The 141,849-nt window shown below is 40.5% G+C and overlaps 2 protein-coding genes across 2 annotated transcripts; both read left to right on the top strand.

Annotated features, from left to right (window-relative positions):
- The first annotated feature begins 51,871 nt into the window (after positions 1-51,871).
- cox10 (cytochrome c oxidase assembly factor heme A:farnesyltransferase COX10) lies at positions 51,872-87,606 on the top strand. Its single transcript, XM_085361555.1, has 7 exons — positions 51,872-51,961; positions 53,207-53,349; positions 53,535-53,931; positions 54,842-54,966; positions 80,012-80,082; positions 83,858-84,090; positions 86,569-87,606. The coding sequence occupies exons 1-7, from the start codon at positions 51,931-51,933 to the stop codon at positions 87,000-87,002; spliced, it is 1,434 nt and encodes a 477-aa protein (XP_085217681.1). The 5' UTR covers positions 51,872-51,930; the 3' UTR covers positions 87,003-87,606.
- A 3,594-nt stretch (positions 87,607-91,200) lies between these two features.
- Positions 91,201-111,300, top strand: hs3st3b1b (heparan sulfate (glucosamine) 3-O-sulfotransferase 3B1b). The gene is made up of 2 exons (XM_085361556.1): positions 91,201-92,059; positions 108,338-111,300. Exons 1-2 carry the CDS (start codon positions 91,479-91,481, stop codon positions 108,954-108,956), a joined length of 1,200 nt encoding a protein of 399 aa, XP_085217682.1. The 5' UTR covers positions 91,201-91,478; the 3' UTR covers positions 108,957-111,300.
- Positions 111,301-141,849: the final 30,549 nt, after the last annotated feature.

Genomic DNA, 141,849 nt, shown 5'->3' with positions numbered 1-141,849 from the left:
ACATTTCATAAGGCATATCATGTTTCATTAAACCAACTAAGCTAGGAATCACTAATTCAAAGTCGTTGATTATTCTGATACTGCTGTTGTCATCAGCAGCTCCTGAGCAAGAGCTCTTTCATGGGCGTATCCTGTGCCTACTTTGAGTCGGGACTAATGTTTGTGTGCCGACACATACTTCCATTAAAAAAAACAAAAAGCCAAAAAAAACCCCAAAAAACAGCATTTGGTGTGTAATTACACACCCAGACATTGGTGCTTTTAGAAAAATGTGCAAGCAGTCTGGAAGGCATGTAAAAACGTAATTCTGCTTTCATCTTCACCATTTATCCAAATTGCACCACTATGGTTGCACTGACGCAGCCTTTGTGGAATCTTGGATGTAGATTTTAGGGTTTCAAGTTTAAAAAGGGAGCACAAACACAAACTGTTTGTTATGCTTTGAATATATTCTTGCATTTTTACTTTGCATAATGGATAAACTCCCAAGAAATGCTGTGAGAAAGCTAGCATGCGCCAGGGGACAAACCAAATAAGGAATGGCGGGGCTATGTGTTTCTGATTGTTGTTTCATAGAAATGTATTAACCATACCGAGGCTAGTGCATTAGCTCTCTCAAATGCACCATCAACGGTGAGAATATACTCATGCAGGAACTGTTTCCATTGCTTAGCTGGCCAAGTAGTTAGACTGTGTGTCTCAACCATACACATAATCTCAAGACAGGTTTATGAATTGAGGTTTGGGGGCTGCCAGTTTAGAGGAGACATCTTTACTGCCAGTATTACAGCTTTACATTTTTTTGACCTGAAACCTGTGGTGATAAAATTCTTTTTTTTTTAATTAATTTTGAATTCACAGTGCAATATTTCTTTTTAGACTGGAATTAGAAGTCTTCTTTTAATGGATAAGAGAGTGAGATAGATATTGAAATATTGTCACAAAAGTATAATGTTTCACCAGGCAAACACGGCTACAAGCAGATGCAGTGAGTAAAAATGTTTTACAAGTGGAAATTGTATGGAGATAATTTATGACATGCTCCGTGCTTGAACTGCAACCGGTGTTAAAAAGTTTCCACACAAGCAAAGCGCCTTGGCACCAAATGTTTGTCCCCTAAAACCATCTCATTTTGAAAGAAACTGAAGTGGCATTACCCACTTAGGGGCTCAATTAGATAAATTAGTAGAAACATAAAACATACAGACTGTAAATATAATGACAACCTATTGTATATATTCAAATATAGCGACATTCACCAAGATAAGATAAGATAAGATAACCTTTATTAGTCCCACACGTGGGAAATTCTCATAAGCAACACATTTTTAATATTACATAATGCATGCAAATTTAAAATGCTGTCCTTGCACATATGTGTATGCTGTGTGAGCTCTGACTCAGTGTTTACCTGAAACAGGGTGTTTTATTTCCTCAGCGCGAGGGGAAATGTGCTCCCTCTATATACACAGCTGTTGGCCATTCATAGTGGTTGGGCTCTTCTGGTCTATTGGCAGGCCGTGAGCAGCGCAGGAAGGGTTTCTATTGAGCACGGAAACCCAAATAAATTGTGCTCTTAATCAGATTAATGCTCATCTGAAGTGGGTTATTTCTCTGAACAGACTCAAAATGTCAACATACATCCAATTTGAATAAAGCACACGAGTAATTACTCTCCACTCATCAAAGCATTATTGTCAGAGCTTTGTTTGATAATGTTTGGAGCAGCAGCAGCAGAAAAGGAGGACATCACACGTACAGTAAAAATGCATTTTGATTTATAGATGTTAGCATTATTTTAAAGGGAATATTGTAAAACTCAGGTTTTTAAATATCCTACAAAACTATCGTCATTTATATTTTAAAACAAAGCCAAACAAACATTTGGGCAATGGAAGGTGATAAATTCAAACTTAACGACGTGCACTCTAACTGAAATAACTCATCCTGGAGTTTGTGTATGGAGCGCTTCATTCTGTGTCACATTCCTTCCTCCAAGAGGCAGCAGGATGCAACTGATTATGAGAGAGGCAGGCAGGATGGGGAGGGGAGGGGAGGGGAGGGGACTGACAGGGTCAGACAGTTGCGTGGCTGCGTGTCCAGATCTCTTGACTTTCGGTAATCAGGCTGGTGTGGGTAAAACAAGGTTAATTGTCCAGAACAACTGTCCAGAATAATCTTTGCTCAGTTGGAAAATAAAATCATGGTCAAGGCATGTCAGTGCACTGAGTATGAAATATAACCTAGAAATGCTCCACATGGGAAATTTGTAGCAGGGATTAAACTCTCCACTGTTTCAACATGAGGTGTATTCTCAGTACTTAAAGCCCCTGAAGACTTGGTTTGTAATCTCCAGTATTTATCTATAACACTGAATACTGAGCAACAATCAAAAACTGAAGCATGCTGGGGTCAGATGAAGGTTCTGCAGATGTGGCAGTCGGCCTGCAACTAAGTAAATAACTCCAACAAATCACATCAAATTCAGTTTACTATACACAAAGAAGTATGCAGTCTTATAGTTTATTAACTGAGTAGATTTCACTTGAAACCAGCCAGACAAGCAAGAATCTAAACACAAATAAAGGAATTAACCTGGAATGACCAAAGCTGTTCTAAGTGACAGAGATGAGTGTATTTAGCATGATCTCGGATCGTATTTGCACATCACTTCATACATTTAGCTGCACTGGCTCTCCATTAACTTCAGAGTCTACTTAACTTAAGATTTTGGTTTTGACTTACAAGCACCAGCACATTCGGTGAACTTTTACATCCATACAACCCCAGCAGGTCCCTGAGGTCATGTGATCAGGGCCTGCTTGCTGTGCATCATGGAAGGCTGTGAACTAAAGAAGACAGAGCTTTTGCAACAATGGCCCCGAGACTCTAGAGCTCGCTCGCTATGAGCCCGAGATCTTTGGACTCTTTGATCTCCTTTAAAAAGCAGCTAAAATGACATCTTTTGAAACTTGCTTACTTTTTACTAACTCTTTCTTTTGTTTTTTGGAGTATTTCTGTTCTGAAGCACTTTGTGATATTTATTTCTTAAAGTGTTCCCTGACACTTTAGGTGTCTTTTATTCTTTTTCATTCCTCAGCATTACCATTTACAACCATTCTGGTGGACAACATCGATATAGAAAAGACTCACAAAGTCTTACTCTGTTGATGTCCTGACACTGCTTAGTTCCTGGGATGAGGCCAAAATGTGGAGATGGTGCTGGGTAATATGGGATTGATATTGGTGTCCAAATGACCAGCACTGATGATGCATCACATGAGCCCATTAGAGCATCATTGGACAACATGCTGTGTTCATTAAAAAGCAATATGTGAAAGTCTGATCTGCCATTTCCTGCAGATTAGTATCTGCTCATACATTCAAAGACGACAGCTAAGCTGTGGGTTGTTTTAGCCTCCACAGGGCAGTGTAATCACAAAGCATAGCTCTACCAACTGTGAGTACGAATTAACCATGTTGCTAACTGAGCTTGAAATTGTGTGGAATATGAGGTTAGGGCCTACAATCTGGCCAAAATATCTTCATGCTGTTTTCTGTCTTAACGCCATGATGGAACCCAAGCAAAATCAATTAAAGAAACCATTTGTTGAATCAGGTGTTTTTCTGCATGGGTGCAACAATGGTATGACTTTTCTATTTTTTTTTTTCGTGTCCCACCGAATATCTCTGACCTGATGTATTTGCAATATATGCAGAGCAGAATCTGTCTTTTTGTTGGCACTCAACCATGATTCATGTCAAGTAATTGACAAAATACAGTATCACGGAACATATGGAAATTATATTAGCACCAGGAGTGAATATGCAATGTTGTGGTTTTAAGGCATGTTGTGCAACCACAACTGGGACTTAATTCATGTTTTTGATGATGTCATAGCAATCACACCCATTTTAAGCAATTCTCAGAGTTGCACAGTAGATACAAATCACTAGCAATATCATCTTGTGCCTGTTCTTGTTCCCTCTCACCTGTTTTTCCTTGGAAGTGATATCAATCAGTCTTGACACTTCTGTTTATGAATCAGCTCGGTTTTGTGTGGTCCTCAACCCACATGATATGTGAGTGTAACCCAGCCTTTCCCCCAATGGACATCCGAGAGTCAGAACAACATCCAAAACAAACAAGACGTCAGGTTGTGTGATTATTGTGCATAGTTAAATTAATTCTTTGTGAAAGCAAAGCAGAGGGTGACAGGCTGCTGTCATGGCAGAAAACCTGAAGGTGTGCAGCTTGATGTATGGAAAAAGACTGGTTTGGAGATCGTAGCCCACCCGCCGTCCCATTAATGAGCACTCTAAAGAGTTTATGAATGGAGATGCATCAACAGACAAGCCTGCAGTACTGGATATGGTGGATATTGCCTTACCTCTAGAGAGAGCTCAGTTGCTAATGACAAATGGACGGCTGAAGTAACTGGAAAGATATTTATCTCTTAACATTTTACTCCACAAATATTCCATCTTTTCCTAAGCCATCTGTGAGATGTGCTCATATATTAAAGTAAACGTTTTAAAGCTGTTATATAGAAGACATTTTTTTTTCTTCATCTGAGCAGCAGCCCGGCTGGAAACCACACACTCTGAAAACACCTGAGTTTGGTACTCCTCGTCAGCGAGGTCATGAGAACTGGGATGACTGGCAGTGAGAGCGTGTCCGTGAGTATGTTTTGGGGTGACGTTTAAAGAGATCAGCTTACTTCTGATGTCGCCACCAGATGTCCTGGGTGGGCCTGTTGAAGACTTATACAGAACATCTTAAATTTATTAAAAAGTTTATTGGCAATGATTAAAACGGTATCTGCGAGGCAGCTATCAGATTATATGTCACATTAGATAAAGTCAAAGGAGGTAAGTATGACTAAATATTTCATATAACCACAAACTCCCATTTTAAATTAAATTACTTAGGAGGGTTGATGAGGAGGAAATCTGTTCCGAGGTGATTTTTCTTTGTCAGTTGAACAATAAACTTCCCACTGCTCATAGGGCTGTGCTTTTTTTTTTTTTTCATACTTCATGCGTAGGTGAAGAGGTAACCTCTAACCCAACACTGGCAATATATACATCAAAGAAGATCTTGGAATGAAATCTACTTTGTTAGTGTCAGTAGCTGGCCTGGTGGTGGCCCTAAGATGATCTCAGGCTTTCGCTATTAAATGACGTCTTTTTTTCCCCCAGGTACCTCAAAAGTCTAATTAAATTTCTGCCTTGAATGACTCGTTAATAAGAGTTGCAGCATGAAAAACACCCTGTTAGCTTTGTGCATAATCATTTTTTATTATCTATTTAGCGTCACCGCTTGAAAATGATACTTTTGGATTAAAAATTATTGCTTTTTTATTGAGTGTCACATCCTATTAGAGTTGCTGCGTACAATAGCCACTAAAATATCAGACCTCCAGTTATGTTGTATGTAAAAACTAAATAATTGATGACTAACCTAAAAACTGGTTTGAAATAAAGTCTTTGGTGAGTCTGTGTGATTTGTAGTCTCAGTTTCCGTTTCTTAACTGGCACGAGTGGGAGTCTGTGTGCTCTTCTGCTGCTTCTGTAGCCCCTCTGCTTTAAGGTATGATGTGTTCAAAGATGCTCTTCTGTATCTATGGTTATAACAAGTAGTTATTAGAGTTACTGTTGCCTTTCTATCAGCTCATAGCAGTCTGGTCATTCTCGTCTGACCTCTGTCATCAACAAGGCATTTCAGACAGGGAACTGTTTGCTGTTTTTTTTTTCATTTTTGGAACATTCACTGGAAACCTTGGACATGGTTGTGTGGGAAAATCCCAAAAGATCGGAAGTTTCAGAAATGCTCAAAAGTAGCCCAACTGGCGCCAACAACCGTGCCACATTCAAAATAATTTAAATCCCCTTTTCTTCCCCCCGACATAAACATACATATCACTTAAATCAGAGTGACATCACTTCAACAATGCTGTAAGTGGCAAAATTAATCACTCCACCACTGATCCCTCCAGCTTCCAAATATGGACCTTTTTGTGTTTTCAATGTGGAGCATAATTTTATATGGACATGAGTCAGTATATATGAGACAGATGGAAAATCTTATTTAAGGGGATGAAATTAATCTTGGGAAACACAGGGAAATCCATGTCAAGAAACACAAATTGATAGAGGTCATGATTATGTTACAAACTACTGTGTTGCTTAAATTCCGTCTCAAGTTTAAATCCCAGCATCCTCTCCTTTCCTATCACTTCATCTTGTTGTGAGTTATTTGTTACTGGGTTTAGTAGTTATATTTGGGGTTGTTTCCTGTTTTATTTTGAAAGTTAGCTGTTCTTTGTGAGCTGCTTTGAGTTTTACATGCCACTTCTGATTGTCTTGATTTTCTGCACCTGTGTGTCGTTCTTCCAGCTGTCCCCACATCCACAATCTGCCCCTTCTGTGTAAGTAGTCCTGTCTTCATGAGGTCATATGTTGTTCTCTTTATTGTGTCCCTGAGCAAGTTCCTGGGTTCTGTTAGTTTGTTTGCAGTCTTGTACTGCTGGATTGTTTCTCTTTGCTTTACTTTGAGTATTAAGTCTGCTTTTGGGTCCACATTTTTACATTTTGGGATGTTTTTAAGATAAGAGTTTATATTACAGCAGGTTTAGGGCTTGCAGGGCAGAGATACAAACAGTGAATCAACAAGAAAAGGGAAGAACTGCAGATTTGGCACATGGCGTAATGCACATCACAACCATTTGAAGCATTTTTACATTGTCTACATAGACTGAACTATTTTTCTTTTTGTGGGTTTTTTTGTTTGTTTGTTTTTTGTCTTTGGTACTCATGTGCAGCACCTTGCTAGTTATAAATGCAATGGGAAGAGAGTGGGGAGACGCAGTGCTTATGCTTCAGCATTTCATCCAGTGGTTCAGAAAGCGGAATAGCGTCTTTAAATGCCTACCTTTACAACAAAGTCAGTTAAAGTTAATCACTGCTGAGTAAGTAAATGCATTAAAGCATTAAATATTGCTCAGCCGAACTGTAATCACCCCTCTAAAGGCTAGACACTTAAAGTGGTGAAACTGCTAAGGCTATTAACAGATGAGTCCCTTTGCTGCTAAACATTAACTGAGATCCATCAGCAGCAATGAGACTGGGGACAAATAGTATACTCTCAGACAAACATATAGACAGCCACATATGTTGGGAAACTAACACAGAGACATATTTATACAAAGTTAGACACATTTAAACACCCACACATCAAGACAGATGTGATCACTCTGACAACTCGAGCACATCTGGGCTAAAAGTTAGGTATGTGGAGGTTTCCCAGTGGCATTCACCTCAACAACCCAAATGTCCACTCACACAGACTACAATGGTACAACAATGCGTTGTGTATATCTGTGCATTTGGGTACTGGGGGAATCTCAGTTTTCTTCCATTTCTCAATCTGGCAAAACTGTTACATTCCACACATACACAGTATCTTAGATCCATTCTAACCTTGATGAGTTGCCAAAGGGGTGAAATGAGAATAAAATATAGTCTTGTAACACAGCCTTTCCGATCATTATTACTGCTGGTAAGATGACAGGGAGAGATAAAATCAAAGTCTGGCCAAGGTTGTGTCAGCTACCCATCATTTGTAATGAGCATGGGGGAATCCAGATGGGTGAAAGGAATCAGTCGCATTGCTAATTAGTGGGATAATTCAGATGCTTGTGATGCCCAGGAAAGAATAAGCAAAACTGGATGTTTTAGTGTTTGAAATGTACCTTACCTATCTTTCCTATTAGCCTTAGCATATCAGCAAGCACTCAGAGGAAGCTAACAAGTACATGCTCTTTTTTTTTTTTTTTAATTGATACCCAAAAATTGTAAGGAGTGAAAGACTACTTTACATAGAGACGGGTAGGGCGGGGGGCTATCATTTAATGGGAAAGAAATCCAGGATAGCTGAATCTCCCGCTCCTGAACTGCATCGAACATCACCTCTGCCCCCCACCACAATGTCAGCACAACCTCATTTCGAAGTACAGATGGGAGAGATAGGGCCAACACCTCTGCCGCCACAATTTGACACAACTAATTTAAAGCTGGTCTTTTATGGAAGTCTGGAATACATTACCTTGCCAGAACATAATAATAATGGAGAAGCATCAATCAAACGGGCCCTGTGCATACATTGTGTAATAAAGCTTATCTCTGGTTGACACAGTCTGTCTGACTCAGCCTGCCCGCCAGAACGAAACTATATGTGAGCTCTGCCATCAGGCGCTGGTTAACACTGCATAAATTTGCAGTTTAAGAGTCAATGACATTTTAATAAGGTAAAGCTGACAGCTTATGGCTCGCACACAAACACCCGGTTGTTTCCAGAGACTCGGAATCAAAAAATAGACAAGGCCAGAAGTCCGTGTCTACACAGAGTCACGTTGTGAGAAAGAATGTTGTTTCTTTGAATATGTATACCCCCCTCAGCTGTCAGCACACACACACACACACACACACACACCTCTCCAAATTGTCAGACACTGGTGCCCCCTCCTCTCCCGTCAAATGTTTCTATAATTTTTTCCAGGCGTTAACTGGATTCAGCTGCTTGTGAACTGCTTTGGCTCTCATCTCCACTTTCCATACTATTTAGAAGGGACCTTTTTTTTTCTCCTTTCTTTATTTCTGATGTATGGTTCAGAGCTTGTTTTGCTGACGGTTCTCACCCACCGGCACCTCTGAAAGTCCTCATTGTGTTCAGGCAATGTGATGTCATTCTGCACAGGCACCTGGGACTTTATGTCAGTGTGTGTTTGGATGTGGCTTTTCATGGGTGTCTTACATGTCCAGTGCATTTAGGACAGCTTAGAGTTTGTTAGCTATGATTCATGAGGATGATGGGTGGCCATGTGGAATTTAAAGGGTAACAAGGCTGTCTGATTTGTCAGCTATGGTCATTAATAACAGCAAAGGTTGAACAAATATAATTTTGCATTTACATAAACTGAGCAAATTTGAGTATTTGTGCAAAACTAACATTAGTCTTAACATATACCAGAAGTATTTCATATCTGTCTGACCCTTGTGGAAAATTACTGGAATATTTGAGAATCTATTCCATAAACCCTGAGCAATCTCAAACCAAAATCTAACCGCTGTTATTCTATTCTACAGCTACCAGTCCCCCTTGTCAGTCAAACATCTGCTGTCTCCTGGCATTGCATCAATTTTGCAGGCAGTCACTTGCTTCACGACAGAGGTCACAGACAGGACTATGACGGCTCCACATGGGCTGGAAAAACATCAGCTTTACAAACACACACATGCATTTTTCCATTCTTCAAACAAAGCCTTTAGCTCTCTTCACTCTTTAGGGCCTTTTGCATCAACTGGGATCTCGCAGCAGTTGTCAGCATCCTTCTTTTAGTTGCTTATTCTTTGGAAAGAATGTCCTTCCACAGTAATCCACCAACTCCAGCATGCCTAGCTTTTATTCTTTACTTGGATCCCCCATTAAATCCTGCTGCAGTGAGCCCTAATAACATTTTGGAGAGCCTATGCTTACCTGCTGGCACCTAATACATCACATTTCGCATAGGCTTGACACCCAGCCTACAGAGGAATGGAGTATACAGGCAGAGTGAGGGTTAATGGGGATGAGCCTCTGAATGTGGACTGTCACCCGCTGTCACTGTGGCTTGGGCATTCTTTGCTATTAGAAAGATCATTGGACTACATGGCTTTCAATTTCATTGTACCTGTGACAATGACAATAAAGAATATTCATATTCATATTCATTCACTCATTGAACTACAACCATTTGTTGTCCTGCTTCTTCCCTTTGTAATGACAAAAGTCAGAGTGAGCTCAGAGGAACCTCAGCATGATGGATCTCAAATTCATCCTGCAAACAGTGAAAATAAAAACATGTCTTAAGCAAGTAAGGCAGAACAGAATAGAATAGCCCATCTGTTTTTTCCTTTACTCGGTACAGCTGCGAATCAGCAGCGGAACAATGTTAGACAGTCTCGACTAAAACATTGTTAACTGAGACACTTTGAACTTGTCTAAACACATCACTGGTTAGTCCACAGTCAGTTTGTGTATGCATGTATTTTCTGTCCTCCACATTTTAAATGCTGGGTTGCTGATATCTCATTAAGTGACAGCCAATCCGGTGATAAGCTGCAGTCAGACAGGATGAATCCCCGTCTCGTCTGCAGGTCTTAGACGCCACGCCAAGTTCAAACACACACAAGCAAATATGGACCTTTGAGCACATGTGTACAGTGCATAAATGTACACACATAAAGAGACGCACACAACATCCTCAGCTGTCACAGTCTTCACAGCTGATTTACCATCTTGCCTTTGAAAATGTGGACAGCCATATACTTACCGAGCAAGGCAAAGGAAGGATAAGACTTTTATTTTAGGATGGTCGTGTATCACCTCAGACAGTAAAAATAACTTTTAACAGTGCTGGTTGATTCACTCTAACATCTAATTACTTCATGATGTATTCACCTGGAAGTGTACAGTATCTGTCCTGTGCTGTTTACTACACTGTTGTTCAATACAGAGAAGCATATATTAATTTGAAATTCGATGCCAGACTTCTAGTCTGTGATGGCACCACTTTGGCGATGCTTTGATTATAACAAGCTGTGACAATATATTCACCGACACTATTGTGGGGTTGCAGGGCCTCATATTATTTTCTTGTCAGTCATTTGATTGGTGGTGTTTGTATGAATTCAAAACTACCATGAAATTTTTTGTTGATATCAATCGCACCCAAAGCATGAACCCTAATGACTTTGGTGTAAACAGTCACATATCCAGTGTAATATCTTAGCAACTGGCTTCCCGCTGCTGCATTTCAACATTCACTTCATGTACAGAAGTCTTGGGGCACACCTCACATATGTTCAGTTCCCTTGCCGTGCAATCTGCCTTTGCAAACATTTGTGAAGGTTTCTAAGAGCTCACTGAATTCGAGCATTTGTTCGGTAATTAGATGCCACCGCTACAATAAGTCACTTTGTTAAATTTCTTCCCGCCTAGCTATTCCATGAGCAACTGTAAGTCACATTATTGCAACATGGAAGCGTTTAGGAAACACTAAGTGGCAGACTATGTAAAGTTACAGACCAGGGATGCAGAGTGCCGAGGCACATGATGCATAAAAGTCTCCAACACTCAATAACTACAGAGTTCCAAACCACAACATCAGCAGAAGAACTGTGCACCGGGAGCTTCATGTGATGGGTTTCCATGGCTGATAATCTCTGGTATGCGTGATGTGTATGTGGCCCAGTATTTTTGTCCATATAGTGTGTTTTGTGATCTGATGTCCTTTCCTAAAAGCACCTAAACATTGTGAGATTTAATCAAGTTTGATATAAATAGAATCCAAGATCATGATTCAATCTTAACTGTATGCCCTAGTACATGGTTACAATTAACTGTTGTTTTGTTACATCTTGAGGAAAGCTGCCTCCAGGGAAGTCGTGATATCCAGTGTTGGTATTTAACATAACCATGAACGATATCATCATTAATTATGCATATAAGGATGTCATAAATTGTCCAGTATGAGTACTATTATGGCTTTCTAAGACTTTAGACTTTCAGCTACTATGTTGCAGTCTAAGCTTTTCTACACACTTCATGGCTAACGGGGCACACTTTCCTGCTGCTGTGGGAACAATACCAGGAGACTCTCACTTGCCAATTAGACTGAGTGACATACACAGGATCAGTTAAAGTGGTTTTCTCGTCCACAAGTGGAAGTGGAAACTATAAAACCCAACCATCTCTTGGGTTTACAGAGAATGGTCTGAAAATATCCAGTGTGCGGCAGTTTTCTGTACAAAAATGCCTTGTTGATGCCGGAGGTCAGAGGAGAATGCCCAGACTGCTTCAAGCTGATAGGAAGGCAACAGCAACAGGAAGCAGAGAACGGAAAACAGAGGCTACAATTTGCACGAACTAACAAAAATCGAACAATAGAAGACTGGAAAAACATTACCTGGTCCGAGTCTCATTTGCTGTTATGACAGTTGGATGGTAGGTTCAGAATTTGGTGTATAAAATGAAAAAAGCGTGGAGTCTTCCTGCCCTGTATCAACAGTTCCATCCCTTTATGACTGTGTACCCATCTTTCCACGTCTGTTCACAGATTAAGAATTAAGGCAGTTTTGAAGGCAAAAGGAAGTCCATCCCAGAACTAATAAAATGTAAGTGTCTGATGAGTGCACACTATATGCTTAGTCCAGAGTATGGTACATTTATGCAAGTAACTAAAAGTTACTAAATTTCTCTGGATTAGTTTTGTTGCAAATATGCAGACAAACATATGTGGAAGGACATAATGCAACACAAAAGTTCAAAAAGAATTTAGTAGGTACAAACCACTGCTGACCAAAGAACTCAAAGGCTCATGTTTGCCAAAAAAAGATCAACTAGACTTTTGGGGAAATAATGTGTGGACTAATGAAACAAAAGTAAACATTTTTGGAAGGTTTGCATCCTGTTATGTCTGTTGTGAAAGTAACAAAGCATTTCATAATAAGAACATCATAGCAACAGTGAAACACGGTGGTGGTAGTGTGATGATCTTGGGTTGTTTGCTGTTTCAATTCCATTGTATTGCATTGTAAGCAGGTAAAGACTGCATGTACTGAATTAATGAAGTTAATGTGAATGGATGGTTCTGACTGATAGTAATTATTTTTGAGGGTTTTTTTTAGGTTTCTAGTAAACATAACAATCCTATTATCATAAATGTTTTTGTAGTTTGTAATAGTTGTGCAGTAGAAATCTAATATAGTGACATCACTGCCACCACTGTTTAGCACTGAATAAAAGAAGCAATGTCTTCACCCTGTTCTGTGCCGTTGAGCCTTTATTTTCTCCTGAGATTTCATACCTTTTGGCATGCAGAACTCCATAGTGAATGCAGGGTTTATAGTCAGTCAATCTCACATGGTGTGATAATTCTATAACAAACACATTGACTTATTTTTAAGATGTGAAAGCTGATTGCACAAAGGAAAAGCATGCCTTTTTTTCTTTTTAGCGCTTACATATGATAAAAAGTGAGGCTCTTTTATGATGCGTCTTGCCTCTATTTTATTAAAAGCGTGTAGGGGGATCGACATCTGTGAAAGCCAAGGTTATGTTTTAGTGCACATTTGTGTGCTATTACGGATGTGCTATGTACACTGTGTATTAGCTCATGTTTACATTGTGCCCTCTCCTTATAACAGTCTTTATAGTAGGCTCAGATCCTTATTACTAAATGAGTGCGCTTTGGTGGAGGCAGATGGAACGTCTCCAACTGCTGCAAAATGGCAACTTCTAGAGATGTCAGTTCTCCCTAAACAAACCTGAAGGCTTTCGACTGGGGGCTGCCTTGGGTCATGCACAGCTCTAACTCATCAATGTCAAGCCAAAATGCCTCTCTGCTCCTCTTCTCTCCTATCAAGAACCTAATTACAAGTCACATATTAGGACATTACTTTGATCCAGACACTTTCCCTGACAAACCAGTGTATTGAGCTAGCTAATCCCCGACATGCTAAATGACTACCTGCTTTGCTAACCTTTGATCTGTTGAGGTTAGTACACGCACTGGTCCAATTACACTCAAGCTTTTATGAGAGGGCAACAACGTGCTCTTTCAAAACCAACAGGATTTAAGCCCTTTTATTACAATGTGAGGCTTGTTTCTCAGACAGCACCATAAAGTATTAAGGATTAGACTTTAAGGGGGAAAATTGAGTTGGCCACTTTTTTATTAATGTACAGCCACATTTTGGCTTGTTACATGCTTTAACCCCTGGCCCCAGTGGACCCTAAAAACCCACCACAGCCACTGGTAGGATTTCAGCCATGCTGTTTGAGGTTAATGATGTCTTGGCAAAAGAGAACAGCTCAGACTGTGAAATTAAGTTGTTAGATGCATCCTGCATAACGGAATTATGCTTTGTGTTGTACTATAACTGAGATTATACGTTGGTTAGCTCGAAAATCAGCTCGAGGTTTTGAGGTTTCAAATTTTTGGCGGCAAGGGCAGCTTAGCTTTTTAAAGTTAGCTTTTTAGCATATTAGTATATGCATAAAATATTAAACACTATATCTGCTACCTATATATATGATGCTTAAATTGTTTCAGCAGACCATGAGATCTGTGCCAAACACACCTTAATGTGTTTGTGTTTTTCTGCAGAAGCAAGCAGCAACAGTTTCAGACCTCTGGTTAGGAGCCCCATGGGAACACTGAGCTGTAATGGACAGAAAACTGATGAAACCGCCATTCCCTGACAGCCCAGTGTTTAGGCATTGTGTTGTGTAAAGGAGGGGGCGAGTGTGTGTGTGTGCCTGTAGCAAGTGTATGGATAACTGCTCACTAGGGTCTTATAGTCAGGCTGGGGAGGACCGATTCTAATAAGAAACCTCTCCATCTGCTCTGTTCACCATTTCAAGCTTCCCCTGCTTAACTGGTCACATTGGAAGAGATTAAAAAAAAGCCGGGAAGATCCAAAGGACCAATTTCATTTCAAAACTCAATCCGCCAGTGCACGGGATTTGCATAGCTAATTAGATGCTGTCTTACCCTTTTTTTTTCTCTCTCTCTCTCTCTCTTCCCCTCTTCTCCTCCTTCTCCTCCTCCTCCTCCACTGAGCCTGGCTTTGTACTGACAGCAAAGGGAGGCTGAGCCCCATGCAAAGACCTCTGAACTGAGCTTATCTGGCTAAATGAAACACGATGTTTCTAATGTAAACTATTTTGCAGCTCATCACCAAACCTCAGTGTCAGCTCAGGCTTCCTCTGGTGGGTTTTTTCCTTGTAACTGTGAGTTTGGAGAACTTACGCCTGGCCTACTTTTACAGTAAAGAGTCCCTTATAGGTTTATTTGGCTATGTTTGTGCTGAATTAAGTGGGGATTAGTAGTGTACAGTAGATTAGGCCATTTTACTCTCCATCTAGCTACAAAGGGTGATTACGAGCCCTCACAGACAGATTTCTGCAGCTTTATTCAGCCTTCAGAGAGAAACATTTGCTCTTTTTAAAACTTGCAGTGGCAATTTTTATTTCTCCCCCATTTCCTCCATGTCTTTTGTTTCAGCCCCTCATCCTGTTTCCTCCTCCTCGTCCTCACTCATATCTCAGAGCCCGCATATACTAGAGAGGGGTATTAAAACAAACTCCCCGGTGGTTGGTTAAATCAGCACACACGATGAAACACATTGTTGTTTCTCGATGACTGAGAAAGAAGAAGGGAAGTGCGAGACACGGCGGAGAGACAGACACAGAAAACGATGAGGACAGGCGGGGAGAAAACCGCACTAATATGCAACCACGTGTAATCCTGAGTCAAATGGGAATCACTCCATATATGGCATTAATTTCTGCAAAGCTTTACACCTAATCACCCCTAAGTGCTCTTTGGATCAGATGTGAGGCAAGGGTCTCGTAATCATAATGGGAATAATAACAGTCTGATGCTTATGTAAATGATCAAGGGAAGAACGATATTGTGGAGTGAGTGGAAATGGCTAATGAGGGTTCAGGAGTTCAGCGGGGGCATTAGAAAATAAAAATGTCTGTGTGCTTATACTGCAACTGCCATTCCACATGAACAATGTCTTCACTATTGATTTTCAATATTGTATTCTTGTCTAATGACATTTTAATGATTCCAGGATTGGATGAAGACAAATATTTTTCCTAATCTGTTTATCCCCATTAACAGAAATCAGACACAAATGTCAAAGATTTGCAGAGTGTCTGTCAGTGTCTCCATCACTCTAATGAATGTAAATAACAGCTGCGCTGAGGCGCTCCGGTCTTCTCGGTGCAGTTTTGCTGTCTCCATGTCTGCCCGAGTTCTCCTTCCCCCATTCATTTTCACTGTCAGCCTCTCCCACATATGGACTCCCCTCTGAATCTCTCGCATCGCTGAGAGACTTTACACTGTGTGTTTTCTTAATCATCTGCAAATTAGCCCCTTGTCGCCGATAAAATCCTCAAATCCCCTTGGCTTCGATTGCCCCGTCCAGCCTCGAACAAGGCTCGAGTGAGCGCTGCTGGAAAACTCTGCCTCACCGTCGTCATTTATTTTCACTGCGCTGGAGGAAAATATGCAGTGTTTGTGTTTGTGGATGTGTTAAAGGCCCACAACGTTTGGGTTGTAAACTCTCCTCTCTATGCTGTTAATTCCAAGTTCAACATCGGCTCTTGTAGCCGACTGTGTGTATGCTGTGCTACATGTGTGCACATCCTGCAGCAGGGTTTGGACCCTGGCTGCATGCTGCCTTGCTGGTTTCTACGCAGGCCTCACACATCAGAACTGCTGATTTTGTTCATGGTAAGGCGCATCAGATGAAATAAATCACAGTTGCTTTTAATCAGAGTGAAGCAGCACAGGGAAAGCCTATAAATGATGGGCAAAAGTTAGCTCCTTTTCCTCCCATCTGTCTCCATTTTTTTTGCTCTGCTCTCTTCTAACAAGCCCTTTATCTTCCCTGCTTTCCCACTATCGCTTTTCCTCCTCCTCCCTTAACTTTTCCTGTGCTCACTACTATCTCTCAGTGTCCTTGACTGCTGGGCTCCTCCTGTAAACAAACTGGGGAATCACATTTTGGCATTCCTGAAACAACTCTGGATTTGATTTTACAACCCAATTAAAGTTGAGCAATAAATCAACGGGACCAGGGAACTTTCTTTCTTCTTCTTTTTCTTTTTTCTGCCTCTCAGTGGGCACCTCTTACAAAATTTAGGACTCCCTTGAGCCACAAACCATTATGGGAACAGGTCCACTTTAGCAGAAATAAAGCAGAGAGCAAGGGACCTCTACAGAGTGTTTACTGAGCAGAGACGGCACTGTGGGTGTCCTATCTTTGTGTGGAATGCCAACACACATGCACGGACACCCACAGGCACACTCGCTCACCAAGTCGTGTAATCACTCATTCGCACTGTAGCTTCCATCTCTTCCTCTTTAAATATGTCGCTTTCTCACACACAAACACACACACATACACAAAGTGGCATACCTGACTAGATATATACTAAACCTGTCACTAAAATGGAGGGATTTGATTCATCAGAAAAAGAAAAAAAAATCAATAGTGGAATATTCTCCACTCTACTAGTGTCCCATTAATCTGCTGCTAGATTAAAATGTCACACAGAGTAGTGGATGTGAGCCGCCACAGAGCTGTTTTTCATGCAGCTCTGTGCCCCAGACAGTAATTGCACGTGCTAATCAATCAAAGGGATGTGCACAGTTGTCATTTTTCATTACAAAGACAACAAACCACAACAGCCTGTCAACTTTGTGAGAGAAATATGTGTTAATGACTTATCAATAACTGCCTGCAGCTGCGTTGATGCGTTGAGGCAACGGGATGGAAGATAAAAATGGAAGGTAGTGTGGGAAGAAAATGAACCTGTGAATTGCAATTGTAGACTTATTTACCTTTTACTGGAATGCAGAAGAAAAGAAGATAAAATGATATAGATAAGAGTCACACTCTCTGCTGATTAACTTATCGTTGGACTCGTGGTTAAACATCTGGCAAAACGAGACACTTGTTGAACAAATTTGTAAACTGTTTGTATCGACTGGAAAGCTCAGCAGAGAGGGAAAACATCAGGGGGATTCTCAGTGTGGTTTTAGATGAGCTGAATAAATGAATGTGATTCTACTCTCTTTACATCAGCTGGTCTGCCTCTGAAGAAGAAAACAGACTGTCATACCATGCAGCAACCTCTGGGAATGAAGAAGTACATCAGAGCCAGAGTCAAAAGCTGCAATTTCTCTGGTGGCCACTAGAGACTGGTTCAACCTTTTTTGCGCCACAGACCGGTTTATGTCCGACAATATTTTCACAAAATAAAATCAGTACCAGTATTAAAAAAAAGAAGATTTATTCATAACACATGGGAAAAAAAACACCCAGGGAAACTGAGTTAAAACCATTAAAAAAAAACAAAAAAATGTCACACCCGAGCCTCAACTCTCGCGGCCCGGTATCAAACAAATTGTCCGTGGCCCGGGGGTTAGGGACTGTTGGCTTAGAGTTTAAAAGATGACCTTAAGAGAGCTGTGCATAAACATACCGGCAAACCTTAACGACCTAAAGCTAAGCTGTAAATGAAGGGAGGCAATGATAAAGCCAAACAGAAAACAATTACTTTTTCCAGAGGACGGAATAAAGTGTAAAAATGTTTTTTCACCAAGCTGAAATTATAATAACAACCTATCCAAAATGTATTTGCTCCAGTTTTGGTGAATGAAATTCTCAAATTTTATTCATATGTTACCTTCAAAACACAAGATGGTGTAGGCATATAAAGATGAGGTTTCAAAAAGTGAGTCCCCAAACTAATGAATAAATATTGAATATTGTCACAAGGGTTATACTGTCTCTGAGTCATGCAAACAATAAAAATATCATTCCTGAAACACCAATATCCATCCAGCAATTCTGGCATACATACTTGATACTGCTAAGTGAAAAATGTTGTGAGCACCTTTCAAAGACTGGATGTCAGAGTTAATTTGGCCCCAGCAGACACGTCAGAACGATGAAGTTCCATATTACTGCCGCAGCCTCACAAAGGAACCATTATACTGCGGTGAGAGGTTGTTCATCCACAGAGCTGCTTTACATGAACGCTCCCAGCTCCTTTATTAACTCTGTGCAGCTCACGCTGTAAAGTTGGAGGCGTTACAGGGGGAAGGTATGAGACTAATCAGACTTCAGCTCAACTCCCAGTGCCAAACAACTGCCAAAACTCTTTAACAAAAAAGGACACAGCCTTGAAATGTCCACATGAGAAATTTTTGCTGTATCTCTGTGCAGGACAGCAGAAAGAAAAATTAGAAATGGTAGTTACTTATATATAACGGCCTGCCACGCATCATAGTTTTGTACTCCTGCTGAAAATGACCTCACATACTAAATGATGTGTCTTTCTAGTGCAGGTTTTGCGTGTTAAGAAAGGAATTCCCTGCTAAGGTCAGTTTTAAATGGTCATTATGTCATGCTTCTCAGTTAGCTACAGTGTTCACCAGATCAGCCTGACAGTTCTTCTAAGGCTACCCTTAGGATTAAACAAAGGAGCGGAGTTGATGATATAACCAGGGTCAAAAGGCATCAAAGACTCATGATTACACAGGTATCTCAACAATGTGCTACTTTGTCTCCAGTGAAGGAGACCGATATGGATACAGAGTGAAAATAAGGTCACTCTTTAGGTAAGAATTAAATGATGGATCTCTCTCAAAGAGAACTGATTCTCCAAGACTGTCAGGCACCGAATTCACACCATTGAATACGTATGATAAACCACCCTGAAGATATTTTGTATGCTTTGCAACTCCGGTGCTGTCTAACACCTGTAAGGCACTCAATTTATCAGACAGGATTTGTTTTTTCAACTGCCACTTTGGAATATTTTTCCACAAAGTAAACCCAGGAATCCTACCTTAGAGAGCGAGAGTGTGACCATTAACAATGAATGCTTGGCTTTTAAAAGGCAAATACTGTGTGAATAACTCCACTGCAGCTGTGCAGAGACGTGAGCATCAACAATGATCTTTATGGAGGAGCTGACTAAAATTTTTATATTTATGCTGAGCATTTCTAAAGCTTGCATCATTTTTGGGGATTCTGAAAACAAAGGTTTTTTTAATCAAAATATTTATATTTCATTCTACCTTTGATGAATAACTTACCACTGGAAGGCACTCGTCAGATTTGAGCTTTGTATCGCTAAAACTGGTTCAAATAAACACAAAGAACAGACGATTGAGGCCACATGAATACAGGAATGTGTAATCACAACCAAAGTATATTGAGGAAATTTATATTAAAATATAGCATAGACAGCATAGACATGCTTTACTGTGTCTATGTTGTCATAATATCTGATTTTGTCTTTCTAAATAAAAAAATGGTGTATTTTCAAGTAAAGACGCAACAGCACAAGTAGACAAAATAGAATTAATTTACTATATCACTCAGTGAGTGCACTGAACAAATGTTCATCTTCTTGCATACCAGCTTACTTAGATTGTTAATATACCACCTCAACCTTCTCAGCTTTTACACAAGGATTTTAAGGTGGATTTTGCACAATTCTCAGTATAATTAATGTTTTTTGGCCATATAGTATGTGTTGCTATGTATAATCTCAGGTAATGTTAATACAACCGCCACAGTGTTTTTCTGAAAAGATTTATTTATTTATTGTTTAGCACTTTAAAAGGAACAAGCTTCCAGGGGATGTAGTCCAGGCAAGTAAACGCAAGGCAGGACACTGAGGTCATTGAGGGATGGACATGGTCAGCAGCAATATTCGAGTAGGCTGTACCGTTGTAGGATCTAAAGAATGCACAAGAAGCACTAAGGGGAGCCCAGATTGTGCCAAGAAGATGTCCTCCACACCAGCGGTCCTCAACCTTTTTTTGCGCCACGGACAAAATAAATCAGTACCAATACCGAAAAAAGGAAGATTTATTCATTACACATGGAAAAAGACCCAGGGAAACAGAGTTAATGATAAAAATGATTAAAAAATAATGATAAAATCCCTGAAAACCATAAATTTCACACCCGAGCCTCAACTCTTACGGCCCGGCACAAAACTACTCACGGGCTGGTACCGGTCCATGGCCCGGGGGGTCTGCGCCACACCATTATATCAACAGCAGCCAGAAGCAAAGCAAAATGAATCTTTTCCCTCATGTTGTTTGCTTCAAATTCTGACCCCAGTGGAACACACTTACCTAATGATAATGCAACATAATTTATAGCAAGCTAGCTAGCTAGGTATCGCTACACAATTAGGAAATTTCAGTTCAAATAAATTTTTTCAATAATTTGGTTTAAAAACAAACACTTGTAAAATGAATCCAATTACTGCACAGATAGTAAATATTGTGTGTATACTTTCTCATTTAAATTCACAATGAAATGACATTGTCTAATCAGTTTGGTGTGATAGAACAGATCTTATTAAGTCTTCAGAAATAAAAATGAAACGGTGACTATGTCAAAGCATGGACAGGAAAGGTGGTTTGAATTTAAACCTTAGAAAATCCAATGCTATGTGAGAAAGAGAGAACAAACCGGCATAAATAACTCAAAGTACTCCATAACTGAATTCTAATGTAAGCATATGGTGACTCCATTCTCCTAACGCCCCATTGATGTCATGTCCAGCTGTACCTGCCCAGTGGTGGTGGAACCCTCCATGCTACAGTATATAATGCAGTGGAGGCTGTGACTCATCAGTGTGTGGCCCATCCCACTGCCATAATTATTACGAGTAGTAACCCACATGTTTGAGCCACTGGTGGCACTAAAATCTCATTGCAATGGCCGTGTGAAATGAAATCACCGGGAACAGCTGGGTTTAGCGGCACGGTCGGGGATCCACTTAGGCTGTAAAATAACAGGGAAAAAAAGAATTTGTGACTCTGTGAAGGGTTTGATGGTTGGATAGGAGGCGTAAAGGGGCTTCCTGAGGCTCATCACATGCAAACTGCTTTCACTAGAAGTTGTTTAAAACCCAGCCACACACACGCAGTTTCAACCATTATATATACTTTAATTTTAAACTTTTAATTTTCAAGAAGAGAGACCAGGAATTGCCTAAGTATAGGCCAAAAAAGGTATGTTTTAAGGAGATATTTAAAATCTAATACCAGTATAGCTAATCGGATATCCACTGGGCCAGATGGGTATGCTCAATCATCTTCTAGAAAGAGCATTTAGTGCTTGGTGTGTTTTGTGAAAGGAAATGAAAAGGACCCATGGGAGGCATTTCTTGGAGTGAGAAAAAGACAAACTGAAGCATTTACACTATCTAGACTGAAGGGCACTTCCGTAGAAGGATGTCAGTGACATCATTGCACACTTAGGCAGATATTGTACCTAAATGCAGTTTTTAAGGTTGAATACACAACTTAAAAAAATCTAAACCTACAAATCTAATCTACATTAACAGTGTTTAAATCCTTCTCATTCTCTGCTCTAATCCTTGCTTAGTTTGTGCTTTTGGAGCGTCAGGAGAACAAGTTCTTTGTTAGCATAACATGGGATTAAAGTGAGCGTGTAGCTGCTGAACCCACGGGATTACAAAGTTTACTTATGCTTTAAGTAATAATGATAAGCAATGCTGGACATTACTTTTTTTTTTCCTTTCCTTTTCTCACTCAGATCCGTTGTCTAAAATAAACAGCATACTTTTTCTATTTTTGTCCAGCTTTTTTCTTCTGAAAACGCTGACATGGCAGTGGCTTTGTTCTGAGGAAGAAGCTGTTTTTAATCTTCAGCAATTTATTCATTTCCTTTCTTTCTTTATTTATTGACTGTTACGGAAGACTGCAATGTCGATTGTTTTGAAAATACAGGGAATTAGAAAAATGCTCAGCTCAAACTCTTGCAAAATTACTTCCAAAACAACACTGAGAATGGAAGGAATGTGAAAGAACTGGCAAAAATATATATATGCAGTTTGGTGTAAAATGCCATCTTAAATTCTACTGTGTGTAGTGGATTATGGGAAACCACAGTTTAAATATTATGCTAAAGCAATTCTGCCTTGGCATTCAGTCAGAAATTCCAGCAAAATGGTGTTATCACAACGGAGTTCTCACGGGATTATGCCCACTCATTATTAATACCCCACAGACAGGCGGGACAGGGAAAACCGTTGAACATTATTAAGTCTTTAAACATGTCACTAGCATGTTTGCAAAATGCCTCAGTCAGTTGGTCCTAACAAGTGCCCTAAAGCCTGAAACTAGTGCATAAGTGCTGAAAACCTTTTTATTAATAGCTATCTCACCTGTATCTCAGTTTTACATGCCTGCTTAGAGTAACAGACTTGTGCTGACACAACCCCTGTCTGCTAGGCATCGCCTCAGCTAATTTGAGTCACTGAACTGACAAACAACATGGCTTGCTGTGTGGTTTATTATGCTAACAACACATCCAAGAAGTCTATGCTCCATTGTTGGGTAGTGTAATTCCAGGACTTCATTAGTATCTTATCAGCAGGTATTTGTGTCTGGGTGATGCACCCATAGTCTACGAATGCTGGTAAGCAAACTGGTAATCCTTAACTGATAGCTTAGCACTCCACTCTTGCATCCAGATATCTTCCAGCTCCAAAGAAATCAAAGATGGTGACAGCAAATAAGGCTGAACTTTAGGAGTTAACAAACCAGTGGGTGAAATCATGAAGGCAGTCATGTTGATGATCAGGTCATTAAAACATACATGAATCTTCTCTGTGGTACAACACAGATCAATTAAACTACAGCAGTGTCTTAAAGACACAAAGACCTGGTTGATCTCTAATTTCTTGCTTCTAAATTCAGATAAAACTAAAGTTATTGTACTCGGCCCTAAAAATCTTAAAAACATGCTGTCTAACCAGATGCTTACTCTGGATGGCATCATCTTGGCCTCCAGTTACACTGTGAGGAATCTTGGAGTCATTTTTGACCAGGATGTGTCCTTAAGGTGAGCATACTAAATCAAAATGTAGGTCTGCTTTTTTGCATGTGCACTAAATCTCTAAAATTAGAAACATCCTGTCTCAGAGTGATACTGAAAAACTAGCTCATGCATTCATTACTTCTAGGGTGGACTACTGTAATTCATTATTATCAGGATATCCTAAAAGCTCCCTGAAAATCCTTGTGTTGAACTAAAATGCTGCAATGAGGGATCCAGAAAGACCAGACTAGAAAGAGAGCGCATACTGGCTTCTCTTTATTGGCTCCCTGTTAAATTCAGAATCCAATGTAAAATCCTTCTCCTCACATACAAGGTCTTCAATAATCAGGTCCCATCTTATCTTTAATCATCAGAATCAGAATCAGAATCAGAATACTTTATTGATCCCTGGGGGAAATTATTTTTTGTTACAGTGCTCCATTTTAAACCAACATTAAGACAAGACAGACAATACATACATATATATACACATACATACATACATAAGTCACTTATAAATAAATAGTTGGAAAAGAAACATGTGTAGCTGTAGCAGCAAACAGTGTGTTAAGTGGATGCGTTGTACAGGGAGATGGCCACAGGCAGGAATGATTTCCTGTGTCGTTCAGTGGTGCTTTTCGGTAATCTCAGTCTCTCACTGAACGAGCTCCTGTGACTGACCAACATGTCATGGAGTGGGTGGGAGGTGTTATCCAACATTGTCTTTATCTTGGACAGCATCCGCCTCTCCGACACCACCTTGAGGGAGTCCAGCTCCATCCCCACAACATTGCTGGCCTTACGGATCAGTTTATTAAGTCTGTTGGCATCTGCGACCCTCAGCCTGCTCCCTCAGCATGCAACAGCATAGAGGATCGCACTGGCCACAACAGACTCATAGAAAATCCTCAGCATTTTCTGACAGATGTTGAAGGACCTCAGTCGCCTCAAAAAATAGAGACGACTCTGGCCCTTCCTGTAAAGTGCTGTGGTGTTTTTAGCCCAGTCCAGTTTATTGTCAATGTGTACTCCAAGGTATTTATAGTCCTCCACAATGTCAACACTGACCCCCTGGATTGAAACAGGGGTCAAGTGTTTCCTGGTCTTCCTGAAGTCCACGATCAGTTCCTTGGTCTTTGCCACGTTGAGCTGCAGATGATTCTGCTCACACCACGTGACAAAGGAGTCGACCACAGCCCGGTACTCTGTCTCATCATCCCATCCTCATAGTACCATATCACTCCAATAGAGCACTCTGAGACTACGGGCTAACTTGTGGTTCCTAGGATAACTAAAAGTACAACAGGAGGCAGAGCCTTCAGCTTTGAGGCGCCTCTTCTTTGGTACCTGTTCCCAGTTTGGATTCGGGAGAAAGACACTCTCTACTTTTAAGATTAGCTTTGAAACTTTCCGTATTGGGTTTTCCTTGTATTATTGTAGGGTCTTTACCATTGTTGTGATTTAGCACTATATAAACAAAACTGAATTTCATTTAATTAGTCTTCCTGTTTTCCTCCTGCCTGAAAGTTCCATATTCAACATCCTTTGTCCAGTATATCCCTACTCTGCACGTGTTCAAATCATCTCAGCCTTGCTTACCTTTGTCTCCAAAATGCTCAACCTTCTGTCATTTGTCTCTATCCCCTCCAAGCTACCTGCACTCTCTTCTTCATCTCTTTTGTGCACTGTTGGAGTTGGATGGTTGGTCCCATGCATTTCAACTCATCTACCATCACTACTTCTGCTTCTTGCACCTTCACTGTTACAGCAGTCTCCCCCTTATTCACACACGTATCACACACTTCTCTACCAGTTCCTTTCTCGGCACCCTATCATATACTGAACATGCTAAATCCACCTAGTGCAACTCCATCTGCCCTTGTCTGAAGTTATCCATCAACATTCTGTTGTGTTCTTTCACCTTTTCTTTGTTATAGTGCTTATCCCCAATTATCCCAATTATCTGAATATTAATACCTTTGTTATCAGTATGCTAACATGCTAATTTCACAACACCCAAACACACTGTTCGAACTTTCTTCTACTTGGCTGGGAGATGTAAAATATTAGCACACCTTCAGTTGTTTATGCCACACTGCACCTATAGGAGGGTCTAATTACATCCAGTTCCTCCTAAAACGCCTACAAATAGAAGAAACTGGCAACACGCCAACTCCCTTGGGTGTTTTGCGCCTTGACCACGAAACCCACAATTGACGCTTCACCCCTGCTAAGCACACCCACTACACAATCTCAACAAAGACAAAGAACAACTGATCTGCCCTTTCCCTGGCCACTGTGCTCATATCTGTTTATCGCCATGCTCTACCAGACCCTCCTTCTCCTGTCTGCTGTTGAAAAAGACCAAAATGATGATTAATGTCTTTACTCTAATTTATATACAGCTGCGGACTGAAAAGAACAGACTCATGCCTCCAAAGGGATTTGGAAGGTAGAACGTGTGCACATAAGTGTGTATTTGTGTGTCGAAGGGGGGATTTTGGTGTCGGTGTGTGAGGCAGACAGGTGGTGCTGATGGGCTACGTGATTCACTTTGCTCCTTATTTGCATACATATGACAACCATCTGTGCTAATAGGCCTCCGCGATGTCTCTATTAGGCTCGATGCCACGCTGTTTTGCCTGAGGACCGCGGCGTTGTACCAACATTGTGCTCATGTCCATTGGCTTTATGCAACTCACCAGCTGATGCCACCCAGTGAATGGAAATTGACAGAGATGCTCTGATTTGGTGGGACAAAAACATCAGCAAAACATATGGGCTCTAAACTCAAATCAAATTGCATTTTTAGACGTTGTTTACGACAACTTGTAATACCAGATAAATTGTGTTTTTCTTCATGGGAAAATACAGGCCACAAAAAGGTTAAAAAGTCAGGCATTTCTTACCTTAAAACTCATCTCAGCATAATAATAAAAAAAAATAATTCATGCAGAAATAATGAAACCATTCCCAGCATTTATAAAAATGTTTACTACAAAAAGCTGAGGGCCTTTTCAAATACTGTATATTATGGTGCACATGCAATGTCAGCTGTTACATTAAAACACACACACACACACACACACACACACACACACACACAATCGCCTTGCATTTACCAGTGGGGAAAAAAATCCATAGCGAAGGTAAAAATAAACTGAGGGCAATGGTGGCTGCCCCACACAAACCCGTGTAATAAAGCATTAGTCTGAGGAAAATGATGCGGAATTGTTCATGGCGGTGCTTTAGGAACTCCGGGGCGCTTAACTGTATTTCAGCTGAATGTGTCAGAATTATTTTGCTATTTCAAGGTTTTCCCATAAAGTCCTTTATTACACACTGTCTGTGAACATTATGGCACTGACTGGGGAATACACACATCAGCAGTGTGCCGGTGTTAGTTAGTTAACACTCAGAAGAATCGGCATCTGTTATCACTTGAGTTACAGGTAATTGACGATCATTCTAGTTTAGAAAGCTGATGATAATCGAAGACATCGTGCTGAGTTTTTAACCACTACTGGGGTCGTGAAGAATATATTTGGTTTTCCTGTACATTCAAGTGCATGATGCAAATTTGAGTTGTAAATTCGATTGCTTTTTTAGTACGACCTAATCTGGCTGAAAACATCTCATCAGTTACTAGACTCTTTTTATTAAAGGGGTTGTTACCAAAGACCATATTAAATATGGATATAGGCATGTGATATCACCCACTGAATTGGCTCTACATTTAAAAGACTGATGCAACTCACTAAAACTGATGCAGCTAGTCTCTATCACACTATAAGCTATTATATTCGTTAGATAGTAATTCCATTAAAACTGCTTCAGAAGGTTCCAACAGCACAAACACAGTGGATAAGTCACTTTTAATGATTTGAATAGTAGAGGTGAGGCCTAGCAGGCTAGCAGGCAGCTAGCTGCCTGTGTCAGGATCCCTGTCAATTAAAGCAGTCACACCCCTAACTCCAGTACCCAGATGGATGGGTTATATTTAAAAAAAAAACAAAAACAAAATTCCCTTCCTGAGAGTTTTTATTTAGGAGGCAGCAATCCATAAAGTCCAAAAAGGGTTCTTGGTCCCAGGCTACAAATATGTTTTTTTAATACTGTAAAGGCTAGGCCTGTACCACCTACAACAACTGAGGAAGTTCAGGGTCTCTCCAGTGATCCTCAGGACTTTCTATACAGGCACTGTGGAGAGCATCCTCACACAGAACATCACATCCTGGTATGGAAACAGCTGTGTCAAGGATACAAAAGGTCTTCAGAGAGTGATCCGTATGGCAGAATGCTGCTGCAGGACTGCTCTCACTTCCCTACAGGACATTTACATGAGGAGGTGCTGGACTAGAGCAACTCAGATTTTGAAGGACTCGTCACATCCCAGTAGCGAACTGTTCCAGCTTCTGAAATCAGGCAGAAGGTTCCGCACCATCTGAACAAAAACAGAGAGGCTCAAGAGGAGTTTTTATCCTCAGGCCATTCGTGTGTTGAATTAGCACCTGCTACCACAAGTTGTTGTAGATTTAGAATTTGTTTCTGAATCCATTACTTTTTAACAATTAAAATGACTTATTTTTTCCTTCTTTCTTGGTCTTCTAGGAAAATATCATATTCAAAAGTCAAAAATAAAGAAATAATGTTCTTGAGTGATGGACTGACACACACACACACACACACACACACACACACACACACACACACACAATCCGAGCTTCTGGATCTTGCCCGAGGACATTTTGCCAGGCAAACTGGAGGAGTCGGGATTAAACTGCCAATATTCTGATTAATGGGCTCACCCACTCTACCTCATGAGCCCCAGCAACCTCAGCTATCAAATGAAACAAGGACTGAGTGACGAACCTCAAAATGATGCTTGGTTAGCTGACAGTTATTGGTAGTAATGGGACAGGTGAAACTAGTTGTGTGTGTTCACAAAGTTAAACAATGCAAGTTCGGTTTTGTAACTGTAAAGAAATAGCAGGGATAGCTCAGTAGGTAAAGTGGTCGCCCCATGATCGGAAGGTCGGCGGTTCGAATCCACTTAACGGCTACCCTGAGGTACCCCTGAGCAAGGTACCGTCCCTACACACTGCTCCCTGGGCGCCTGCTTAGTGGGCTGCCCACTGCTTCACTGAGTGAATGGGTCAAATGCAGAGAAAAACAAGTAATTTCCCCATGGGGATCAATAAAGTATCCATTATTATTATTATTATTATTATTATTATTTGTCAGGCCTCCAGGACATAACAAGGTGTTTTATATATGAACACATTTTGTTAATAAGCAACACCACAAGGAAATGGTCCTTAAAGACGCCAGAAAGGTGAGGAAATAAATGTTGCTAGTCTGCTGTGGATGAGTAGTCAGACCAGTGAAACAACGGGCCAACTTATCGTCTTACAGTGAAACCTAATCTGGAAGATGGAGAACTTATTGCACACTGAACAAGATTAGTGGGGAAAGGGAAACGGCAGACAGAAAGGGAAAGAGAGAAAAAGAGAGACAAAGTACCACATAAGTGAACACTGCCAACATCAACACTCTATTTTATAGTAGAATCCAAGCTATTTTTCTTAGATTTTCCTCCAGCGTGTAGAGAGGAAACAACTCAGAAGTGTATGTCTTGGAAATACATGAAAGTTGCTGAACTTGTTGAGATGCTGTGGCGCCTGCAAGATTCCAGGCGCTGCACTTTGAACAACTGTCCTCAGCTTTTCCATAAATTTACCAATAGGAGCAGAGTAAAAAGAAGGGAATAATGAAATTGTGCCTGGTTTATTTTGGTTTTTGGGGTTTTTTTGCCACAATCTACTGTCCAAGCAGAGAGAATTAATACCAGCAGATTCATAAATCTGTGATATCAGCTGCTTCTGATAAACTGCATGGCGCTCTGTGAGAGTGCCATTCTTTGAGTGCTTAAAAAGGTCATGTTAATCACATAATTTCTCCCTTTTCTACTTCCTCTGCCTGCCTCCTTGTATAGTCCAACCCAACAACATTATGACATTCTGACATTTTCATTATGAAGACAAATGAGCGGGGCCGACTTTGACAGCCCTGTGCAGTTCGTGCGAGGCATTTGTGTCACGAATACTAGAAGATTTTCATCACAGTGTTTTGGTTTCATTTGCATTCGAGAGAGCATTTTGAAGCTCTTGGTTTTCTTTCATCTTGTAGTCATGCTGTCAACGGCAAGCTGGACAGTCACAAGGATCAAGTGACTATAAAAACAAGGACCACTGAGCTAAACACAACAGTACCACAGACAATTTGCCCTCCTCAGCCTTCTTTCTCCACCTTTAATTTGCTCTTCTCTCCCCCACTCTGCTCCAGCAGCTCTTCCTCTCGCTGATTACTAAAAGCTTGCGTAGGTGTGTTCAGTGCAAACACAATGGAGCCATCCCCTCATGTAATTTTCTTCCTCGCAGGTCCTCGTTCTCACTTTCCCTCTCGTAGTTTCTCTTTCCTCACTGCTAAGTTTTGACTCTTTAATTTTACCGCCCTCCTCCTTGTCCTCCCATTTATGTTAGCGCCGACAGCTTATGTAGGTGTGATTGGTTAACCCATTCTCTTTTACACTTTCCCCCTTCATTTCCTGGGATTTTTTTTCTTCTCCCCTTTGAAAATCCTCTTCTTCGTCTTGCCGTTGCGAAGTGACAGCTTGCAGAAGTGGGATGAGCTTTGTGTGCAGCTGCTCCACTGGCCCCCTCAATCAGCGGCGTGATCCAGACAGCAGACTCCCAAGGCGGTAATGACCACAGAAGAGATGATGATGGTAGTAGCGAGACTACAGACACCACATAGCTCATCCTCTTCTCAATTTCACATTCTTCTTTAAACACTTGACGTGTTTTGCGTGTCAGTAGGATGCACCAATTGCTCCGGAAGATTTGCCTCTTGTAAAAGCAGTGTAGTTGAATAAGCTTAGACGAGGAAGGGGAGTAAACCTGCAAAGACATAAACTCTTCTAACATCCTCCTGAGTGCACCAGTGACGCATATGAAAGGCAGAATATTATTAACACTGGCCGCCAAACTCCATTTTGCTGAGGAGAGATTTAATTGGAGGTCTCCCCACCTACAACCGCAAGTGCCCCCAGGCCTCTCGTTGGCCCTAATCCTGTTGCGTAATGTTTCCTTAACGTTGTGCCTGGCTGAAAATCAATTAGTAAGTGCTGCAATCGCACAGTGCAGGAAGACTCCTGAATGCCATCCAAGCCTCTTAATTTGTTTCTAAACAGACAAGAATTATACTCTGCTTGTACTTTTGGGCATTGTATGCTTTTCTGTGTTATGGTTCAAAATGTACCAAGATATTTTCACAGACCCTCCCACCCCAATCCGACAATCAGTGTTGATTTTCCCCATCCAGCCATTTTCACTTGACACGTTCAATCACTCAAATGCCTCATCTCCTCTGTCTTCTGTCACCTCTCCAATCCAATATGCACCGCTTTTTCCTTCGCCCAGGAGAACTGGTGCTGAACCGAGGGACTCAAAAAGAAGGTCGTGCGAGGAAAGAAGGGCTGCTTAAATCCTACCCTCAGTCCAATGGGTTGTTCACTTACTGTAGAGTGAAGGACGGACAGGAGATAAATCATATCACCCAACGGATTAATATGGGTCTCGATGAGAGCAACAGACAAGGACACGCACAATGCCTTAGGTTTACTCACTGATGTTCATCTGTTGGGAAAAAGCTTGTGCTGCTTTTTAATGGGTAAATGACAAATGAGAGTGTTGCGTGAAAATTAGCAATTAAATAAGCGAAGCAAAGTGTTGTGTAACACACCGTAATATATAACAGCTTAACATAACAGAGAGACAAACAGGCTAACGTAGCCACACGTTGTCGCTGATGAGCTGAATGACCTCGCTGACACCAGGGATGCTTATCTTGGAAGTGTCATTTTTATGAGAGAAGGGATGCTGCCATTAATAAAGGCAAGTGCCAGTGTCTCATTAGACTCAGAGTACCACTGCCAGCTCAGTTGGCAGCCTTGCAAAAGAACTAACAGGGTCATCAAACTGCAGGAGGACTCGGGCCTGACACGGCATGCTAACGGCCGTAATGACGTCTCCACTCAGGCAGAAGCCCAGCTGCCTCCTTGACTCAGTCTCTTCTGCGACAACATTTGTCTTTGATGACAGTCGGAAAGTAACCAAAACTGCACTACCCATAATGCAGCACTATCAAGTTTCAGTTTACAGACATTTCGCCCTCATAGATGTATGTTTTTTATTTTAACCCATAAACACGAGAGAAGAAAATTGTTGTTCTGACTGTATGTTAAAACTCATTCTCTGTGTCTTTGCTTGTTATAATAGTAAATCTATAGGTACGTGTACCAGTAAAGTTTTTCGTGGCTAATTGTATCCATAGCAAAATAGCGCTTAGCATTTGTTCAAGTCCTCTGTTGAGACTGAATATGAGTTGCTGATGAAGCCATAGCATTGTGTAAATGGTAAATGGCCTGCATTTGTATAGCGCTTTTCTAGTCCATAGGACCCCAAAGCGCTTTACACTACATTCAGTCATTCACCCATTCACACACACATTCACACACTGGCGATAGCAAGCTACATTGTAGCCACAGCTGCCCTGGGGCGCACTGACAGAGGCGAGGCTGCCGGACACTGGCGCCACCGGGCCCTCTGACCACCACCAGTAGGCAAACACGGAGTTAGTATCTTGCCCAAGGATATTTGGCATGCAGCCAGGAGGCAGCCTGGGATCGAACCACCGACCTTCTGATTAGTGGCTGACCTGGGGCCTGTTCTTCGTACGTCGCTTACTACATCCAAGATCAAATGACACATCCAAGACCAAACCATCGCGCTAACCGTGAGCTCGCTAATCCGGTTCCCCGAACACGCCTGCTGTTGACGATTAGTACAGCTGGACGCAGTAATGTGACATCACTGGGTGTCGTAAAAGGGGCTACGCATCGATAGTAGAAACATTGATCGGCAACCCGCTGATTGGTCGGCGAAAATGTCGAAGGGGCGTGCTCGGTATTTTCCGGCAGCAGAGCAAGAACTCATGAGTGAGGGATTTCAGGAGTTTCAGAGTTTAATTAAAACGCAAGAGAAAACTGCAAAGGCTGCAGAAGCAAGGAGAGAGGGCTGGCAGAAAGTTGCTGACAAATCAAACTCGTAGGTAATTTAATTATAATACTAATAATAATGGATTGGGTTCATATAGCACTTTCCAAGGCACCCAAAGCGCTTTACGATACCACTATTCATTCACTCCCACATTCACACACTGGTGGAGGCAGCTACGGTTATAGCCAGGCTGCCATATCGCGCCATCGGCCCCTCTGGCCAACACCAGTAGGCGGTAGGGTAGATCTATCATATGACACTATATTGTCCAATATCATATGGCATTATATTATATTATAATATGTTATATTATATCCCCTTTCACATTAGAGCCACAACAGGACCCACAAGAACATGGGAACAAGTAAAAGTGGAATACAGGAGTATTCTACAGAATGGTAATATTTATCTCTTAGATTGCTTTGCGTCTCTTGGCAAGGTAATACTGGCCTGTAATACTCTGTTAGTTTGTTCATAACAGCAACCAAGAAAAGGGCAGAGGAAAAAAAGACAGGTGGTGGTCCTGCACCCCCTCGTCAACAAGTTGGTTAAGTAAATAATACCCTCACGGGAATATCGATATCTCTCAATGAGCACACTGTCGCGCTGAGCTAAAGGATCCTGTCTATCCCGCAATATACGCTGAATTCTGAGGACTCTCCTTATCAATCTTGCACCTTCCGCAATGGGTTGCTCGCGTATACGGACAGGACATGGCTGCGACAGGCTTCCCAAATCCACCTTCGCTTTTATAGCCGTGGTCTCTCATCTTGATTACACGAAGTAATTTACAATTACTACTCTGAAATATGAATTACATCTGTAATAATCACATACATGTAATAGAATGTTAATAGTACATTTCCCTTTTTTAGGAAATGACCTGTATGTATCTGTGTGACATCAATAAAAGGATCAAGTGCTGCATTATCTTTAGTTACATTGATGTTATTTGTTTATGGTGAAACAGTGGTGGAATATCGCTGTTGCTTTCGTATAAATGAAGCGGACATACCTGCGTGGCCGCGATCTAATCCTGTTTACATAAAGTAAACCTGCTCCCGAGCAGGTTTACGCTTACGGCTCTGTTGCTATGACAGCAAGTCCCGGATGAGCTTCGGGGAACCGAACGATCCAGGATCACGCGAAATCGTCAACAATCTTATCCAGCTAACTTACTTAGCGAGGTACGAAGAACAGGCCCCAGCTCTGTAGCTTTGAGCAAGCTAGTAGAAGTATGACTAAGTATGCAAGGCACACTTATTTGCCTGGTTATTTTTTCTATAAATGTAATTTTTATGCCCCAGTCTGTTTAAGTTGAGGCTTCTTTCATTTTAATTTAGATACGGGCTTCAACATAACTGCCCAGAGGTTATTCAGGATGACAGCCGGATGGCGAGAAGCACGGCACAACTGCAACCCTAAAAATGCAGTCATTTATTTGACTCTCCATTGGTGAGATGAAAAATTTTAAAAAGGCCATTTAGTCTGGATCTACTGACGTCACAGTGAAAGAAAAACTTTACTATTAACTTTTCTATTTGTGTGCTTGGATTACAGACCAACCAAAATGCAGTGTGCCAGTTAGTCGTCATTAGAAAGCATTTTTGAGCTTTAGAGATGATGAAGCCCTGTTTACATGTGATTAGCATTACCAGGGGATGATGATATATTTTTGTTTCATGTTGTACAGTTACATGGGAGAAATAGAGTCTGTTATTAACTTGAAGTTATCCACATTATCCTCAGATGTGATGAAAAATATTGAGCGTGCAGTTGCTATCTATAAACCTAACCTGAGCCTACTATAAATACACAAATGATAAAAGACAGCAGAATGTTCCTTGATGCATGTTTCCATAAATATAATCCAGATGGTCATCTTCTGATATTCTGTTCTTTAGAGTTTATTTTTTCCATAAATATGTTTACATGCTACTTAGCAACCTGAATGTTCTGAATTATCAATGAGAGTGCTCTAAACTCTTAGGATAATTGCCACTGAGTTTGGTGAAACATGGTAGAAAATCTGCTTTACAAATGATAAATCAGATAAAGAATACAGATGAACTTTGCAATTTTTAGAAATTTCTAAGAGTTCCGAGCTAATACAAGTCCCATGTGACTTCAAACTGATTAATTAAGATCTGAGTTTTGAATCTTTGTTTGTGAACTGGATGATTTAGTTCAAAAGAATCTTTATTTAGCTGTTCTTTGACTGGACCTTGGTACAGTCCCTCAGTTCATCCACTGTATGTAACGAGGTATTTAGCACCATTCCTTTTAAGCAAAGCTTCTTTTTTTTTTCAAACTGGCTGTCTCTCCCAAAGAGAAGCATTGAGAAGTCAGTGTTTGGATCTGAATTATTTTCCCAGCATGACGTGTTAGAGATATCCCCTCTCTTTCATCATACAGAAAAAACTGAGAAAAAACTGTTGTCAACCAAGTGTTTAGAACAGTCTGAAACCTGAGCTTTCAGCTCATATATATTACCTGAACTTTGATTTGAAAACCTGTCGATACTGCATATACCCAGAGACCAATGGCCAGTTTAAATATTCCCTTTTTACAACAAAATCAGTAAAGTCAGAACTTGGTAGTTGGTGAACTTCTCTGGTGAACAGATAAGTGTTTCCAGAAGTGGGACTGGAAATGTTAAGGGGACTGCCAGACAGGAAAAGACAGGTTAATGACATGCAGGAAGAGTAGTCAGAATATTTTTCTTATGCAGATATTTTGAATTCCTACTTGTATTTCCTTTGCAGCTGGCACAGGTGGAATTTGACAGGCTGAGAGAATCCAACGAGCAAGAGGAGTGGAGAGTGAACAGGCAGGTGAGAAGCAGCAGAGTCGTGAATTTTTTCATTTAATTTGCAGGAGATGTGACCGACTTGAGAGCAAGAGGTGAGACCTTCGTCCACAGATGGAAGGATTTTCTTAGTCATGTCCCAAATGGGCAGTTTCACTCAGGAGACAAATGAGGGGAAAATGGAGTGAAGAGGAAAAGTGAAGGAGGCTGATTACCACCACTGGGGCAGCCATAACATATATTTAATGTAAGCCTTTAAAAAACCGTAGGTCAGCTCTGTCTTGGTACACTAATCACTTCAGCCTGATGCTGAGTAGAACGTTTAGATGTTAAGAAGAGAAATTAAACCACTTTATCAGTAAAATCAGAGTTTAAGTCACTTCTCATTTACTTAACATTGCTCTTTCTGCACTGAAGTCAAGTTAACTTTGAAAATATATCACAGTGTGCTGTATTCTGCTGATAAGTAGAGCAGTTCCATGCAATACTGAGAGTGTCTTGCATGTGGAAAGCCTCCGCTTACCTAATGTTTGGATTAATTAGGGAATCTCATCCCTTGGCGTCCTTTAGGAGGACACACTTTATCACTCCAGTCTGTGTCTGTTTACCAAAGGAGAATAAGCAATCCAAGCTGGAGGGGGGGAAAAAAGTCCTGTCCTTCCTTAGTTTTTCACCAGAGTAATTGAGCAATTAGCAGTGATTGATTGATTGGGGAGAGCGAGAAGAAGGAAAGCTGCCCGAGGACATTGAAGGAATCCATACAGTAGCTTTAAATTAGTGAGAGAAATAGCAGTAAGGGACTGAGGCTGTCACACATCTGACTGCAAGTGTGGCTGGGGAGGTGCAGTCCCTTCAGCTTAGAAGGCAGATAAGAAAAATAAGACTGTGTGTGTGTGTGTGTGTGTGTGTGTGTGTGTGTGTGTGTGTGTGTGTGTGTGTGTGTGTGTGGACTCATGCATTTAACCGCCCGTGGGAGAGATAGATGTGCGTTTAGAAAAAAGAAATCTGTGAGGAGGAGGAGAGGTGGAAGGGGAATCGACAGTGTAATTAGTCTCTGAGTGATAGCGAAGTAGCGTCCAACCCGGGAACACTGCAAGTCCAGCATGCATTTTGGGAAGATATTGCTGTTACATGCTGTTAAATTCATTCGTTATCTGGTCAAGAGACAACTGACACAAGGGGATCTCCTTTCTGCATAGTCGACCTGAGGCTTTAATCCCAACCTCCAGTGGACATTTTGAGGTCATTATTGATGAAAAGCTAAGAAATTCATACATTTGGTTTGTGGGCTGTTTTGTTTTTAATACCTGCCACTGAATCATGTCTAAATATGTCAGCCTTTTAAAAGAACTTCGTCTTGAATATAATCTTTGCAGAAGAATAATAAACAGTTACACTGACTTAATGTCTAAAGAATTACACCAGCGCCATGTGATACTGATTAATATTGGTTATTTTATTAGTTGCCCAAAGAGAATGAACTAAGAGATAGAAAAAGGACTTAAATGTGCAGACAATTATCTCTAGGGATCTGTCTGAGCCTGTTCTGCATGTATGACTCCTGCCTGTTCTTTTCCAGCCAAGTATTAATATATGGGCATATTAAATATGACACCTGTGCCAGAAACAAATCTCCCACACTGGGGTTCAACCATCGCTAGTTTATCTGCTGCTGGTGGCAGCTGCGTGACAGAGATTACCTTGCAGTCCTTGGCCCACCCAGGCAGAACAATATCTATACATTAGCTGGGTCTTCACGGCTGCAGCTTCACACATACATACACTCATGCAGTCAAATGTTAACAGTGTTAACACGGTAAACAGGAAAATGCCTGGATTTTACAAGGACTTGTGTCTGTAATTATGGAAAATGTGAAAACAGACCTGAAAGCTACTTTACATATGTTTAACATAACGTGATTCCAATCAGCAAGCAGGGGCAGAAATTACAGGCACTAATTCTCATTGCTGACAAAGCTCTTTGTTAATGGTCCCACTTTGAACATGCAGCGAAACTTGAAGCAAAAACAAAGTGTGTCTTAAATGGGTGATAAAGGGGTAATAAAAGTAACAGACAGTTGGCATAAAGTGTGGGTCAACAACTTTTCGGAGATTGAATTAAACATGAGAAGACTGGCTGAGTTATTCATGAACCAGGGGGGAACAACCAGAAGGCTGAAGACCCACCGTCATGAGGATGTGCTGAGCGTTTAGCATGCAAGTGCTGCTCTTAGAGCATAATCGATATCTGGCCCAGTGAGCACTAGTGCAGATGTGCAAATATTGAATACATAGAAGGAACTCTTGTGAAATTACAAATGTTGCTCTTATTTGTCTGTAAAAAAATTTATTTGAGTTTCTTACTATATATGTACATATATTTTTAAAAACTGGAACCCTTTCTAAACAGAGTGTAGCATCAAGTCAATTAAACGTCTAAGATATTGATCTGGTCAGTTAAACAGCAGAGGGGCTGTTGCAACTCAGTTTCAGCTGCTTTGGTGTTAAGGAAGGTAAACAGGTGCACCAATGAGACAGCCCCTAAAACAGGAAAGATTTAAAAGGTGGAGGCCACTAACGCTTTTTCCTTCTTTACTTTTTCTGACTGTTTGTTCACTAGTTTTGCATTTGGCTAGTGTTAGCGTCACTACTGGAATGGTGAGGCGATCCCTGGACCCTGCTGAGGTTGTACATGTAGCCCAACTCTTCCAGGATGGCACATCAATACATGCCACTGCCAGAAGGAATTGCTGTGTCTGCCAGCACAGTCTCAAGAGCATGGAGGAGATTCCAGGAGGCAGGCAGTTACTCTAATACAGTTGGACAGGGCTGTAGAAGGTCCTTAACCCATCACAAGGACCTGTATCTGTAACCTTGTGCAAAGAGGAACAGGGTGAGCACTGCCAGAGCTACAAAATGACCTCTAGCGGGCCACTACTGATGCTGATACTTTTTCACAGATGAGAGAGATGATTTAAGTTTTCGCTTAGTTTTGCCATTTACTGATTGACAATTGGTAGCACCATGTCCTGATCTTAGATACACACACAATATTTTGACATATGGACTTGGTCATGGCCTCTTGGAACCATGGTTTTTAAGCAAGCTATAAACTTTTTTCTGAACCCTACTTTTGGTGTCTAAACTTAATACTAACTGAAAAAAAAAGTGAAAAAGAAAAATTGTGCAAAACAAACAGCTCAAAAACGTAACATTAACTCTACTCTACTGTTAGACAGTCTTGTGATTTACTCTGACAGTAACAGTTGTATTTAATGCCCTGAGATGAGAAGAGTAATAATTTAGTAATTGTTGCTGTTTTGTCTTTTAATTTTGGAGGCAGCAAATCAAGCAACAAATACAATATTAAAATATGGATACAATAATGTAAAGATTTCATGACTTACTAGAAATAACACAGCCCATTTACCTATGTAGCTCACAGAAACATCAATGCTCACACACATTTCTGGCCACTGGATGAATTTAAGTCCAAAATTCTGTCCACTTGCAGCTCTGTTTGTTCTCCATCACCTCCTTATTTCTTTAAACTCCTGAGGAAAGTGTTCAACAGTTAATCTCTGACTTTATGTCTGTTGTTATGTAATAATACTTGTACAGCTGCTGTTATTGTGTATATAATATTTATATTTCTTCATACATTCTTATATATTTCTATACTGTGTATTGTGTATTTTGTTGTACAGTTATTTTATTTTCAACTTTAATTTATATATTTTATCTTATTCTTTCCCAGTTAAATTTACCCTTCAGTCTAATTTGCGTTGTACAGTTATTTCATTTTTAACTTTAATTTTTATATTTTATTTTATTCCTTCCTAGTTAAATTTACCCTTTTTAATTTTCATATTTATTTCCTATCTTATTCATAGCCTTTTCTTTTTTCTTTTTTTTTAGGTCACGAGCAGTTGTCTAAGCATTTCACTGCATATCGTACTGTGTACGTGACAAATAAAATTTCAATTTCAATTTGAATTTAAGCAGATAGCATACAGTGGATTTATCATTGGATTTTGGATAAAAAAAAAATGCCTCATGCACATTTGTGGTCAAAAATTTAAATTCGCAATTCTCAATTCTTACATCATGTCTGAGTTCTGGACTATCCCACTGATCTGAGTATTCATCAGTCCAGTGAGTGCTGTCAAACAAATCCTTTTCAGGCAAAGGGAATGAACAAGCTGTAGTCAATCATAATCACTAATGAAACGTTAATAGACCCAGGCTGTGTCAAGGTAAAAGTAAAAAAAAAACCTTCTGCACCAATTATTAAAAGATTTAAGTGAGTGTATGTACATATTTGAACCTGTGTGTATACTTTTGACCCTTTATGGATCGGAAAAAATCCAAAATAAATTCAAAGTTGTGCACCCAATTGTTGTTTTCTTAAGTAATTAAAGACGTATGCTGTACATTCATACCGCCATGGAACAATTGAAAGAAATCATTAAAAGCCCAAAATTACCGTGACAATTAAGAATTAAACAGAAATGTGGGGCAGAAAACCAACACAAGAACCTCAAAGAGGCTAAAATGCACCACAAACGTTTTCATGAAAGTATTTTTCATATCAAAAATTAAACGAATGTATATTTAGGGAATAAAAATTAATCAAAATTAAAGAATTCTGTTTGAAGACATACTGGAAATATTGGAGGTGGTGTAGTATGTTGCAATTATTATTATTATTATTAATAATGTTGCTTATCCGAAGGTACAACCGTAGCTCCCAAAAGCAGTTTTGGTGTTGCCAGTTTTAACCCCAACTTTCTAGCAAAACTTTACACAAGCCAGGTGTCAGCATGGGAGGAAGGTTATATAGCAGACAGCTCTTTACCACTCTGTTGTTTCTACTTTAAACATAACCATCAACTAAAATCTTCATTTCCTTGTCCAGACCTCTGTAGTCCTCCCTTTTGAAAGTGATACAAACCACTGGCAGAGATTCATCCAGCACCTAATGACGGGCGAGTCCATAACAAGCTGGAATTCCAGCTGCAGTATTGCCCAATTAAACAGGCTAAACTGATCCAGTAATACCCATTTACAAACAAGCTTGCCCTTGGTTGAACCTTGTCTTTTTCATTTCTCTCCATCCAAAAACCCTGTAGAAACTGTATGTATTTACTTATTTTCATTTTGCATCTGTGAAGATGCCGCATGTAATCACACCCTGCTTTGTTCTCCAGCCTGAGGTGTGACCTTGGGATGTTTTTTCTTTTCTTTTACACTTGAAATTCTTCCAATAAATAGTTTTGGTTATGGAAATACTCTTAGATGAGTGTAGCAATGAGAACCACTTAGTGAGTAAATGTTTATACAGTAAAACTGTTGAAAAATAAAGTATGGTTTTGGACTTCGATATGACTAGCTACAAATAGCACAAAAGTTTTTTATTAGGTATACAAATGTTCCAGAGATAATGCAAGATAATAAAAGCATCATCTTGTCTTTCCAATTTCAGAGAAAAACATGACCCATGGGAAAAGGAAATCAATGTGTTCCCATACATCTGTGGCTGAGAAACAGCGATGGTCTGCGTGTGATTAGCAACACTTGTCACCGAGGGAATGACTGACATTACTCTCGCTTAGCAGCAAGGTCAAAACAAATCTTAACAAAATATGAATGATTGTGGCTTGTGCGTCCCATCACTGATGACTTGTTTACAGGCCAGTAAAGGTCCCATAAGGGCATAATGTCCCGCATGGCCTGCAGTTGGAGGGAGAATAAATACACACGTTCTCTCATCTTAATATCTGGACATGGATAAATCTAATTTATCGTGTTAAATGGCCATGGTGGATTCAGGATTTTATCAGCAAATTTAATTTTGTGGAAGGTTTTAGATTAGAATTAAAATCAATAGGCAATATCAGGCATGAAGCAAGTTAGTTAGATTGGCTTATGTAAATGCTTCAGTGGATTCACATCATTTTGCAGTTATTTGGGAGGTTGTTGGGAGATTTAACAGTGCATGCAGTAGATTCATGTCTCCAGTTCCAGACAGTACAAGCGTGACATTGGGTTCGTCTTTGCATACTTATCAGCAGCTCATCATTCTTCTTGTTTTAAGGGGGAAGATTATGACAAATGTTTGAACGCTCGTCTTTTCTCAGATTTAAAGGATACAGACTGTAAAACAGCAACGTCACATGGAGAAGTATAAATCACAGCTCCATTTTTATTCATTAACATAGGAGCGGCATACCTGGATATGTGCGTGTATTCTGAACCGACTGGCAATTCTTTAAGTTTTTATAACCAGGAGAAAGCCGAGATTATCAAAAGTGTCTGTATTGTGCTAAAAATGTATGGAAATGAAGTGCCACTGGAGGCATTCGAATAAAAACACACACAAAAAGATTGCTTCTCAACCTGGCTACCACATCGAGCACACACATGGTTTTCATTGAGGGGTCAAAACATGTTTTCCATTTTAGTTTAAATCAAATTAGTCCGACAGTATTTATAGGCCCTTCAAAGTGTGCGTACACCTGAATCTGGATAACAGACATTTTTAACTGCGCACAGACATAAAATGGAGCATGCAATGACTTTCCTGGGCACATTTACATAAGAAAAATACAGCTTACATGTGTGCTGTCTACGTCACCTCTTGTGAGTTGTCGGGTTACAGAATTCTGGATAAAGCTGAAAACCATTTGGATTCACAGCCGTTCTTTTCTTTTCCTTACATAACTCACAACTCGTTTTCTGGGCATTGTTTTTTCAGGAATGCTGATGGTTTAACATTTATTTACAGCACAGCAGACCTATCGCAACAGCTCTCAAGTCCTATAAAGTTTCCTGGGATTCCTGAGTACGGAATGTCCATCTAATCCTCTTGTCTTCCTTCCGCCCAAGTAACTATATAATGACTATTCCACCTGGCACAAATGGTCTAAAAAGGAGCAGAATCAAGTTGGGAATGAAAAAATAAATCAGTGTGATTCGTTATGCCGATGCTGATACAGAATCTAAAGGTATTAAGCAATTTCATATGGATTTCTCTTAAATCTACATCTGCGACTGGTGACTGTCAGATGGGGGAGATTTAGGAAGGAAGGAGTAAAAACAAAACAGAGCGTCTAAAGTGTTTGACTGACACTGTGACACATACATGCACATCATTTTTTTCCGCCCATTTGTTTTCAAGTAGCAGAGCAAGCGTTTGGCATAAGGAAGCACTTGATTCAGGCAGGGTGATTCAAGTCAAGACACCGGATGGGAAGGGGACATAAAAGAGACCCTTCATGAATCCAACTGGCCCTCAGATCAAGTTTCAAACAACCATCCCCGTCTTTCTACACACTCAAACACACACACACACACCCTTGTGAATACACACATTTCCCTTTAAGATGCACAGTCAAACAGGCTCACACAAAATATACTCCACTGGACACCATGTGTAAAATGTCTTTAGGCTGGAGACATGTACCTCTTAATATCAGGCGATTGTAAACACTCTTTAAAAGTCTGTAAATTAGATGAACCCACTGAGCTTTCGAAAGAACAGGAAGTTAAGGAGATAGACGACTATAGTGTTAAAGCTTGACAGTATAAAAACATTAGCTGTTCTGGGAATGTGTTGTTTGCAAATCCAAAAACTGCATACTTATAGTCCAGGGACACTACTCAAGCTTGGTGCTCACTTACTTGAGTGGTCTATTGACAATGTGTCTGTTTTTGGTGGCTAGAACATTCCTCTCTCTCTCTCTCCGTATCGGCATCTGACACCACAGCAGTGGCTAATATCTCCAGTTTTCTTCCGATTGCACATTTACAGTAGAAAATTGATGCACAGACTAAATGAATCTCATGTCAAGACATACGAGTTCGAATCCTTTCTGTGATTGCTATTTTGAGGCTTCCATTTTGCTTTCATCTCCATCCAAACTGGTTTGGATTAAAAAACAAGCATTCAACTTACAGAATCTCCCTAAGGGTCAAGAACCAGACATGGTTGAGTGGAAGAAATGTCTGGCTAGGGTCTGTCAGTTCTGTGCAATTGTAAAATGGCTTTCTGTCTGCTATTGCACTCTGTTGTAAAGGTAGTCCACTGTAATCTGGGCTCTGGTGGGCAGGCTGTGGTGCTCCTCTGCCATTTATTTCAACAGCAGATGACAAATTAGGCCAAGTGGGGGAGAGAGGGCATAACACTGAAGCTGATTTCAGCCACCTGTATTCCAAAGTGCCGTGCAAGTTTTCCCCCAATGGTACACAGAGAACAGATAATTCCCTCTATGCAAATCTTTTTGGGTGAAAAGAAATTATTGATCATCGATCAGAGAAATGTGGCACCGTGTAGGAAATACAGAGGAGGGGCGAGGAGGCTAGGGCAGGTTGAAATGAGAAAGGCGAAATGAATTATGCAAGTCTCTCGCACATCCACCTTTTCCTCATTATGTGGCGCCATCTGAGTGGTAATTAAATTCATGCACTGATAGGATTCCCTCGTTTTCTGCCACCATGCTTTTCTTATGCACTTTGTCATTGTGGCACTTTCCGAAAAAGGGAGGGGGAGTCATGTTGGAGGGTATGTTAGTAATGAAAGCAGCTATGGAAAGAGAATCGCCCTTCTATTGTTGTTCAAATTACTTACAAATAATAGTAATAGAATATTGCAGTGGACCGTAATCCCGATTGGAATCTAATACAAGAGCTCTAACGCTATGTTTGCAGTGCAGGCAGATCACAAGACATCTTAACCGAGGCTTCAGTTCAACACATTAGAGAGTTATAATTAGGATTTAATTGGGTAATTTTAATAATATTGCATTTTATTACGATGACTGCAATTAAGAGTATAATCCAATCCAATCAAATGCTATATTCATGTAAGGATAATGTTAGGGGTTGGGTGAGTGACATTTAGACCACCACCAGAGTAGCTGAGAGGGAAAGTGTAATGTGTGAAACAACTTTGTCCCCACAAGATAAGAAAGGCATCCAGGGATGTTCAGTATTTCTCTGCCTTACAAAACCACTTAGACCACAGCTGCCAAGACTCTGTCATACACCCAGCCATGCACGCTGACCTGCAGAAAGGAAGGTCCTTCTTTGGCCTTGAGGCCATCACACAGTGTGTGTAAAACTAGCTCGTCTCCACTGAGAAAAGAACGTTTTCTCGGAGAATAAGAGTGGGTGATAGTCATTACAGAAAGTGTATGAAAAAGACAAACGAAAGGTTAAACACTGAAAGTTTAAGCCATTTTATGGCAGAGAGATTGTGATAAAGCCACTTTACATGATCTGAAAAGAGAGAGAGAGAGAAAATGAAGAGACGAGCATGACCGTTTTGAACAATTCAGAAGGAATATGCTGAATGATACAGTGGTGTGAAGAAGTATTTGTCCCCTTCTTACTTCTCGTGATTTTTGCATGTCACACTTTCATGTTTCAGATCATCAAATAAATGTTAATATTAGATAAATATAACCAAGTAAATACAAAATGCAATTTTCAAATAATGATTTCATTTATGAAGGGAAAAAATATCCAAACTTAGCTGCCCTAGGTGAAAAAGTAAATAGTTGTAATGTGATGGACTTTGGCTGCTTGATTGCTTAAGAACTTGGATGATTTGCCGCAAATGATGGTACAGCAAATGTCCGGCCATCAGTTTGTGCCCAGAAGCTAAAGTGCTTGTGGGTTATGCAGGAGGACAAAATACACCAACAAGTCCATCTTTCAATTGGCTCAATGTCCAGACTTAAATCAGATTGAGATGCTTTGAGATGACCTTAACCAGACGATTCATGCTTAAAAACCCTTTAATGAGGCTGAATTAATAATAATAATAATAATAATAATAATAATAATACATTTTATTTATAAAGCGCCTTTCAAGACACCCAAGGACACTTAACAATAGAACGAAACACATAATAGAACAATGACAAAATGAAGAACAATAAAACAAAAGCACAAGATAAAATTAACAAACAGTGGGTTCACAGTGAACATGCAGATTTGAACAGATAGATTTTGAGTTGAGATTTAAACTAGGGGAGAGAACCAATGTTTCTTATATCTGGGTGTAGAGAGTGAGCAGCTAAAAGCTCTGCTTCCCGTGGTGGTGAGGCGGAAAGAAGGCACAGCAAGCTGGATAGAAGAAGAGGATTGAAGTGAGCGGGCAGAAAAGATAGTGCTTAACAGGTCAGAAAGGTAAGGAGGTGCAAGCTTATGAATGGCCTTGAAGGTGAGCAGAAGAAGTCGGTATATTATCCGGAATTTCAATGGGAACCAGTGAAGTTCCTGAAGAACAGGGTTGATATGCTGGTAGGAGGGGATTCTGGTAGTTTTGAACCAGTTGAAGCTTATGGAGGGATTTTTGGGGGAGACAGTGCAAGACAGAATTACAATAGTCAAGGTGGGAGGTAACGAGACTGTGGACAAGAATGGATGTAGACTGGGCAGAAAGAGAAGGAGGTAATCTGTTAATGTTGCGTAAATGGAAATAGGCAGAACGGATGAGATTATTGATGTGAGATTTAAAGGATAGTGAACTGTCTAGGATGACACCAAGGCTCAAGGGAAAACTGTGGAGTTATCAATAGTGAGTGAGAAATGATTTGTCTTCATTAGGTTGGATTTACTGCCAATAAGGAGGATTTCAGTTTTATCCTCATTGAGCTTTGGAAAATTAGAGATGAACCAAGATTTTAATTCAGATAGGCATTCTGTAAGGGAAGAATGTGGGAGGGAGAATGACAACAATTTTGCACAAGAAAGCAGCCCAAAATTCCTCCACAGTGATTTGAAAGACCCATTGCAAACTATCACAAACACTTGATTCCAGTTCTTACTTGCAAGGCTCGCACAACCAGTTATTAGGTTTAGTTAACTTTTTCCACATAGAGCCAGATAGGTTTGGATAGCTTTGTTCCTTTAATAAATGAAATCATCTAAAAACTACATTTTGCATTGGCTTGGGTTATCATTGTTAAATGCTAAATTTAGTTTGATGAAACATTTAAGTGACAGATATGCAAAAAAATGAAAGGGAAAGAAGAGGGGAACAAATACTTTTTCACAGTCCTGAATATATAAAATATGCTTTAGGTATATTTTTATGGTATTCCTTGTTTTTAATAATTATACTTCAGAAATGGATTCAAGTCTAGGACTAAGATTCAAATCTTCATCTGATGTTAAAAAGTAGCATTTAAAACCCTGCATTATATCAGCAGGGAGGAAGAGACAGTCCATTTTGCAAATTGACTCCTTCAGGTGACGGTGGTCTTGAAATATCCTCGCTTCCCCCATATACTCCTCTGCTGGGAGATACACACAAAGCAGGAAACTGATCCCGCAAAGACGGGCATGGATTTATGATGCGAAGGCAAGTGCGACTGAACAAGGCCTATTCCCGTCTGGGCTGGGAGCCGCTACTGCCCGGAGATTTACGACAAGGATGACACGGCTGATTACTCTTGGTTACTGAAGAGAATTGGACATGGACCAGCTACAGGGGTGTTTAGTATGTTTGTGTTTTTGAAAGGGCAAGGGGAACCACAGATTTGTTTGCAGTCCTTATCGGACTTGATCTTCAGCAAATCACCATGACCTTCATCTGTTCCCAGGGACGAACATTAGGAAAGACAGCTTGTTGTGGTGAATGAATGAATGAAAAGTATTAGTGGGGGAAAAAGGAAAAGGGAAATGGAGGAATAAATAAATAACACACCAGGACTAATGGAAAAAACACACTGAGTGTTGCGCATGTTGTCTGTGGTTGTGAAGAAATGTGGAGGCTCTGCTGTGACCCCATAAACCGCATACACTGTAGGCCTTTTTTTCCCCTCTTGACAAATTTGTGGGCTCTGCATTACACTGTGGCCAAATCATGGACTTTGAGAGTTCAGCCAAACCAAATAACTGCTGCACATTGACTAGGGAGATGACCCATTTGACCCTGTCTGGAGTGTGCTTATGAACTGTGGTCCCAGACATGATGAACCGCTAAACTACCAAGCATCAAGTAGTTGGATGCTCCGTTACTGGGCTTTTAACTTTTCAAGCACTGCTATTCCTAAATAATTAGGTGAAAAAACAAAGTTCTTTGGTCAACACCTGGTTAACAATTCAGCCCAAGTTCAATAGAAGATAGCAAGGAAGAAAAAGTAAAGCCACAGACATCCCCATCTGTTTTGATTGAAATCAAATGTAAATATACAATAAGATTTAGTTTATTGTTGGGGAAGGAATGTGTGCATGTCAGGAAAGACAAAGGACAGACACATACATTGCTTGACATGAGCTTGGAAAAAGCGTGGTTTTCTCACAAACCACTTGCCCCTCCCTAAGCCTACTTTTAGGCCTTTGGGAGACATAGAGTCCATTCCATGGGTCTCATTCCTCTTAGCTGTTTGGATGAGATTTTGGGTGAACGGGGTTGCGCTGTGTGATTGATGAGCCATGGCCAATTAGAAGCTTAACTGTGGAGGCCCACAAAGACACCCGCGATTTCAAACGTAAACACTGGTGGCCATAGGGCTTGAGAATACCTGTTGTTGATGGAAAGAGGGCAGGCATCCGGGAGGCAGCTGAGGATGAATACCGGTTCATCTGAGGAGGTTTTGGATGCTTCACCAACTCAGACCGAGTCACCGTGTATTTTAAAATGGAACAAGTGTCTGTCCCAAAGGGAAATTCCATGGCTGATGTCAGTATTCCAGCATGGTGCCATCCCACTGGGGGTAGGGCAATGAATGGCTGGTACATCTTACACTGTGTGGTTGACGAGCAACTGGGCGCCAGCCAGGAGCTTGTTAGACCAACTATGACAACAAAATGTTGCCCTTGAAAATCAATTATAAACACAAAAGCGTCTCTGCATCTGTTTCTGCTTGGAGTTATGTAGCACTGTCTGCCTTTTTCATTTTTTTTAGAAGGTCTGACTCCACAGTCATTCAGATGGCTATTCCTGTGGGATTAGTGATGGCACTAAAACCTCTGGGACAGTGCTTATAAATCCAAGCAGATGAACTGAGCTGATGACAGGTCTGTGAGACCTCTGTTATTGGACTAGGCCATTTATTGAGGCTTGGGAGGAGAGTGTTTCATTATATGTGGTCAGTTCGTGCGCCAGTGTGAAACATGTAAAACCAGGGCCACTTTTTTTTTCCCAGCAGGCCTATTTGTAAGGAGCAACTGGCCCTTTGTTAGTAATGTCTATTAATTTTCTTTTTTCCAATTAATCTGTCAATTTTCATGTTTGTGAGTATTGAAAGCATATCCTGTGTTCTTTACCCTTACAGTAGTGCAACCACCATAGCATTTTTAATGTTTCTGGTTGCTGATGATCAGACACCAGCCAAACAAAGTTAATAGATGACTCCAAATTGTTTTCCTTCCATGTACCTGGAATTGTACTCTATCCCTGGCTTAAAAGGTCAGAGCCTAAAAGCTGTAATTGCAGCTGATTCAATCAGGAATTATAGTCTGCATAGCATTGCAGGACTAAACCCCGTTGCAGTGGGTGTAGTACTTTCTTTGAAGCCTAATGTTCTCTGGCTGACATCAGCCTGCTCTCTGACAAACTATGTCACTCTGACAATGCAAGCCTTGACTCCTTTTGTTTTCTTGTTTCTCCCTGGAGAAGATGTTTACAGCCACTTCATTCTTTTTTTTCAAAAAGCAGTGAAAGCATCATGACAAAAGCCCTCATACTGAGACCACCATCAGGGCTAGAATAACAGTAGAAAATCCTTTGAAAGTCCCCAGTAGGTTGAAAAAACCCTTAGAAACCTATTGTTTCAGAACTATTCTACTCCACTTTGCCCATCTGTTCTTAAGATCCTGTCTTTTGGTCTGCCTTATGGACAGAAGGAGTTAAAAGCATGATTAGCTTTGTCTTTACCCACTGGAGTGCACCGTGCAATTATCTAAACAAGTGAAGCTTCCTGCCTTTCTGCCTTTAAGAGAACAACATCCAAAGTTTTATAAAACCTTATCAGTCTTGTTTTTCAGTATCTTAACACAAAGCCTGTATTTACCTTTAAGAAATGCCAAATTTAGCTGCCAGACTAATGATTAGGCAGAAGGCTATGCGAGCTGGCTCCTTGGCAGTTACTCCCCTGTATCTGTGAGTTTGTACTCACTGATAGATCTTTAATATTCTCAGGTGCAATGAAAAATATTATTCAGTTCCAGTCCAGAAGAGCAGTTTGTCTTGCTTGCCTATTTGTTAATATTAGTCCCTTATATTCTATTAATAACGCTATTCACTGGTGGCATCTGTGACATTGCTGCTCCAAAGATTGAATTTGGATGCAGTGCCCTGCTTTGCCATAAACTCGGTAGCTCTATACCTAAAGCATCTGTGTTCTTATAAAGCGGGCATGGAAAACTAGAGTTGTATAACTGTACCTAGATGTAAATTATAGGCCATAATATCAAGCAATAACCTCGTCTTCACCCCTCACGACAAAACCAAATGTAAAGCTGTAGGATGGGTCATTGTGGAGGGAAATATTGAAGAACAGAACATAACGGTTATATCCTGTAATAAAGGTGCTCTCATGCTGGTACGTGAATGGCCTTGTGTATTATTGGCATTTATCAGCCATTGCATCTTGATGGTGCATGAAGATTACACTGTATAATCTTAGGAGGGAAAGCGGAGTTGGCCGTACAGTGAAATGATTGGGATGAATCAGGAGAATTGGATGCTTAGCTTGGATTGCAGTACGATTTCAGTCCTTCAACAATATAACAACTGCAAAGAATACTCGCATCAAGGCCATTCATAACAGAAAACATGCTTGTCAGATGAGTCGATGTACTCCAGATAATGACCTGGTCTTGTATAGTTCACAACTGCTTATAGTGCAAAACTGTTAAGCAACAATGAATGTTTTTTTCTTTACATTGAATATGAGCTCTACAATCCACTGACCAATCGGTGTCCTCCTCTGTGATTAAAACTGTTTTATTAAAAAGTATTGACTAAAGCCAATCTGAAAAATAAGGGCAGTGAAGAGTGCATCTGGCAATTTTTAAAGTTTTTTAAAGCTTTTTTGTTCAGTTTTCTGTCATGATGATTCCACTTAGATCTGGGTACTTGGGAGGCCTATCCATGAGTGATAGTATTCCCCAGTGTGTTTCCAGATATGGTTTTACTGCATTGGCAGTGAGTTTGGAATCAATATCATGCTGACAAAAAAGAAGTAATTGCCAGTCAGACACTTGCCACATGGTGTTGTTCATCGGGATTCAAAATCTGATGGTACCTCAAGTTTCAGATCTGGTTTCATTACTTTGTAAGACCTAGCATACCTCGGTCTATTCTTCCTATTTCAGTTTCCACAGCACATTATGCTAAGTTTTTGGATAACATGCCTTTCTCTTTGTCACTTTATGTAGGATTAGGCAATGTAACAACTACAAATCTATTATCCACTAGTGAAATTGGGGTACATGATGCTCTGTGCTGAGTCTGCATAATAAAAAGAGGGTGTGTATGAATGCAAAAACTTCAATATGAAAAAACTCTATTACTGGTTTGCTTTGTGTACAGATTTATGGAGTGGCAGGGTGATTTTCTAGCATCTGTAATGAATAAAGCTACTTTTTATGTGCTTGATGATTTGGTGGACTGCCTCTATGTGATTAAGAGACTGAAATAATGTGCATGTTTCTTATCTGATCTGTTTTTTCTAAATAGTTCTTTCTTTATACTTCTTTAATGACTGAGCCTTTGCAGGATTGATAACCAAAGGCTCCACCATAAAACATGGAGATTAGATTGAAACGTCTGATTATTCATTCTGAATTATTCTTAGACACTAAAAGAGGTCATCCAACTAATTAGGTTGCCTTAGTTGAGGGTAACATTGAAAAGAGTTGATAACATTTGCAAGCAGAATATTTTATTGATATTGATTACAAGGCACTGCATGCATGACATTATGTCTGGGAGCTGAGCCTGAGCCTGAAACCTTACTTGCTTAAGTAATGCAAGTGTCAGAGTGTCAGAATATCAATGGGATGTTTCGCTCTCTTTATTCATATATATATATATATATATATATATATATATATATATATATATATATATATATATATATATATATATATATATATATATATATATATATATATATATATATATATATATATATATGTATCGAATTTCCCAGAGGAACCCACCCGAGGGATTAATAAAGTTCTATCTTATATATATATATATATATATATATATATATATATATATTAGCCTGAGTTTAAAAATATGTTACAAGTAATATATGTTAAATATTATTTGTTATAATAACTGCACCAGTTTTAGGTGAGATTGTTGGTGTCTTAATACTAACCTCTTACGTGCCTGCGGTTCGTCCAATCTCACTTCCCTGTTTAACATCTCGTCCCCCGGAAGTACTTGTTTTTATCTAAGGAGGTCAAAATGGCGACTCGCTGCATGTGAAGGGGTCGTAACGGGAACCGGTTTTATGATTCGAGATCATGTATAAAACACCATGTAGCAGGCTGTCAGGTAACATGCAATAAAATTTGTATCTGGTTCAAAGGGACGTTATTTTCAGCGCAATTTTAATCTGCGGCGGCTTAAATCAGCTCTTGATGCTAAGGCATAAGCTAGCTCACTAGCTTAGCATTTAGCTAACTAGATGCAACTGAGCTGTAGGCAATAGGCTAGCATTGACCTTGTTTATAGAGGGTATGCGCCCCAAGCAGAAGTCGGTCGCATCTACAAAGGGGAAAAAAGGCTATATAGCGACTGTGGCTATTATTGCACCTGCGGTGTCAAAATACCGAACGTTTACCCTTAAGAAGAGTCAATATTGGACATAACTTCGATGCTTCGCCAGTCGGTCTAAGGACACTGTCAACAGCAATTTAGGATAACGTTTTATCCACAGTAGGATTTGCTGTGTTCGAGCTATCGTATTTAATGAAAATAACAGTGAAAGTGTTACCACTAATGTGAAAGTAAGTTTGGTGGGTCGGATTAAGTTTTAGGAAGGCTAGTAGCATAACGAAATATATATCTCTGAGTTGTGGCATTGCATCAGTGGTATGAAAACCACGTCAAAGGCTGCTGATTGTGTTTTATTTTATCTGTCTGTCCATCCATTCATTTTATTTGGTCATTTCCCCCCCCCCCCCCCCTGTCCATAGAGTAAATGTGCTTTTTCCTCATGGTTTCTAGTATTTCTCACAGTATTTGTGGCAGTAGGGTGTGAGCACAAAAAGATGAACACCCATGCTTTTTAAAACAAATAGTAAAAAAATAAGTAGCAATTAAGCAGTTTCCCTGCTAATCTCCAAATCCTTTTTGAACTGCATGTAGCAACAAGGTTGTTTTCTGCTCTGCAGCCTTGGTTAAACATATAAACCAAGTCTCCACCTGCTGCAAATGCAATTTAGTGGTCTTAGAGCTTGCAGCAAACCTTCTGATCTTTACAGCCACCAGACAAGCGAATATGACCACACGTAGCTGAATGACAAAGATCACCACCGCACTGAGCAGGTTACCTTGCCAGAGAAAGACACATGAGGTGGGATGAGCTAGCTGGTTAAATTTTCAAATAAGAGCAATGGGATTGTGCAGTAGTAAATTGACTGTGGTGTTCTCTTGGATGCTGAAATGAGCAGCAAAATGTATCTGGGCAACAAATGTAGGAAAAATTTTGATTAAAGCATGTTTTAGTTTTTAATGACCAAGAAAATCTAACCAAACTGTCACTTTTAATAATTTTATGTCTTGCGTTTCTTGTAGGTTTTGTTGGTGTAAGTGTGAAACAGAAACTAGCTCGAAATGTTCCTCGATGCAACCAGATTGCTCGCAGCCTTATTCAGTTGCACAGAAGAGATCCTTCAAACTGGCTGACGTATCAACATTTTAACTTCCTCAAACGTCAGGTATCATCTTGTCGTCTTCGAACGTATTGTATCTCGTAAAATCAGTTTATTAAACATTTTTGCTCATCGTTAATGCTGATTTATCCCAGTATTCTGAGGCTAGCAGAGTTTCTTCTTTTGCCTCTTTTTTGCCATTAGAAAATATTTACCCAATAAGTCTCCTTGCTTTTGTTTTTTCCCCCCAGTATGTTTCAAAGAACACGAGTGAGCTTCACCAGCGAGCCATCCCCAAACAAGCACCCGTCCTGACTATTGTGGATGAGAGAGATGACAGCGTTGAAAGACAAGTGGAGCGAGTACCAACCATCAATCCTGCAGCTACAGATGCTGGTCCACAGGCAGAGGATGCAACCCATAAGCCTCAAGATAAACTCTCCGTCTTGAAGCACACTGCAGAAAATGCAGCAGCGCAGAATGTTTCCGTTTCCCATATGACTGGAACTCCAGATGAGCCTCCACATGTCCAGGTTGAGACTGAAGAAGAAAAACAGGCACGTCTAGATAGACAGTGGAAGCAGCTGAAGGTTGATAGGGCTGACTTACCGGATATCTATGCAAGACTTTCAAAAATTAAACTAACAGGTAGAGTATTCAACACTTACTTATATAGTTTATTATTACAATATTAGTTGACTCAATATTCAGGCTGTTCTAAATACTTTAAAAAGCTTTTCCTACTGTTGGATTCATATTAGGGAGGAGGGATGTTTATGTTGTCATCTCAGGCACACAACTCTGGTTTTGAGCACAGCAAACTCACCTATCTGGTTTTGAGACCTTCTGTTTGATAGGGGCAGCCAATCGGGAGAAAGCTGAACTAAAATGGCTTGACTGGCTCCACCAAGGCCCAGTATAAGAAGATAAAGGGATTATTTACTGTGAATTGTGCAAAGCTAGAAGTGATGATGAACTAAAGGAAATAACATGCAAACACTTACCCGACATGCAAACAGAATCACTGACATTGTGTAAAAATTGAGTAAGTAGAGAACACCAGTCAAATAAATAGAAAAATGTACAAGATTACTGTGGATGGGTTAAATGTGCACATAGACATGACTATGTTGTTGTGCTTAGTAATATAATAAACAGGGATTCGTGCCAGTCATTCAGTGAGTGAGTCAGTGGGACTGATCGTCTTCATGAGATTCACTATAATTCATTTCCCTCTGTATCGGAATGGGTTATAACAAGAAATCCGTCACTTTACATATTTAAGTGGAGCTTTGGAGCAATTGGAATTCAGTAGTTTTAATACAAGAACTTAAAGTCATTCTATTAGTTTTTAGATAAAGTGCATGGAAAGGGGCCTAAGCTGAAATCTAATGTGTTGCAGTTTGTCTTGTCCTACTATGTGCTTTTCCTTTGTTTACACTGAATCAACCTTCTAGGGATGTTAAATGTTTTACATATTATTTTGGAGAGATAATACTCTGAGAAACTATAATGGATTATGTTGTTTCTTTTCTTTTTATCACCTTCGTTATTTCAGCTCTGGTGGTTACAACTGCAGCTGCCGGCTTTGCAATGGCTCCGGTGCCCTTTGATCCAGTCATGTTTTTCGTGTCATCTTTGGGAACAGGCCTTGCCTCTTGTGCTGCCAATTCAATTAACCAGGTTTGTTTTCTTCTTTCAAACATATATATATATATATATATATATACACACCTTTGTACATATTAGCATGTGGTTTTTACACAAACTAAGAAATTCTAGTCATCATATATGCATTAAAATCATTTGAGCTTAAACAAACATTGTATCAGCTTTCATAGTTTGGCAGTGAATTTTAACCAACAACTCGTCAATAAATTGTCATTGAGTATGCAGTTTAACAAGCAGCAGTTACTCCTGTGTTAATCTCAGCTAAATTTCCTGCAAATACAGAAGTCCCAGAAAGCAAGAAATATTAAACACATGGGCTGTTTTAACTGCTTCAAGAATCGCAGTAAACATTGCAGATGTTTGTGGTCTTGAATCACTTTGATTTTTAGTACCAATTTCCTTTTGGAACAAAAGTGACCCGTCACAGAACTGGCCTGATATTTGTTGGCCTTGAAGTTGTGTTATATAGTTTTTTTGTAGACATATTATGACAACATGAACGTGCCTGTTGACCGAGACCCACATCCACAGTTTTCTTTTTAAGTTGTTTTAAGAGATGTTCCAAAAAACGCTAAACGGACCAGCACATCCCCTTATTTACCCAGCCTACATTCCTCTTTAGCTACGCATCTCAAAAATGCATTGAGCTAACTGTAATGCTATTATTAGTTCCACGCTGAAAGCTTTTTTGAAGGTTTAAACAAAGGGGAGCTAGTGTACTTAGACACTTAGAATGCCTAAAGTAGGGCCTTCTCTTGCTCTCTAATGTTGATGTTGTACATCGGAATTCTCTCTGACTTAATAATATTCACATAATGGGTGACCTCTTCTTCAGCCCTGGATTGAACTGTGGTTAGTGGTGTTCTTGGCCTATAATTTGACAAAGACCTTGATTACCCTGCAGGTTCATGGCCTTGAAACAGACTCCCCTACCCCCACCCTGGCTTCCTAGCAGTGTGATTCAGTCATGTGTTCACTGTTTTGCAACAGTGAAATGCCAGGAAGTCAATGAGTTTGTAATAACACTGATCATCTTGAACGTAAACTTGCATTGTGCCATTTAGGTGCAGATGTCTATGAATATGAATGTGCACATGTTTACACGGTTTTGTTGCTGGGACTAGGGCCTGAATAGAGTCAATCAGTCCATTGCTAGGGTTAAAATCATATTGTCTGTGAAACAGAACTGACTCCTCGGTACACCTCACACTAAGCAGGTGTGTAAATATCCTTGAGGTATTTGAAAAATGTCTCCCTCTTTCCACGCCAAATAGTTGAGCCCAGGCCTGCACTCCTAGACATTCATAGCGTTGAGTGATGCAAGAGGCGGCAGCCACTGTTCGTGCCACGCGAGTCCCTGTATTTGTTTGCCCTCCTTGACATCCGTCCTGTCAATCTTCATTTATTCCACTAACTCGGCCTGAGGTTAGGCTACAACTTGGCTTCATATTTCACTGAAACTGCGGTATTTCCCTTTAGTGCCTCGATCTACTTGCAAATTGAGTAAATGTGTGTTAAGACCTGAAAATACATAGAATTAAGGTTTCTATTGTAAAAAAAAAAAAAAAAAAATGGAAAAGCAAAGAATAAAAATCACAATTTTGAGGAGCAGCCTAGTATTGTCATTTTTGAACCCTAGACCTGAGAAAATGCAGTTGGATCCACATCACGCCCCCAAAATCAGTCATTTACTTTTAATGAATGAGTCACTTTTTTCTCATTCTACGTTGACACCACAGGTGTATCTCTGGTTGGCTTAATGTTCAGGTAGGACCTCAAGGCACTTAGTCTTTTGCATTCAGAACTCCCTGAATTCTTTGTGGCACAGAATCAACAAGGTGCTGGAAACCTTTCCCAGAGATTTGGACGCCTGTTGACATGATAGCATCACACAGCTGCTGCAGATTTGTCAGCTGGGATGATTTGAGCTTTGTGACATGACATATCATACTGCTGGAAACTGCCATCAGAAGATAAAGGGAAGGACATGGTCACCAGCAATAGTCTGGCAGGCGATGGCATTTACACAATCCTCATTTGTGTGCCAAGAAAATATAAATATGCACTATACACTGCCAGTATGAACCACTGAATATTGTAGCAGAAAGGCTCATCAGATCAGGTGAAGTTTTTCCTTACTTCTGCTGAGCTTGTGGCAATTGTAGCTTCAGTTTTTATTTTCTTATTGACTTACTGATTATTGACGTAGCACCCTTTGCGATATTCTCCTCCTGTAGCCTCTCCTCTTCTCCTTGCTGCTCTTATGCATATATTGCTTGTGACAGGGGTTATTTGAGTTACTGTTACTGTATCTGTGCACCAACAACTATACCACTTTCAAAGTCCCTCATCTCCTTCGTTCTGATGCTTAGCTTGAACTAAAGGCATTGGGTTGCTACCGTGGAATTGGCTGATTACATATTCACGTTAACAAGCAGATGAACAGGCCACTAATGAAGCTACCAGTTAGCGTACATTAAACATTCAGGCCTATTCGTTATTCACACCATGAAAATGCTTTTCAAGTTCAGAGTTCATTCTGTTTTCAATCTCCTTTTGAGCTCCTTTGACTTTAAAGAACCTCTGACTTACTATTCATGTATATTCAAAGGTGGCTCAGGGACTTTGTCTGGTTAACTTCACACAAGAACCTGATGATCAAAAACAGTGGCATCACTGTAGTTGATCCCTCTGTCTTTGTGTGCCACTGCTTGAGTGAGATCGTTGATTTCCCTGCATAATGTTACAGTCCTTACTCCCATTACTACAGGTTTGCAGAGATGTAGAGGGTGTAGAGATGCATTCAAGGATGACAGGGAAAATTGTCAAGCACTATGTTCAGTGAGTGGAGCAAGAATACCCCTTGTAAGCTTGATGGCTGCACAGGTTCAGGTGGCTGCAGTCTTTTCTTCCTAGGATTCCCTACTGAGTGGCTTCTGACTGATAGATGAGAGGTATGTGGGGTGTATATCTCTGCATGGAAGGATAAAACGGTCTCAGAAGTGTCATGCATTCCAGGTAATTGCTTTTATTGTGGCTTTCAGCTGTTTCAGCATGACCTTGAATGTGCATTCCTTGTATTTACTTCCGCAACACATAGCAGGCAATCCCTTGTTGTCCTTTATTTTGAATGGAAAACACTGCTTCTGACTGCCTTATGATAAACTGATCTCCCAATAGAAAGCTGAATTCCTACCCATCAATCTAATTGGCCAGATAGTCAATTTCTATTAGTCTATTTTTCCTGCAGCATACCCTTACAAAAACACAAACTAATTGTTGATTTAAAATGATAACTCCTTAATTGTGAATTTGAAAGAGGCTGATATAAATGTCGTAACACATCTCCCAGTTCATTTTGCCTTATTAATGTGGGAAAAAGTGTCACATGGAAGAACGTATAGTATTTTAGGAATGCTTCACATGGTTTTTGAAGATAAATACACAATGTCGTGTAAGGAGATCCCGGTGGCAATATTACTCCTCTCTGTTTTCACAAATGGCCTTGAGTATTTAAGCCTGAAATCCATCAGTGTTTACTTTGAGCCCAAGACATCCCTTTTTGTGGCTAGATGCTGGGTATTAGGGCTGGGCGATATGACCCAAAATTCATATCTCGATATTTTTTAGCTGGATGGCGATATAAGATATATATCTCGATATATCTTTTTTTAAAGCCATAAAGTAAGAACAAAAAGAGAGTTCTTAGTCAAAGCTGTGTCCCAGATGTCACACAGGCACTTTTATTAACATAGAGCAGATGTACATAAAATTTACTCAAAAATAAATTATGAGCATTTATTAAATAATAATGCTCCATAAATAAAAGAAAACAATGTTGTTTTTGTGCATAACAAAAAGCTCACAATTGTGCAGTCAAAATGTAAAGTAAAAGACGAGCACTATAACAAAGACAGATTTCACAGCTGCTCTGTTCCCAACTTGTACTGCGTGACTGACAGCCTGGAGTTTGTAATCCGCTTCGCAACCACGTCTCTTAACAGGTGCCATTTATGGTCCTTATCAGTGTTGGTCAAGTTACTTGAAAAAAGTAATCAGTAACTAATTACTGATTACTTCCCCAAAAAAGTAATCCCGTTACTTTACTGATTACTTATTTTCAAAAGTAATTAATTACTTAGTTACTTAGTTACTTAGTTACTTTTTAAAAACACGATTTACAACCTGAAGAGGTGATAAAGCGATAGATCTTTCAGCCCAATTCTACTTTTTCTACATAATCCATCATACAAAATGTAATCAAATGGAAAAGTCTCTTTTTTAACTTGTTTTATCAGTTTTAATCTTTTAACTTTATGCATCAAGCAAAAATTTAATTATATGCAACATTCTCTGACTTGAATAAATGAGTTTAACATTTAAACCTATTTTCTGCACATTCCAGCACATAAAATAAAATAATTTTTTGTGTTTACACTCACTCTTTCAAATAGATGCAAGTAAAACACAGCAGAACATAAATAAAGTCAAAGACTCAGCGGTCCTGTTGCTCTATTTTCACCTGTAAAGCAGGACTGCAGTAGGCGGAGGTTTACCCTGGTGCAGGTGTGCAGCGGTCAGTGGAAGGATACGGCAGTGTCTCTGTGAGTTTCCCATTACGTCGTTGCGCTCTTGGTGCTTCCTTGGAAGTTTAGGGGTTTTTTTCGCTGTAAAAAGAAGTTTTCTTCCCACGCACGATGGACGCTAATGTTTTTGTCACTTTTTATGGAATCAAACTCAAAGTAAGGTCAGTACTTCCACGCTTTAAACGCTGCATGCTCATACTCTCTCCCGCACTCGATATGTGATCCATTGTTGATCTGCACACAGCTGTTGTCACTAACGGCGCACTCGCTTACGTCACTGTCGTGAGACATTCTCGCAAAAAATCACGGTTTTAGTAACGCAGTAACGCAGCGTTCCTACGGGAAAGTAACGGTAATCTAATTACCGATTTTGCAATAGTAATCCCTTACTTTACTCGTTACTCGAAAAAAGTAATCAGATTACAGTAACGCGTTACAAGTAACGCGTTACTGCCCATCTCTGGTCCTTATACACAGTAAGGTAATATTACGTTGAAGCACAGTACGTATCACTCCGCGAGGCTCAGCCGTAATGCTCCGACAATCCATCAAGCGGTGCAGCTCCGTAGCTTACCAAAGTCGTACTAAAACATTTTTTGACAGATTGCTGAGCGCCGTGTTCCACATAAAATCGGTTCGCGGCCATCAAGCACAACCAGAATTCATACATAAGGCGCGCTGTCAACTTTTGAGAAAATGAAAGGATTTTAGTCCGTGCAGCACCTCTGGGCTGCATGGCGTTAGCGTGGTTAGCTCGTTAGCGTGGTTAGCTAGCTAACACATTGACGCCGTCCAGCCCCACGCACGGGGCGATGCGCAGTAACTCGTTAACGGAGATTTGCCGTGTCCGTCTTGTCGCTTCCTGCAGGTGAAGCGATGGGGGAGGAGGGGGAGTTGTGTTCAGTGAAGGAGAGGCGAGGCCGAGTAACGTTGCGTAAAGACGAAAGTGGACGAAAGAAAGGCAAACTTGCGGCTCCGCAAGTATAATTATAACGTAACATAGACTATATCGATATAAAGGATATGGTCACATCTTATATCTCGTATAAAAATATATCGATATTTTTTAAAAACTCGATATATCGCCCAGCTGTATGTGAGCCGGATCCCCCACACAAGTTGGATTCATTCTCCTTCTTTATCCCTTGTTCTCTGTGGGCACATTTTGCATGTCATCATAGTCTTAACTGGAAGGAGTTTGCGATGAGCTTATTTTTTCAGACAAATTAACCACCTGTCTTTAAGGGAAGTTGACTTTGAAGTAGGTTGAAAGTCATGCAAGCGGAAACCTTAAAAGGTGATTTAAAAGAAGAAACACTGTCAGAAAAGCAAACCTGTTTAGTGTGGTTTGTGTTCGTTTTCCTCGGCTCGGCTGGTATAAAAAGTATGTGGCCTTCTACAGACAATCCAACAGTTGTTGTTTGTTTTGCTTTGTTTGGAGGAGAATGTAATTATATGCACAGAAGCAGCTGGGATGTTGTTTGTTATATAATTGCCAGCTGCACTGTCACTGCCGTCATACTTTACACCTCTTTCTAAGATGTAACCTCACCTGGCTGCAGTTGAGCTCAACACCTTGGTTATGCATTTGTTATTGATAATCCAGAAAATCAAGGAATGGAGAAGACAAACATCCCATCTTCTGATCTCCTGACTTTAAAAAAATTCTTTTCATCTTAAAAATACTGGGACTTCACTAATAGTGTGGTTAGCTGTGATCAAAGAACTTTTTTAATATACAAAAAGTAAATCAAACAAAAGCTTGACAGACAAATCAAAGCAGATAGAAACTCTTGTGAAGATCACTTCCGATGGATTCTGCCGCTCCGCCCTAATCCCTTAATGTTCAGCATCTGAAGAGGCACAGCAGTATGACCACAGAGTTGTTGAACCACCTTGAGGGAAGGAGGAAAGTGCCCCGAGGGAGAAAGAAATGCTTTGGCAGAGAGAGCTTGAGTTGAGCTATCAAAAGCAAGGCTGGGTTTTGTCCCACTTGGAAGTGCCCGTAGGGCAAACTGCAATGTTGTGGTTTCTTTTTAAGATGTTACTCTATTTAGGAAACTGACGGAAGGGTGTAAGCGCTGGAAGTCACGTAACAATGGCGTTTTGTCGTCTAGAGTTTCCTGCCACAGTCAAAAGGCTTAATGCTGTCATGTCTGTCATACAGTGTGGTCCGAGAGCAAAGGGATGTAATTATATGACCTTCCAGTTAAAGTAGCTTAGATTTCCAATGAAGTCTGAAAATGAGGAATGCTTCACACAGACTATACTCTGTAAGGAATGACTACCTCAGAGGTTTGCAGCTTCCTCTTGAGCAGAGTGTCTGTGGTGTTTACACTGTAGCTCAGATTAGTTAAAATATGCTTATTGCCGGGGTCACGTAACTCCTGGACCCCACACCGAGAGCAGCAACTGCAGGTGTTCCAGCTGTCATCGGCTTCTAGTCTGGCCACTACTTCAGCTAATTGGATAATTGGGTCAGATGAGAGTTTGAGGCTAGAGCCTAAAATACCGAGGGGTGGTCTGAAGTCCCCGGCAGTGTAAATAATATAACCCGATATGGCCTTTTACTGTCAAATAATTACTGCTCAGCTATTTTGGCAGCATCATCACTTTGTGTGTTTGTTTTGATGAAAATTCAAGCTGGCTTTCTCTGCGGCTGACTGGTGTCATTTCTGTCTTTGTTAAGAAGGCACAGAGTTTTCGTTTCTGCGCGTCTGCTCTGTGGTGAGCTGTCTGAGGCTGGCACGCACAAGCGAGCCCCCACAAGCCCCCTGCCCATGCACTCCACACACTTGAAGCTACATCCTTCTCTCATGTCCTGTGTAGGCATGCATTATTTACCCTCGCAGCATGCTTCCTTCTCGATGCATCTTGGCCAGCCCTTTTAGAGTAGATTGGTGCATGACTGAACACACGCACAGGCTGTGCAGAGAATCATGTGTTACCAGTGTATATAATACAGCTGTGTATGAATATGTGGTTAAATACGGTCTAAATCACTTTGAGTTGGTCAGAAAGGCTAAAAGAAAACTATATAAATTCCAGTCTATTTCCATTTCCGTGTAGCGGTGTGTTTGGTTTGCTTTTTCCTAAAAATTTTAAAATACAATACTGGTTAAAGGTTTTGAGCCACTTGAGTCATTTCTTTATATTTTCATTCCAAGGAGCCAGACTTTCTTGGCATTTGTCGTTGTTGTCTTTCTGAAGTTCTTCCAGAAATTTTCTTTGCTGCTCATTTTAGTCCATCCTTGTACCTGACCAATTTTAGAGGATAACACAGTCTGACCAGCATAAAATAGTATTTTTTTGCACAAACAAGGTGATTCCCAGGGCACTAGATGAACTGCCTTTGAAAGAAGAAATCCTGACAGGGGACCTGAGAGATGAATCTGTCCCGTCAGTTTGATCCGTTACACCAGAACTGGCTTGAAAATCAGTGGCAACTGATGAAACTTATGAAGTGATTATTCCAAATTTGAGATTTTTGTTTCAAATTGTCATCTACATCTACAAAAGAGGTCTGTAGAGGCACAGTAGCCATCTGTAACACATAGTAGAGGCTCTGTCATGGTTTGCAGCTTCAATGCAGTGGTGTTGGAAATTTTGTCAAAATTGATGGAATTCTGAGTGCAGAAAAGTACAATCATTTTGATCCGCTGTGCAGTACCATCTGGAAAGTGTCTGCCTGACAACAGCTTCAGCATGGCAGTCTCACTGCCAGTGCAGTAAAAATTGAACCGGATATAAAAACACCATCAGTCGTGGATTGGCCTCCACCTATGCCAGACCTCTCATTATGGAATTAAAGGCAGCCATCATCCAAAGAAGAGCTTTGAATGTCCTTCAAGAAGTCTAAAGAACTGTTCCTGAAGGCTGCTTAAAGAAATTATGAGAGTTTAAACTGTTATATGTATTTCCACGCAAGTTTTCAGACGTTTTAAGAAATGGCTGCACCTATTTCCTGTTTTACTATCAAAATATAAAGAAATGGGTAATATGACAGTGGTGAGAGCTTATTCTGATCCTTTTCACGTTTCTAAATGTACCTTTTAATAACAGGAATTGATTCTAAATGATCTGTTTACACAATGAAGCGTCGTCATTTTAACCCTCCGTAACAAGCAGAAGCACATGCTTTTAACAATGAAAGAACTCCAACGCAGCCCTCTATTTCAAACGCGTTCTTACATGCAGTCTTATTCTGTAGCTAGCATCTGTGTTTTGTTTGAAGTGGCAGTCATCTTTTTAATCATGTTTATCAAAAGCTTTGGATGTCAGATTGGTATGCTGTCACCTGTAATGTGATCTGAATCAAACCACGAATTTCCCTTGCTTTATACATATTAGGTCTTGCTTTGTGGTATATCTAATGTAATCCATAATGTAATCTGAGTTTTTGAACTACTCTGATTTAATATTTTCAAGCTGGTCCTGGTTAAAGTCCTGAAATTGCACTTAGTTAAATTCAGATAACCTCAGCATAAAAAAATGCATTTATTACAGTGTATTCACTCAGTGGGTAAGTTTAAAATGCTGGCTCCTAATCTATAATTACATCCATCTTGGAAGTATTTTGCAGAGCATGTAGCTCTTTTCTGTGCATAGTCCAGCTATTGTAGTGTTCAGAAAGCAGTCAGACAAATTACTGTAGTTATGTAAAATCAGTAGATTTGAGTCCCTAAATAAAAACTATCGGGCAGTTCTAAACTTTAGAACAAACTAAAGTTGTCCTCTTGTCCTTTATGTCCCAGTACATTCTTGCATTTTCTTTGAAAGGATCGCTGTAGCCAACATAACTGAATGCTAAGTCTGTGTGTCAGAAGGGTTGTAATACCAGGATTTCAGCTGATACATTGTCCAACTGCCTGCTGGGTATAATGATTGGGGAATTTTTTTTAAATGTAATTTTAAGATATTTGCTAGACATGTTATCAGACTACTCTTGTCATGGGCTATACTTAAATATATAAAAATATCTCAAAATCACACAGTGAGCATTGCTCAAGCAAAGCATATAGTCTGCAGGTGGTCTTTTATTTTGAAAGTTGACCAGATTCTTTTTTTTTTGTTTTATTGTGCTTCTGTGTCTGACTTCCTGTCTTCCTAATTTGCCCTGTGCAGCAAGATGTGACACGTATTTAAAAGAAGAAAAGAAAGGCAAAAGTCTCCTATTTTTAAGAAGACAGAATGTGTAGCTGCAAGTGGAATACTCCTAAAACACAGTGTAGCACGTCGGGTGAAATTGCAAGGATTGTTGTTCCATCCCTCCAGTTTCGAGGATTGGAAATAGAAAGCAGCCGAACCTGTTTTTTCCCAGGGTTACCCTCGGTTGTTAAACTGATTTCTGTCCATTTATTTTTGTTAATTACAAGAGGCCTAAACATTTATCCATATATGTAAACATGCAACTGTGGTTCAGTGGACTCCACTTGGTATAACCTTTATTAGTTTTGCTGTGTCGACACAGAAAAAGCATTGCTCTCCTGTCTGTGCCATGTAGCAGGTTTTATGATGGGTGGATAGACCAAAGGATCTTTCCTCTGTTGACAGTATGACTGAAACAGTGACACACTCAGCTGACGGTCATTAGATCTGCTTGATAGCTTTGGCAATACAGGTGAAGAGGAGCCTTAATCTCTCTCATCCTGTGATGAGTTGTCATCCTTTTCTGCATCAGTTCAGAATTGTGACTCTGTGTTTATATCGTCATCTGCTAAAAACAACAACGATAATAGTTATACAATAGTTACTGCAGTTGTAGCTTCATTGTATTTATTGTATGGGCTGAATGTTCATTTATTGTCTGTCAAATGATTTAGTTTGTAACATTTTGTTGACTGCTTTTACTAAGGTAGAGGTCAAATGCATTGAGGCTTTTGCTAAGTGTGCATTTTAACAAGAGTGGAAAGACACCCCCCGCAGATAAACCACAGCTGCCATTCGTAAGATCTTGTTTTCCACCAGTGCATTTAAGACAAAAGAGAAAGCTGATCTTTGACATACATACTTTTTGGCTTTTCCTTTCGACGGTCCCCTCCAAGCTGTTAATTCAGCCCGAGAGAAAGAATGAAAATTCCTTTTTAATTGCCTAGCAAGATGGGACCAAAAGGACTAGATGGGTATCTCTCTGTTAGCGCTGGATTAAAATGAATATTTAACTAGACAGCCCTGTTTAATAGTTAATTTCTTTAAAGCCTTTTGTCTTTGTCAACTGTGGGGTGCCAGTCCATTTCAAACTGTACAAATGGATCTCTTGTAGCCTCAGATGGGAAACAGATGCTATCCTCTGATAAAGTCACGAAGGCTAAATCCATCTATTATATGCCCCAGAGATAATGAACGAGATCAGGCACCAGCATATACTGCTGCCAGGCTAAGTATTTGTTAAGCTTAGATACAAGGATTGATAAAATTCTAGTGTCTAATGTCCACGGTTTGTTTGTGAGTTTGTTCCTTTCTTTTAGAAGAATTTGCCAGCGTTGCAGATCCAACAGTACCTTTATTCAAAAGCTTAACTTGACTGCGTTGTGTGCGTGTGGCCAAGAAGTTGTCTGTGTTATTACAAAAGCCTAATATACTCCGTGTTTCTCATTTTAAAGTTACATTTAGCCTGAAGCTTTAAAAATGTAAGTTATTTATGATGTGGCTGTTACATTTTCTGTTCTTCTTGTGTATCTTTCATCTGCTGTAGAGAGAATTAATTGGTAAGTAGGCAAACCAAACTTAATGAAGTAAATGAACTGTAGGAAAGGTTCATTTATAAGGGCTTTGGCAGGCAACAGCCTTACTCTAATGAAGCACTTGTGGGGTGTTAATCTTAGGTGCTTTTCTATTGATGTGAATCCCTAAAAAACTACATTTTTGAGTCAGTTGAAAGCTGCCTCATTAAAGGAGATCAGTGCAAGAGTGAATTTAAAGAAGTACTGAAGGCAGCTAAAGAAATCTCTTTGTTGGTATCAGGTTTCTTCAAGTTGTCTGTTTTGTTTTGTTTTCATGCTTGAATCAAATACGACTTAATTCAGTATTAAAAACCAAAACTTTACATTTATCTGGTTGACAGACCGGTGAGTTTACACATTGGTCAGGCATTTTTCATCCATCCTTAAACAATTCACAAGTCAATAGTTAATTTTATGTCATTTTATGGGCACTTTTCCATTTTCACAAGAATTTCTCTGCCCAGAGTATTGATCAAATTTTAGTTAAATGACTTCATAGTGGGTTTAATTCTCATGAGTTTCTACATCACAGTTAAACTTCAGAGTAAAACTTACAAACATACACTGATATATAATGTATTTCACTTCTTCACTTCTTCTTGTGAACAACCTATGAAAGAAAAAGATTCTTAGCAGACGCGACAACAAGTGTGATCTGGACAAAAGGCCAGATCACACTTGGGTGATGCACAAACACTCACGTCTGAAGAGCTTTCAGTGCCACAGCCTGTTAGTTTAAACACACGTCTCCACAATAGTTGACTTCACTCCACGGGATAACTGATGGGCAGGTGGAGCACCTCCTCTCCACCTTCCTGATTATCCTTTAGTTTTGAACAAAACACTGTGATTATGGGCTTCAATGACCAACATGGCAAGATGCCGACACAGACAGACCCACACGCAAACACACACCTCAACACCGTCTGGCACCAATGAGCCTTTTTCCACTCCTCACGCACACACACATACATTGGATTCATTTAGCAGTGACAGACCTAACATGAGAGTAAATATTTTTAACACCAACTGTAACACTCCATCTGTTGTGTTTAATTTCTCAGTTGCTATTAATGCTTGCAGTTGAGAGAGGGTTTTTTTTTTTTGCAGATCGTAGTATCTGTGGTATCTGAAAAGAAGAAACTAAAAGAAGCCCTTGAGATCTGTTTATTGTGTCGGTGCTACTACAGATAGTGTCATGTGCATTCATAAAAATCAAAAACCACACCTGATTTGTAGAGGTCTCATATGTCTGCTATACGAGACCATTCCTCTGTTTCACCACACTGAAATAGATTGAAGACAGTCCTGGCGGGCTCCTCATTTTTAGAAATGACCCTTTCTGCATTGCTGAACATTTGCAAGTTGGAGGCCAGAGAGTTGCATGCCTATTTATTGAATGTAATGTCACTCGGAGACAACTATCCCCAGCCCAAGTGTTTTTTGTTAAGCTGAGCTCAAAATTACCCATTCTGGCATGAACCAAGTGAAAGTATCATGACAGAAAAAGCAATGGCTTTGCAATGATGTGGAACGTCTTTTGTGAGGCTAATGTTAGTCAGATGAGAACATACTGTGTGGTGATATGTACTGCAGCACTTTCAAAACTGTGACAGAGAAGTGAATAATAAATTTGATGGAATGACCTGCTGTTTTCAGTTGGGTTTTTGTTCTTCTTTCTTTTCCTTACTGTGTTTAGTTGCTGGAGGGATAATTGAACATGTGGATATAAAGACAACTCCAAAGCTCACTGATATTTATGCTCTTTATATTAATATGTTACAGGCTTTTGGTCTTATTTAGACATAAGGCAGAGAAATAATTCTTTAAAAAACTGCTTTGTGCATGATTGTTTCTGGTTTTACAGCTAAGAAAAAAAGAATTGTTGTTTTGGAAGGCTAATTAAAGTAAGGAGTCTGGGAAATGCATATTTAGAGTATCTGTTTTCTTAATACATCACATTTATGTATTTGTGTGTTCTATTTTTTCACCTTTAAATGCAAGTTTTCCCTCTCTATTTGAACGTAACTTAGCCAAAGGCAAGTAGGAACACTCTTTGTAATGCTGAGATCCATGGATAATTAACAAAAGCAGCCCTGTTTATGGCGTGCCCGTGAGCCAACACTGCATGCTAATTTGATTCAAACCGAGAAGCTTTTGGGGCAAGGGCATCGTTGCTGGAAAACAAAATGGTTCCCAACATGCACCAAGATTTTCCCCTATGCTTATGGTGTTGTCTTACATTCTCCAGCTTTTTTGCATTTTTCTCTAAATGCGATGAAGAGTGCAATTTTTTTCCTTTTTAAATGCCACACGGAGGGTTCAATTTCCAGCCATTTTCACAAAGAGACATTTATTATATTTAATCTTAAGATAAACGAAGCTGTGCCATGCAGATTGACACCGAAAGATAGCCAAGTCATCTCAGACAGGGTCTACAAAACCCTGAGTTGAGCCACGTTGGACCGTTTCCTATACAGCTGTTGCTCTGCTTCTCACTGTCGGCAAAGAAACTATTGCATCTATTGGAGAAAAGTCCTCAGAGATCGTTTTGCTTTGCTGTTGCATAGTGCACTCTGTCTGCTAAGCATTATGAAGACGTCGCATTATTATCAGGAACCCCAGATATAGACTAGCTGTCTTTTATTACTATTCTGTAGTTTGAATAATTGTTTTGTGTGCTTTCAGCTCCTGCACATATTTGAAATTTAAAAAGGTCTCATGCCCGGTCTACAATGACTGTTATTCTGGCCATATTCACCCAAAGTCTTCAGTACTTCATTATGTAATCACAAAGGATAAACTGAACAGCTGAAAAATGCCACAGCTGATATTTTGCATATAAAAAGGTTGTTTTATGTGATCGTGGTTGCCCTTTTAGTTTTGCTCATAATGGTCTCATTTAAAAGCAGAAATATCCTCCAGGTCTACTTTGTCATTACAGTTATTACCATGCTAAAACTTAACAAAATATGGGGCAAGAAACAAAAGAGAAAAAGATCTGATAATTAGGAAAGCCTTTGAGTACATAAACTTCATTAGCGCTTGTGTATACTTTTAAATCCATGGATATTGACAATGTTATACAATCACTTACCACTTCTTGCTTACTTACTGCTGGGATGGAGCTACTTTTGCCTTGAAACTGTCTTAATTTTAGCACAGACCCAACAAGGTGCAGCAAACTTTCTCCAGAGAATTGTGTTCCTATTGATATGATGGCATCCCGCAGTTGCTACAGATGTTTTGGATGCACAGATCTCCTGTTCCACTGCATCCCAAAGTTCGATTGAGATCTGGTGGCTCTGGGGGTCATTTGAGTACAGTGAACTCGTCATGTTCAAGAAACCAGTTTGACATGATTTGAGCTTGGTGCATTATCCTGCTGGAGACTGTTATTCCAGTACGTATGCTGTGATCGTAAAGGGATGGACGCGATCAGTAACAATACTATGGTGTTTAAATGCTACTCAGCTGGTACTAAGGAGCTTAAAGCGTTTAAGGAAAATATCCCACATGCCATTAAACCTCCAACACCAGCCTGAACCATTGATAAAAGCTAGATGGGTCCATGCTTTCATGTTGTTTACATCAAATTCTCACCCTGACGTCTGAATGTCACCGCAGAAGTCATCAGACCAGGCAGTGCTTTCCTATTTTTCAGTTCTGGTAAGCCGTGCAAATCGTGGCCTCAATTTCCTGTTCTTCGCTGGCAGGGGTGGTGCCTGCTGTGGTCTTCTGCTGCTGTAGCCGATCTGCTCCAAGGAAACAAGTGGTTGTTTGAGTGTCTGTTGCCTTCCTATCAGCTTGAAACAGTTTGGCCAATCTCCTCTGAGCTCTGGCATCCACAATGCATTTTCACGTTTTTACTGACAATGGTCTGCACACCTTGAGCGTGTTTGCGAGGGACAAAATGCTCCGTTTGACCTTCATACGGTTGTCTAAACTATGTCTACATGACTAAATACATTAAGTTGGTTAGATGTTTGCATTAACAAGCAGTTGAAGTGGCTTTTTTTGGGCATGTATCTAGTGCCACGCAGCAAATGCTACGATTTATGTGGGTGGTAGCACTGCAAGGGCAGACACAAGACTTAGTAAGTCTGTCATGCTTGTGCTCGGATATGACATTTTAGAGACGCGTCAGTTCACCTCTTTATCCTCCACCCGTCATTCCTCTCACCCGAGGAAGCTATTATTCTGTGTTGGGTGTGTGATAGTTAAAAGGATCTTTGGGCATTTGATGACACGGCAGCCTAGCAGACTCTGTCATGTAGTAACTGCTGATTACTGCTTACAATACAGTTCAAAGTGTGCGTCCCTGGGTGTATACGTACATATTTGCTCAGGCTTTGACGTCTCCATTCATTTCTTTCAACACCTTATATGAGGTAACACTTTTTGTTTTCCCCTCACCTGGGAATCACAAAGGGATGGTGAAATCAAACTTGCTTTTTTATCATCTCTACACTATAATATCACTTGATTGCGTGTTGCTGTACATCGCAATAACCATTTTCTCTCTTTCTAGTCTCGCCCGTAAGCATCACTTTTTCATCCCACAAACAAAACTGGTGTAATCGCTCAATGTAGCCCCCATAACATAACTCTGCTTTGAAGGGGCTTCTGTAATTAAGGCTTTGTTGTCATAGACGTTCCCCTAAATTAATGCTCATGGCGGTTTGTGTTATAAGAGAGCTCACTTGATTGTTCAGATTTAATTCAGCAAAGAGTCTATCTGTGTCTGATTATGCGTGCCTACATGCTTCCAAAGCAAAAGATGTGAATGCATAAAAAAGGGCTTTTAACTGTAAAGGCTGCACCATTAATATAACCTTGTAGCGACTCATTCAAGCAGAAGGACGTAGCAGCTGCTGTGTTCCCATTCATTTTACACCCACTCAACTGTAATGAGTTTCAGAATGATAGACATCTAAAAAAGTACCCTTAGGTGGTTATACCCTATATGTGTGTGTGCATTACATGCAAAATGTATCAGATCCAGTGAATTAAACATTTAACATCTATAGGCTGGAATTGGTACTAATGATACCCGGTAATCGGGGTAATAATTGCTTACCATGAGACAGGGTGAGTAGGGGAAATATGGGTCTGATTTTCACCAGCATACAATCATAATGGCACTTTTTTAAATGTGTCATTGGGATTTTATTAATACTATTATTCAACATTATGGTTTTAATGATAGGTATTGACTTACAGTTTTTAACTTAACCATTGGTTTAGTGGCCCAGGGCTAGTAAAAAAGGAATACTTGGCAAATTGATTGGCCATCTGCTGGCCCTCAGATAGTGATGGAGTTTCCATTTATCAGTTCACCTTTGAAGTAAGTTAACCTTGAATAGCAAGTAATTTTGAGAGACAGTGTTTTTACATTAAAGTATCACTAAAATACTTCAATATACCACCCATGGTTTAAATGAGAAGATTAGCAAGTGTTTTAGCTGATCCCATTCATGCCTCAGTTGTTTCACACAATGATCGCAGAACTAATTTAACAAGTAGCTTAACTAAGTTAGTCTGTAGATGAACTATATGGTCATTGAGATAGCTTGGAGCAGAGTTGGAAAAAAAGGTGTTTATGTTGAACACAGCTTCATTTATTATCCATACTCTGTGCTCTTTAATGCTATTGTGTTTTTTTTTTTTCAAATTCAAATCAATTGTTGAGTCAGGCACAGTAGTTTCATATCTGGCCTTTTACTGTATGACACCTAATTAGTGACTGGTTGTCTCACGTGGACATACTGACAGATTTTTTGGGAAAAAAACAGCATTTAAATTAGTTTAAAAGACTAAAATTGAATGCTGATGAGCAGATATACTGTCTGTTTGGTTAACCAGCTTTGTAGTTGTTGCAGCCAAGTGTTTATGCAGCATTCATTCTAGGGTTTCTTTATATTGTGTACCAGTTGACATGTTAAACCCCCTTTCCTAGTAAAAATTAAAGCCTGTAAATTGACATTTGCTGATAATTCGATGACAGTTAGACAATTAGACACATTTTTGCAGTCATGATTTTAACTTCTCCTTGAGAACCTGTGCTAGGGCTCATAGACTCTACAAGTTGTGTTGTGCCACATCCTGACAGGAAGAATATTTGTTGCTTTCACAGGACAGATAGTTGACAGCTCACTTCTAACCCATCAAGATGCTAACTGGTTGCTTTTCCACTTGAGAGGATAGTGAGGGAGATGAGGAGGCACAGATAGAGAGACACAGTGAGAAGGGATGGGTCTCGGGGGTAAAGCTCTGGCAGTGGAGGAGGACAGACTCTGACAGGAACTTTGTTACCCTGTTTACACGCTCTCCTCCTATTTGCTCCAGCAAACAAGATTGTCACTCACGGATAAATAATTTAGTCCCGCTGCTTCTTGCCACTGTTTACTGTCAGATCCCTTGCATTGCGTGTATCTGCATATGTTCTGCCTCCAAATACACATAGTTCAGCTTTTTCCTATTGTGTTTCCTGTCGCTTTAGAAATGTCAAACTGAAAAGGGGGGGCTGCCAGATGTTATCTAAGACTGACAACCACAACTTTTTGTGGTTTATAAGCACGTATGTAGCAGTTGAGTTATGCTAAACATATTGACGCTGGTATGGCTAACTAGGTATAGCTGTCAACCTATACGCTGTAAGGTGAATGTAGAGGCCTGGGTTCCAGCCCGGCCCTGTCTTTCCCCTGCTCTTCCTCTCACCTTTCTTGTCCTCTTTCCAAAGTTCTATTCCAACAAAGATAAAAAGAAATGTATAAAAGACTAAAAATATATATATACATCCTGCCTTTTCTTCACAAATGTGACCAGTTTTAAGTTTTTCTTTAAAACCCTTATCATCTTCCACCCACAGTGCTATGGGTAAATAGGGAAGTACGGCTGTAAATAAAGGTCTATACCCAGCCTTGTCTTCTTCTCGTCCTCATTTTGATTTGAAAGGCTTGTTGAATGAGCCTGTCTAGAGATGAAGAATGGATTTTACCACAGGTCACTGCCACAAATACAAATCTATCAGAGGCGGTGATGGCTTCTGTCATGTTTTAGAGAAGAGCGAGGGCTTTCATATGTGTCCGTTCCCTATTCTATTTTCCTAGCATGTATTTCTTCCAGATCGAGCCGTATCTGAGCCATATTGAAGCAGGCACGCACACACACACACACGAACACCCATTCACACTCATTCCAGTCTTCCTGTGGTCAGACACAGCTGCGGACGAAAAATCTAAACACTCACATTCTCTCAAACATACACATGGTCATGCACATGTCTCTTTTTCAACTGCACCCGAACTGTTGAGAGGCTTTCAAACTGCATGTCATGTCAGTCACACCCTCACAGTTACTTCCAAATGCACACTAATGGCGGAAAGGACTGTTTATTTCTTTTTAAACAAGACGACCCCCCCCCCCCCCCCCCCCCCCCCCCACACACACACACACACACACACACACACACACACACACACACAGCCCAGTTCTATGAATTCAGCTTTCACTATTTTATTTTCCCACACTTTGTGAGACTGAATAGAAAGCAGTCAAGTGTGCCCAAAGTTAATGGTAATCAGAAACTGGACTGAAATACCCTCATTAGTAAGAATGTTAACTTATCAAGCTGAGACTAGCGATATGGCTGGCCAGCTTTCCAAAGGCATTCCCCTTGTTTGCATAGGTGTGTGTACTGTAGAGTGAAAGTAAGGATCTCACCCAGCGTGGTCAATATCTAGTTCTGTGAGAAATTATACCGACCCCTTCCTACTTTTCTACTTGGAAAACTACTGGGAAATTCATCAAAGGATAGAGCCGCAAGTCCAAGTTTAAGGATTTTACATTGTATAATATTTTAATGATCTGAACGTATCACTAAAATCGCAAGTTTACTGATCTTGGGTGCTATGCACTCTTTCTGAAATCTGTTTGTGAGAGTGGATGCTTTAATCCCAAAGGTTTTCTCCTCTTCAACGTCTCCCCGCAAGAGTCAGTCTTGTAATCTGAGCCCTCCTTCACACTAGGAGGCACTGTGGCCTAGTCATAATACAGTGTAAAAGATGAAAATATTGATAGTTTATGACACGCAGGGAAAGTAAGATGAACTATGGCATCACTTCTAAACCCATATTCCCACAATGCTGGGTCCTAGCAGCTTAAACCGGTCTCCTGCGCACAACAGAAATGGATAACTCATTCATCTTTAGTTGTGCAGCAAAAACTTTCCTTCTGGAGGCAAAGCAGCAGCTGTCAAACCCTCCTTTGATCAAATGAATTAGAAGAAAAACATGTATGAAAAATCCCCTGCATTTCCTTTCTTTCTTTCTTTTTGTTAAAGTTGCAGCACTCCATCCTTCTTCATGCTCCAGGCACTGAGTACAGCATGCCTCTGCCCTGCAGTAAGATTTCCCAGATCCTGCCCATATCTTCACAGGCAACGGGACTGATTATCGGCAGGGCAGAGGTAATGCAGCTCTGCCCGGCATTAATTGGCTGATTAACATGGGGACAGTTTAGCGCTTCACTGTCCCACACTCGGCCCATTAATCAAGAGGGATGCTGTGCCAGCTGAACCGCTGCCAACAGCTCCACACAGACCACTATAAAGAGAGCTGGAAGAGGTGTGGGTTCAGCACACAGCTGAAAGGGAGACGTGATCCACGCTTTGGCCAGACAGAGTACTGCAGTCTTTAAAGTGGTGCGTGGGAAGAGACTACGCTATACAGCAGCACTGAGTGCGGCTGGATTTCAGAAAGCTAAGAATTATGGGATGTTTCATTTCAGGTAGTTGCATGCTGTTAGAAGGCTAAAGCTAATAGTCTAATTCTGAACACATACGTGTAACGAGGGAAAGCAATCAGAGCTTTTTGTTTTTAATCAGACAAGCTCGTCTAGCGCCATTGATCACATGAAGAGCCTCAGACACATCTGCCAGCTGTTCATATGCAGCATTCCAGACTCCGGAAGACATTTTTATCTTTCCCTTTCACTGCAGATAGTGTGATCTAAATACTGCTATATGCAGAAATGGAGTAAGGGAGATGCCCTAAGGTGACGCAAATATTAAAAGTGCTGCGCTTCTCAAGCAGTTACATTTACATTTTCTGGACACAAATCTTTTCTCTAGCTGAACATGTGTAGCTGAATTCATATTAGGACAGTTGTCTCTTGTGGTGTGTCTCCTTTGCCACCTCGGGCTGTGGCTCAGGAAGTAGAGCAGGTTATCTACTAATCGGAAGGTTGGTGGTTTGATCTTTGGCTGATGCAGTCTGCATGCATAAAGTATCCTTGGGCAAGACACTGAACTCCAAGTATGAATGTGTGTGAATGTTGGAAAGAAAGCGCTTAGATAGAAGTGCTTGTGTGAATGGTGAATGGCATGTTGTATAAAGCACTTGGAGTGCTCAAGTAGAGTAGAAAAGTGCTATATAGAGGAATCATTTCATTTACCTTTTTTTTCCAACCACTTATAAACCACCAACAACCCATCTGTATCGAGGCTTTGCTGTCCTCACAGACATTCACAAAAGGCTCATCTTTGCAGTACTAATAAGTACTTTGGCAGTGTATAACAGGTTTTTCAGGGAAGCAGTGTAAAATTAGAGCATTACTCAAATAGTTCCAAGCCACTTTATTTGCCTCTCAGTTGCATTTTTTGTGACAGCACAGCTCATTCGCTAGAAGTGGAAACCCCTTGAAATAACCTTGATCTTCCATACCATTGTTTAGTGTTGTGACTAGTCAGGTCGCATGCCCTGTCTGTTTTTTTCTTTTCTTTCATTTGACTTCCAAACATCACGAACGTCTGCCAGAAACATTGAATTGACTTCTGAGGAAAGCTTAATCTATGTAAATCTTTGGCTGCTTGTTTGTCAAGTGGCTGATCAGAGACAGTTCACAGTTGGTGCTGAAAGGGCTTTTAAAAGCTCTGATGCTTTTCTCTCTTTTTTTTTTAAAGTAGACTTGGCTCGCATGCAGCGGAGCACCACCCACCCCTGTGGATGTTTGACTCTGCTATTCAACTGCAGTGCGCAAACAGGTGACAGTCTTGACAAGTGATGACTTGCGATTGTTGGGCTTACCCGTGCACCTGGGTTTTTTTCGCCAGAACAAGAGAGGGAGACGCTGTTGATGGCCAGCTGATGTTTCTGTGAGCCAAAGCCATACAGCTGCTTAGTTGTGTCTTTTCGCCCTGTGTCTGTGTTTAGGCACACTTTTGCCTCCTGAGTAAACAGAGTGTACTTACTGTAGCACTCCTCTCTTAACCATCGCTGCACTTCCTATTGTTGTTTTTGCTTTCAGATCAGAGATGTGTAAGCGGTCAGTTAACATCTAAATTTGTCCTCTGTTGTTCATTCTTCTTAATTGTTTTACAGGCCAACTTCATGAAAGGATTTTTTTTTGCACATTTTGTTAAAATATGGCCTTAAATTATGCTGCCTGAGTGTTTAAATTACAGTCATCAAACAGATACACTTCTGCACAAGAATAGGAAATGCCTCCCCCAAGCCTGTTATCAATTGAGCCCTGGTGGTTGGCGGTGGATCACGTTCTGTCTTTGATAGCTCAAAGGATCTGGCAGCTGAACACCCCCTCTCCTTTGCCTTTTTTCTCTTTGGTCTCTCCTGCTCTCCATCCTCATCGTCTGGCAGATAATTGTCCCTACAGTTAGGGGTTTTGTGTGTGCGCGTGTGCGTTCATAATTGAAAGCAGCACTCATGTCCATAGCTTCCGGTCCTACACCAGTCTTTTATTGTATATCCCTAAGCTGATCCATAGGGTTGGAAATGTTGTCAGTTTAGTCATTTCTTTAGCTGGAGCTAAAGATGCAGTTTGTTTGTTGCAGCTACGCAGATTATTATAAATGGCCTATTTTCCTACACTGTTCAGCATTGTCAGGAAATGAATGATGAGTGAACAGTGGCGCTCTTAAAATAAACAGAAACCATCCGTTTCAATTAGACGTCATAGTGTATCAGTGAGTGATGTGAGCAGAGCTGCATGAGGTTAAAAACAACAAAAAAATCCCCCAAAAACTCAAAGATCTGTTTATATCTTCTTCTGAGGCTTTGTCCACATGCATCACAGCTCAAAATGTACTTTATGCATTAGCATATTGCTCATACCAAAAATAAAAAGAGGCTATCAAAGTCCTTTCCAAACCTTGTCACAACAATCAACACTCTTCTTTTCACTTTTTTTTTTTTTTTTTAATCTGGGGGGCATACATTTTTATTCAAAGCAGGGTATTTTTATATATCTCGCCACTAAACACATTTTTATTTTTAAATATAAACCCTACTCTGGTCTTAAAGTGGAGTTTGAAACTGTTTCTAAATGCTATAACCGTCATCCACAGTCAGTTAATTACACAATCAAGGTCTCGGTGTAATTGAAGACCTGTCAACAATTACAAATCATTACAAACTCGGGACCTACCTGTAGCAGCACACGCGCACACACACAAAACACAACTGGCCCAGTTATTTTAATGCCACCACTGTAACACATGGCGATGTTGGGCGGAAATAATGACATGGGTTGTGAAGGCCGCTAATGCGAACCAGATGAGGCAATTCGACTTAAAAGGCAGAGAGGGAGGAACACGAGCAGGACTGGACAAACTGTGAAATGACAACACGGCTCACGGAACAGGATCGGCCGCGTGACATTTACGTATCAGTCTCTGCAAATGCGCACGACAGCATGATCCAAGCAACGGGAGAGAGATAATTTACTTCACTTCATATGTACAGTACAGGTGTGTTGTTACGCCTGTGGCTGAACAAAAGACAGTCCTGTTGTGCACAGAATTTGTGCTTTTTTTTTCTTTTTTTTAAACCAAGTGGGATGATGTTATTGGAAACTAAGTGGGTCCTTTTTATGTGAGCAGTGTTGCAGTGAGCTTGGCCCTGGGCCTGCCTGAGGCCAGCTTCAGTCCTGTTATGTTCTAGCCTGGCCGCAAAGTGCATTTCTCTCTCATGCGGCCCCTGACCTGACGCATTTCCTGACCCAGGAAATAGAATTAACACCTTGGCCTGGGCCTTCGGGTCCTACAGCAGCATACGCAGCTGTGCCATAGCCTAGTACAGTCCAAAACCAAGCAGACCAGTAAAGCTGAAACAAAGATGGAAAACAGAAGACAGAAGTTTTCTTTTGAGTGCATGAAGATGGATTATTATTAATTATAGGCTCAGTTTCCCAGACATGGATTAAGCATAGTCCAAGTCCCTTTTTTTGAGTTTCAGACTAGGCCTAATCCAAGTGTAAGAAACTTGTTCTTGACTGTTAAACGTTTTTATTGGACAGTTTTATTGCATTGCAATTTTAGCAGTAACTGCATCCAAATAAGGAGCTAAACTTTACCCTCAGTTCCAGTTTTGTTCTTTTATCTTGAGATGGGATGTAAAATTGTGACTAAAGAATAGCTGTATCATGTGCAAACAGGCGAAATTAAGTACTTGTATTATATTGTACTATTTGACATGTGTGTAGCATTTCGCAGCCCTCATCTGAATGGCTTAGTGTGCCTCCCAACACCAAACATAGTGCAAACTGATGTAAGGGGACCACAAAGATGTTTGATCTTTCCATCAGTGTTTTTTACTCCAAATTACAGTCGTCTATTATGAGAGATCTTCTGTATCAGAGATTGATGGTGTGGCCCACTCCCTAATGATATTAGAAAAGAAAATCTATATGATACCAAGGGTGGCACATTCCTCCAATGTTTTTTATGATATGATTTTAATGACTGCAGTAAATTTGGTAACTGGGGTTTAAGATGAGAAAAGTGGATTATCTGTTTATTAGATATTTTATGTGAAACATATATCAGGAGAGATGGACGTCGATATTCCATAGTTCACATGCTTTATCTGCTTTTTTCGTTAGTCAGATGCTTTATCAGACAAGAAACACACACGTATGTTCATTTTCTCACTTGCACACAGATACGCACACACACAGATTAGCCAGTTCCTGCATTTAAGCACCCCATATGTTTGCGTTTTAGTCACACATTGCCAATCTCATGGGAGCACTTTGAAGCTTACTCCTCCAGAGCAGATCATAAAACGGGAGTATAAGTAGTTTTTCACATAGTTGTATCCCAGAACACTCCCACCACTACCACCTCCCACCCAACAGCTAGCTCACTGCCTCCACCTTCCACCTCCAGTCCATTTACTCTTAAAATGCAGTGTGAGCTTTCGATTCAGAGAGTTGCTATGACCGTACATAAAGCGGGTCCCATCATATCGGTTCTGTTCCTATGCTGCAGTAGAAAGGCTGACATTGGCAGTAACAGTGAAAGTCTCCCATGTTTGCTCTATGAGGCACACTATATTATGTACATTTCTGTGAAAGCTTAACCAGTATGGGGTTTAGGCTTTTTTTTTTCTCCTTTTTGCATCTGCATAATGTTTGAATTAAAAAACAAATAAAAACATGTTTGTCTGGGTCTCAGCCCAACCTTTGCATCTCAACAATATATTGAAAACTCATTTTAATTTGACAAACTGCATCTTTTGAATTGCAGTGTAGAAAGTGTGCAAGAATTTACCTTAAACATTTTGCAAAAGTTCTCATTTCATAGACTGATAAATATTCTCCGCTGCATGCCGTACAGAAGATAATGTCTCACAGGACAGCTCCTCCTTGTTTCTTCTTGTCTGGTGTCTTGTATCTGGAACTTGACTGTCACTTTCCTGCACTAACCCACTTGTTCTTCTGTCTCCACAGTACTTCGAGGTGCCCTTTGACTCCAACATGAACAGAACAAAGAACCGTCCGCTCGTCAGAGGACAGATCAGGTAATATTTTCCTTCCTGCATATTAAACACTGTATGATTGATTTGGTATAGAACTACCATCGGTACGTTTTATCCTTTTAGAAAGACTGTAAAACAAATTGCCAGAGAATGCACATGAGGAGTGAAGTGCACCAGCTTCACCACGAGTTTGGGTTGAGTTTAGTGCAGCGACACTGTGTGACAGCTGCTCAGCCACCCTGACTAACTCTTGTACATCTCACTGGGTGAAAGACAAAGTGTGTTACTGTTTTCTTGCTCACTGACCTGATCCTTACCTTGTGCCTTAGCTGGATACTTTTCCTGGGGTGAAACGTGATCTAGCAGCTTGTGATGTCAGAGCCTCTGCGCACTTGCAGGCGATATGATGATTACTGCTTAAATAAAACAGTAGCACATATTAATTTACACCTTTCAGTTCCAGCTTTCCTTTTTGAGTTATTGTGGTGTTGAACCAGAGCAATAGCTGTTATGTAGAGAGACCTTAGCTGCCAGGAAGAGAAATGCATGCCAGCACTGATGAGCCTCTGCTCTCCACCTGTCAGGTGTAATTTGAACTTGTCAGCAGGTTGGAAAGGAGGGTGATGAGGTTGAGATGAGGTGTAGGTTACCTAACCACCCTCACTGTGCTACCTCTGCTCTTTAGATATCAGATAACCTCTGTTTTGGTGCTCAGTGAACTATGTGGATTGCCACGCTCCTACAAATCTTACTCAGTGACTGGATATGCTGGTCTCTGCTTGCCCCTTTTGAAAGACTAGCACCTTTAAGCAGCAGGCAAACACATGGATTTTCACTGATGCATAAACCCAAACAGACTACAGGTCTTCTTCAACCATTATCATTGCCAGGAAATTGCCTCATTTGCCGTTCATTCTTACAGGATGAACAGCTCCCCAAGAAATAAAGCAACCTGTTGATGTGCAGCTCTCTAAATATAGACTGAATGTCCACACGATCTTTTTTTTTTTTGTTTAACTAAAGATTCTGTTAGTACCATGACTGGTTCTTCACCCACACCACAGCTATCTCATCCCAGTTTAAGGAATTCTCCATTGACATGCTGTTTAAAAGTGTACTGGTGCTGCTGAGGTGGTTATTGGAAGTGCTCTCCCTCTGTCTAAACACAGCCTCTCTTCTCTGGCTTTTAGCCTTCGTTTGACAAGAGGAGGTGTACGTCTGTCTCTGAGATTCACAAAATAGCTGCATCTCTTGCTCATTGTTTCTAGCACGTCTCCCTTCTCCTCATTCACACATACAATCTCGTGTGGAGACAGAGAGCAGATTGCAGGCCGGACTGTCCTGTCAAACAAGCCATCAGGAAGCCACATTTTACACATCTCTGTGTTGCCTTTAGGAAAGCGCTTTGTATGAGTTAAATTGTGTTACCCAGCTTTGTTTGTCCTTACTGCAAAACCTGCTCCGCCTAGTGTGATGTCAGTGTTGGATGTAGTTTGTTGTGTTACATCAGGACAATACTAGTATATCATCTTTCCCACCTTTTTTTTTTCTTTTTGGAAATGTGAATGACAGTCACCCTCTCTTAGTTGTGGTCTTGTCAAATTTGAGGCTTCCAGATGTGGTGAGGCAGTAGATCATTTTGAGTATCTCTAAGGAGAGCAATTCAGATTGCAACTGTTACAACCAGAGTTGGTTACAGTGTGGAAATCAGCACATACTTAAGTCAGAGTGGGATTTCAGAGTTTCAAAGTTTTAATGGATCTGAGACTACTTATTTATTTATTTATTTATTTAGGACAGTGCATGTTAATGAACATAAATGTAAAAAAAAATTACATGAATGCAAAGATACCAGATTATAGCCAAGGGCTAATTTCCATCTGTTGTCCTTAAGCATAAAAAATAGACATAATAATTCATAAAAATTCATCATTCATTCATAATAAAAACTCCATCACCAAACTCACACATACACACCATTCTGTTCCCAAATAAAACATTAAAACTATACAACTCATACATGATCACACACTTGATTTGTCCATAACCAGTTTTTAACCTTTGCCTTAAACAAATTGAGTGTAGAGCATTCTCTAATGGGTTGAGGAAGACTGTTCCACAGATGGCCTCCCTTAACAGAGAGGACGTTCTGCCCAAATGCTGTCCGTCTGTGGGGTATAAACAAGTCTCCTCGGATTGAAGCTCGAGTGGTCCTGTCTGAGCTTTCTTTATGCCTAATGAACTGCTTTAGTGGTGGTGGAGCAAGGGAGTGTAAGACTTTATATATTAAACACACTCTTTTAAGTTTCACTAAGTTATTGAAGTTCAGTAATTTATGTTTTTTTAACACATGACAGTGGTGGTGGGAAGTCTGTTTTTTGTCAAGTATTTTTAAACTTCTTTTATAAATGTTTTCAATAGTTTTAAGTGTTGTTGGACAAGCAAGTGACCAGGACGTCAAACAATACTTACTAGCTTTTATAAAGCCATCAATGCATCTCAGTTTTACCAACAGATTTTATCAAACAACTATTTCAGTAACGTGAACTAAACTTTGAGTAATTTAATCATATTTACAGAACAGTATACAGTATTACATTTATTTAAATGCTAGTAAAATGCAAGGTAACTGAAGCGTAGTCACCCTCAGTGCTTTTTCAACTAAATATTCAGTTTTTGTGTGTAAATTTCAACAAAACGAGTAAGAAAAACAGGTTTTGAATGTTTTCTTGAGATTTTTGTGGCAGATTTCATGTCAGTGGATCAGTAGGCTGTTTTTAGTAATATGTGAGTGGTGTTGAGTCTTAGAAGGTTCCATAAATCTGTATTCAGTTTCCAGTTTTACACCAGTCCCTCAAGCCGCTTTATTTCTGGTCAGGCTTGAATAGAGAAGGTTTGCTTTCCACAGTTTACTTTGCGCTCTCTGACCGTTTGAGTGCTTCACAGATTACAGGGCTTTAAGTAGATTCATCTTGTTTCTTCAACCTTATGGGTGTTTTACATTTGGATCCATGACCTTGATTGTGGTCTAACCAAAAGGAAACCTGTTGGGCTTTCTGTATTGACATTAAGAGCCTGACGTTATGACTGCGGCTGTGTCGAGCTGTAAGCAAAGGACACTAAACCCACCTCAGGCCATGTGACGCACTCCCTTCCCTGACCCCCACTGAGCCAGCCCAGAGCCAGGCTGTCAGCTGCCCAAAGCCAGCCTGCACGGCCCCATCTCAGCCCACATAAAAAAGACATAACACCACTAATCACATTAATGCTCCAATCCCCCTGTATGGCCACACCACCAAAATAAAAGCCCCGTTTGCTTTCTGAAGAAAAAGGCCTGCGTTTGGTCAAGATTTTAATCTCCTCCCTCTTTAATTTATGAAGCATTTACTGGTGAATTTGAACCAGACGTTGCCATCGCTGCTTTCAGTTAAAGATGAGGGGTGAAGGGAGAGGAGGAGGAAGCCTTCATCCAGCTAAAAGCCTGAGCCACAGTGGTTTCCTTCAGCTAGTTTTGATCTCTGGTGCGTGCACATGCTCTTCATCTTGCGGCGCTACTTTTATCCCTGACAAACTCTTATCAGATGAGTGTCCTCCATGCCTCCCGTTTTGAGACTCAGCCATGCTCGGCTGCTGACTGCTGGCCCCCACGGGTCTGCGTGTGTCTGTACTGAACATTTGAAGCTATTATTGTCTTATCTGGTGTCTGTTAGAAAGACTTAGGAAACATTATCAGCACACTGTTCCCATGCTTTCACCTGAGCTTTGTATAGTCGATATAGCTGACTCCCTCTCTGTTTGTCTCCCTTCCTTATATCAGCCCCCTCCACGCAGTGTCCTTTGCTCTGGCCTGTGGAGTGCCAGGAGTCGCTCTGCTCACGCTGGCAGTAAACCCCTTGACAGGCTTCCTGGGCGCCCTCAACATCTTTCTCTACACCTGTTGCTACACACCGCTCAAGAGACTCAGCATCACCAACACGTGGGTGGGTGCCGTTGTGGGGGCGATACCTCCTGTGATGGGCTGGACTGCGGCCACAGGTTGTCTGGAGCCAGGTATGAATGTAGCATTGTACTGTTCTGAGCTTCTTACATATTTACCCTTCTTAAATAACACCCATATTATCATTTTTAAGGTGCTGTTATTACAACCTTTCCCATAGGTGTTCAGTTGGGGTGAAATCTGGAGACTCCAGAAGAAGCCCAGAAAATATGATTCACATAGTTGTAATATTCAAAATTACACTGTTATGTCCCCGAATGAAGGGACGCGTTGCAAGCCTGGTAGAGACCACTCCTCTCTGCAGATATTTCATCACGTATTGATTTGTCGTCCGACATGCTCTAACAGCATAAGCGAGTCTTCTGATCCCGTCACTTAGTCGAGGTCAAAGGTCGCATCTGTATTTTTGATACTAGTGTAGACATTTTAAAGTTAGTTGTAGGAAAACCTGCAGCTTGAATAGATTTATCAAACACAGATGCCAAATATCTGCTGCACACACAGCTCTTCAAATGTGATTTCGATTTACTGCAGATCTCTGCTCTATATCATTGTAAATCAAATATGTTCTGGTTTTAGACAGCTGAACAGGATGGAACAAGTCATTTGAAAACATCTCAAGTATAATGCCGCCGGGACATTTGATATAACTAAATAATTAATCGAGGAATTATTAAAAGATTAATTGCAGGCTTACTGCACAATGAAACCCATACTGCGCCTCAGTATTACTGTCATAACGTCACTGTTCACTTTTCACTCGTGCCAAACTGTGATGCGATACAAACCCAGCATGTTATTCCAAACTAAAGGCGCGTGCTGTTTCGTGTCTTCAGCCAGTCTGTAGGAAAAAAGGCTGCATATACAGTACACAGACATGGCTTCCCGGACTGCCGTCTTCTAAGTTTTTTAGTCGTGACAAAATTATAGCTTCACTTACATCCATTTAAACCAGAATGCCCCAAAACAACAGATTTGGGCTTCTGAAATATAGCTTTTTGCTAGTTTTCCTTCATAATACTAATAACATTACATGAACTACATAAATCTTGATGAAAATAATTATTTGTTGCAGTAGGTAATTTGATCATGTGGCTGTGCTCTTGTGCTAACTTATTTTAGTGTGAGACCGGGCCTGATTTTAAAGCACATAAAGCTCGATTTACATAATGCCCAGGGCCCCTGTAGCATTATTAGTGCTTTTGTTCGTGTGGAGTTTAAATGCAAAGTGTCAAATGAATTCGGTATTAAATGAAGATGTTGGAAAGATGGAACCCGAGCAGGTTATTCAGCATGTTTGGTGACACATCAAGTGTTCGGTTATGACATCTTTGTGAGATGTGGTGTTATGTTGCTGCTCTGTTGTCTTAGAAATGTTCGTCTTCACATTTGTTCTACTTATTGGGGTTTTTTCTGTCTTTTTACTTTTAGTTTGAAGTAATTCATCATGAAGTAATAAATAGGCCAGAGTTATTGAAGGGGTTACGTGACCTCTCAAAGTAAAGTGCACTCATTTCCGTTCATAGTCATACCAAAGGTGTGTTGCTCTCTTTTATCACGGGACTTAACCTCATAGAGAGAATTTGTATTGTACTGTGTTTTGTGCTGAGAAAGCACAAAGACCCACAGGTCTGTTTTTTTATGTTTTTATTTTTATTTTTTTAAACACTTGTGCAGGATGTAAAATACAAGCCACTGCCGCTAAAACAAAGTCTTGTGGCGAGGGAATTAGATCAAGTATTTTCCCTTCCTGTCAGTTTGTGCACTTCTTCTTCTGGTTTGACTCACTAATTATGACGAAATGGAATAATACTTATGAGAAAAGCTGCCTCTAAGCAGAAAAAGAAACCACTTTTGTTCTCTTTTATTAACCGTTAGCTTCGTTTCTGTTTTAGACGTAGGCCTGAATGTTTGTTTTCTTGTAAATGAGAATTGTATTTATTTATTTATTTATATATTTTAAGCAAAAGCCATTAAAAAATAATACAGTACTGGTTTGGACCCATTTTTGCTTTTAGGCCTTTAGACATGCTCAGCAATAATACTAAGGTAGGCCATAGCATTTAAACTATTCTCACTTAGTAGTAAAGGGGTTCAAAGTGTGCCAAGCAAATATCCCCACACCATGACACCACCACCACCACCAGTCTAGCTGAAATAAGGGCGGATTTATGCTTTCATTCCAAATTGTGACCCAATCATCTAAATGTCACAACAGTAATTGGGACTCATCAGACCAGGCAACATTTTCCGGTCTTCTGATGTCCAGTTTTGATGAGCCCGTTTGAACTGTAGTCTCAGTTTCCGGTTCTTAGCTGACAGGAGTAGCACCCGGTGTTTTGGAAGTACATTTAGGTGTACCTAATAAAGTGCATGGAAGTACTGTCTCTTATTGCTTTTTTAAGATTAAAAATAGGTGGTTTTATTTTACACCTTGACCACAATTGAGTAATCTGAGTGTGAATTAAATAAGCACCGCATCAGTTAAACATTCATGTCTCTCTCACCCCCCCCCCAATCACTCCGTCTAGGTGCTTTGTTGCTGGGTGGTTTCCTGTACAGCTGGCAGTTTCCCCACTTCAACGCCCTCAGCTGGAACTTGAGGGAAGACTACTCCCGTGGTGGCTATCGAATGATGTCCGTCACCCACCCTGCCATGTGCAAGCGGGTGGCCCTACGGCACAGCCTCGGTCTGATCGGTCTGTCAACTTTAGCGCCCGTGCTGGATGTCACCACCTGGACCTTCCCCGTCATCTCCTTACCCATCAACCTGTACATCAGCTACCTGGCCTTCCGGTTCTACCACAAGGGAGACCGCAGCAGCGCCCGAAAGCTGTTCTTTTGCAGCCTCTGGCACCTGCCCATGCTGCTGCTGCTGGCACTCACTTGTAAAAAGTATAGCAGTAATCAGGAGGGCGCCGCTCTACCTCGGGCCTTTTTACCCCTCACATTTCCAGCCAGCTAATTTCATAGATAACCCATGACATCAAAGACAGCTGTGGGACCCTCATTTTAACCACAATACTCCTTTAGTGTCTTACTTCAGTTGGATGGGAATGTGATCGGTGCTGACTTCATATCAGGACATGAGCTGGAAGCGGTAGCTGAATTACAGAAAACACACTGAATTATTACATCAGGTTGTAATCATTTGAATGTGTGTGTACTTTATATATATATTCTGTATTTATTTATAACGGGGCCCACTAGTTGATCTCTCTTTTACATGACTGATGTTGACATACTGTAGAGTATAAATTGTACAAATGCAAAAATCAAATCATCAAACGAAATGTTTTATTTTCAGTCAGTGTGTATAAAAACAGGACGAATCAAAGTTTATCCGGCAGCTGCAGCATAGCAGTTATGTCGATTTTTGCTCGACTTTCACTTGATCCCTGATACTTGACGGTTAATAGGCCTTGTTGCGTTTTGCTTTTACACTGATGGGTCTCGATTCGTTAACACGATGCTTTAATTCCACATGGTTTGCCTGCACCAAAACAAAGGGAAGGCTTTCACCCCTGTAAGGAACAAGGGCAAATGCTCTCTGACAATAAATACGCCATGATCGTGATTCTGTCTTTTGTGTCATCATTTACTGTGTGTTAATAACTGTGCATGCAGTTGGTTTCTCTATACATATTTAAAGAACACACACGAACTGCTAGCACACCTCGTTAGGTGTTGCTGCCTGCATGATGTATGGATTTAGGTTTCAATTAAAGCCTTAGTGGGTATGCTCACTTTCAGAACAAATCGCCATCCCTCCAATGAGCTCCATTTAGCAGACCACCTCTGCACCTGTCAGTCAGCATGTGCTCCCCTTCCGCCTTTTACCCCTAGTTTTGGTATTTGGTTACATTTCCATCACCGCAGTCGGTGAAACAAGTGCCCCCTTCCTCTCGCTGCCATCCTCCTGCCATAAAAGGGGGCTGTAGGATTTAGCCGTGGCCGAGAGACCTGAAACGGCTCGACATCCTCGTAAAGCGCCTGACCGGATACAGAGTTTCATATCAGAGGGCTGAAGGAGAGCGATTGAGCCAGCTGCTACAGTTGGGGTGGGGTGAGGGGGCACACAACCTGTGTGGAGATTGAATGTCTTTACCAAACCTCACGGCTCAAAGTGATGGCCTGTTGTGGTTTACACGTGTTCATATAGAGATCGAGTGGTGAACCTCGCCTTGTACCATCAGGCAAGATAGTTGAAGTCTTATTGCTTTTTGTGTTATTATGTCCAGCCGTTGCTCCGAGTATAGAACAGTTTTTGAGTTTCTCTTCAGATTTAAGGTAAAAGGAAAAGAAAAATGTTTTGTTTAAATCATAGTAATTACCACTGAAAATCTAGGGAAAGTTCATTCTCAGGAGGAAATGTATAGAAGCTATTTAAAATTGCAGAAAATTAAAATAAACCTACTAGCTAGATTTTAAAAGAACTTTATTGGTTTCTCAGCAAAATTATATATGTGCCCGACTCTTTTTTTTTCTTCATTCCTGTGTGTCACCTTAAATATAATTTCAAATATTTGATTGTATCCAATAATGTAAGTTCTGTAGGGTTTAATTGCTGTAGCTTTAATGGAGGGTGGTTTTAAGGAGACTTTATTGTGGTAAAACTTACAGTAGACATAAAAAAAGAAAAGACTGTTCAAAGCAGGAGAATTAAGATGTCTAAAGCGAAGCTAGAGCAGCTCTTTAAGTATTTGATTTCCAAGGACACCACAAGCTTCTGTTAGTAATAATACTTTACATAAAAGCTGACTCCTATATTACATAATAGAGTACATAAAAGCTGACTCCTATGTTACGGGGCATTTTAAACTTTAGATTTATCACATTTACTCAAATGTAGAATGAAGAAAAACTTCAAAAAGGCTGTGTCTATTATTATTTTATAAGTCAACAATATTTTATGAGTACTCTTCTCCCTTATTTCACTCCTCTCCATGCATAAAAACATGGAGGTCTCTCTTCTTCCCCATTGCTGATATCAGCCATTAAATCATTCATGTGATTTGCCAGTTCAGCGCGAGTGGGAGCTTTCATGCCAGAGTCAACAAAGTGAAGAGCGAAATATGCATCTGTAAACAGGGGAGACTCCCTGAGCAGCAATCTGCAGTCCAGCCCGGTGCAGAAAGCTTTCATATCCAGACTGAGACTCGGATCAGAGGAGGAGGGAAACGCTGTGCAACAGCTCGGATTCCAGGACTCTTCATACTCTTCAAGCGCAGAAATCTCAGGATGAAGGATGACCTCTGGCCTCTTTTCAAAGGTTGGTTGTTACAAAACAGAATCCAAATAGCTGCATTAATCCTAAAGAAATATTTAGAGTGAAACTATACATCCAGCGCAGTAAAACTACATCCAAAAAGTCCCCGCAGGAATATGCTATTAGAGTAAAAAGTGACTCTGATGCCATGGGGAGAAAATATTCAGTAGGCTACGATAAACTCGCCGTGGAGCATCAACACAAGCAACAGGTCCTTTTACTGCAATGCCATATTTTTTTCCACCAGGAAAATTACTCATATTTATATATTTAAAAAAATAGATCTGCTCTTAGAAATGCTCTGTTTGTGCGTCACGTTGCGGGCTCGGGATGATTATATTATCTTCAGTTCTTATTACAATTCAGGCCGTTGTTGCGACGTGGCTTTGACTCTTGCAGTCAAAACTTTAGGGGGGAAATGAATCGTGCTTGTTCGTGTGTAATAACACGCATGAAAAAGAAGGCTGCACAAATCATTAAAAAAAAACCCACAATAGTTTATCAGTGGGTTGGCTGTTTCATAAAAGGGGCTAAAATACCGCGAGGTTTAAATCATCGATCTGTTTTGAGTCATCTCCAATCGAAAAGCACTCGGTGTCCCTGTTCTCCTCTCTTTTTCTCTAAAATGAAAATTTAATGCATGTTTCCGATACTCGATGCGTTTTATTTTCTGAGTTTGCTGAGCTTTGGAAGTTCTCAGATAAAAAAACAAAATCATAATAAAAAATAAATAAATAAAATAAAAAGCATGCCTTGGTTTGGAAGATGGCTGAACTATGACCAAAAAACCTCTCCAAACAAACTATATTTTAAAAGTTTGCCTACATTAATGCGAGGGATACTTTTTTTCAAGAATAAATTAATAAAGACACCTTCATGGCATACTTTCTTTAAAAGTAAAATAAATAAATAAACACACGAAAAAAAGATTAATAAATGCAGATTAAAATCGTGATTTTCTGCTTCTCAAGCTTTTGTCAGAAGCAGGATATTAGAATAACAAAGCCCGGGAGAGCACTCATGTTGGATTATCGAAGTATTGTTTCCTGCTTTGCATCGTTAATTAACGTGCTGAGTACTGAAAAAACTGCAAAACTAAGTTGGAGAACTAAGCAAAGTTATTGTAATGCGCGAAAAAAAATCCAATTAAGACACACGTTTAATACAAAGGAAATATACCTGGGAGTTATAGGCTAACTATTATTATTATTATTATTATTATTATTATTATTATTATTATTATTATTGTTGTTGTTGTTGTTGTTGTTGTTGTTTAGTATGTCATTGTTAATAGGTTCTATTGCTCTTTATGGGGGGGGGGAGGATTGAAATTTTTGATAATATGTACAAAATATCAACTAAATAATGAAGTAACGCTTCCTGTTTCCAGTTCTAACCGCCAGCACTGTGCCCTCCTCATTTCTTCGCATTCACTCACAGTCTGTGTCATTTAAATTATGTGGTTTGTGAACTGAGATTATTTTTGCACTGTTTATGTAGCCTATAGACATTTTTTCACCACCATTTTTTCATATTTCTGACAACATTAGCTTTGGAATTCGTAGTTGAAAAAAAACCATTTTGAAAATAGATGGGGGAAAAAACTGTGTGAACGATGAGTGAAACATTTAAAACTTCAGCTAATTGAACTCTTTGCCCGGTGTGAAAGTTTTCCAAACTCTCAGCAGAGTCCCGCACACACGCCTCATTTCCATACCCAGGATCCCACGGCCGGACTCGCCCATGCTCCCACCTGATTGGCCCGCTTGTATCAACATAAGCCTTGCATATTTATCTCCCTCGCGGCTATTGGCCGTTGCCGCCGTCATTCTCGCGCGCGTCTCTGTATAAGGTCTCGCGCTCACCCAGGAGCTCGTGCAAACCTGAGATGAGGCTCACGCGGGGCTGTGCTGGGCCTGTCGCAACTCAACACTTTCCCCAAATTTAAGCACCCTTGTGATTATCGTTTCCTCCATGCCTTCTCATTCCTGGATGCACCGATCCATCCGCTTTTATTTAGGCTAGTTTATTTGTTTGTTTTATTTGTAGGGTTTATTTATTTTTAGTTTTTTTCATGAGCATGTGCTTAATTTTGCAAGGATTGCAAAGGTGCCACCGGGAGTGAGTTAGGCAATATGCGCCGCTGGGATATGGTTTTCAACCGAAAGGCTTATGGAATATAGCCTGATTTTCCACAACCTGTATGCCTTCTGGTCCAGCCCCGTGAAGAAGAAACTAATACTGCTCAGCATCATGTTTTTAATCTGGGTATACATGCTGTACTCATGCGTGGGCTACTGTTCCACCATGCCAAGTTTGGTCGTGGAGAGTTACCGGGGCAAGGAGACTGGTTCTGCGGTGGGCAAGAGGACAGAGAGCAGCAGGACGGACCTGGTGTCCAGACTGCTGGCCAAACCGCAGCCCTGGGAGGATATAGAGAGTGACTATGAGGAGCCGTCCATCAGGACCGCTGCGTCCAGAGACCTGCTCAATAACGAGCTGGACTCTGACAGAGCCGAAGACTGGGACGAGATGCACGGGGAGCACCAAAGAGCCCCGGAGCCCAGCGCCATGTCCAGCTTCTCCAACGGCTCCGGGAGCAAGAAGCTGCCGCAGGCGATCATCATCGGTGTGAAGAAAGGAGGGACCCGGGCTCTGCTGGAGTTTCTCCGGGTCCATCCTGACATCAGAGCCGTGGGAGCGGAGCCTCACTTCTTCGACCGCAACTATGACAACGGGCTGGAGTGGTACAGGTAAAACTAATCACCGGGCGTTTGTTTATCTGGATGCAGGGCGAATACACTTTTCCGGGGGAAGAAACTGTACGAAAGAATTTGCAATGCAGTGCAGAACAGCGATGCTGAATTTATTTAGTAAGCCAGACAAACAAGGGTCGGAAAGGCTGTAGATTTTCTTTAAAGTGCGTCAGATTTAGAGGTTGCACACAATTTTTTGTAAGCTTGTTCATTTTTCAATCCAACAACATTTAAGTCATTTTTCTTTTTTAAACACAGCTTAATCTATTTACTCATAAATTGATTTATATGTCACTCATTTGGAGCCCACCAAAGCACACCAAATTCTAACAATTATCCAGCAGGTTTTGAGTTTATTTCACAACTTAAACCTTTAAATAAACACACGGGTTGTTACCTCCGCTTTGTTCTGTATGTTTACGTCCTTTTGGATGTCGGCAGCACAGATTAGGCATTTTTAATTAACTGTTAATTTTGACGATTAATGGCTTGCTTTTTTCCCCTTCCATCGCGTGCGTAATTTTGTTTTGAAAGAATCGAAGAATTGAAAGCGCATTATGTAGCCTGATAGAGATTACGGTGAGATTGGCGTGTTTCTGCGATGTGCAGTGATCTCTGTTGGACACAGTGCAATATTGCACCTCCACGGGGATGCGTACTCAGGCTTGTATGTCAGATTCAAACCTACTTTTTCAGTTTCTTTGATTGAGTCGTGTTATTTTACGACCAAGGAGAGGTTTTAATTAAATTATTTCTCATTTATTACGTTTGTACGGGCTACAGTCAGGTCCTGACCGACCTTTCTCCTTCGCTTATAGTGAGCAAATACGGACAAATTTCAGACTACTCAGCTACAACGCCTTATGAAAAGAGTCTTGAAGCGCAATTCAAGAAAATCTGACCAACCTCACTGTGTTAAGACCCAGTTAAGAAAAAGGTAAAAAATCAGTTGATTTGTTAGATCAGGTTTGGAAAATTAAAAAATCTCAATATTATTACATGTTTGTCCCGTGGAATATTTTACCTAATAGTGTTTGTTGCTCTGAAAGGGGTTCAGCTATTGTTATGTCAATGGGCTTAATGCAAGTAAATGGCATGTAAAAGACAATGAAAGGATTCTTTATAGAACAAAAGCCATTTACCATCTTCAGAGGTCCAGTCTGAGATTATCCTGGTCACTTAAGTGTTAATATAAGGAGCTGAGGGACTATTGAGCTTAATGACCATACTTGGCAGGTCACAGCACAGACAGACTTAAAAATATATTCTAATACTAGTTTTACACATATTTTGTTTCGTTTTAGTTATATTTTACTTATCTTATTTTTATCAGTGCTCAGGTATTTTTTTAAGCTATTTTTAAAATGCAGGTAAAGTTCCAGCTGTTCATTTACCAATGGTCAACTGATTTTATTGATTTATTATCATTTACTAATTGATAAAATGACACCTACAGATACAATGTTATTGTTTACGTTATAATCACGCTTTCAAAAACATTTACCCAATGTGGTTAATTACCATCTTTATTTATTTATTTTTTGTATTTAAGTTTTGTATGAATATAAAAAAAGCAAAGTTCATCAAAAGATTTTACACTTTAAATTGTGATCACGTCTTTGTGATTTGTTTTTCATGTGCTCGCTTTGATAGAATCATTGATTTATTGCAGCCAGATTAACTGGTTGGAAGGCGGTTATTTAACTGACTTCCAGCGACTGCATGCCCAACTTTTCTTGTATGGGGAAATGTGAAAAAGTACAGTCAGCTTTTAGACTATGAAATTCAATACTTTTTCAAAACCATGTAAAGAAATCAGGACTCAAGGTTTTGTGATAGAATTTTATTATTTGTTGATTATTTTGCATTGGAAACACAAGCTATTCGACAGCACTGGAGCAGTGTACACTCCACATTATTTTTATGTGTTTTATTTTTTGTGATAAAGGCGTTTTATGCTTTGGAGGCACATCTAAACAGCGCTTATGTTAAACAAAAATCCATGAACTTTTTGTTCAAGTTCATTCAGATTGGTAACAGCAAAACCTGTTATGAAATACTTCTGTTAAAGAACTGCAGTGAGGAGTGAACATTACAGTGAAACAGCTGGTGTAAGCAGTCCCTGTAGTGAAAAAAAGGGTTTCTTTTTCGAGGGTGAGGATGGACAGAGAAGGGAAATTATACTTAATTCATTGCTGATCCCCCTCACTGTCCCATTAGAATAAAATACTGGAGACGATTTGGCAATTTGGGAGGGGAATACTGACATTTTCCAGACAGAAGCAAAATTGTGTGGCATTGAAATATTTTCTGTGGGAATGTGATCAGAGATCATGGTCATTTATGGAGACAGTTATGTGTGTGTGTTTGTGTCTGAGTTGTGTAACGTACCTCTCATTGTTTGTTGATTTGCACAATCTCCCTGTCATGCACCATTGTAACTAGCTTGCACCATCCTCGCCTCCCCCAATGGGCACGCATTTAGCGTTGGAATTCCACCAAGTAAATGCAGCCGCAGAGAGAGATAGAGAGAGCAGAAAAGACTCGGGCAGGCAGCGGGAAGAGAAGTTTCAAAATGAAAGGAGGTGGAGATAACAAGTCCTTTTGTGGATTTCTGATGTTCTTTGACAGTTTTTAGTTGTGCCAAAGACAAACACATGATTCATGCTTTTGACCGAGGGGTCCTTGTATCAGGAGGTACACATTTTCGCAGTGAGGTCATGCATGAACTAGCCCCGACGAACACACACGCACACACACACAGAAAGAGTGACTCAGAATTAAGCAGGCCACTGTGACTGAATGTGAAGAGGAACATTGGTTCTTTATTTTCTATTTGCACCTGTTCCCTGGAGTAGTGTAAGCGAAACCGGTGTTATCTGATAATAATTTTAAAAACATGTATGCTTCTCTATAGCACACACATTAATGGCATAATTGCAGTAAGGTCATTCATAAAATAAAAAACTAATAGCTCCCAAAGAATAAGCACAGGGAAAACAGTGCAAGTGCTTTTTTTAAATTAACCACTTTCATTTTTGTGTGATTTTTCACAGACTGGTGTAGAACAAAGATAATTAGCAAGCAAACGTTTGTAACTGTGTTTCACTTGATGGAATAAAACAATCAGAGAGAAGTGACAGGAACGCTCATAAAAAGTTGGAGTGGTTTGGCTTTTTTGAGAGTTTATAGAAGTTTGTATTGAAGTTTTTAAGAAACTGCGAATAGCTTAAATCAGTTTTTTCCCTCAGTTTGTATGATCTTGTATGTCACCTTGAAACATGCTTTAACTCATGCACATTAGCTGAAGGCCTCTCTCCTTCCACACCGACTTTGTTTTCTTCAACTTGCAGTATTTTATTTATTCCTAACGCTTGTTGACTACAGTCCTCATCCCGCCCTGTCAGTCTGTGGTGCATATTGCTCTCTTCATATCCCATTTAGCCGTATTTGCTATGAAGGGGCTTTGATATGTAATTACTGTGCTGTGGTTTTGCTGTCGTGTCGCGGGCTCTGGTCTTAGCTCACTGTCAGGCCCAGGCACTGTTGACGCTGTCGCTCCTCCCTCGGAGTGGCTTTAGCATTAAACGAGAAGCTGTACACATGTCGGGCAGGGTGCAGTAACATAGTTTACGGCCATATAGTGGTATGTGTCATAGGTTTTCATATTGTGGTGTTAACTTGTGCTATTACTAAGCTCGTTTTAATTAGAACCTATCAGAGGCTGTCAGCTGTTTGTTCTCCGCATGAGAATTTTTAAAAAGGTTTGCTTCTGGTTGTGAGTTTAAAGAAGTGGTGTGTCGAAGTAAAGTAATATAACAGTTGGATCGCACACTTCATGTGATTTGCAATCAAAGGTGATTCCAGTTCTGTAGAGATTGTTCTGTCTGAATGGGTGCCTTCCCTGAGCAGGATGTCTCGCTGGTCAACCTTTGTATCGAGTCTGTGATAAAACACCGTGGAGGTAAACGGACTTAAAAAGCAGTGTCAGTAAAAGCTACTTACAGCACCACAAAAGGACAAGTGGAGCATTGTTGAAAGGGGAACTTCCTTTAAAAAAAATGAAAAGAAACCAAGTTCCTCTATCAGACTTAGGATGCTTGCGGAAGTCTGCACTGTTTGAAAGCCGTTATTTATCTCTACCCCCACTGCTAGTTCTTGAGGTGGAGTCAGACTGCATCTCTTGACCATGTCAGAGACGGTTCTGGATGGGTGCACGTCCTTTATCTGCTCGCCACAGGGGAGCTCCTATTTCCATGTAGGTGACCCATCCACTTTCTGTTGCCACTGACCTCACCCTCCTTTCTTCCTCTGAATGGCCAAAAGGGCCACCTGGTTCTATAGAGCATCATTTGACCAACAAAACATCGAGTGCTAATGTTTGCATACACGGGATGTTTTAAGGAAAGTCAGTGGGTACGTGGAAGTGTTGTTCATTCAATACATACAGCGTTATTGTAATAGGCTCAGCTGTGAAACCACAAATAATCTTCAGTTGATGTCACAGAAGACTGAAACTGTCAGACATCATACACAAATGTCTCCATGGCCTGACCCCTCTGGGATAGCCAGTATTGATTGGTCAGGCTTGATTGGAGGTAATGTGTAGAGGTGGGTTAAGAGCCTTTGACTGAGGTCAGACCCACGTCTGCTTGCTGACAGGGTCTGTGTGTTGACCATCTGCAGAGCTACAGAAAGCTGCTGGAAGCTACAAGCCCCACAGGGGATCTTACAACGCTTCATAAACAATCGCACGACAGCAGAAAACCTACTGAGTTATGTACAGGAAGACTTAAAAAAAACATTATTTTTAAACTGTGTTTGATAAAAATCAAGTACTGAAAGTTTAAGTGGCTCTCATTCAGATGGAGCTGCAGTAAAGACAATGCCAGATTCATGATTAGATACTTTGGCCCTCTGATTGTTTCCTGATTCCTGGAACTCCACAGTTCCTCTGGGAATGAGCGCCCGGCCAGCCAACCGTACAGCTGACAGCAGGTTCACATCCTCTGCTCAAATCCTCAATAGCAGTGGCCAACGTGAAAACAAGCAGTTTGAAACTGTGCCTCCGTGTAGGGCTGAACGATTATGGAAAATAATCTAATTGCGATTTTTTGCCCCAATATTGCGATTGCGATGCGATATGCGATTATTTTTTAAGGTCTTTGTCTTCTGTATTATTAAACAAAGACAAGCAATACATCATATAGTATGGCCAATACTATATTACATTAATTTTAAACTGTTCTTTCCTGGAAGACAGACCTCTGTTATGATGACATGAGGTGATGCATGAATTGATGACTGACATTTTTATTTAACTTCTTCAATCACAACAGTATATTTGAACATACACAATAGTTTATTTTTAGCTTACAAACATCTGAGCATAAAGTGCTGACAAGGAACCCTGGTGTAAACATTAAAATGAAAGTCAGTACAATGTGCAGATTGCAGAAATATACATAAAAAAAATCAGTGGCTTTACCACACTCAGTTTTTCGACATCTGTGAACTACTAGACAGTCATTCAATTAAAAAATAATATTAAATAAATAAAACTAATAAATAAAAAATACACACATCTTACTGATCTCTGCAGTCAGTAACATTACACATAAAGTGCAAACATAATAGCAATTGTATAAACACACACACAAACACGCCCTTAAAATTTAAAGGCGTGAAATTGGACGGTCTAGTTCTGATTAGCGTCACCGCTGTCTCGGTGGAGTTTAATAAACTCGGCCGTCTGCTTCTTGCTATCTAAAATATAACCAGACACTGGTGTAAATTCTCGACTGTCTCATACTTCTGTTTAATAAGTTTTCTGTTTGACGTTTAGTCAGCTGTGTGAAAACCAAGGAGGAACCCACCCGGGGGATTAATAAAGTTTTATTTTATCTAATCTAATAACTTTAATCTCAGCCAAACCGATTTACTCACGAACAAACAAAACACTGAAAAAAGCCCAACAATAACATTTTTAGGTTGTCTAAGTGACTTATATATTACGTTTAACGCGAGCAGCGAAACTCCGCGGTGATCTGAAAATGATGTGCCGGGAGTTGTGCCGTTCTCGGCCGCATCAGTAACCCTCGAGCTCCCGGCTAGCTGTCGAGCTGGTGGGTAGCAGACGCCTCTGAAAACGTCGAAGCACTTTTGCAAATATGGGATATCTTGATAAACCGAGCAGATATTTGATGTTTACACAACTACTTTCTCGCCTGAAAATATGTTAAACATTTATTTTGTGACCCAGAAAGATTAGTATGAGTAATTTTAAAACTTAGTAGCGGCCGCCATTGCTGGAAACTGGAGTTTGGCTGGGCCGCGCTATGAATTCTGGGATATGGTAGTAATTTGGACAGCCTTCGGCACGTCGCTGTGACGTAATCGGTCTACAAATGCGGCCTCAGGAGGATGCAGCCCATGAATTTGGACATGTCCAGAGTATAATCGCAGCCTTTGCGGTTAGAAAATTGCACTTGATCATGTCGCGATATTATCGCAAATGCGATATATCGTTCAGCCCTACCTCCGTGTTGACTAAACTTCCACCTTCAGTTCCCATATGGGTGGATTATTCGTCAGTGGCACCCTGTTTCTCATCGGTGCCTCCCAGTTCTTCCCCCAAACATCATCCTCAAATCTCTTCCTTCTTTTCCAGTTTTCCAGCTGCGCACTTGTGTTGCTGATGTGCAAGAATGGTGTCACATGTCATACTTGGTTTTTACATTTCTGGGTGGGGCTCACTGCAGGCCTCGATGACCAGCTGTGACCCACTACCAGAGAAGGCTTTGGTCAGTGTAGAGGGGCGAGGGAAGCCCTCTCCTCTTTGCCTAAGCTGGCGTAGCCCGGTCAAGAATACAGAGTGACCTTGGGGGAGGTGGAGAAGCAGGGAAAAAAGGCAGCTTTTATCCCCAAATTACAACCGGTTAATAGTGAAAGGGGAGACCTGTGGAGAAGGGAGTGGCAGCGCTGTGCCGTGGTGGTTTGCATCCCCCATCCTTCTCCTGTTGGTGTGCAGAGAACACTAGCCACACCAGTGAAGACAATATAGCTGCAACAGACAGCAACCTCCTGCTGAATCAGAGGATAAAAGAGGAGGCTGACAGGAAGTTGCTGTCAACATTTGACTCAAATGGATGATGCAAAGAATAAGAAGACAAAGTCATTCAAACAAACACAAATAAACCCACACAAACACATTTTTAAAAGACACATTTTGTGGCATTGTTTTTTTTTTTGCAGTTCTGTATAAAAGGAAGGTTGGATTGGGGGCTATGTTGGAGTGACTTAGGGATTGCAGTGCATGTAGTAACATCTGTGTAAGTCAGGACTGGCGCTGCTTTGTTAGATGTCAAACTCCTCTGGTTACACAATGCCAGCGTGCTATGCAAAATCACACACCGGGGCGGCATTACACTGGCTTGTGTCAGTGTAAATAAACAATGGCATCATAAAAAGAGGCTTGAATGGCATTGATGTAAAATCTCTCTGTTTATAATGCCAAAGTAATTCAAGCCCACCAACAATAAAATGCAAAGAATTCAAATGAAGTGGTCTTGGAGCAAGGAGAAAGGAAGCTTAGGATGGAGAAAGCGGTATACAAACCCTCCCTCTGTGTTACGTGTGAATTAGACCCTTTTTAACGAGGTGATAATTTGGATGTTGTTTTACATGTCAGAACAGAACCAGACATCCTCCCTCCAGAGTTAATGGTCAGTCATTGCTGCTAAATAAACACTTTCTGGCACATTAAAAAGGTTCCCCTGGAGGCTGCTGGAGACAGACACCCGTATACCATTTTGTTAATTATTTACTGTTACTCTTCTAAAGGTAGGTTAATCAGGTGAGTCTTATGTCCTTTCCAAAGGAAAGGAAAAGTAATTTAGGAGTGGGAGGAACGGAAAAAAACTGATGACGGTAGACCTTTACAGCTTCACTTGTCCCAGGTATTAAGTCCCAGAGGTAGCCATTAGGGTGTTGGAGAGCGAGCCTGCCTGTGGGAGAAAGGAGGACACGCTTTCTCTCTTACACTCACTCACACACACACACACACACACACACACACACACACACACACACACACACACACACACACACACACACACACACACACACACATACATATAACACACACAGAAAGAGAATGCAAGGAAGGTCTCTCGAGGTTTCCATTAGCCTGGCAGTAAAAGAGCAGAGCTCATTAGAAACCTCGAGCTGTCTCCCTCCACCTTGGCTGCTCGACACTAGTCACTCTCTCCATTTAGATGTACTCCCAGTGCTGTTGGGCTCTCGTAAGAGCTGTAAGAACACTTCAGCTCACCTCTAAGACAACCTGGCCAAACTCTACTCAATGCCAATTATTTTTCCACCACGTGCAGTTTTTCTCTTCCTTGTTTAACTGATCTAAAGCTGAAAACTGCACTCAGTTACTTTAGAAGCAAAAACTACTCCTCCATTATCTGTAAGTTATATTAATATTACTGTAGCGGTTATGTGCTAATTTAACACCAAAACACCCCAACAGGAAGTCAGATATTAAGATCTTAGTGAAGTTTATTTATGAAAGGTGGACTAAATTTTATTTGCTGAAAAAAAGATGAAAAGCCTGATGATTTCTATCTTTGTGTGAAGAGTGCCATCGAAATAAGACTAAAGATAGTTTCCAAATCGGAAAATTTAGAGCATTCTGTGTTTTGGCATGTCTGTTAAATTATGGATGTGCGCTGGCATTTGGAAGCCAGAAATACATCAAAGTGAGCTTATCACGAATGTGTTTAATCGCAACATTCTTTTTTTTCCTCCTAAATACTGCAAAATTATTAATTGCGTTGCTATTTTTAGACCCTGGCAGCACTGGAAGCACTTGCAGAATTCAGGAAGGTGACTTGACATGTAACATGTTTATTTACTAAAACCACGGTATTTCTCTAACCCTAGCAAAGCATAACACATAACCACCAGTTGGAATCTGGATGGAAACCCTGCTCTTCTGTGTACTGAGAGCTCTGTTTGCCCACCTCCTTAGCGAAAAATGCCTCTGAATGGAATTTATAGCAAACAATGCAGCAAAACATAACTTAGTTCTATAAAGCTGAAGACAGAGTTATTGCTTGGAGATGTTATTGTATATTTATATAAAAAAATCTATCCTTTCAGACCAAGGAAAAGAGAGAGATTAAAGGATAAAAACTGCTTCTGCCACTGTTTCCATCTCGGAAAGGAGTAGGTTAATTGTCATGCTATCCCTACTCAGTATAGCTAATTATATGTTTGCTTGGGAGGCAGGCTGTCTTTAGGAATTTGTAAACCATTAACCTGCAGCAACAGCTGCAGTGTGAGTAATAGAAGCAAAATGATAGAGCCCAAACACACGCAGAGATGGTTTTGGGCTTGGTGAGTGACATACAGTAGAGAGGAAATCCCCTCTTTCTTGCACACACACTTTGTAGTTCACCTGTCTTCAAAAAGGTGTGCAGGCAGTTACGGATGACAGCCAATTCAAACAGGATGCAAAGTAGCTTGCTCGCTCCCTCTGTCTCTCTGTGTGTGACTGAGTGTGCGCCTAGGGAGTGGGGGTGGTGGCATGTAAGTTCTTCTTGAGTCTGTTTAATCTTTTATTCATCTCTGCTGTAGCTAGATCAAGGAGTCATGTGCCTCTTGGTGCATGTCAAGCGTCAGGAAAGCAGTCAGAATGGCTGATTCTGACTGCACACCCACACATCAACACCCAGATATGCTTAGACACACACAGAGTAGGCAAACACTTGCTCCTATACACAAACCGAGTCTTCACCTGCAGCTCCCCGTTGTTGTTTGCCCCGTTGTTTTTTCTTTTACGGTTCACTGGTTTATTTCATCCCAGCTGTCATCCAGTCGCACCCTGATACTGATGGAGTGGTGGAATGCGTGGCTAGCTCCGGGGTAACACCTTCAGCAAACACCCCAAGCAAACACATTAATTAAAGAGGATTACTAGTGCTAAACAAATTTTGGCTAGTATCACAAAGTGGAGGCTTTCACAGCGTGTCCGTCTGATGGCTGACGCACACGCAGCGAGTAGCTTGATCGCTGTGGTGGTGTCAGGTGAATCATCTTGTATCACATGTCAAACAAAGTGATGAGATGTAGTCTTAAGTGATGCTTAGATGATGGGATCTTTCACTTCTTTAAGGTTGGCCAATTAAAGCTTTTTACTTTTTTTCTTCTTGGCCGATGCTTTTAAAAGCCCGAAGGAGGAAAAATAGGACAGCACTTGCGAAGAGTTGCACATTCAAAACGGGAGGAGTTACTGCTACTTTCTTCTCCCCGCCATGCCTTTCACCAACTCCTCTGTTTTATTTATGCCACATGGTGGGCTCCCTCGCTTCGCTGCAGGGTTATTAACACTCAGTAATTCTAGGCAGCCGCCTATGGCCACAGGCCGGTGTGGTTCCAGGCCTGAATAATCTCTGCGGCTCCACACATTCCAGTGTTGTTTTCCGAAGGTGCCAGATAGCAACAAATGCACTTGAAAACAGATTTTCCGAATAGGAAAACTTATAGTTAGTTTTAAAATTGAATAATTTGTGCTTGTCACGCCTCTGCAGCGCTACCCATCATAAGGTAACCACGACAGCATCAGAGAAGAATGTCTCAACCTCACTTAAGTATTTTCAGGACATTACAGAGGGGGGTAAACATGAAGCCCATGGCATTATATGTGGTGGTTTGTTCTCTATTTATTTATTCTGCTTTACTTGTGTCTGATGTTGCCTCCAAAACCAGGCTGGGTATGAGCCCAAACGAGTGTGCATGGTCTGCAAACCGCAAGGCCTGACTCCCCTTCTTTCCCACTTTCTGTCTTTCCCTCTCTTGTCGATTCACATTGTCTCTGTCATTCACACTCCCACTCCTACACACTGTTTTACACACACATTCCTTCTGTAAGAGGCGCTAAAATGAAGAGGAAAAAAAAAAGCTCCACATCAGTGAAGTGCAACTCCCTGACTTCAGCTTAAAATGATGGATGGACGGGTTGTGACGGTTGGGTTAACTGTTTTGTTTACTTGGAGGGTCAGGATATTCCCAGGCTGCTTTGACATAGCGCAATGTCTTGATGGAGTTCAGGGCCTAGGAGTTACATTTATCAACCAAATCAGGACTTCAAGCCCAGAATTTCTGTGTCAAAGTGTCACAGAGCTCTGACCAGTTTGTCTTCTGCAATCTGTGCTGCTCTGAGAAAGATTAAAATGCTAGCGAATAATTACACCCTGACCTTTTAGACCCGGCTGTGGAACCTTTGGCTATTTCCTTTTTGTCCTTCCTTCCGTTCTTGATAAGACCTTGTTAGCAGAAATGCTGTGATAAATGTTCTAGGTATGACCTTGAGTCAAGACCATGGGTACTATTGTTGGTGAGACGGTGGGACTTTCTAAACAGAATCGCTTTTTAGTAGAGGAACAGAGATAGGGGTGGGAAGTGGTCTGCAGTAACTCCATTAATACTGACAGGCACTCTTGACAACAGCATTCCCAGCAATTCGGAGGAGGAATTTTGCTTTCAAGCAGCACTCCTCCTTTTAGCTGCAAGATATGCCCCATCCCATGCAGGGTCCTGCTCTCAAGGTCTGAGTGTGTGATACTCGGCTAGCCTGCATTATTAATCCCTTTAGCAGACAGAAGATTTGGAGGGGCTTCCACTCAGCCACCTTCTCTTTACAGTGAAACCATTATGCACTGAAGCCAGGCTGTTAATTTGAGGCTGTAGCATGACTTTGGTGTGTGTGAAATGTACATGCACATATGGAGACTTACTCAATAGTATGGCCAAAGGAATGTATAGTTTTTGGGGTTCCCAAAGATATATCACCATCAAACTGTAAGATAAAGATGCACACAGACACCTTTCAGCCTATACTCCTGCAAGATCTCATCTTTAAGCAGGGGTGTCTGGCTCTTCTCAGCCAGGAAATGAGCTGTCAAAAAGCTCTAAGTGACCACATACTAACACCTGGACTCCTCTTCGAGTGCTTGAAAGAGAGACCAGATGAAGCTTCTGCGACTCCATTCAGAGCACTCCTCCCTCTCTGCATTGGAGTGGCCATAAACCATCTTCTTTATTCTTTTAATTTACAGCCAAAGCCATGCTCTGTGGTAAATATAATGTCAGACTCCAGGCACTGTGGAGCGTATTTCAAAATGTCTGGCTTCTATATGTACTTAAATGCTACTTTGAAAATATTCCGTGAACCAGCAGAGCCGTGCATGCTTGCCTCCCTCAGTAGCATCTGTAGTGCGCATGTCGTGTAAACATGTTGCTTACTGCTGTTTCATAGCATGCAGGCTACTATGAACAAAACCCTCATCCATGAATTCTTTCATATGCGTTCGTGATGCACATGAAATGTCCTGCATTTCCAAATCAGGCTCAAATGCTTGTTGTCTCCTGGGTTGAAAAGATGGAAATAGGAACACTTTGGACTGTGAATGAACAAATGGCTTTCGAGATCCTTATCATCAAGTAAGGAATAAAGATGTGTCTTTGTATTTCCTGAAAATGCTTGTACGTTCAGCGCATTGGTTCATGAGAGGGTCTCGGAAGGAGGCCCTTGGAAAAGAAAGGGAGCCTTTCAGTACCTCTTCCCTCATTTCCTCCCTCTCCTGCTTTATACTCGTGAAGTGTCACTTTGCTATCGGACTTCAAGGCCTGATTGCCAAGGGTCGAGTGAACCTTCTTAGATCACTGGAAAAGAGACCGGAGTGAATGTAAAGAAAACTCAGCACAAAGTTAAGTGCTTGATTCCTCTGAAGTGCCCGATTTGTTTGATTTTCTTACACTAGTGTATGCTGACAGGTTAATTGAGCCTGTACATAAACATGCTTAGAGCACTGTACAGTGTATACTGTTGTATACTGTTGTTGTGGGTGTTGTTACCTCCCATGGGACGGTAATACTCACTCCAGGGTATTCAAGCCATAGAAATCAGAGTGCATTAGCTTTAAATGCCCACGCGAGTAAAGCCACACCCTCCCTTTTTATGGTCGATACAGAATGCCCTCCGATTTGTCTGTATTCAAATAAACAAACCCTAATTTGAGATTCAAATGCTTTCAACATCCAGACATGTGAGATAATTGAAAACCTTTTGTATCAAATATAAAATCGACAGACGCACGCCAAATAGCTTTTTTCCTTTTGTCTTTGAGCAAACCAGTCATTTTGTCAGGGATGCTGTGAAACAGACAGCTCAGTGGCAGCCCGTTATCATTGAATCAAATGTGACAGGAGGGAGGCAGAAACATCAGATCGAAATAACCCTCATTCTGAGCTCTGATGGGATGAGGGCTCTTTAAAGCGCAGGCCAAAGGGCCGCTCCGCTGGCCCTTCTTTGATGCTGTCATGTGACAGCGGCTTCTGCTTTCTGTCTTATCACTGTTTTTAGCTTACCTGTCAACTTGGAATTATTCTTAATGGAAAACGATGTCCACACACACACACACACACACATAAGTATATATATGTATATAACAATTTCAAAAGTGCCACCAAGCAAAGAATTCTTTGTGATATACTATATGAGGTCCAATAAGTTATTTGGAGTGTTATTGTTTCCTATAAAAGACAAGAGTTGCTTTTATCTAAAGGGGACAGGGTGATGTTTGCAGGGCAATTTTGGCACACGTTTCACTTAAGAGCTCTCCAAACAGCTTCTCTTGAGGTTGAGAAGGATGGCGAAGTGCTCCACTCAGGCCCCAGTAAGCACCCACCCTCCACTTTCTGCCCCCTCTCTACCCTGCCCCCATCCCCGCCCCTGTGCCCTGACCACTGCCCTGCTCACCCCTCCGCTCAGGGACAAAGGCTCACTTTCAAAGAAAAGGAGGAAAAAAGAGGAGCCCGGTGTCACAGAATTGCCTGTTTGCTGACGGAATCTTTAAAAGCAGCACCTCATAAATCAAAAGAGAGCATAATAGGCATTGTTTTTCCAAGAGCTACTTGTCCCACTTAAATTCCCCTCCTTTTCTCTCTTTTCTCCTTTCCTGCCTTTTCCCCTCCGGCTTCTTTGGCAGAGAGAGTGGGCAAAGTCTGAGGTGGAGATTTTTTATTAGGGGGGCCCTCTTCTTGTGGATTTGGCGCCTTTTAGGGGTTTCCTCGCCACTTTCTGACCATCCCCTAGTTTTATGCTCCTTCAACCCCCAACACTTGATTTTTTTTTAGGATTCCCTGAGCTTGGATCAGCATAATCTATCACTATGCACATTGTAACTCAGGCCTCCTCCCTATCTCCATGCCACATTGTCGTGTTGAAATCGGATTAGCTCGGGAGCCATTTGCCTCTTCTGTTTGGCTCTGAACTCTTTTTGTATGTTAGCACAAGGAATGACAAAAAGCTTGCAGGCAGTATCACCATTGTGCATCGAGAGAATGAAGAATGGCATGCAGTTTGACTCAAGCATGTTTGGTTTATACTCCTTGAGGAGATTCAAGAGGTGCTTTTCAAAAACGTAGCGTGTGTTCATGTGCTGTTTGCATTTATACATCCAGAAATGGCTTGCTGGCGTGCACGTTCTGATTTCAACAGGCTATTAATGTTTGGAAATAAGCTCGCTTTTCCCTCTCGTTTGCTCCGTTCACTCGACTGATGTGTCAGTAATCAAGATGATATCATCATAATTAGATCACAAGCACTGCATTAAGATTACACAAATGCCAACAACATTTCCATGAGACATTTTAGTGATTACCCAACATTACCCTGGGTATTTTTTTTCCCCTCCCCACTTTTCAACCTCGTGCGCACTGATATGTGCATTGACGACAGAGAGCTGATGTTACATGAATTAACCACGAGCTAAATGGACATGAACTAGATTCCAGCCTTTAGAGTATATTCCTGAGGAGCAGATGGAGGTCTGGGAACGAATCAAGCATTACAAATATCTAAATGTACAGAATGTCTTCAGCCTTTGTCACCTGTAAACATATTGTGTAGGATTACAAAGTGTTTGAATGGGATCTGCTACCATAGTACTGTCTACACAATGGGCTATTAGTGTTCTGGCCTTAACAACAAAGGCGAGCTTCAGGCTACAACAGCCTAACAGGAACCTTATCTGTGAGAGTGTTTTCCCTGATAGATCAATGCCCTCAGTTATCTCTCCCTTCCTTTGAATGATTTCAACTGCTTTTTCTTCATTCTTTGTTGGGATGTTTTATGTCTTGAATTTCAGCCCATTTTGTGTGTGTGTAACAGTCCTTTGAATCCTTTCCATCCAGCAAAAAACAGAAACATATTTGATCTCACGTACATTACACAGGCTACTTTTTCTCCCGGTCTGGGGGCCAAACAGCGAAAAGCGATCCACATCCCAATGTCAGTCAAACCGCTCTTATCGCCTCCACCATAATCTAGACTCTGAGTTTGGCCACTAGTTCTGAAATCCGATGCGGAGAGAGCAGAGTGCGTTCACTTTTCCTTCAAAACCAGTTGTTCCCATGTACCTCTTGATTATATGTCTGCATGTAACATATATGTTTAAAGCCCATTTGCCAGTTTTCGCACAAAACCAAAGCCATTCTTGTCAAAAAAAACCTTTCTGAAACAAACATCATCATCTTTCTGTGGTGCTGCATTTACTGGGGGTCCAGTAGGGTGGTAGAGAACCGTGGCCATCTATACCTGAATCAGCAAGGCAAATTTTTTGTGCCTGTTTGCTCCATTGGGCATATCAAGAGATTTTGATTAAATGTGACCACTTTGAAACATATCCAGCAGTGAGGTTTGGGGAAAAGCAACTCAGGGAAGACACATCAGATAATGGAATCTGCACATGCTGTGAGTTAATTTGGAAAGAAAATACACTGTAAGGCTCATCAGAATTATTCACAATGAAATGAAATGAAATCTTGCCCCTTCTAGGTGATCTGGGTGTTGCATTTGTCTTCTCAACCATGCAAGTCTGTGCAAAGCTTAGAAAACCTAATATGGTTAACGAGAGGATTGGTCACATTTAGAAATTCCTCTAGTTGTTTGATTCTGGAGTAAATAAAGGTTTTCTGTTTTTTCTCAGAAGTGAGATATCTCATGAGTGAGTGAGCTTGTTGATGTTGGAGAGCTGCCTGCACTAATAGGTTTTCAAGCCCTATAATAAGGCTTTACAGGCTTAGTGAGTCATTGATTGCAGAGCACAGTACACTCCATCAACTTGATTACATTATGCAAGAACTTACTGCATCTTACCCTTCTCCTAACCTTCTTTTTGGGCCTGCTTTCTTTTTTCTCTGCAGGGAGCTGATGCCCAAGACCCTGGAGGGCCAAATCACAATGGAGAAAACTCCCAGCTACTTTGTGACCAGGGAAGCTCCTGCCCGAATCTCCGCCATGTCCCGGAACACCAAGCTGATCGTCGTAGTGAGGGATCCTGTCACTAGAGCTATCTCCGACTACACACAGACACTGTCTAAGAAGCCTGACATTCCCTCGTTTGAGAGCCTCACCTTTAAAAACAGGACTACAGGGCTCATTGACACGTCATGGAGCGCCATCCAGATTGGCATCTACGCCAAGCACCTGGACAACTGGCTGCAGTACTTCCCCATGGAGCAGATCCTGTTTGTGAGCGGCGAGCGTTTGATCAGCGACCCAGCTGGAGAGCTGGGCCGTGTGCAAGACTTTCTCGGGCTCAAGAGGATCATCACAGACAAACATTTTTATTTCAACCAGACCAAGGGATTCCCGTGCCTGAAGAAAGCAGAAGGCAGCAGCAAGCCCCACTGCCTTGGAAAAACCAAAGGGCGAACCCATCCAAACATTGACCCTGAGGTGGTGCAGAGACTACGAGACTTCTACAGGCCCTTCAACATGAAGTTCTACCAGATGACAGGACATAACTTTGGCTGGGATTGATGTGAAAATGACTTTTTTTTTTTTATTTTTTGAGAAGTTGTCTTTTTTCCTCTGTAATTCAAAGGCAAGATGTGGAGATATTGTTATGTATATGTAAAATGTACAGAAAATCTATTTTATAATAATTTATTTTTATTTCTAAGCAATTAATTCACTAAGCTGCCTAACCATATTTGTACATAACATCTGACCCACGTGTTGTTTTTAACATTCCTCGTTTTTATTTTGAATTCTCATGCTCCTCCCTTGTGGTCCTGTAAACTCAGTGGATTTACTGGTGCTTCATAATGCAGATAATCAGCGAAGATTGAAGCAGAAACTAGGGCGGAAAGTGTAGAGGCACCATATTACGGGTACAGAGTGCTCACAGAGAAGTGGAGAATCTTCATGTATACTTACATCACACACTTTACCTTCATCCTCTTCATACCCTTTCTCAAAGCCATTCTTTTTTAAGGTGTTTCACATCCTTCTAGGTTTTTCATGGTGCAATTTTCCTGCTCTGTCATTGACCCTAAGCAGCACATCTCTTGTCCCATTCCACTCAATAACAGGTAGATCAATAGACCTAATTGATACTCATCGTGTCACTCATGCTTAAAGTATACAGCTGCCCTTTCATTCTCAGTGCTCCTGCTGCCTGCTCTAATGAATGGCCCATCCATCAAATGTTAAATCCTATCCCGGACCACATAAGGGCCCATGTTAACGTTATGCTAATCAAGTAAAGGTAACTGGCAGATCGATCGAGCCTCTGCTCTCTAGCTCCACATTTGAAGTAGTGTTGGCTGGTAGCCAGGCTTTTGCCCTATCTACTCAGTTCAAAGGTCACACAAAGTCTCAATCAAATTTCCTTGAGAGGCATTTGATTTGTTGAGGAAAAGAGGAGTTGGTGCACAGCGGGTCACAGGGACAGCGCGTCCTATTTTCTTTTCTTCTTCTTTGCGTGAGGTAGCAGAGGCATATCTGCCTGAAATCGAGCATAAAGATAGAAAAGATGACAGAGAGACGACGGCAAGGTTTCGCCTCACTGAAATGGCACTTCTTCAAACAGAAGTCCACCAGGCCCCATCTTAGATCCCAGACTAAACAGATCAAAGGAACAGGAAAGGTTTTTGTGAAGCACTCATAGCACAGCAAGAATTGCCTCAGGCAGGGTTTCGGTGTCTAACCTCTTGTGTCATCAGAAAACCTCATGTGCCATCATCCATGGCCGTTATACTTTATGCCTTATTCACTCTTCTCAAGTCTCATCTCTTCAATCTTAACACTCGTTGCCAAAAAAAACTTCATGTCGATATCATGTTTCACACGGCTTAGTCGCGATCTGCTTTTGTCCCCGGCATTGCTTCTTAGTTTTTGTCTTTCTACTTGAATTCTTGATATGCAAGAGTGAGAAAATGTGTGGTGATCATCTTTGAAGTGATGTCTTTGCAGCGGATGGTGCACCATCATAAGGGCACGGGGCTGCTTTCACGCTATGCTACGCTACGCTGTGCTATACTAAGCTATGCATGCTCGGTGTGGCATCAGTTATGAAAATGCAGGCATGATGGAAATTAATTATTAGCGCCCAGAGAAGGGTTTTAATGCGTTTATGCAGAGCTCAGACTGAATGTAGACAACCTATCCACACAAGAAAACTCATTCAAGTCAGACTGCCATTTAGTGAAAAGTCAAATCTGATTGTCCTTATTAAAATAAGAAAATGTTGTGCCTCTTCAACTGTTGGATCCAACACAGTTAGCCTGCTTGCGTTAAAACAGGCAACCACTTATTCTGCTATTTCTCTTATTTTCCATTTGAAACCAGCTACCTGGTTTCACCTCAAACCAATGGTTGCTAGCAGGGGTGATTGAGGCTTGCTTTTATTCTGCCTGAGCGATGGTACTCCTAGTGAGAACGTGTTTGAAGAAAGCCTTCATCGCCTCTTCTCTCCTTAGTGCAATGTTTGATTATTAAAAGCATTTATGGTGACCTCTTTCAGCAAGCTGTCACGTTGTTGAAGAAAAGTCGGACATTTTCCTGTAAGCTGATGGGAGTACTGCATTTGACTTCTGTTCATTTTTACTGAGGGGATATCTGAAAAAAAAAAGAAACAAGAAAAAAATAAAATAAAACCCTTGCACCCATGGGTTTACTCCCATGTTGCTGCATCTGTTATGGTTGAGTTTTATTCAGCCTGTTTTCAGATCTAAAAATGTTAGAAATGTTTGTCTTATCCACATATTATATGTATTTAGTCTAGCAGATCTGTATGTACAAAAATGAAAAAGACATGTAAATCAAGTATTTTGTGGTATGTACATCAAAGGAATTAATTTTACACAATGCAAGAGCAACATGGAGCAGATGTTTCTAGATGATTAAATACTGAACATTCATAATATTTCTTTGTATGAAGAAATAAATAAAAAAATATATATTTTACCAAATCTTCTGGTGCTTGACTTGTATCCTTGATTCTATTCGAGGACTACACCATCTGCATACAGTACTCTCATGAATACTGCATATTCTATTACATACTACATCTTTTCCATCAAGTGGTTTTATCTGTGTATATAGTTTTAAATAGAGTAATTCACCAAGCTATGTTATTTGTTTAGTATTTTCAGTGGCATGAGGTCAGACAAGACAAGCAAAGTGGAAAAGAAATTAGGAAAACAGCATCAAAAAAGGCATAGTAGGTACACTAAAACAGATTTTATGGTTAAATGTCCTTTTAAAGTTTAACTGCTTTATTTTTACAGTTTCTTTTTCACGAGTCAGCTTCAGCCAGTCATGATATGTTCTAAGTATATGGCTTAGCTAGCTACACTTGTGAAAACTCAAAGTCAACTTTGTTGTCAGTTCTGTAATATGTAACTTACACAGGATTGTAATGTCGTTTCCATGTGCAACTAGAACGAATAAAAAAATAAGAAAACAGAGCACTGCAAGAATATGAGGTATAGCTATAAGAGATCAACACATGAATATGAATTACACAAAATATATTAAAGCCTCTTTATTAAATTATTGCTGTCTATGTATAAAAATTGGAGGTGTACAGGCATGCTCAAAGTTACATTCATTACTGCAATTCTTTGTATAGAAATACAGAGTATAAATGAAATGGTTTCTTTGTTTAGAATGGCCTGACTATGTGATGGCATTCATAAGAAGTTATTTCCTGTACAGCCGCAAACACAACACACTGCCTGCTATTACTATACAGCAATGTAAACAACCTGCAGATGCTCTTCAGTTCTTTGTGTAAGATGTTCTTGAGAATATTTTAAACAAACTGCGCGGGGATAAATCCAGGCATTTTAAGATGTAGTGAGGACAAGCCTCCTGGTGTGACTCCTACTTTATATTCTTCAAATTCTTCAAAATAAAGTCTGTAGTGCATATTTAGAGTAACCACACATACCAGATTTTTAAAAGAATATTCACATCTGTTCAGCTTTACTTTATGTGGTGAAAGGAGATATTTCATATTTGCAGTTTCTGTGAACTGACCCTTTAATTTAATGGCGCCACTTTGAGTTTTGGTACCCCACAACAACTGCCAGCAGACATCAGGTGGCCATTTTCTAAAAAGTATATGAAACACACTTTTAATAATGCAGGACTTTATTATCAAGCTATTCCCCTAACAGTTCAATTATGCCGCTTCATGGAGAGTTTGTGGAAGGAATGAGCGCATTTGTTAGTTACTGGCTTTCTTGGGCTTCCATATGGATCGGCTTTGGACCGGAAGTAGCTGTTGTCCGGTCATAATATTGCAGCTTTGGATCAGGATGCAAAAATGCGTAATTTGCTGAAAAGTCAAAGACCGATGCTTCACGTCTCTTAGGTAGGTCATTCATGCATGTTTCTAGTTGAACGAGTTTCGCTACCGCATGGATGCAATGCGTGGATGTTGTTTGTGGATTCTTTTTAGCTTACGGCAATGTCGTTTTAAATAGACTAAACAGAATAGACGTCTACAATTGCACTCAGCTCTTTGGCATTTTACCGAAATGTAAACGTTTGATGAGAAACTCACTTTATCTTGTCCCGTGCATGGTAGATATAAACTAAACGTAACACAAATAGTGTTAAACTCCAGTGGCATTACTTTATTATTCTTCATTCGTGTTAGATGCTTAATTGTAAACTCTGGGCTTGTCCTCTACTTCTTATCAGCACTTTGTTTGCTTCAGACAATTATACTTATGAATGTAAAATACAGAAAAACTGCTGCTGCTCTTATACTTCATAGAATGGAAGGTCCGCCTGTCTATGTGGAATACATATCATATTCCAGTGTTTTAGTGATGGCAAGCCTTATGATTAAGAGATAAAGTAGATGGTAAATTACCTGCACTTTTACAGTTCTGTACCTTCTAACCTGCCAAGCTCTCTGTAATGTTTTTCATTCACTCATTTACACACGTGCAAAAAAAGGTGCTGCCCTGCCATCAGGAGCTACTTGGGGTGAGGTGTCTAGGCCAAAAACACTATTGCACGTGCAGAGGTTACAGATTTAACCACTAACTTTCTCTCACGCATCAGATATGAAGGCAGGAAAACATCTGTACCACAGTACATACCCCTAATGCTTTCAGTAGATTCTGTATTCAAACTAGTTTTGTCAGGGAGCTTATAACTGTCTTCATTCTCTGCTGTGTGCTTGCTTTGTATTTTTTGTTCCGTGTATTCATATATCAATTACTTTATAATTTTATTTACTTAATCGCCCATGTTTAAATATGAATTTAAGCCTAATAGGAGTACAAAGTACATCAAAATCCTAGTTACATTTCAGTGCACAGCATGGGCAAGGGCTGTTTCTTAGTGCCTTTTAATTCTTATTTACTCTTCCTATAAAACACACAAAAACTGAAATAAGGACTTATCAAATTCACTGATTGCATTTGGTGTGAGACACAGTGTTGTAGGATGATTTTCTGTGAAAGGGGTGGGAAAGTGGGGTAGGGTGGATGCGGGGAGTGGGGCATCCTGGCAAATTCTTTCTTTTTCTGTTTCCTTCTCAGCGTGGTGCTGTGGTTATAGAAGTGGGGGGCATGTGTGGTTTCATGTGACCCATAGCTGTGTGGGAGGTTTGGCTGCTGGTAGCGGTGGGTCTGCTTGCCTTATCGGAAATGCCCTTTCTCCCTACCCACACCCTCACTCCCTGTAAAAGCAGGCAGTGTTTCCTCACGGCTCATAATGAGATATACCTCCAGGGCAGTTTATTTACAAGGCTGTGAAGTACCTCCTTGTATCAACAGGGCTCTCATTCACAATATCAGAGGTGATGTATTTACATACCTGTCCAGAGGAAAGGAATGTGGCATCTGTGGCAAACTGTTACTGAATTTACTTGGTCTTCCAAAATTTTCACAATGTATAAGCCTCTATATTTTCCGACCATATAGTGCAAGCAAAGCAAATTGTGCCATCACCAAGCGGTTTGTGAGGCCATTATCTTAAGACTTTTGGACCATCACTTTTTTGGAGAGAAAAGAAAAGGGTAAATTGTCAGTAACAGTAGCAAGCTTGGATGCCCGCTAATTAGCGCCTGGAATGCAGACTTAATGGATGGATTTTCAGTTCCAATTAACCACACAGCAAGCCATGTTATTTATAAGGCAATCGTAACGAAAAATCTCCAAAGTGCATCCGCACAGATGTGGTGATGCCTAGATAGCTACCAACTATAGCTGTCTGTGTCACAGACAGTCAGCCTTATTGCAGTTAACCCATTAGAAACTTAAAAAAAATATGAACTAGTGAGTAGTAGTCATGGAAGACAAAATTTCCCTAAAGCAGGGGTAGGGAAATCCCAGCCTCGAAAGCCGGTGTCCTGAAGGTTTTAGATGTGTTGTTGATCCAACAACACATCTATAAATTACCTTATATAGGTAAGCACGTATTTAAATTGACGTTATTAGCAAGTAATATGAAATTGAAGATTATACCTCTGCAAAATACTGTTTTAGTTTAAAACAAATTAAACCAGTTACTTTTAGCATTGACCAAAATATGTAAGAAAATAAACAAGGAATTTAAATGGCTTTGCAAGTTAAATTGATAAAAAAGATTCTCCGGCTTTGTGGCCAAATCTGAGATATTTAGCTTTATTTTACCACTACATTTTTAAAGTTAAAATTAGGTGTGAATCATTGTTTTCTCTTTGTGGTATCAGGGGTATAGATGCTCCATATATGACTGACACATCCTGTTATTTGTTGTGTTCCAGTTTGGTTGCTCAGCGCAACAAAGGACCCCTGCTGCAACACAATTAAAAACACTACTTATTCAAATATAGGAGCGTTAATACTTGGAAATATTTCAGTAAATTTACCAAAAAGCAACAGTAAATCTTAAGTCTGAATTCGTTCCACTGGTACAGCCTCAGATGGAAAAGAACATTTTTCAATGCAATTACACTTCCCATACCAATTTGTATTTGCTGAACACACCAAATGGGCCTCGTCATGATTTCCAGTCCCCCGAGGAACACGTGGGCTGTAATGAGTGGAACATAGCAGAAATCCCTGCCGAATGCTCGCTGTGATGTAGTGGCAAATAAAAAGGTGGGCAAGCAGTGTCTCTTTCCTGTCAGTCACAGACATCCTCTTGGGACGATAAAGACGGATATAAAAATGTGTATCGTGGGCGGTTCTGCATTACTTCAGTGTATAAAAACTTGGCTTTCCGTAAGACAAGTGAGGCCTTGTATTAGTTGGGTTATATATGAAGACTCATCCACAGATAAAAAAAATATTTGCGGTGGCTGAACTGACATTAATGTATGGCAGCGTGATGGTGTCCAACCAATGGTAAAGATGTGACTCAGACATTATTAGTCATAAATATCAGCTAATACCACTGTGGGAGTGGTGTATGCTTCTGGCATTGCGCTTCTATTAAGCCACCCAACCTCAATGGAAAACGTATCACATCAAGTAAACAGAAGTCCATGTCATATGATGGAGTACAAACAGAGCCATCAGTAAGCAATTGAAGCTAAGCAGCATGTGGTTTTCATACCAAGCCCATTTCCCTGTCCTGAAGCAGGTAGTGACTTGCTTCTCATCAGAAAATCATCGTTGATATTTACAAGTCTGGAGCTGGGTAATTGCTCAGCTGGAGCACTGAAAGACATGCTAGAGAGGAAGGCAAACAGGATGTGGTGTGAGTGACAGAAAAAAATACTTTGAAAAAGCCCCAGTCGGGCAGGTTTAAGTGGAGCATGTACTTTTGGCGTACACCCAGGTTGTCCCCTGAATCTAAGCCACCTGTATTAACTCGCGACTAACCTGATTAACCTGTTCATGGATCCGACTGATGCAGATACAAGAATGATAGATTTCTGGGCTAGCAGCCAAGCGAGCCATCTTGAAGGAAATGGTTTGTGTAATTAACGGAGAAGCTCAGCAGAATGACAGGGGGTAATTGTTGAGTTTGCAGATGATCTCTTATTGTCATCGAGGGTGCCTCCTGGGCTGTTATGGGTACAGGCTGCTGCTGCTTTGGGTTTTGGGATGGGAACAGACACCTGGCAGCACTAGACACGCGAACCCCTGTTGACTCTTCCCATTCATCACCTCCTCTAGATTCAACTCCCCCTTCCCCCCACCCTTCCTGTCCCTTGACACTATACCTCCAAAGCAGTTTACTATGTGGTGTGTTTGATCATATTAGCTTCAAGCTGCTGCAAAACAAATGCACAATATCCAAACAACCTTGTCAGAATGGCAGAGGAGCTGGGTGGGGGGTATTAAAAATTTAGTTGTCTGCCTTGCTCGCAGCATGGAGCAGCCCTTTGGAAAAGAAAGGAAATGGAAACTTGGTGGATCTTAGACATTGTCTTTTGCCGTACCTTATCATAGGCCTGCATCCTGATATTTAATTCGGGTTTCGACTCACCCAAGATAGCTATTTACTGTGAGAAAACTGTTTTTGTCACTTAGCTCTACTGAGATACAGGGAGTGCAGAATTATTAGGCAAGTTGTATTTTTGAGGAATAATTTTATTATTGAACAACAACCATGTTCTCAATGAACCCAAAAAACTCATTAATATCAAAGCTGAATGTTTTTGGAAGTAGTTTTTAGTTTGTTTTTAGTTTTAGCTATTTTAGGGGAATATCTGTGTGTGCAGGTGACTATTACTGTGCATAATTATTAGGCAACTTAACAAAAAACAAATATATACCCATTTCAATTATTTATTTTCACCAGTGAAACCAATATAACATCTCCACATTCACAAATATACATCTCTGACATTCAAAAACAAAACAAAAACAAATCAGCGACCAATATAGCCACCTTTCTTTGCAAGGACACTCAAAAGCCTGCCATCCATGGATTCTGTCAGTGTTTTGATCTGTTCACCATCAACATTGCGTGCAGCAGCAACCACAGCCTCCCAGACACTGTTCAGAGAGGTGTACTGTTTTCCCTCCTTGTAAATCTCACATTTGATGATGGACCACAGGTTCTCAATGGGGTTCAGATCAGGTGAACAAGGTGGCCATGTCATTAGTTTTTCTTCTTTTATACCCTTTCTTGCCAGCCACGCTGTGGAGTACTTGGACGCGTGTGATGGAGCATTGTCCTGCATGGAAATCATGTTTTTCTTGAAGGATGCAGACTTCTTCCTGTACCACTGCTTGAAGAAGGTGTCTTCCAGAAACTGGCAGTAGGACTGGGAGTTGAGCTTGACTCCATCCTCAACCCGAAAAGGCCCCACAAGCTCATCTTTGATGATACCAGCCCAAACCAGTACTCCACCTCCACCTTGCTGGCGTCTGAGTCGGACTGGAGCTCTCTGCCCTTTACCAATCCAGCCACGGGCCCATCCATCTGGCCCATCAAGACTCACTCTCATTTCATCAGTCCATAAAACCTTAGAAAAACCAGTCTTGAGATATTTCTTGGCCCAGTCTTGACGTTTCAGCTTGTGTGTCTTGTTCAGTGGTGGTCGTCTTTCAGCCTTTCTTACCTTGGCCATGTCTCTGAGTATTGCACACCTTGTGCTTTTGGGCACTCCAGTGATGTTGCAGCTCTGAAATATGGCCAAACTGGTGGCAAGTGGCATCTTGGCAGCTGCACGCTTGACTTATCTCAGTTCATGGGCAGTTATTTGGCGCCTTGGTTTTTCCACACGCTTCTTGCGACCCTGTTGACTATTTTGAATGAAACGCTTGATTGTTCGATGATCACGCTTCAGAAGCTTTGCAATTTTGAGACTGCTGCATCCCTCTGCAAGATATCTCACTATTTTTGACTTTTCTGAGCCTGTCAAGTCCTTCTTTTGACCCATTTTGCCAAAGGAAAGGGCGTTGCCTAATAATTATGCACACCTGATATAGGGTGTTGATGTCATTAGACCACACCCCTTCTCATTACAGAGATGCACATCACCTAATATGCTTAATTGGTAGTAGGCTTTCGAGCCTATACAGCTTGGAGTAAGACAACATGCATGAAGAGGATGATGTGGACAAAATACTCATTTGCCTAATAATTCTGCACTCCCTGTATGACTATTTGGATATTTGGAGGGTTTTCTTAACTAACGCCTTGAGACACTAGTCCACGTGTAGAATTATATTTAGCTTTCCAGAAATATGAATCCAGTGGCAGGTCTCCACAGGTTTCCTTTATCAGTGACCAAAGCCAGAACTTGAGTTGAGTTGGGTAACACCCTCATATTTTTTGACATTTAATAGTGCCAATTTAACAGTGCCAACCACTGAGAGGCTGTATTTCAGTATCAGACCTTGTTTTACATCCTGTGTGGGGATAATTGAGTTTTTAAAGGTTTGTGTAAAAATCAGAAGCCAAAGCCAACAAACCCGAATAACGCTGAAAAAGTGGCCTTATTTTGGCAATCTGCACAGACCAGGCTTCTGGTCATCTGCCTTTTCTGATGCCAGTGGATAAGTGTTGTTCAAGGTTCTTTATTCATCACATGCATAGTTATACAGGTATAACACACAGTGAAATGTAACCTGACACGCTCCTCGACTTGTGCAAAAAGGGGGGGGGGGCAAAAAATGAGTAAAAAATCTAAAAAGGTACATAGTCAGAGCAGAGCGGTCAGGAAGGCGTCTGGATGTGGCCGCGCCATCTTGTGTTGTGTGGGGAAGCATGGGTGTGGGAAGCTAGGCTAAGTCTTTAGGCAGTCAGTTGCCCTGCTAATTCTGTTTTCCAATGGTCTCTTGCCAATAGCTTGAGCTACTGTTCGTTATACAGTTTCTTTCATGGTGGCCCAAGGATAAACTGGACATTACACTAGCCGACTAGCCCATTTGAGGTACAAAGTAGGCTGGGGGCTTGCCGGTTAGCATGCTAACCTCTATTGACTGCTATTTATTCCGCATATAATAAAGACGATTTCAGGTTGTTTTAATGTTTTAAGCTATTGTACCATTAATACAAACACTAGACCTGGATCCAGTTTTAACGGACTGTGGAAAACCTTTAATGATCCTGCATTTTAAATTGCTGATATATTCCTCTATTGTTACCATGCTGCTGTTTACCAGTTTTGGCTATACGGTTATAACTGACTGTGATGTTGCACAGCCTGAATTAATTTAGCTTTTTATAGTAAATATTATATTGGGTTGGAAACTAGAATGAGTGACATTGAGCAATAAAAATAGAAATAGCATACAGTAAATTTAGACACACATCCACACGTGTCAGTGGAATTAAGCAGGAGAAGAAGATAAAAAAGAGTGTGCTTACATCTAAAAAGGCTGCACTGTCTCAGTGGAATTCCCCACAGTCTACAAAACCGCAGTAGAGATCAAAAGTGACCTACTGAAAAATATACTTCACTCAGTTTTCACCGGGAATTTGCAGTCATTTATTTTATTAATTTTTCTTTTCTGTGCTGGATACTGAGCTTCAATCTCGATTTTACTCATAATGACATCTGATGGTTTATTAACTCTTTCAGAAAACAGAGAGTGGATTTCAATTGGATATAAGGTCTGCAAAATGCCAAATACAGTGCTGCATCTGAGGCCGCCGATGATCAAGGCTTTCCTCCCCTCACCTAGCGCCCCTCCTCCTCGTCCACTGCTTCCTCTGTCTGACAGATGTCAGACATGCTGCAACAGGCTCAGTCCCAGAGATGTTACAGTGAGAGGAAACTGAGGGATCAAGAGGTATATCACAGGTATGAAGGGAGATTAGCCCTTGGACAGAAGTCAGTGCTAGTTTACATGCAGGTAATGACCGTTTAAAAAAAAAAAAAAAAAAAAAAAAAGGTGGTTGGATTGGGCTCCTATGCTTTTCGGGATCGATTTTCTCATATTAGTCAGTTATCCTTTACCTATATTGACCTTAAAGCCACAATCAGATTTTTGGCTTTGGCTTATACTCTTTTTCATAACCAATACAGTGAAGTTGGATATTGACTCACTGGAAACTCTAGAATCACGACAAATGGAATGCAGAATTTTGCAAAAGTAATCAAAATACAGTGACTGAAGAGTAAGAGATTGGGATGGATAGCATTATGGATTTGTGTTTTCTACCGCACTCATTTATGAATGCAAGTTCATCTTTGTTCTATCATGTAACAAAGAACAGTATGCTATACAAGTTTAAACCCACCCTTCAGGTCACATTAATCCCCTGCTGGCTCTATAGATGTATCTCTATTGCCAGCAGACGCAGAAAGCAGCAAGCTGCCTCACGCACCTGTCTGTCTCAAGATTGCCAAGAGGGGGGTTATTTCTTTTTTTTTTCCCTCTTTTTTTGAATTAGGAAAGGTAAAGGCAGAGTAGAAGGCAGGTGGGTTCCACTGATTAAAGAGAATGAATAAAACAACTGTATGTAAGACAGATGTTTTGACTGGTGCTGATACACCTGTGAGAGCTGCCTCAGTACCAGCGATCAGTACTGCTAGTGTTTTTCTTATTTTTTTCATGGCATCTGGATTTTCTGATTGTATTTGATTTTTTACAGTCTTTTGCGGTCCATTCTGACTCCTCCTCAGAGTCGGCTGCAAAGCGCAGAAAGCTGCTTTTGCTTTGTTACCTTTTAAACACTTTATAGCCATTACCCCATGTTAGCTCTAGCATACCACTCAAGTCCATAAGTAATGCTGTTTTTATGTTAGGTTGTAGATTTATACATGATGCAGGCTTGCTGCCTATGCAGTAGTTGGTGCTGCTTTCTGTATCTGTATAATGTGATCCTAAAAAACAAATAAACAAAAGCACGTCATCTGAATTTTCTTTCGTGTCTGTAGCCTGTGTGTGAGTAAATGGTACCCAAATGAAAAAAATAAGGAATATATGAAACAAAACACATTTTACAACTTGTAAATCCTAAACATATGTTTATGAATTTGGCAGACTTTATACATGAATGCCAGGAGCTCTAGTTCACCAACTACTCACTGAGCAGTGGTGAAACCTGAAGAAGTTTTTTACAAACAGGTCATTCGCCTTGGAATACAAATCAATCCATTTTAAAGGGTGCAACTTTTATGTTTGGAGAAAACAGTTGCAATTTGTGATTAGCTGGTGAGTGTGAATGGGAGAAAAGCTGACATCGGACAAGAACATTTGCAGTTTGGTTTTTGGTGCAGCACTGTATGCATCTTTGGCTATAGACAGCTGGCAACCTTCAGCACCCACAGACTAACCAGTCGGGTGTAGACATTATTCCCTAGTTACCTAGTGGATTTTAAACTGAAATAAAAAATTTAGTGTATTGAAGACAAATGACTGACTTTAGAAGAGTTGAGTTTGTTGAGTGATTTCAGTTGAAAGCATTACTTGATTATAGGATTGACAGACCTGCAGAGATTTAGATAATTCTTTCAGCCATTGTGCAAAAAAGAGAAACATTTGCTGTTTAATTTTCTCAAAGTGCTGCTTTTCTATTTTAGATCATTGCAAATTGAATATCTTTGGGCTTTGTGTAATATGCAGTGACAGCAGATATAACAGACTACTCTAATACATCTTGACATTGTTGTGCCTGCCTCTTTTCCCGCTTAATGTCATGCTGCTCCTCTGTTTAACATGCCTGGCGTGTCTGGGGTGGGGGTATACATATGTCCTCCACATGGTTTTGCTTGTTGCGTTTCACCTCGCCCTTTGCATCATCGAGCTTCTGATTAAAAACACCACAGGGTAGATGTGGATTACATGAGAAAAATACATTAATTAATTAAAACAAAAGCCATTTTAAGTGGGACGTGCTAATTAAATGCCATAAGAAGTCTCGCATTAATTATGTAGTCTTGTCACATTCTCTAGCATATGATTGAGTGATGGTTCACGGGGACACATGATCTTTTTTGGTGAGATTTGCTGAGATTATAAGATGCAGAAAGTAAAGAAAAATAGGTTACCATCCAAAGCAATGAGGCTGTTTACCAGTCTACGGTACACGCCAGTGCAGCGCATCCCTCGTGTGTATTTGTTTGCATGAACACATCACTTGCAAGTGCCAGTTCCAATCCGTTGTGCACACTACATGATGAACTACGTGAGAGGGTGTTATCAAGCAGGAGACAGTGCTGTGTGTATGTGTATTTTGATTACTGCACCACCCCCCTGCTGAGACACTTAAATGTGGTCAGACACACGCCGACTGATGGCCATCAATAATGCACATGGAGGGAGGATCCAGCAACCCATGTTATCATCAGGGACTATTGGTCTGTCCCTGCTGGAAGCCTCCATCTCAACAGACGGATGGCTTCAATTTTCTATCTGATGAGGGAGAAAAGTAGGAAAAAAAAACTTTCATTGCCAGACTAGACTGGCTGAAGTCTATGAATGAGTATCATCATTCCATCTAATACATGATTATTAAAATTAGGGGGAAAATGGGTCCTTGTAATGGTTAAAGCATTTGCTGACAGATGAGGCAATACCTCAAAGTTTATCACTAGGGGTCCTAGCCCAGCTGTTAGCATGATAATGTATGGGAGAGAAGGATGCTGTGAAAGTGGGGAGGCGAAGAGACAAAGTCAGAAGTGTGGTGTTGATTTGTTTGTGTTTAGAGCAAAGAAAATCGAAAGCGATCAGGACATCACTTAAGCTTCAGTGGCTCTTATATCTAATGGTTATCATTCTGTCATCAGGAATTACTCAGTTTGTCAAGTGTCAAAGAAAATGGAAATAATATGAAAGGAGATTTTGGAAGTGGAAATCGTGGCTGATTTATATCTTATGAAATATATTTCTCTTCTTTGTCAAAGCCGACTGCAGTTGCAACGTTGGGTATGTGTGTGCATCAAAGAACAGAGGAAAAATGTGGGCATAGCTGTGTGGGCACATGCATGTGTGCACAATATCGTTTTCACATGTGGCTGCAATGGCATCACCACAACCTCTGCCTCAAGGAGAGCATTTCATCTTTGTTTAGGTGATGTCACATTCAGACTTCAATGGTGGTACTTCCACAAAAGCAAAGTGAATAGCTACCACTCTTTAGTCTGGAAGCCATTGGCTTTCCACTTCCTTCTGCCGGTCCATGACCAACAGCCCACTCACAGCCCTAATCAAGCCCTGATGAGTGGCCCAGCCTACCGCCCAGCATTTCTACATGGCAGAAGGGGCTGTTTGAGGTGGTTAGCTGGTGATGGAGGTGGTGGAAACTCCTTTGCCGCCATGCGTTCCCAATCCTGGCATGGAAATGGGCCCCATTTGAGGTTTTCCTTCGGAGACGTGCGGACAAAGCAGACGCAGTGCAAGCGTGTGTGGTAAGATGCCCAGTGAGAGAAGAATGGAGACGTATCACGAGCAATTTTTCCTGCATATATTCAACCTTTCCTTAATGGCTATTACAACAATTGCCTGCATCACCGTTTGAACGTCACTTACAGTTTTAGGGTCGCTACATTAGTGTAATAAATTTATTCATAGCTGTCTCTCAGCCCCGGGGGCTGGTGGGCATCCTCTTTAATAAGGCGCTGACATCTGTCTGCAGAGATTGCCCACTGAGCATCATCTCGCACAAATGGGGGTCAGAGACCCGGAGTGTGTGTGTCTGTGTGCCTGTCATTGTGTCTCCAAACAACACATATACTCGGGGTGTAATTTTTGGCTACATGCCATCAATGCACCAGGAACACGGAAATGAAATGAACACATTAGCTCAAGTCATTGAGCAGTCTCCCACCCATAAGCAGTCGTACCTGTGTGTAGCGCCTTGTTCACACATGTGCCCACTGATTCTTCCCATGGTACTGAATTCTAATACATTTTTTGCTCCATCACACACACGTTACTTGACATCAACAAGTAATTTGAAACATGCAATCACTTCATTACATGCTAGACTGTATTTCTTCTTTTTTCCATCCCCCATCTTTCCACTGCTTCTTCCTGCCATTATAATTGCATTGAAACTGCAAGCAGCATTTCTGAGCAGACACTTGTAGGCTATATGTGAAGTGCACAGATAAAAGGCAATTCTTCATCCCCCTATATCATTAGTTACCATTCTGATCAAACTGCAAGGGTCATGGATAGTTCGCCAGACTAAATTTACCTACTCCAGTTTTGAACCCATGTTCAAACGTTTCAGTTTTTTGTCCTCTAGGCAATAAGTTCTTCATGGTTGTTCAAAGACATACACGCAGACGCATATACACACAGAAACGGAATGAGGATTATGCGTTTGATTGTATCTTCATCACAGAGAATCAAATCATGTCATTGTGCATGTGTAAGTGCGACAGCTGATATGCAAAAGGAAACCAGCAAAAGTGTAACATCTTAAGGAGAAAAGAAACCGATACTGGTTAGCGGTAACGCTGCATTCAGAGTCAGAAATGTCTGCTAGCATTTGCTGTATTAATATTTAACTATTGCGGTGATGTTAAAGTTTGTTACAGTTTTATAACTTTGAAAGTTTCCATATGGAAAAGAAGCTGAAACAAAGCTCGCAGTCAGTGTTTATGTTTTATACATACTGCATGTCTCAAAGATTTATGTCTCATACTGTGATTTACACAGGAGTGTGGTTCCTTTCACATTTTTCTCTTGCAACATAATGTTTACTTGATTTATGTATAATTCTTATAATTATGCTGCATGAGAAAAATGTGAAAGGGCACACTTTCCTATGTAAATCATAGCAGAAATAAATGTCTTGTAAGACTTGTACATAAAACATAAACACTTAGTAGGAGAAGGAAATGGGGAGTTCTTACCCTCGTTTTTTTCACACGTGGTTCGCAAGCTCCTGTCTAGCTAAAGTAAAAAAAAAAAAAAAATGAGGCTGGAAGCATTTAACCTTTTTAAATAAATAAATAAAATTATTTTATTTTTTATTATAAAATAGGAAAAAAAGTTTGTGCTCTTTTCAAAAAGTTTTTTGAGACAATTTTCATGTGGAATAGCATAGAACATATTAAACCCCATCTTAAGGTCTTTAACACATAATTTTTTTGGTCAAAAATGACCTTATTACAAATGTATTTTGTATTCTCTTGGTTTCTATTGGATTTAATGATAACAGCCAATGAATCAGGCCAATAAATGTATTAAAGTCAATGTTATACACATTTATTGTGTGATGATGTGCTGACGTTCACACAGAGCATCAGAATAAGAAAGAGAGGGGATTTAAGTCACTTTGAATGTGGCACTGTTCTGTTTTGGTGATCCATCTCTAGGATTTGGTCTGACAAAAAGAAAACATCTAGTAAGTGGCAGTTCTCTGGGTAGAAATGCCCTTTTGATGTCAGAAGTCAGGAGAGAATTGCCAAAACTCTTCAGGTTTATAAAGTAACAGTAATTCACCTTGAAGCAGTTGGCTACAGCAGCAGAAGACCGTACCAGGTGCCTCTGCTGTCAGCTAAGAACAGGAAACTGAGGCTACAATTCACACAAGCGCAGCAAAATTACAGAAGACTGGAAAAATGTTGGAAAAATGCAAGGACTAAAATGGTTATGATGGTTGCTGAGTAGTCTAGTAAGGCTACTGCGAGGTATAATGTTAATTACAACATGCTAACTTAAGCATTTTTGTAATGTTAGCCACTGCAACCAATTTCAAATCTGGAGCATTGTTAATTTTAAAACGGCAGGATATATTTGCCTTATAGAAACCTTTCTGGCTGGCTGTTGATGTGGGGGATATTTTTTTTGGCACACTTTGAACCCCTTAAAAAAACCTGAATATTGTTGCAGACCATGGCCATCCCTTTATGATGACAGTGACAGTCACAACGCTCATCTTAAACTGGTTTCTTGAACATGAGAATGATTAATCTGCACTCAAATGGCCTCCACAGTTACCAGATCTCAATCCAACGTAGCATCTTTGGTATGTGGTGGAATGAGAGAGTCACGTCAGGGATGTGCAGTTGGCACTGCACATCCCTGCAGAATTAAGGCACTTCTGAAGGAAAAGGGGCACCAGCAAAGGGTATCTAAGAAAGCGACAGATGAGTTTGTATGCTATTTATGTTATCAGTATGTTCACAACCTGTTTGGCCTTTGCTTGCCTATCTCGTCTCTAATATGTATTTTAAATAGAGAATTCATTCAAATTCTAATAATGAAAAACAAAAACAATACATGAATGAGACCCAAAAATCTGCTCTATGGCTTTGCTGGAAAACACTTTGGCATATTTCCACCACTACTTTTTGATGCCTTCAGCATTACAGTTATAAGTGATGTTACGAAACCAGCAGCAAGAAGCATGAGCTTTTCCCAATGGAATGCAGGTCATGTGGTATAAATGCGGAGGTCCTAGTCACATTTTTAGTAGCCTGATAAAATTTTAATGTGCTTTTTGAAGATCTCAGAAATCATGTAAATAAGGAAAAAAAAATGGAATTACACAGTCTATATATACATGATATAAAAATGAAAGTGACAAGTGAGAGTCTGGGAGCAAACTTGGAAAGGACACAAGGGAGACCATGCTAACCTCAACGCTGCTAAAGTTCATGTGCTTTTTAATAAGTGCCAATAAAATCAAACAGTCAGACTGGTGATATAATGCCTTCCATTCAATTGTCCTTCAGCAAGGCTAAAAAGGTGAAGGGTAGATAAAGGGTGGGCGTGTTTTTTTTCTTCTTTCTTATTATGTTTTTATAGGTGTCACATGGTGCAATTGTAATGTGCATCAAAGAAACCCTGGAAACCCAACCAACGAGCAAATATATGTTGCCATGCATATTTTACAGCTGCTAGAGAGTGCATACGGCTTACAAGGGTGTAAGTGGTGAGAAGACACTGTAGAGGTGCCTTGTGCTTTTTTTTTTCTTCTTCTTTTCATCCAGAGTGTTGGCAAAAATCACTCTGGAAGAAAGTGAGGACATTAGTAAAAAGAGGAGGAATGGGAAATGGGGTTTAGAGGAGAGACTCTTCAGAACATTTTCCCTCCTTGGTACCATATTCTGTGTGAGTGTCAGTGTGAGTGGTGCTTTTCCACGCTGGTTACTGCACTCTTCAGGTTGACTTATCCCTCTTGAAGCATGTGAGATTGGGGAGGATGGGGGGTAGGCATCAGGTGGAGAGGAAGATAGAAGCAATTGATGCAGAGGTGGGTGGTAATTACAAACATTACTGTCATGGCAGGGTTATCTGTCCATCTTTTCTGCTCTTCTGTTATTTTTTTTTCTTGTTCATTCTGGCGAGTGTTACGAAGCAAAATTACACTGGCAGCCAATTAAAGGGCCCTTCCTGTCTCTCTGATAAGAGGGCTATTAATATTGCAGCAATAGTTGACACTTAACCGGCGATGAATGGCTGTTGATGAGCACAGAAAGTTTATCGACTCGTCCGTGGGCTCAAACTCTTTCTTAGTAAAAAGAGAGAATTAACTGATACCACAAGGGGCTAAGCTCCCGGCATCTTATCAGCTGATTACTCTAAAACCATCAAGTATATTTTCATTGGAAAAAGAGGAAAGAGTTGATTCTTCTGTGAAATATAAAAATAGCTCCGGGCGAACAGTGTAAAAGCTCAGTCATAAATTATAACAACCGTGTTGAGGTTTTTTTAATCTCATCTCTCGTTCAAATAGCTGGTTTGAGGCACTGTGTGTGTGACTATGTACTTTTGTGAAGGATTTTCCCTCCCTCCAGGAATGGACAGGATTTTTCAACACACTGCCTCCTTGAAGACTTCTTTTTTTCTCAAACACTTTTCCCTGGTTTGGTCTGTGCCAAAGAGGAAGGGTGTGTAGGAGAGTGTATAGCTCCACAAGAACTGGGTACATGCCAAATCCTACCGGCACAATAAAGAAAAGTAATATTGCTCATATTGTGTTTGACAGACATGGTGACTTTAAACATATTTTCTTTGATTTTGTAGACTTTATTTAAAATTCCCCTAGTATATAACTGTAATTAGGTGAAACACTTAATCGTAAAACTAAGTTTTGTTTGTTTGCTTACTGATGCATTTCAGGCACAAGTACCCACATAGCAAAATTGGTATGGCCCAGATCTGGCCCACACAATGGGCTTACACATGGCCCGCATACCGCAAAGACTATCGGCCCTTTGGTGGCCCGGATCTGGTTTGCCAGAGGTGGCCCACACATGGGCCAGCACAAGGCGAGTTGCAGACACACTGCTGGCCCTGTGCTGGCCCTGATGTCAGCCTAATGTGTACCTTAATCAAGCCATGTAATAACAACATGTGCCGGAACATGATAGCCTCCTGAGCTACAGCTACCCGCTGGCAAACATGAGTAAACCATCACTTGGTTTGGATAACGTGTACACTCACAAACCTGTCAAACCTGCATTTGAAACATTGGCTACCATAGCAGTATAGTATTCCAACATGGCATTTGGGTCTTCTAACTAAAATAGGAAAATAAATAGCATCATCATTGCCGGACCTGGCCCACATCTGGTTGACATACACTCTGCCATGACACCAGTCACTCAGAAGTGCCAGCTTGATGCCGATCCAGGGAAGACCTGTTTTCTATGAGCCTGGGCCACATACACCAAACCACAATTGGGCCAGATGTGGCATGCCATCATATAAATAGTGCCATCTATGCCAGGCATGGCCCATATCTGAATGACATACCACTTACCATGCCAGAAGTCAGCCAGCAATGCCGGCTTGATACCAGAACCGGGCCAGACCTGTCTGCTATGTGGGTAGTCTGTGGAAATTCTGGTGACCTTGGCACAAATCCTGAAAAGATGGACAGAACCGCTGTAATGTCAGTGTCATGTGGACTTCCGTTTTTGAGCATTTTTGCCATCACCATGCTGAATCCAGAAGATGACTTTATTTTGGAGCTAGAAGCGATTATAAGAGAGGGGGGTGCTTAGTCATCATGTATTGCTAGAGTGTACTTAGACAGCATGGCTGCCTTAAATAGTACTACTTAGCAAGTATCTCTTTCTAACATCAGTCTAAATGCCTAATAAAAAACTGTGACCACAGAATCCTTTGGCAGTCTATCCGTACAGTTAACAGCACCTCATGTTGCAATACTGGGTAAAAGTCTTGAGCACCCTGTCATATCTTCATATTTTTCTTCCAAAGAGCCAGACTTTCTTGTAATTTAAAAAAAACGCTCTTGAGCTTTTTCACTAATTTTCAGTCCAGTGATTGTACCTGACGGATGTTTTTTTTTTTTTTTTTTTTTGAACCCCTTAACACCAAGCTATAAATCATTCAACCATACAAACAAAGGCGCCTAACTCGAGGGATGAACCAGTGTTGTGACTACACAAAACAGGCAGTCTGTTGGGGAAAAACATATAATTTGTTCCCATTTCTTTAGTTGGATCTATACAAAATGACAATGGTAACACAGTCCAAGTGGCATAACATAGTGTTTTTTTTGTACAGACTTGACATATCTCAGACTGATGTGTATTGTGTCCTTAAAAATTAGGAAGAAGTGTCATGTCTAAAAAAACTTTTGTGGATAGGCAGTATCTGAAAGTCATGTGATTAAGAAAAGACCTGATACAGAACCCTTATCAGTCATGGATTGGCCTCCCCAGAGCATAGCCCTCAACTTTATTGGGTTTATCTTTACAGACAACAAAATGCAGACAACTTTCAAGGGAGAGGCTTTGGGATGTCCTTCAAGAAGTACTTATCGAAATTCCAAGAAAGCTTGCCTAAGAGTTCAAGAATAAAGGTGGTCAAACCAAATGATTGACTTTTAAGCTTGTTAGATTTGACCAAAAAAACAATACTTTTTCCTTTTATACTGTATTTTCATTTATTTTTGTAGATGCTTCAAAGTGTGGCTCAAGACGTTTGCACAACACTAAAGTACAAAGGCCACTCCACACAATCGCAGTTCAATAATTCCTAGTGCTGACACGTCCACCAGACTGTGCTGGCACTATAACTGTATAAGGCCTTATTATAATTATACCTCCTTATACAATTTAAACAGAATACTTGCAGCTTCAGCAATCAGCATTTCATCTCCATTTTAAGGGGAAGTATTATACAATATGAGGCCTACTTTTATTCATTCGTTACTGTCATTGTGTCTTTTGGTTATGATGACTTACTCAGCTGCTGGAGTGCAGGGAATGAAAATTCAGATAAGTCAAACGTAATCTAATACATACATGCATACATACATTTATCTGGCTTTGGCTAAATGCCTTATTCTGAGGTGAAGGCAAAATGTGAAACATTACAAAATACAAGCCTGTGTTATGTATGTGCTCTCCATCTTATCATAGTAATTTAAAAATCAAGTAGATAGACCTGCATAAATAAACTGAAACACAACATTTGGGTTGAGTTTGAGATGAAAAATATTCATGTTGGTGAGCAGTTTTTGCAGTTTGGATCATAATTTTGAAGCTCAGTTTAGTTTTTCTTAAGGTTAACTATCCAGGAATGAGATTTATTTCTAACCTGCCTGAGTGAGTGATTGTTGCCCCGCTGGTCCTGTTCTTAAGGATTTTGCTGGGTTCTTATGTCAGCCATAGATTGTGTATAAAGAATGGCCAGTCTCCAGGGTTGAAAAGTAAAGTCAGTGTGAAGGTCTTTTAACCTGCATTCTTTCTAGTGTCCAGCAAACCAATATATTATCCTTCAGTATATGTGCTAGTCTTAGTTTAACTTTTAATCCCTCAAACAATATTTTTTTTGTTGAAAGACACCACTGAACATCCTAATATGGTAACTCTGATGTATTTCATGCAAAAATTATGCTCCACTTCTACCGTGACTAAAGTAAAAGCTAAAATGCCTTCTCAAAACCTCCAAAAATAAACAGAAACTGTGACTCTAACCTGCTGCCTTGGAGAATAACACAGAATCGACCCTTTTTGAAGCGATAGAGAAGGAATACAGCTAAATATAAATGATTTCGGGACGCAATGCAGGACCCAGCTTGTTATGATAGAAGGTATTTAAAACCAAGAGTGTGATATTAAAAATTCCCTGTATCACATCAAGCTTTGTCAGTGTATGCTGGTGAACAGACAGGGCTGGTAATTTATGAGTCAGGCATGATAGGATTGTGTTTCAGTGTCGCTCACTGGCTTAAACATGACACCGACAGTTAGGATGTTGATTTCCACTGGGAATGTTGACACTGAAATATCCACTCAAGGTTCTAAGTCACTTTGTACTCGTGGGGCCCACGCCTCTCCTCAGCTGCTAGCGAGGTGAACAAATGAGTCCAGATGTAACGCAGTAAATAGCCCCATCAAGATGGAGCAGAGTGGCCTGTCAGTGTGTGCGCTTTCTCTGGCTGACTTTTTGTTTGTTTGTGTGTTACCAGTCACTTTGTGCATCCCGGTATATGTTTATGCTCCTACAAGTGTGCATGTGAGTGAGAGAATGAGGCTAGCTTTGCAAACTTGCCAGCAGAAAGAGAGACAGTAGAGAGACAGTAAAAGCAAGAGTGGTCCATTGGAAGAGAGGAGAAGTAGGCGAAAGACAGAGCTCGAATGTACATTTGCGGATGAAATTTTCATGACACTAAATCTAGACAGACTTTTAGTGTCAGTCAGGATTACGGCAGCAGCCCGAACATTCATGAATTATTAAACCGGGAGAGAGATCCCTGGGTGCTTGGACCTGGAGCAGATGAGATGAGAGCGAAGGAAGAAGGCGAGAAGAGGAAACGAGTTGGAAGTAAATAAATAAATAGATCAATACATGCAAAGGCGAATTAAAAGTCAGTTGGCATTAAACCTGGACAGCGCCTTCGTGGGGGTCACTTAGGGGTATGGTGTTGGGTATAAACTCGGGCTTTCGCACGTCAGTGCCTTTCTGTGTCTGCTCAGCTTTCAGAGTGAAAGCTCAGTGTGACAAGATGAGGAACTTGGTAGGGCTCATGCCTACAATTTGGGGGGAGGGGGCTGGCAGAGAGATCTTATACGAAAAGCTGTGTCATAAAAATAAAAATCAGTGTTATACCATGACAAGCATCAATTATATGAAAATTAGCTCAACCAAGTGATTTATGCTAATATTGGGAAAGTGCCATGACAGAACTGAATGCCTTAATGACGATACATAACATAGAGCTAAACCAACATTCTACTGTGTAGGTATACTCACTGTTTTCCAATGTGAAGGAAGCGATAGGCAAGATTTATATGGTGATAAAAGAAATATATATTTGTTGGCACCTGTCTCTTGCATTATGCTTATGATACACTGGCTTGATACAGTATAACAAGATTTTGTAGTGGTGCTTATCAAAAAAGAAGGGTAAAGTGAAATAAAATATAAAATAAACAGACACAAATGTAATTCATCAGGATGGTGAGAACAGAATTTGGCCATATCACAAACATCTTTTGCTAATTCTGATAAAAGTTCACGCAAATGTGGATTAGGATTCAAGTAGGAAGTGATAAAAGTTTTGCTTTACTTTTCTTACAATTGTTGACAGCCATAATTTAGGAACAGAGGGGAAGATTGTGAGGTTTTCCTCCCCTCACCACAAGCAGCTGCGCCACTCCCTGAGCCTGGTTCTGCCGGAGGTTTCTTCTGTCCCACTGTTGCCAAAGCGCTTGCTCACAGGGGCTCATATGATTGTTGGGGTTTTCTCTGTCATATTATTATAGGGTCTAACTTACTATATAAAGTGCCTTGAGGTGCCTGTTGTTGTGATTCATTGCTGTATAAATAAAATTGAACTAAACTGAATTGAATTAAAATGTAGACTGTAACTCGACTGGCTGGCAGAGGCAGACAATTACAGCATGGTCATTTTGAAATGCTACTTGCTTGTATATACCATGGCTCACAGTGCTTTAAGCTAGGAGTAAGTGACCTGAAAATCATGTCTCAATTACATCAAACTGTCATGTATCATGTGGCTATTTCAGCTTTACTGTTTTAAATAATTTCTTCTTGGTATGCACTTTGGAAAGAAGTTCTTTGTATCTGGAAGAAGCATTGTGGGCTTTTTACATTGCATTCTTACAAGTTAATGGGTATAAAAATAAATCCCTGAATAACAACATATTGTTTTCAGTGGTGTTTGTTTGTCCTTTTGGGAGCAAGATCATCCAAAAACTATGAGGCTGAATTTTGTGAAACTTCATGAAACAGAAAATCCTCTTAAATTTTCCGTATCGCTTTCTTTACAATTGCAAGGACGTCTTTGATGGAGTGTCCTTCTAGGGTAAACTGTGGTTTTCAGAAATGCTAGGCCAAAGACAAGAAAAATAATCCTTCATATTTCAGTGTCCCAGCGTTAGCAGTGGCCTGGCAAAACATTTTGCAAAACATTGGGGTAAATGAAGACATCGCTGACACCGGGAACAGCTAAACAAATATTGTGGACAGCCGCACTGCTCCCCTACTGTCCTTCGCTATGCCACACAGCCAAAACCAGGTGAGATGACACCCCCGTATCTCTCTCACTGTTGGAATGTCAAGGGGTGCACTGTTGACCCAGACGGAGCTGCCACTCAGTCAGTGTGAGTGTGTATGTGGGATGGGGGGGTGGGATTTTTGCGGGGGTTTGGCAGGCTTTAGCCTCATGCTTCATAGGAACCGTCTGCTTTTCCTTGGTGGCAGAGGGACCCCAGCGGAGAAGGGACAGGTGCAGGGTCTGGCTCTTGGTTTGGTGTATCCACTGTCCCTATACTGTAACGTATTCTTTCTCACACACTGTATTGAAAACATTCCTTTTACTCATTCCACATTTACATCTACTCCTGACATGAAATCCTTCCTTTACTTACTCCTTCTTTTTTTACTGGATTTAACTTTGAAGAAATAAAAAGAATGAAGCAGCATCATAAAAATATAAAATAACTCAATCCCTTGCCATTTCTACTGTCTGCCTGCTTTTGTGCGACCTAGAGTACACAGAAAGCAAACAGTTCACCTCTATACTTTATACTTATTTGCAGCTCTAGGTTCAAATTCACCTTCTTCAAATCTATAATTAATTAATACTTTTTTCTGTTATTGCAGCTTTTGTAGGTTTTTGAAAAAATTTCTTTGGACATAGGCTCTGTTCAATTTATTTTCAATCCTTGTATCCTTGTAGTCTTGAGAATTTTCACTGAAATGTTTTTAATTTGGGTTGTTTTGTTAAGCCACTTAACAATGACATGAATCGTTCAAGTATAAGAAAGCCTCTAATTCATGGGATGGAAAAGTGATGAGTCTGCACATATCAAACAACTTGTCCTTTTGCAAAAACATATATTTGTTCTCCTCGCTTTAAGTCGAATCTCTGAAAAATACCAAAGATAACAAAATTTGGTGGTACAAAAGAGTATTTTTCCAACAACAAAGTGATTCCCTGAGAGCTGTTAGCCAAAAACTTACCTCAGTATGGTGTGCTGAGAAATGTGTCCTTAAATAAACAGAGAAAACTGGACGTGTGGAAGACAAAAGGAGAAGTGACAGGCCTACGAATAGTATCTGAAAGCCGTGTCCTTTGGAAATCGGAAAGAAAATTCACAAAAACCTGACACGGGACCTGAACGATGTATTTTCACTGGCCTTTAGGTTGATCCATCTACTGTTCAACAAAACCTCATCAGAGATGGTTTCAGTAGAAGGGTTCCTGCCAAGAAGCCATTCTAAAGGAAGTGAAACGGGGAGAAAAAACAGAGACATGCCAAATTACACATGAACTGGACTGAAAATCAATGACAACAGGTCTTATGGTCCCAAATTGTCAGCAGTTTGTACGGAGGAGGTCGGGCATGAGGTACAACAGTCCGCAGTCAACTGTTTAAAAAAAAAAGATGCTGTACCATTTTGAAAGTATTTGATTGGTAATTAGCATGACAGTGATCCCAAACTGACTGCCATTACAGTAAAAGGAACATTGTGAGTCAACTGGCTTCTCCAGAGTCCAGAAATCAACATTATAGTGGGATCGTTAAGACAAAACATGGAACTTCTTTCAAGAAGCCTGGGCAACTATTCCTTAGGACTACTTAAAGAACTTACAAGAAAACTGGCCTAAAACGGTTCATGTTGTGTTAAAGAGTAAAGATGATCATAACATTTTTTTATTTTTGAGCTCATTAGAAATGTCTAAACTTTGCTTTTGCCTTATGTGCTATGTTTCCATGTATGTTTGCACACATATCAATAACTCATCTCACCTATTTCCCATTTTCTTTGAAAAATATAAAGAAACGAGGGGAGGCTCAAGACCTTTTGTGCAACGCTGTACAAGTAACCCATTTTTGTTCTGCCAAAACATTTTTGTTATTCTTCTTTAAAGAGTTCATACTTATTGTAATGGTCATTGAAGATTAAATAGTCATGCACTGGCTTTAAATGGATCCATTTTGATGTTTATATAGTTCGCAGAATTCAGGCAAATGTAAGATCACTTGTTTATCAGCCAACTCTAAGCACATACCAATAAATCAACAGGGAGGACAACATAAGGAGGACCTGGACAGATGAGATCTGCCAAACACAGGAAGAAGTAAGGGTTTTTTAATTGGTTACAGCTACTACATTTCAACATAAAGCAAAACATGTCTACTTCAGGTTAAAGCGTATTAAAAACTCATTACAATTACTCAAAACCTAAAGTGATGTCTTCCAGTTGCTTATTTCTTCTAGGCAACAGTTCCAAACACAAGTATATTCCTATTGTGATGACATTTAACAGAAACAGCCAGTTGCTTGATAAATGATGGATTGGTATATTATCCAAAATTGTTGATTAATTGTCTGATTAATCTATTAAACACAATTATTTTTTCAGTTGGTTTCATGCATTGAATTTCTGCCATTTTCTATAGTTGGTTTATAATTTCCAAGGCCCCGAGATACATAGCCTTGCCAGCTGTCATTCATGGCTTAATGACACTAGAGGCGTTTAAAGTCTAGGCTAGATTGCAAGATATGATAGGACAGTAAAAGACTTAATGGGGGGTAATCCTGTGGATAATTTTGGAAGCCAAGACAGAGCGCTGGTGCAGCGGGTGACACAAGCCTGAGACGCACGGGCACATATGTGTCTATCTCGTGCCATCTGCCATGCTGATCATTAGAAAGGATGTCACACTGAGTTGGGACTTGAAGATGCATGTGCCCCTCTTTGTACGTCTCCCCAACTCGGTTACCCCTTTGTTGTCTTCCGGACATAATTTCGTGGGTAGATATGAGATCGGAGGATTTGCAGGCGAGTTGATTATTTTTACTCAGCAAAGGAATCCCCTAAAGATGCCGGGGTTGTGTCGAAAGACCACAGGGCTTCCTCCCATGTGACTCGGCATGAAAGGTCAGATGATGCCCATCCCTGTGTATTGTCTCACACGCAACACACTTGCATATTTATTCAATTTTACACTTTGTTTTATTGAGCGTACCTTTGTCTCGTGGGTCATTTGCATCTCCATAGCGCAGTCGAGGCCCCTCGGTTGCCTCATTTAAGGATGTGCTCGCTTTTTAATACTTCTCTACATGTGTTCACTGAGCCAGCCTCCCTCTCAAAGCTGTAACACCACGCCCCAAATGTACATCTTAGATGTGCAACAGTCTGAATCTGTATCAAATTCTCAAAAGTTTATAGAGTGTCAAAAATTACTACAACACTTGCTCAGTAATGAGTTTAAATAACATATGGACCATGGTATATTTGCTTATCAGCAGTATCTTGACGATCAACAGGCTTGTGAATGTGTGCGCTTGTATTTGCATCTTCAGATACCAGAGATTCAATCTCTGACCTAAGGGATGGGGGCCTGCCTCAAGGGGCAAGCTTCAGCCTGGACTCCTAACAGCTTGAAAGATACATATCTAATCAATATACAGCTATATTTGCATAGGGGACAGAACCTATAGTGCAGAATGAGAGGGGTGAATGAGTCATATACTGGTTTGGCCAAACAGCAAATTGAGTCATTTTTTGTCTTGAACCAATATTTTTCAAAAGCTATAATTCCTCTATATTTATATAAAAGGTACAATTCTTTAAGTCTTGTTTTTAGTGCATCAATTACGTTGGATAGCAAAGACATGAGGTCACTGGTAGAAGCCAAGAATGCTTCCTACTCCAGGTTATAAACAAACCAAGACAGTTGCTGGGAGATAGAAGGAAGGAAGGGGCTCAACAAGCTGCAGGACATGCTGAATAAATCTTTATCTTTTGCCCCTTGTGACAAACTGGGTGACACCCTGACCACAGAGGTCTGATGTGAGACACAGAAAGGAAGCTGATGAAAGAGAACACCATCCACTAGATTGCTCTCTTCCCTTCAAAAAACACCTTGCACACATCCAATCACATTACCTTGTTATTGTCACATATATTGTGTATATGTGTGAAATGATCAACCAAAAAGCTGTAGGAAAGCTAAACACAAAATAATATATGTATATAAAAAAAGTATTTGGGCTCAGCTTGCTGTGCCATGTGTGATCTGTGATGTCAGTGGGCTTGTGTGACCCATAGAGACTTGCCTGAGTGGCGTTGCTCAGACCTTTGTCCAATAGAAGGTCAAGTGAGGAAACACAGTCGATGCTTTGTGTGTCAGTGGTTCAATCTGTCATGTCAAACCTGAGCTCCCACTTGATTTTTGATGGATATTGATGTTATACAGGCCCAACATGAAGGCTTTCTACTCCTTTCTGTTAGCAGAACAAAAGGACAAAGGCAAAACAGAAAAGATAAAAAATAATACATTGTAATAAATGACTGGCTGAAAATAGATTTATGAATATATATGCTGCTTTTTTATTGCAGAAAACCCCCCAAATTGATTCACTTCAATGTGTAAAGATTAGAGCTGTATCTTTTTGTTGAATGTTTTTACTTTTCCCCCCACTCAAACCCTTACACAACCCATCCAGAATACCCTCAGTGGCTTTAGTAAGTTCTTTCTTTCACGCGCAGAGAAACACGATGAGGGCAAGGGAAAGAGCTCGTGTTTATTTTTTGAAGTGTCCCTTGATAAAGGTGCTAGAGTGTATGACAGGGTGCAAGAGAGAGATGGAGTGAGAAAACGAGGATGCAAAGAGAAATGGGGGAGAAGTAAACTACAAGCTGGTTGACAGCCCGGGGGGTTCTCCATCACTTTGCAGCCATGTATGGAGTTAGAAAGGAGCCGTGAAGTACTCTGTAGAGTAGCCCCGATGACAGGACCTGGGAGAGGTGTTGTCACCCCTTTAAGCACGCAGAGAAAAAGGCATTAGTGGCTGAAGGGGAAGAGTGGTGACAGTTCTCTCCAGGACAGGAGACAGAGCAGATAGGAGGTGATGGAAGCTTCTCCTTAAGGACTTCCTCAGGTGGGGGGTGTAGAGGTTAAGAGTCTTAGAAATTACAAGGAAATTACATATTACCAAAAAAAAAAGCCCTGGAGGAAGAAGATCTCTTTGGTAAAAGGATGCAATGTATCACTCCAACTGATAGGACAATGGATATTAAGTGGATTTATAAGAACACGAGAACAGTGAAAGGATGGTGGGAATATGTGATTTAGAAGGGGAGGAAAAGGAATAATGACACAAAGGTGATACAAAAGCAAAATAACACTGCAGTCCGATTAATAAAAAGAAGATGAGGCTAAAGAACAAGAAAAAAAGATGGAAGATACAAGGTGATGAAAAGCAACATGGACAATGAGCAGAAGGAAAAAGACAGGAAGAAGAAGTAAGTTCAAAAGAAATAAGGTTAAGGAAAAGAAGAATTGAGAAATGCGAACAATGAATAACAGAATATGACAAAAATGGAAAGGGCAAAGAAGGGAAGAGATTGGGATTGAGGGAAGTTGGCAGGAGAGGATGAAAAAGCACAAAGCAAAAGATGTAACGATAAAGGAGAGGAGGAAGAAATAAAAGCCCTAACACGATAGATCAAAGAACACGAGGAAAAGAAGAGCAGAAAGGGAAGAATGAATTATAAAACCCAGGGAAAAGAATATGATGAAGGAAGATGAACAGAAAACAGGAGAAACAACTATGAAAGGGGACGTGAAGAAAAAGGGCAAAATGGAAATGAAAGAAGGAAGAAGACAGCAAAAATACAGCCCAAAACTTGGAGATGATTGAACGTTCACTATTCAGTCTGTGGCCTATGGTGGTGGGAGATAAGGATAGCTAAAGGGACAAATTGAGGATATTGTCCCCCAGAACATCTTGGACAGGCCACTGCTGAGGTCAGGCCAGCATCAATCACTGAGAGTTGGCCACACAGATCTCATGCCTCTCTGGAGACCATTACAATGGGTTCACAATAGGCTGTGGTCAGCCTTGTCCTGGCCAGTGGAGCCAATGGGGGGTGGGGTGGGGTCGGAGTGTCTTGAATGGACAGTGGCCATCAGTGACCTACTCTTTATTGGTATGCAACAAAATGGACAGTGGTCAGTGATGTGGGGGGTTTTGGGAACAGATTTAGTATTGGAGATGATCTTGGTCATGATGGTTTGTTTCTCAATGAATGAAGGATTTTTATTTTAAACATTGTTGTATGTGTGTGGGAACTCTTTTTTTTTTTTTTTATCTATACAAGTGTCCAAGTGTACCTTCAACACCATAAACTGGCTGTTTTCCCCTTTGTTCATAAAATTACCATCATTTCACATCCTGTCTTAGAGAAGCTACACAGAATGAGATTAAACATTGAAACCCAGAAATGCACGATAGAATATCATGAAATGACTCATCATCAAAATATTTCTTCCTGTTTTTCCTTGAAAAACACTTAAAAACACTTAATTTGAAATAAAGAGTAGTCTTAATAAATGTTGCCTGTGATGAATCGTTTATGAAATGTTAGCACCTATCAAGCCATGTAGGTTTGTGCAGAATCAGTAAAAATACTCTAAAGTTCAAAAACCAGTTGACTTAGTATTTCACAATACTATCACTCCCTCGTTTGGTCGGTAACATAATATTATGATTGGTATTATTCTGGAAACAGGAAACATTAAGTAACATTTTTAAATGCAGGGACTTTCTATTTGGATTCCATGTTTAAGCGATTGCATGTGAACACAAAAGATCCACTCAGCCCCACTGGATTTTCTCCCACACTATGTCCGTCACTCCTGATGGGAATACCAACCGATTTGCAAGTCATGCTATAATTCCTGCCGTTTCACCTTTCCAGTCTTCCAGCTCTCATAATGGATAAAACACCTGATGAACCCCCCTTCCTGATTCGTGCTCCCCTGGGGCTCAGAGATTTAAGTCCCGGCCCAGTGTTTCACTGTACCCTCTTTGTATTCTGTGAATTCCTTAAACAGTGTTTCCTGTTTTGTCAAACTTTAACATCCTCTGTATGTCATGCAGACAATGCTTTACATTTATTTATTTATTTTTAAATGCTTTTCCTCATGTTCTTGTTCCTCAGCCTTGTGTAAGTTACAAGTTAAGCAGATTTTAAGACATCTTAAGTCTAAAAAAGGAGTATTCACTATCACAGTGTAAAGGTGAATGAAAGTGCTGTGCAAAAATCTTGAGCCATCTCTCACGTATTCTAGGCTTGGACAGGCTTGGCTGTTTTTTCACTCATTTTCAGTCCAGTCCTTGCACCTGACCATTGTCAGAAAATGTTCTCCTTTCTTTTGTTTGCTAAACTACACAAGACTGACCTTTGAATCATTCAAACATAATAGGGCACCTAACTCAAGGGATGAATACGTTTTGTGTCTATGCATAACATATAACTTTGCAAAGAACCAATTTTGAAATCGCAGCTTTAGGCACTTTGTTACTAAAGATTCAAAGATGTTGTGAAAATGGTTGATTTCTTTTCTTATTTCTTTAGTTGAAAAAAACCCCCACCAAGAATAACACAGTTTGAGAGGCATAAAGTATTATTGCACCAACAAGATGATTCCCAAAGAGGTGTTAGCTGAAAAGTTGACAGATCTTGGCCTTAAGAAATAGAAAAAAAGAATACGGCAAAGATCTGACACAGGACCCAAGATGCATCTGGCTCTTCAGTTGATCCATTTATTGTTCACCAAAGCCTTATCAAAAATTGCCTCAGGGAAGAATAGCTGTCAAGAAGCTATTTTTAAGGAAGGGAAAGAGGGAGAAAAGGCTGAGGTATGCCATATTGCATAAGAACTGAACTGAAAGTCAATAACAACAGGTTTCATGGAGTGATAAATCCAAATTTGAAATGTTTGCCTTAAATGGTTTAACAAAGGAGGTCAGAAGTGAAGGATACCACGGAGTGTTTACAGTCATCTGGAAACATATGGTGGAGGCTCTGTCATGGTTTGGGGCTGCTATTCAGCTAAAAATCTTTCTATCCACATTACAATACCTTGACTCCAAACACAGTGCTATTGTGGTAAAAGTATACCAGGATAGAAAATCACGCAAATACTGTTAATCATGGATTGGCCTCCCCAGAGCCAGGACCTCGGGATTGATGCAATGTGGAATCATTTACACAGAAAATGGAACCAAAGACAGCCAGAATCCAAAGAAAGGCTTTGGAATGTACTTAAAGAACTTGGAGAACTATTCCTGACGACGACTTAAAG

This window comes from Diplotaxodon limnothrissa, linkage group LG8 (assembly GCF_057381915.1).
Source record: "Diplotaxodon limnothrissa isolate DT_005_m linkage group LG8, D_limnothrissa_male_GT1.1, whole genome shotgun sequence".
NCBI lineage: Eukaryota > Metazoa > Chordata > Actinopteri > Cichliformes > Cichlidae > Diplotaxodon > Diplotaxodon limnothrissa.
Note: the sequence above shows the minus strand (reverse complement) of the source record. Positions and strands in the feature narration are given on the sequence as shown.

Bases quoted from the DNA above. Each gene is read 5' to 3' on its own strand.
- hs3st3b1b (XM_085361556.1), top strand. From the start codon at position 91,479: ATGGAATATAGCCTGATTTTCCACAACCTGTATGCCTTCTGGTCCAGC. The intron at 92,060-108,337 runs GTAAAACTAATC...TTTTCTCTGCAG, and splicing joins AACGGGCTGGAGTGGTACAG to GGAGCTGATGCCCAAGACCC.
- cox10 (XM_085361555.1), top strand. From the start codon at position 51,931: ATGTATAAAACACCATGTAGCAGGCTGTCAG. The intron at 54,967-80,011 runs GTTTGTTTTCTT...CTGTCTCCACAG, and splicing joins CTGCCAATTCAATTAACCAG to TACTTCGAGGTGCCCTTTGA. The intron at 80,083-83,857 runs GTAATATTTTCC...TCCTTATATCAG, and splicing joins CTCGTCAGAGGACAGATCAG to CCCCCTCCACGCAGTGTCCT.